At 46.5% G+C, this 126888-nt stretch overlaps 1 protein-coding gene and 1 long non-coding RNA gene across 2 annotated transcripts; both read right to left on the reverse strand.

Annotated features, from left to right (window-relative positions):
- Nucleotides 1–5357: 5357 nt before the first annotated feature.
- Nucleotides 5358–6120, reverse strand: LOC131395847 (uncharacterized). The gene is made up of 3 exons (XR_009216382.1): nucleotides 6054–6120; nucleotides 5751–5851; nucleotides 5358–5444 (listed from the first exon to the last, which is right to left on the reverse strand). It is a non-coding gene; the product is annotated as an uncharacterized LOC131395847 (long non-coding RNA).
- Nucleotides 6121–25598: 19478 nt separating this feature from the next.
- Nucleotides 25599–98579, reverse strand: LOC131395470 (insulin receptor-like). The gene is given in 9 exon segments (XM_058527333.1): nucleotides 25599–25816; nucleotides 27115–27365; nucleotides 28233–28359; nucleotides 29311–29525; nucleotides 32282–32426; nucleotides 33491–33639; nucleotides 39191–39512; nucleotides 47817–48076; nucleotides 98176–98579. Coding segments are annotated over 9 exon segments (2091 nt in total).
- Nucleotides 98580–126888: the final 28309 nt, after the last annotated feature.

The following is a 126888-nucleotide window of genomic DNA, read 5'->3' on the forward strand; positions in this document are numbered from 1 at the left end:
TAGTAAGAGCCGTGACCTGTGAGCTTAGCAAGAGAAGCATCCACAGAATGGGGACATGGGATCGGTTGCCAGTGTGGAAACAGAGGCATTGGGATGTAAGTGAACTTTTCACAATGAGTCCCTGGCAGGAGGAGGAGAGGGAGGACATCGAGGGTGAGGGGCATTAGGAACAATGGATGAGGGATTGGTTTGTAGATGGTAGAGATTTGTGCATATTTGAAACATGAGGCATGATCCCAGTAGGGAGGTGATTGAAAGTACTGCGAATATTGAAAGCATAAGGTCATTGAAATGGAAAGATGAGATGAAAATCAGAATGGTTTTAGCTAAGAAAGAAATATATCTGTATAAAACAACAGAAATGGTGTGATAAATGAATTGCTTATGAGGAAAATTTCTAGATCTGATGACTAGAGTGTGAAATAGTTCTTGTGTGGTGGTTAACAATTTGTCTGTGAGATATGAAGTAGGTCAAGAGAAAATAGTTGTATGGAACTCAGGAAATGGAAAGAAATTAACAGAGCATTCAGGAAGCGTTAGAGAATGCATGGAGGCCCATTGGTTGCTGTTGATTCTCTGTTGGGACCCCCAGGCTCCTCGTGTGCTCTCTCTTCAGCGGTGATCCTCAGTGCAGGTGTCAACATGGCCTGGCAGGTATTTGGAATCATCCAAAGTCAGAGGCTTGCAGGGCAGATATGATGAGAGTAAAGAATTAGGGAGCATTGTCAGTGGATTATTGAAATGATGGACCACAGAATCCAAGATTAATAGGGAGGAGTAGGAAGAGAGAAGGAAGAGAGCCTTGTTAAGATACTCGAACTGGAGTAATCTATTTTCTTAAAGAAGGGTTGTATACAGTAGAGTTCTTTGTGTAAAAACTAGAAATGTGGAAATGTGTGGTGGGAATGTGGTGTTTCTGAGTTACTGATTTGCAAGCAGGAGAATTTTGGGTGAAAACAGGCTCTGGGTGTGGAAGTGAGTATCTAAGGGTGGAAGAGTGCGTGATTTCATTAGAGATGGGACACTCAAAGGAGTTATGGAGTCCTTGGATCTCTGTGTCCCAATAACGTAGGTTACAGAGTACCAGCATGTGTACAGTTGTCAATGATAGAGAAGGGAAGAGAATAACATCCTTAAGCAAGACGGAGGAGGCAAGTTGGTCTGGATTTGCACTGATAGTGACACATCAGCTTGATAGTGTCCCAGAATCCCGTTCTCAACGTGTGATGCCTATATCAGCAGCATCAACATCAGCTGGGAACGTCTTAGAAATGAAAATTCTCCGTTGCCTCCCCAGACCTACTTGGGCTGAGTTCCAGCAATCTGAGTTATAAAAACTCTGCAATGATTGTAATGGACAGTATGATTTGAGACACATTTCTCCAGGGAGAGAAAGAGGGTGCAATATCCAAATGAGCTGCGAACATTCTCCATGGATGGTAGTCTTCATCCTCCTCTTTGTTCAAATTTTGCATTTTATTCTGTTTTTAAAGAGAAAGCTCAAAAAATATGTCCTAACTTCATAGTAGAAACAATGAGACCATGAAACTAAAACCAAGTAGAAAACTGAAGTTCTATACAGTCTGAAGGCTGAGCAGCTGTATATTCCAGAGGTCAGTTACTAGAATCACTTCCCATCCTGGCAGTGAGGTCATGTGCAGTCAATGGGAGGAGACCTTGGAGAATCCCCAGCAAGTCTGTGGATACAGGAGACTGTAGGGACTCCAGGCCTGCAGCAGTGAAGGAGAACTCTTAAGTCCTTTGGATTCACAAATACCTTAAAAACAGTTGCACTGGGGGGTCCAGGTGAATCCCTGGGCCGTGGCTGGAGCTGAGGGGTCTGCACACCAGCCCTGAGCCCACCCCTAGCCAGTGTCCATATTGGGCAGAGATGAGTCCTGTTTTGGGTCTGGGTCTCTCATAGCCCCTCTGCAGGCAACGAGCATCTTTTGGAGATATCAGGAGACAGACACAGAAAGTGAAGAAAAGCATGGGAGGGAGTGACTGTGGCCTCGAGGACAGACGAGATTGCCCGGGAGGCAGAGAGAGCAAGGAGCCAAGAAAGGCATCCTGAAAACACAGTGAGGAAAGCAACATCGGTGCTGAAGAAAAAGAGAGTGATGTGGTTGAGAAATTCCCCATGAGACAGGCTTGACTCTCACAGCATCTCTTTGTCACGTCCATCGTGATCTTTACCTTTCATGATAACATCAATTTTTATTTACCATGATTTTTCTTCCTTTTTATATTAAAATTGATAGGATAATCGATGCTGAGGAATTAGTGTTTTGAACTTATATCTGTTTTTTCATTGAGTGTTAACTCAATGAAGAGATGATACCTACTTGAATGAGATTTATCTTTTAATATATATTAAATCTGATTCCATAAATTATTCTCATTTTGCATGTAATTTTTTTTTTTTTTAGCTGAGGGAGATTCACCCTGAGCTAACATTTGTTGCCAATCCTCCTCTACTTAGTATGTGGGTCACCGCCACAGCATAGCTGCTGAGTGTTGTAGGTCCACACCTGTGAACAGAACGTGGGCTGCCAAAGCAGAGCTTGCCAAACTTAACCACTAGGCCAGGGGCCAGAACTATGATTTTGCATCTAATTTTAACATAAAATCCATCAATCTTTCTCTTCTTTGTCACATGTTAATTCAGACATAGGTCATTTCTGTATCATGAATTAAGTATCTCTTGTTTGTTACCTGGCAAACCTGTGTAGCTTTGATTTTGGAATCTTAAAAATGAGCATACCCCCTGGAGGCATTATTTTCCCCGTAGAGAACCTTGGCAGCAGACTCATTGCCTTCCTTCCCACACGAGATCCAGAGTCGTGGAAATGTGTTCACCTTGCACACAGCACAGAGCACATAGGAATTACTCCACAAACATGTGGTAAGTGAACAGTTGGTGGCATCATCAGGTCATTCACAGAACGAGACTGAGAGAGAGCTTCCTTAGGTCAGGAAGGAGAAGCACTCCTTTATATTTTCAATCAATGTTTTAATTTGTAACATTGTAACGTGAACACCGAGTATACTATTTGTATCAAAATTGTGTTCTGAAAGTTTTCAAAAATCTCTAAATCTCAGAGTAGAGGAAAATCAACCTCTGTGAACCTGTCACTTGCTTCAAAAATTATCAACTCGTATACCATCTGGCTTCGTTTATCCTCACACCCACCCCGCTAGAGTTAACCAGCTGAGATGACTGAGAGCACATCATTTCAGCTGTAAATATTTTCAGTTTCTCTTACAGATGAGGGATTTTTTGAACACAAACACACTAATGTTATCACACACAAAAATAAAAGTGTCATTCCTATCAACTATCAACTATCTGGTCAGTATCCAAAGTCCCCCAGTTTTCTCAAGGTGATTTCCTGGTTTTGCATTTTATTGGAGTCAGGATCTTTAAAAAACCCTTTTTTTGCAATTGGTTGATGTGTTTCTGAAGCGCCTTTTACTCTCTTACTAGTTCATGCATCTTGATGCTTGGGTGGGATATGCCTGTGTGTGTTTACATGTCTACACCGAGGTGTGAATTCTTTCTTTCCTGGATGGCAGTGCCCTGGCAGGAAGGGCCTGGGCTGTGGGAACCAGGATTTCTACTCTGCATCTGGCTGAACTGAAAAGGCGTCCCTGGGTGACACTTGCAGCCTTCAGAAAGGAGAGGGAAGAAGTACCAAGGAATTCAAGACAATGGCCCTTGTCTTACAGGGTGTTTCCAGGGCATGATGTTCAAAATGGCGGGTGGTAACCCTTTAGCTCCTAGTCGTAGGGTGGGTTCTTGGGGTGAGCTCAGAGTAGTGTCTGTTTACTACCCATGTGGGAAGCGTTTCAGTATTTTAATTGGTAAGATTGTGTCTGTTGTGTCTGTGTTGTCTAAGATGGGTTGCATTCCCCTGCTGGACCCACTCCTATACCTGCCGCTCTCGTGCCTCATCTTTCAAAACACCCAACAGGCAAGATTCACAGCCCTGTAACACACATCCACATAACCACAGCACAGACTGGGGAAAAGAACACAGTCATCCCAGGGGCTACGTGCTCTATGCGCTCAGGCCCAGCTGCCCCTTTGGGACAAGTCAGTAACAACACGACTGAGTGTGTAAACTAGTGATTGTCTGAGACCATGGACCTCAGAACACCAGGGTCCCAGATGTCACCCTAGGCAGCAATGGACAGTGTGGGTCATTCAGTGGCCAGGATTAAGGTCTGTTATCTTGGCAAACCAGAGCTCACCCCTGATCCATCAGGCACAGCCAGGGAGGAATGGCCACGATGTACCTGACAGAGAGGCTGGGGGCCTTCTAGGGAATTTCTGCCCAAAAAGAATCATATAAGGAAGTGCGGGGATGCTGGAAATCCTAGTTCACGGGGAGTGGTGAGGTTTATGGAAGAAAGTCCTGTTGTAGGTTTAAAAGCTGCATCATGAATCTTTTCCTCTGGATATGAAACAAGTGGGAAAAGGACTTCCATGGCATGGGCCAGGATCCCAGGAGGATTCCAGTCTAGGCGAAGGGTGAACAGGGAGCCCTAGAGGCGTCCTGATGGGGATATCCTGTCGGCCCTTATTCCATCAGCACATGGTCTTCCTCTGACCTTGTCCTTTCCACATGCAAACTTTTATCTTTTTACATTTTTTCCTCATTTAGTGTTGATGCAAATCCAGAGACTGATTAGAAAATGGTAACTTCCAATATTTGATCAAAAGAAACCTCAATGGGAGAAGCAGAAAACATTCCTTCTTCCTGGAAAGCTGTAGAAAGACAGCCGCTGTCCTGGGGACGGACATGGTCCTGGCAAGTGGTATTTGAAAGACACCCACATTTCAGTGGTTGTTGCTCTGCCTGGGAAAGTCGCTCCAACCTCTACATCCAGGGAGATCTGAGGGGCTGTCTCTGCTCCTGGCCCAGGTGAACCACACTGAAATGCACCTGTCCTCTGAGGAAGGGGGACTTGAGAGTGTCATTCAGTAGCCAGGGAGGGGACTGGCCGTCCTCCCTTCTCCCACATACCATAAGCTCTGACCATACATGAGTTCTTAATTCAAGGCAGAATGTGAGATTCTGTGTCTCATTTACATGAGCATGAGAAGTGAAATAACCACGCCACAACACCCAGGCTGTGACAGAAACAAAACTTACTGCAACATTCAAATCTGATATTTACTCTTAAACATATACTAATGCTCTTCCTCAATGGATAAACAGTCCCTGGGGTGGAGATGTCAGGGATTTGGAGGGGGGTCGTGCCCTCCATCTGGGGCTTTAGTGGAAACCAGGGAAAGTCTTCAGATGTCCTCCTTTACTTGGGATGGGGGGGGAAGAGCTGACCTGGTGCACCCCGAGGGTCCCAGTGGCCCTGCTGCTCAGGAGGAGCTGAACTTGTGGTCTCCAGAGGGTTATGGCTCATCGCCAAGGGCACGGTGGCTGAAAAGAAGAAACAGACTATTTTGGGGTGCCTCTCTGAGATTCACGGCACACCTCCCTGACCCCCTTCACTCTTATCCAAACCCTGTGCCGAGTGCTCAGTCCATCAACAGCACCCTGTTTGTCCCTGATGCAGGAGGCATCATTTAGCATCACCCATTTCAGAGGAGGCAACCGAGTCCCAGAGAGAAGAGGGGAGCGGCCTGTCCCAGGCCTGGTCAGCACTGGAACTGGGATCTAGGCCCATGCTTAGCCCGAAGCTGTACTGAGCCCCTGGATTCAGTCGCTGCTGCTCCTGACACTCACTCGGCCCTAAACTGGAGGATGTCCGGTTCCTCTTTCTCCTGAAGAGCCGCATTTTGCTCGCCTTCTGGTGTGCGGGCTCCAGCCGGCAGGAGACCCAGTAGCTACAGGACAGAGTGGACCTGTGAGCTACCAGGAGCCACACCTCAGGTGCCCCTCCCAGAGTCTGCCAGCAGCTGAGTCCTGGTGCCCCATGAGTCACCACGCTACGAGTTCTGAGGCTGATCAGCGATCCAGGCCACAGGCTCTGGAGCTGGTCATCAGAGAGAGTCTGCCCTGCCCTCACCCAACTCCTGTCCCCCTCACCTCTCATGGACACTGATGGGCTCCATGGCCTGGAACCAGGCCCCAAATCGCTCATCGGGCTCCAGGTCATATGAACTTGCAGCCTGCTGGAGCAGCTGGATCCTATGGATGACTTTGAATTTCTGGGAGGAAGGACAGGATGCAGACAGGGCTTGGGTGGGGAACGCTGCCAGGAACTTGTGCGGAGTGAGGATCTGGTCTGGGGTCTGTGCTCACTCGGGAACCCTCCTTCCTTCCCACTCCATTCAGGACTTGCCTGTCCTCACAGTTGGCTTGAATTAGTTCCTCATCCAGGAAGGTGTCCTTGATGCCAGCCCCTCCCGCACCCGCCAACGTGATGGGATGCCCAGCTTTGTGGATCTGACTCTCCCAATAAATGTAAGACCCAAGGGATGAGGCCAGAGAAAGTCTTGCCAGGGGAGGTCTCTGATTTCCACATCCCCACCCTCCCCATAACTGCTCACGTCACACCATTTCTGGAAGTTGACCCAATTTCCCTGGAAGGGAGACAGCCAATGTCCATCAGAAACAGCCCCCTAAGCCCATAACCAACCCCCATCCCACCCCTTCTCAGGCTGCAGGAATGTCAGGGCCCAGCAGAGGGCAGACCTTCCACAAAGAGAACTTGACACTGGGCCAGGCTCTGGGCTCCAGGGCAGGAGGGACAGGGGAGCTGAGGCCAGAGACCTTATGTAGCACACCCTCTCTGATGACAGACGGGGAGACTGAGGCCTCAGGGAGGAAGGGACAGCTGGAACACAGAAGTGCTTCCTCACTTGCAGGGGCTGATGGCACTCCCCCAGGGGCAGGACCCGAGGGGGAGGCTGAATCCATCTCAGACACAGCCTCCTGCAGCTCTGCAGGCAGGCAGCTATGAGCTTCACCAGCCCAGGTAGACTGGTGGGGGGCTTATGCGGAGCATCTATTCACGCATTGCTAAGATGGGCCTGACTCCCCAGCTCCCAGGGGTGGCTATGGGGCTCTCATGAGAGGAGGTTTGCCAGATACTGAGAGCTCAGGTCCCAGTGCAGGGCTCTCGCCTCCCAAACCTCAGGATCCTGCTCCCTGGCCCCACCTCCAGGCTCACTCACTTCCAGATCATCCTCCATCCCAATGTCCAGCAGCTTCAGGTGATTGAGGAACGTGCCCAGGAAGGGGACGACACCCTGTGAAATCAGGGTGGGAGTGGTGAGATGAGTCCCACCTCTCAGGTGCCCCCATGGACCCTCCCCCAAATCCCTTCACCCCAGCCTCCTGCCCACCACAGACTCCCACAGAGAACAGCCTAAGACCCTCAGCGGCCTCCCCCCAGTTGCCCCCTCCAGGACCACCCAACTTCCCCAGTCACCTCCCAGGGGCGGCTTTTGGCAAATCCCAGGGTATGTGGTCCCTGCCCCTCCCCTCCCTAACCCATCCTGGGCCCAGCCCTTCCAGGCCTCCTCCTGGTCACTTCAAGGGCAGGCATTTCAGGCTCTTGGGCTCCTGGAGCTGGGCTGGAGGAGGAGGGACCCCTCTCTTAGGGAGGCCTCCAGCCGTGAGGAGAGTGACCCCTCCTCTGACACCTGGACCCTCCCCCTCAGGCCACCTCACCTGCTGCTGCTGCCTCTCCTGGGCTCCCTGCGGATCCATCTCATGGGTGGCCCTCACAGATGACACCTCCTGCAGGGTCAAGGACAGGCTCAGGGAGGCCATGTTCCCTTCCCCGTGTCTCCCAGGGCCCTGATCTTGGACCCTGGCCATCTGGTGTCTATGGCTGCTCCCATCCCAGGGTGCCCTGATGCTAGATCACTCCCAGCTCCAACACTCCCTCCTCTGTGCCCTTAGGCCTGCCCAGGCCCCTAAGCCTCTCTCCTCATCAGGAAAGTGTGACAAGGACTCCCCATGCCTCCCAGGGTCCCCTGAGGACTCAGTGTCATCTGACTGTCACCAGTGCTGTCCCCTCCCCCATGGAGGAGGAGGAGCACAAAGCTGCTGCACATTCCTCTCCCCCTTGTACCTCATCACCCCTGTGAGGCCTGCACCACAGATCATCTCCCTCCATTTCCCAGATGAGGAGACCGAGGCCCACAGAGGGGCAGTGAATTGCTAAGGGGCCCACAGAGGAGACCGCTGCCCCTCGCAGCCAGAGGCCCTGGCCCCCGGCCTTCACTCCTCCTCCAGACACACCTCGGACCAATGTCCTGTCCTCTGGACTCTTGGGGTGTGTTGAGGCCCTCAGTCAACCTGAGCCATGGATGGAGAGGCACAAGGTTTCTCGGTGTCCCATGCAAGTGGCTTCTGTGTTTTCCAGCCCCCAGGGATTTTCTGACACCAGGCTGGACCTGAGGCCATGCCAAAGGCCTCAGCTCCCTAGAATCCCCTCAGGATGGTCCCTGCACAGAACTCCTCCTTCATTCACTCAGGAAGGGGACCCCATTGTGCCACATCTGAGTGACAGTGTAGGGGGTGACCACGGCACTGTGTAATGGTGACATTTGCATCCTTTTTCACTTGGAAACTTCTAATGTCCCTTCTCCTTTCTCAGCTCTCATGTTTGAAGTCTGTGGTCTGAGCCTTTGCACAATCCTTAGGCCCCTCCTGCCAGGGCCTCGATGGAGGCCATTAAGAATCTGTCAGGAAGGTCCATTAAGAATCTGTAGGTTCCCTGATAATTCTCATTGCCATCTGGGGCGTATCCTTGACGACAACGCCCTGGGGGAGACTCACTGGTTTGTCAGCAGTGACCACTATCGGGCTAGAGTGCACAGTCCCAGAGAGCACACAGTTCTGTCCCAGATCCACCATTTGGCCCAAGGCTGTGCAGCCCCTATGTTCACAAGGCCTGTGTGACCTCACAGTGCCCATCCCTGGGACAGGCAGAATGCCCTCCCCTGTGAGGTGCAGTGAAGACAGAAGGAGCAGCAGGGGCCTGGCTTCCTGAGGACAGACTGGGCTGCTTTAGGAAGAAAGGAACCCCCACTCATTCCATCCACCCGCCAGCCTGGAGGATGATGAGGGCCAGCTGATGGGTTCCCATGGAAGCCAGACACCTGCTCATTCTGCCAGCTCCTCACCTCTTGGAACAGTCCAGGCGACACCACTGTATCCCGTGACCAAGGCCTCCTGCCCCAAACAGTCCCCACCTGCCCCTGCAGCTCACACCCCCGCTTCCTGTCCAGCTGGACAAGACAGACCATTATTTCTCGGGGAACCTTAAGTGAAAAACTTACCAAAGCACATCCTGCCTGGTCCCTCCCCACCTCACCTCCCGTCCTTCCAGATTTCCAGCCTCCACTCACCTCCTTGAGAAGCTTCCTGCTCTCCCGGTGGCATGTTTGGAAGATCTTTTCAACTATTTTACAGTTCTTCCTGAGGAGGGAAAAAACGAAAGAAACACTGTGGAGTGGTTTTAGGGTAAATCCCTTTTATTTGAAAACCCAGAAGATCCAGAAAGCCTGGATGAGCATTTTCACTGTGTCCTCTGAGCCCTGAGGTGTCTGGGACTGGGGAGGGGCTCTCCTATTGTCACCTGGGGCCTCCATTCTCTTATTTTCTCAGCAGATGTGTTTTAAACAGTCTTAATTTCACGTGGACAGAGAGTTCTGTTGCTGCAAACACTTGAAAATCTTCAATTTGGTTCAAGCCATGATCTGTCACTTAGGGAAACTGATTCCTGAAGCAGAACCACTGGCCTAAGTTTTCAGAAAGACTTGAAGCCTGCCAACCAGGTCAGACCCTAACCCCAGGGTTTGCTGTCTCCCAGGAGGTCCCAACTGACTGAAGGGCAATGCCAGCCCTGTGGGGGGGGTCTGGTCCACCCAGGTGGTGCTCGCATGGAGAGAGGCCTACCCACCTGGCCACCTGTCTCCACGACTCTTTTAAACGTTGAATGGAGGGGCCCTCCAGAGCCCACAAGATTGCATGGAGAGAGGAAAGGTTCCTCAGTCCGTGGCATTCCTGGGGAAGGGAAGAGAATGAGCTGTGAGGGGGAGCTGGAGCCCTGCTTCTTCTGGCTTCTGTCCCCTCATTGACGTCTCCTGTCCTGGATGAGACAGCGGCTCAGGGAACCCGGAAAAGGCACAGCTGGAACCAGATGAGGAATACTTCCAGGGAGGATGATTTTAGCTCAAGCCAAGAAAGGAGCCCAGGAAGGGGTGAGCTTCCCACCACTGGGACCAGGAGTCAGGTCATCGAGGCCTGGCAGGAGGGGCCTAAGGTTTGTGCAAAGGCTCAGACCACAGACTTCAAACATGAGAGCTGAGAAAGGAGAAGGGGCAGTTCCCCCGACTCCAGAGAGGGGCTCCCAGGGCTCCCACATCTTACCTTGGCCACCTGGATCCAGAGCTCCACCACCCTGGCCCTGTCCTGGGCCGTCATGCTCGGGTCCCCAATGCAGGTGGTGATGATACATTCGACCACTCTGTTAAAGTGGGTCATGGTGGCATGGATGGTCGGTGCCAGGTGCTGAATGCCCCTGTTGTCACCCTGGGACCAGATGGAGTCCAGGAATTCGTGGGGCCTCACTGTCTTGAACAGCTCCTGGGGAGGACAGGGAGTGTCACCCAGCCCTGCCACAGCCCAGCTCAGTGTCCACAGCCCCCAGTCCCAGGCTGGGTCAGTGGTGAGAGCTGGAGCTCAGGAAGCTGAGAATGTGGCCTGAGGCTTGTGGGAGTCCCTGGGTGTTGCCTGTGTTCCCTGAGGGCACCCAGCACAGGATGACCCAGGAATCGATACTGTGGCGCGGGATAGTGACATTTGCTCCCAGCCCAGTCTCACTTCCTCCAAACACCAGAACTCGGCTCCTGCATGACCATCTCTAGGGGCATCTTCCACCCATTCTGACCATCCTAGGGTCTGACTCCTCTTTCAGATGCACATTCCCCCAAGGCAGCAACAACCAGGGGCTTTGTTTGTCTGCCTTGTAGTCATGTACACATTAAGTGCCTAATTAGTGTTGAGGCTGTTGAGGCCTCCTGGGCAAATGAGTGAAGTACCCAAGGACAAGACAGCACTTCAGTGTGCTCCCCTCCCCCACCAAAGCGCAGACTCTGCCCAACTTCCTCTCTGCTCCACCTCATCCATCTGCACAGCCACTCTGCATGGCAGCTGCTCTCAGTGTCAATCTCTCCTGTCCACATGAGGACAGCAAAGGCTCGAGAGTTAAGAGGGCTGCTCAGGTCACATGAGGGTATGTGGGGAAGCAAGAGGTTGGACCGAGATCATGGGATTCTGGATCAGGAAATGGCAGGTCTGGGGCAGCTGATGGCACAGGGAAGGCCTGCCCCACCTGCCCTGAGAGCCCTGCTGCTCACCACATCCATCAGTGTCAACTGCTCTGCCACCAGCCAGGGAGGGAACTCCAAGAAGTCAGGCTTCTCCTCCCTCAGCAGGTTCTTGGTGGTCACGTCGCAGGGGCAGGCGGGCTCTGGGACTGGATCTGGCTCTGCTGTTATCTCTCCAGGTGGAGGAAGGATTCTCCCTGGAGCCAATGGTGGAGCTGGCTCCAGCTCAGGAGCTGGCACTGGGGCTGGAGCTGATGGTGTTGGTGGCTCTGGCCCTGGAGGGACTAATGGAGGTGACACTGGCTCCAGCTCTAGCACAGGTGGTGGAACTAGAGCTGGAGCTGGATCTAGCCGTGGAGCTGGCCCTTGCTCTGGCGCTGGAGCTGGAGGGAGCTCTGGAGATGGTACTGCAGGAGGAGAAAGAAACAGTGTCACTCAAGTAGCTGACTTCCCCTGTGCCTGTCAAAGCCAGGAAAGACCCCACTGCCTTGAAGTGAACCAAGCCTCTGAACATTCTACAAATTGTCATCCGAGACTGCAGTCGCCTCACCTTCCAGCTCTGCCTCAATGGGCCGTGGATGCTCCAGCTGGACCTGGAGAAGGTAGGCGTGGCCCTGCAGCCCCGAGTAAGGCAAGCTGAGATGCAGAGAGGCCAGCTTCATGCTGAAGCAGAGATAGTGCAGGAGCTCGCAGAAATCCTGCCCTGGGTTCGGGCAGGTTCCCACCAGAGAAGAGATGGCACTGGGGGAGGCAATTGGGCAACAGAGTCAGAGGCCTGGCCTTTCCCTCCACGCTTCTCACCCAAGGCACCCTGGCTTGTGACTGGACCCTATGCCTGCCCCTCTCCATCCAGGTGAGAGCCACATGGCAGCCCTGACCCCTGTGAGGCTGTCCTGGCAGTGGCAGGCCTGCTTATCCAGCAGGTTGACACAGAGTCTGTTGTGACTCTCTTCCCACTGACACTCTTCTCCTGAAGGTCTGGGACACAGCCCACCCCAGCCCTCCATGCACTTGTGCAACTGGATTGAGCACTGAGACAGATGTGTGACCAGGTTGCTCACACACCTCCTGTTCTGGGCCTGGAGGCGGTGGTCAGAAGAGGTAGATGTGGAGAAGGGGAGGCAGATGAAAATGGGTCTGTGGTGGGAATGGGTTTCTAGGGGAGAACTCAGCCCAGCCACCCCTCTGGTTCCCAGGGGTCCTGGCACCCATCCATAGCTCTTTGACTCCTGTCCTCCTGGAGTGGAAGCCACCGGGCCTCTGCCTTCCCATGGGAATCAAAAGATGCGTGAGATGCGGCTTCTGACAGGCTCCCCTCAGCCACAGCCTCCATCTCTCCCCCGACAGCTTGTTCTTTAGAGACAGGAGGCCGTCCTTCTGCACCCAAAGACCACTCACTTTTTTAGGTGGTCCTGCGCTCTGCCCTCCTGGCTGGAATAAGGGGAGATGCCTTCAGAGGTAAAGGAGGCTATGAGGGCATCCCTTGGGATGGACGGTGGATGACAAGACCTGCGAATGATGTCGAATGTCAATGTCTGACTCTCAGACGGAAATTGAGGCCACACATTGTGTCTCCTTCATTCACTGGGTTTACTGTCTCCAAATGTCCTGCATGCAGTAGGTGCTTAATCTACATGGTTCAATGAATGTAATCCACCCAGAACCATCCCAGACACCTGAGTGGGCCTAGGGCCTCTCTGCTGCCCCAGAGATCCTTGACTGGCTACCCCAAGGAAAAGGACCAGGACCAGCTGGATGGAATCTCCAACTCCTTGACAGGGTGGTTTCCATGTGCTTTTCCAAACTCAGAAAGGCCGCATCTCAGACATGGGTGAGGCAGACTACTTTTCACGGGGAAGAGAGAAATAAACACCATGAACAACCACAGCACGTCCACAGCCCTCTCTGCAGAGCCAGGCACCAGGTAAGCACCCACCATGGCTGATCCCATTAGTTCCTGCAAGATCCCCATGAAATTTATCCTCTCCCACCCCACTTTTCAGAGGAGCAAACTGAGGCTCAGAGAGATTTGGTGACACTCCCAGGACATACAGCTGGCAGGGGGCACAGTCACCACTGTGTTGAGGAGGGAGTGGGCACTCACCTAGTAAACAGCTGGTCCAGGACCTGGTGGGATGTGTCTAAGGCCGAGTAGTTGACCATGAAGGTGGTGAAGCTAGAGATGTTCCTCCTCAGGAAAGCTGGTGCGATGGACTCTGTCAGCTTCTCCATCACTCCTGTCTGGAGGGCCCGCATCCTGCAGGCCTCATTGAAATTCATGGTGGACTCATCCTCACACTGAGGGAGAGGAGGAGGTACATACACTCAATGACATCATGGTGAACCAGCGGGAGGATTGAGGTGACTTTCTACCCTCCTGTGTAGCTGGTGGGAAGGAGTGGAGGTCCAGATTCCTTTGGGAGTGGGGCTGTGGAGCACTCTAATGAGAAAATCCTGGGGGGTTCCAGGGGAGACTCAGATTTGAGTCTGCATTCTAGTAGTGCCTTGGTCATCTCAGAGTCCTGGGTATGAAGACCCCTCTGCACCCACACTCACCTCAAACCAGCCCTCTTCATTGATGGACTGGTGCACCTGTGTCCTCTCCAGGGAGATGGCAAACTGGAAACCATCTACCAGCTCCTCAACCATCACTTGGGTGCAGCTCTGCAGTGACAGTGCCCAGAAGTCAGGCCAGGAGGCATCAGGGACCTGCCTGGACTTTGCCACAGAGGGAAACCCCACCAGAGTTCAGGCACAGAGGGGCATCTGCATAGTCTCCATCAGGGAAGGAATGTGATGACACCTGGACGGCCTGGGATTCACATGTGGGTAGAAGAGCTTGGTCCCCAGCACTCACCATCCTCTCCTGCAGCCAAGATCTTCAGTATGAACATGACACACCACCAGATCTCCACCATTTAGCTACCTGCTCCTGCTCAGGGTGGTTCCTCCTCATACTACCTTCTCTAACTCCACCTCCCACGTACACACACACACACACACTGAGGGTCAAGGGGTGTGGGGCTGTCCATTTGGGATCACAGTTGTGGCCTGACCTAGAGTGGCCTGCCCTGGGCTACGCTGTTACCTGATGGTTCCTCCTGCCAAAAGGCCACAGACATTCGAGGTGAGGGCTGAGCCAATGTCTAAAGCGACTTAACATGCTCTCATTCTTGGCTTTCCGGGAGCCAGAGCCTCGGAAAGTCACAGGACAACACGAGAACATCCTGCTGTGTCGAGTGTCTCCACTCAAATGAACTGGACAGGAGGCTGTGGTTACAATGTGGGTGCCTGGTAACCAGAGTTCTAAGTTCTGTTGGGGGCTGTCACCAAGGAAGTGAGGTCACTTCTTCAAGGTTCTATTACTTGGCCCCTTCCTTCAATCAGACCCACCTAAAGCCCCCTCTAGGCTGTTGGCTGCTTTCCCTCCTTGCCCATGTCATCTCCATCACTGTACACAAATATCCATCACCACCCTCCCCACAGCTCCTTGGGAGTGGAAGCAGTGGCCAGCTTTGAGGAGACAGAGCTGAAGTCACACCTCTTTTATCCTACCAGTTCTGTGTCCTGGAAAAGCCACTGTGCCTCTCAAGATCTCCCCAGTCTCCCAACCTGCACAATGGGGATGGTGCTAAAAACAGCTTTCTAGGAACATCGTCAGGTGTATATGAGATAATACCTACGACACCTGTGGATTGGTGTCACATGTGTCTAATGCTGAACCTCCCATCTATGTCAGTTCCATCTGTGCAGCCTCCACAAACCCCCACTCCATACTTCTTGTCACACATCATTGGCCTGAATTTGGTCTGGTCACTCTTATCTGCAAGAAGGGTTAGGAATTTTATCTTTTAGTTTGTTGAATTGCCACCCAAAATAAAACTGATTCTCTGTTCTGAATATTAAGGGAGAAGGTGAACAGTGGAAACTACCCGTGCTCTCGCCCTACACTAACCTTCAAGTTGAAGGGGAGGAGATGAGCTTTTCAGATAAATCAATCATGTATTTACCTACCACAGGCTCTCTTTTCTTGTTGTTTATTCATCCACAGAGAACAAGTAGTCTTGCTTCCAAGCCAGAATGTATGAGACGTCCACTGCCCTCTGTTCCCAGCAGAGTAACCAGAACCAATTTGTTGGCTTTTATTTGCCTGGCAAACACTCATACATATATATAATGCATGTATCTATGTATATCATATACATGTATGTATACATGACAGAATACTCACATACACATGTGTATATCTCTACAATTTCAGCTTCAATAAGCTAAATTTCCGGTTTGTATTGACTCTAAATAACTCTGCATTTTAACTTGTTAGGTCCGTTTTGGTTTGTTTTCCCCAAACTTTCTGGTTAGTCCTCTGGGCACTTCTCAATTGGATAACTGTTATGGTTTTCATTCATTGTTGTGCTTTCATTTTCTCTTTTTAATAAACATATTTGTTGAAATATGACATACAATCAGAATAGAGCACAAATCCAAGTGTAAAGATTGATAAGTTATCAAAAAGGGTACACATATGTTAACACCACCCAGGCCAACAAACAGAACATGACCAGTTCTATTTATAGTAGATTATACATGATATATAGAATAGATAATAACCGCAGTTACCCAGATTATTATTTCTCCTTTTTCAGGAAGTAGCACACTGAATGGCAATGCATAAAGCAAATTTGGTCATGATGTGGCCTCCTTCAAAAATATAGCTGGATTTGCAAGGTTAATTTTTTTTAGGAATACATGAGTTTAGTTCCAGAAAAAAAGAGGCTTGTAAATTTCCTTTCCTCTAATGACCTTGTAAGATTTTTGTAGCAAAGTTAAGCTATTCTTATAAAATGAATCAAAAAGTTTTTCCCATTTTTCCTGTTCTCTGGGAGAGCTAGAGTCAATGTGTATTATTTCTCTCCTGAATGTTTGCTGGAATTTGCCAGCAGAGGTGTTAGCCACAATGAAATGTGGGAATGTTTTAAACTATGGATTCAGTTTCTTCTTCAGACATAGGACTATTCAGATTTCTCATTTCTTCTTGAGACAGTTTTGGTAACTTTCATTTTCCTGGCAATTTGTGAATTTCATCTAAATGTTCAAATGTATTGACATGTTATTTATAATGACACGTGTGTTGTCAGGGAAGGTCTGGGGTGAATATCTTGGGGGCGGAAGTCAAGCTCAGCTCATGTGTCCCCGCAACTTCAGGCACCTGGATGCTGGAGGGAGAGCTTGTGCTCATGGCAGGACGAGAGGCTGAATGCTTTTTTTTTTTTCCTCTGCTCTCCATTCACACCAGCTCAGGAGACCTTGTTCCTGGCCAAGTTGGCGTGCAGGCAACGCCCCATGTAAATTCTTCCAGGCCTGGTGGATTTTTGGAATTTTTTTTCTCACATGTTCTCTTGAAACCACATGGCCACATTTGTATAATATTCTCTCTTTATTTTCTATTTGAATCAGTTTTGGTAATCACATTTTCAATTTTTAAACTTTACAAGGCTGTGTCTCTTAGACTCCTAAGTGTTTTCAGTTTTAACTCCTTCAAACTTCTCCCGGATGTTTCTGCCTTATGGTGATTCCTTCTTCATCGGAGCTCTGAAGCTCATCCTAGCTGCCTGGTTGTTGATGGTGGCAGATACATGAGTTTCATGGGGCAGGAGTTTAGGCAGTTTGATTGCCAGCCTTCTGCTGCACCATTCTCAACCCACAGACACCGTGCTTCTCTGCTTGTCCCAGAGGCTTCAGTTGTAATTACTCTTCCTCCCCAGGGCTATCTCCAATCTCATGTTGATATTATTGCTGTTCTCTGAAGCATTTGATGATGTGTTCAAATGAACAAGCATTTTGGATCCTGAACCAAAGAAGCATTTACCAAACGCACTCTGAATGTGATCTGCTTTTCCATTCATTAAACTTTTCTCATAAACTTAATCACTTTTCTCCATGTGTGTGGAATTCAGTAAGGACGTTCCAGAGCCCAGGTGATGTTACTTGATTTAGCTATAAATTCTAAGGCTTCAGGAGAGCTGTTGCCACAGATGGAATGAGTTGGCTGGGCATTCTTCCTTCATTAAGTGGTTGCATTGGATTTGAAGATAATTGTGGTTTGAGTCTTTTCCCTAAGGAGCCCCATCCCTCTCAGCAGGTTTCAGTACAAGAACTATCAGTATGTTCTGGCCTTGGTTTTTGCCGTTGAGGAAATCAACAGAAACTCCCATCTTTTACCCAACATATCTTTGGGAGTTGATCTCTATAATGTCCTGCACAGTGAACAGAAGGCACTGGAGAGTTCCCTCATTTGGGTCTCAGGGCTGGGCAAAGACAACCCAAATTACACCTGTAGGAGAGAGAGCAAGTCTCTAGCAGTCCTTACTGAAACAACATGTGCAATTTCTGCCCAGATCGGAACACTGCTGGAACTGTACAAATTTCCGCAGGTAAGCCTGTGTGGTATGGGGAGACATAAAATCATGTCTACTTTGATGCCATTCTCAGGTGCCTGAAAAGGAAGAAAGGAGGAGACTGTGTTTATGCATCTCTCACAGGATGTAATCTCCAAGGATGAGGGTATAGAGTCTTAGTGAGGTATGCACATTTCCTTTATTTGGCAGCCCTAAGCACTATGATTTCATCCATGTCCATTGATAACAAGGTTCCAGGGACCATCTGCTCTTGGCCAGATTGGGTCCCAAGCCTGAGTCAACAAGTCACTTGCATGAACATCATTTGCAGTGATGCAAATGAACTGCATCAGAGGAGGCAATGTCAGGTGTAAGGTGCAAGGGTCAGAAAGGGCCCATGTCACTCAGGGCTCAGACAAGAACGTTCCAGCATCACAGCCTTCAAAGTGCAAGATAGGGAGGGACAGCCTCACACACCCAGGGCCCAGGGCAGCCACAGGACATTCTGTGTGTGACCCATGCAGGGCTGTACACCAATCATGAGTGCAGAAACACCTCAAGCCCATGAGGCCCTGCCTGGGGAAGCAAAAGTCATGCTGAATTTATAAGATTCCAAATCAGTAACTCAAGATCAATGCAGAAATAAAGTTGCATTTTTGATTTTCTAAAAATTGACCTCCTTTCCTTTTCCTCAGTTCTTTTAACCATGCTCATTCCGGGATCAATATGTTCTGATGATCCACTTCTGCACCCTCAACATTGGTTTCCTCCATTATTAATGCTGTTGTGAGAAATTCCTCCCTTTCCTCACCCTAAAGCAGAGGATACTAGCTGGAAGGAACCCCTGTATTCGCCATCACCCCAAACATCTATGACTATGACAAAGGTCACACACACCTCTATGGCCCTGGAGCAAAGGGGATTTCAAGGCAGTGAAACCATAGTTCTATATGATTCTGTAATGGCGGATACATATTACTATGCATTTGTCAAAACCCATAGAATGTACAACACAAAGAGTGACCCTAATTCGAACTATGGACTTTCATTAATTATAACGTATCTGGACTGGTTCAGGAATTATAACAAATGTACCACAGTCAAGTTAATAATTTGTAGTTAATAATGTTACAGTAATAATGTTATATAAGTTATATAGATTACTAATGAGATGTTAATAATAGGAAAACTATGCTGGGAGGGATGAGGGGATATATAGGAACTCTCTATAATTTCCACTTAATTTTTCTGTAAACCTATAAATGTAAACCGTTATAAGAAATAAAATCTATTTTTTTAAACCATGTTTTCCTGTCTGGTAGCTTCTAGCTACATGTCACCATTGAGAATTTGAAATGTGGCTAGTCTAAATTGAGATGTGCTGTAAATGTAAAATACACTATGCGTTTCAAGGATTTTATATAAAAATATGAATGTATAATACCTCAATAATAATTATATATTGACTACATGTTGAGATAATTCTTTGGAGATGTTGGGTTAAATAAAATATATTAAGATAAAAAAATGAAAGGCTTACATGGCTACTGACTTGGGAATTGCAAGATGCACCACCACACACACACACGAGACTCTGGTTGAGGCAGGGGGTTCTAGATTTTGCAACCACCTCATAAATTTATGGCCTCCCACACTCAAACCCTCCTCTCCTGACTTGGGGCAAGGCTATTGCTAGGGGTTGAATTGTGTCTCCCAAAAGATATGTTGATGTTCGAAACCCTGGAACCTATGAATGTGACCTTATTTGGAAATAGGGTCTTTGCAGATGTGATGAAGTTAAGATGAGGTCCTTAGTGTGGACTCTAAGCCAATATGACTGGTTGGAGAGGAAACAGCATTTGATGACAGAGGCAGAGATTGGACTGATTCAGCTGCAGCCAATGAACACTGATGATTAGCGGCCACCACCGCAAGCTGGGGGAGTCAAGGAAGGGCCTGCTGATACTTTGATAACAGATTTCTAGGCTTCAGAACTGGAAGAGAATGAATTTCCTTTGTTTTAAGTCACCCACTTTGTGGTATTTTGTTACAGCAGCCCTGGAAAGTCATACAACTATAAATGGCAGAGCTCATGTAACACACGAAACATAAAACAGAGGCAGACAAAAGGGGCTTTATTCTCTTCCTTCCAGGTTGGAGTGATTTCTAGACAAATTGGTTGCTGTAGCAGAGGTCCCTGGTGTCACTGTGGTTTTTCTGGGGCCACAGGAGCTGGTGAAGCTGTTGGGCTGTTTGAGGAGACAGAGATAATAGTATGCAGAGCCCTAACTATTATGCTGGAAATTACGGAGATATTTGTGATTCAAGAGTCCTTAACTGGGGAAAAGGCCATCACAAGGTGATTGGAATCAGGTCCGACTTGTCCTTCCCCACTGATGTCTGAGAACAATGGGACCTTGTCCAATTCATGATGAACCAAAGAAGACCTTCCATGTAACCTTATTTATAATATTGAAAATTTTCCAAACTCTTAAGTGTCTATTGATAGGATGCTGGTTAAAGCTATTATAATAAATTTCAATTAAGTAATCTAGTCATTAAAAATCAAATCGGAGTCTATTTTTGAGCAAAAACTAAGTTTAGCTATTATAGGATACCAACGTTGTGAAATGAAATTTTTATGTTTATATACATAAGAGGAAAATTGGCTGGAAGACAAAGCACCAAAATATTAATAGGGAATATCTTTGAAAGATGAACTTACAGTTGACTCAGTTTTCATTTTTGTCTCTCTTTGCTGACCTGATTTTCTACTAAAATGATCATGCAATTTTGGTAATAAGGAAAATTGTGTATTGTTTTACATGACTAGACCATAATCGCTGAAGTTTCTAATGAAATAGGTGGGAGAAATAAGGGATCAGGTGTGTCTCTGACTTTTGTCAGGAAACAGCTCCCAAATCTCTGGCTACAAGAGGAGTGCTGCTTTTCTGGGGTAAGGGCTTAAACAGCTTATTCCCTCTCCAAGGAGTAAATTATCTAACGTGTAGTTCAAGCCTGCAGATAAACTGCTGAACCTAAAAGACAGTTGTCTTCAGATCACTGCTATAATCTCCATCTTCTTTTAGTCTCCTAAGCTGCAGCATCGCTTTATCCATCCTATGTCATCCATGCACCCTTGTTGTTGATGTTAATGGTGGTGGTTGTGTGTGTGTGTATGTGTTTGTGTCGAGGTAAAGGTGAGGGGAGGGAAAAGGTCAAGGAAATAATAATGGCAAAGATTGCATCATAAAATTGAGACTTCACAAGTACTAGCCACCAGTCTTAATCTTACATGCACCTTAAAATCCTATGTCATTAAAATGTGACATTGGTGACAATCCCAACTAAATAAGAATACACTTCTAATTGTTGACTCTGTTTCTCTCTTGAGTTTCTGTCCAACTTTCGTGTTTTCCTTTTTTTTTATTTTGGCAATACTTTAGTTTCTAAAGAATGAAACTCCTAGGAAACAGTCCCTTAATAAACATCGAATCTGATTCCCAAGGGCCAATTATCCAGTCTTATAATGGTCTCTCCACCATCAAAAATGTGAAAGGCCGTTGGCTAGAGTGTAAATCTTGGACGTATGCCAGTGGCACACTGTATTTCCCTAATTGAACTTCTGCACCTGGTTTGGCGGAAACTAAGAGACAGTACTGAACTCTGCAATGTGCAGGATGGCAAAAAAAGGCCAGCCCCAGGCCAACTCCAAGACCCAGAAGGCATTTGTGGATGCCAGCTATTAACCTAAATTATCTTTGTTCCCTCTCAGGACTCTACTGCTTTCTTGCTTTCATTGAGATTCAAAAGTGTTCAACCCAAGGTTTGTTGATGGTGAAGGAAGTGGTTACTACCTCTTGCATTTCTACAGCACTGGGGTTTCAACACAGTCCCTGTGTGTGATTTTGTGTTATCCTACAACCATTTGGAGGTAAGAAAGACAAACATTGTCCTCAACCTGTTTCCGATGAAGAAAGTGTGGCATAGAGATGGTAAGTGAACTTCTTAAGTAATGAAGAGAATATCACACAGAGAATGGAGGCCAATGCTATTTGATCTACAGTTAGACAAATGTATTTGAACCTCTGCTCCCATAGATCCCAACAGATGACCTTGGCGGAGTATGGAACCTCTCTAGGTTGCTTCTTCCTCAACTTGAAATGGGAATGATAATCTGTACAGGATACGACTATTTTGAGGAAATGCAATAAAATAAATAGAACATCTGCACAACATTTCATGGGATGCCTTATGTGTGATAAATGCTTAGTAATGATAGACGTTATTTTAATCAAAGCTACATTTAACTAGATTCTTAATTGCAAAATGAGATAAGGCAAAATGATTCACTCCCTTGTTAATAAATAACTTTATTAGAAAATAATACAAAATGACATTTTGTCAATTGTTTCCATTATGTAAAAATAATGACCCTTCAAATGTTTCTGATACTCATTCTTTATAACCATAAGAGAGTAATCTCATTGTTTCTTCACTTCCTGTGGCCATAGAGGGGCATCTACACTAGGGAAAATTTTTCCAATATTTTGCAGAATATATATGGCTCTTTTGTCTACTTGAATATACTTCTTTTTTTCCCTAAAAATAACACCTTAATCAAATGAGCATGTATAGGTTTTCATTGGAATGTAAATCTACGATATTTGCATTTGAGTATTACATTACTCGCTAAAATGGAAGCTGGTTTAGATTTAGAAAGGATATGGATTTATTGCTGTTAAGGAAGATAAGAGGGTGCAAAATATTTGTACATAATTTGAAAATTACATGGACTCTAAAGACCAGAATTATCCATCAGTAGTTTCTCCTGGGAAAACCTAAAACGAGACCCCATTACAACTGCTGTTGTGTGTCCACAATGATGTGCGTGCACATTGAAACAGTGTGCTGTAATAGCCCCTGTGAATATTTTTCCCTAGTATTCCAGACTCTATCCGTCCTGCAATCTACTAGCTGACAGACCATGGGCAAGTGACTTCTCTTCTTTGAATCTCACTTTCCTGGTCAGTAAAATGGCCTTAAGAGTTACTGTATGAGGGCTGGCCCTGTGGCTTAGCCGTTGAGTGTGTGCGCTCCACTACTGGCGGCCCGGGTTCGGATCCCGGCGCGCTCCAACGCACCGCTTGTCCGGCCATGCTGAGGCCGTGCCCCACATACAGCAACTAGAAGGATGTGCTACTATGACATACAACTATCTACTGGGTCTTTGGGGGAAAAAAAGGAGGAAGGATTGGAAATAGATGTTAGCTAAGAGCTGGTCTTCCTCAGCAAAAAGAGGACGATTAGCATGGATATTAGCTCAGGGCTGATCTTCCTCAAAAAAAAAAAAAAAAGAGTTACTGTACGAAGAGGCCTGCTTCAATGATTAAGTAAGATAACTCCAGTGAACTGCCTATTTCAGTACTCATCAGAATAAGTGCACAATAACTGTTCTTCCTATTTCCTCCAACTCAAACACTGATCATAATGCTGGAAATCAGATGACTTCTCTATTGCACACCAGCAATGAAGAACACTTCTTCAGAGGCCTGCAGAAGCAATGCTGGCTAACTGTTAGAGGGGATACTGATGGCATTATGGATGGAAGAAAAACTATGATTTCCTTAGTAAGGGGGGCTCCTGACAATTTTCTAGAGACGAAGGGACTTTTGCTCAGGTACAGACATAGTTCCTGACCCCTGTTACCTTTCTAGCATCCACTGTGTGACACTTGGTGTCCCACGTATTTCTGTGACTATATAGTAAAGCATAATGAGGTACCTAAGACAGTCACATCCATAGAGACAGAAAGTAGGATGGTGGGGGCCAGGGGCTGGGGGAGGGGGATGGGGAGTCAGTGTTTAATGGGGACAGAGTTTCAGTTTAAGAAGATGAAGTGTTCTGGAGATGGATCATGGGGATGGTTGCACAACATGTGAATGTACTTAATGCCCTGAACTGGACGCTCAAAAATGGTTAAAATGGTCAATATTATGTTATGTATATTTTACCACAATAAAAAAAGCCATATAGGTGATAGACTGTGTTGTATAATTGAAATATATACAATTGAAATGTTGTATAATTGAAATTTTGTATAATTGAAATGTTGTATAATTGAAATATATATAATTGAAATTATATATAATTGAAATATAATTGAAACATTAAGGAGAACTTAAATGTTCTCACCAAAAAAAAAAAAAAAAGATAAGTGAGGTGATGGATATGTTAATTAACTATATAGGAGGAATACATGTATCAAATACATGTATCAAATCATCACAATATATACTCTAAATATCTTACAATTTTCCTTGTCAATTATACCTCAATAAAGCTGAAAAAAAAGGCACTAGTCATACGAAAGGAAGCTACTACTGGTCACGGTTAGTCAATTTATTGTGTGTGTGTGTGTGTGTGTGTGTGTGTGTGTGTGTGTATTTTAATTGTGGTAAAATACACACAACATAAAATTTGCCATCTTAACCATTTTTATGTGCCCAGTTCAGAGGCATTAAGTGCATTCATATTATCGTGCAACCATCCCTGGAACTTTCTCATCTTCCCAAACTGAAACTGTGTCCCCATAAACACTCCCTATCCCTCTCCCCCAGCCCCTGGCCCCCACCATCTACTTTCTGTCTCTGTGGATGTGACTCCTCTAGGGACCTCCTGTGAGTAGATCACACGACATCTGTCCTTAGTAAGTTTATTTTTAATTCCATAACCTTTGTGATCATTACAAATAAAACCATGTTTAAATAGTCACGTTGTAATGATTGATTTAGACTTCCAGAATAAAAGTTATTGCTCTTTAAGTTAAAAAAAAAAAAAAGAGTCAGGCATTGACTGTCCTGCTGCTGGTGGCGGTTCTAGCTGGTGGTTTCGGTGACTCGAAGGCAGGGCCAACAGCTCCAGGCTGAGCCGATGACTGCGCTTGCTCTGGAGTTATATAAAGCATCCGAGGAGATAAATCACGTTTGCAACCCTCGGCTCAGGCAGGGGATGAGGTCACAGCATACATATAGCACATGATCCTAGAGCTGGGACAGCTCCCAGAGATCATCTGGCCTCCTGCCCCTTCTTCCGAAAAGGAGGCGGCTGAGGACAACCCCGGTGACTTGCCCAAAGCCCTACAGCAGGTCAGAGGTCCAGCCAAGAGGGGATCTCAGGCTTCTGGCCTCATGGACGCCTTGCCAGCGGCCCCAAGACCAGAGGCTGAGGTTATCACTAACTCAAAAAATCTAAAGAAAAACAAATACAGACAAACAAAGAAAACAACTAAAGAAAAAAATGACTTCTGTTTCTCTGGTTTGATAGGGCTTTTTAAAACCCAGTTTTTAAATAATTTTAAACTAATTTATACAAGCTAGTTCGAGGCTGCAAATATTTTTCCATTTTCCTGCAGACGGATGGAAGCCCATAAAACAAACAAGACTAAAGACTGAAGAAAAGCATGGTCATTAGTATAAATTTTTAATGAGAAGCACAGGAGGGAATAGATGATCGCTCCTTGCTGTCTCCGATCCTTAAAATTTAAGGGTCTAAATTTAGGGGCTAAAATTCTTCTCTGACTTTGTCAAACCTCTGAACAGGCTCGTTTGTGTTTCTAGTCGAGCACAGAAGCCTTGAATGGGTTAATACAGCTCATCCCCACCAGGGGGAGGGAAGAGGAGGAGGAGGAGAAAATTCCAGAGGAAAATGGTGCCAAGATATGAGAAGTATCTGGTTTTGACACGTGTCTTCAGACTTGAACTCATGTGATGCTTAGAAACGTGTGTGTTTTCATATGAGATGGAACGGAGTGTGTGTGCGTGCGTGCGTACACACACTGGGAAATGGGAGGGGAGAGATGTTTCCTGGGAGTGGAACAAAGTGGATCAGATGTGCTCGTAAAACCGGCGGCTCCCACACATCTGTCTGCACTCACCTTTGAGGCAATAATCCAACTCATATAGCTCACTGTCTTCCTCCTGCCTCTCCCAGAAAACCAGGTAGTGGGTGATGTTGCCATTGGGATCAGAGGGAGGCTTCCACTTCAGAATAATCTGGGATGAGGAGTTAGAAACAGAGATGGGATCCAGGGGGACAGAAGGGTCTGCAAAGGAGAAAGGAAACAGGTCCACTTTGAGGAGGATGGTGCAAGCTGTTAGGTGGGCATAAGAGGGGACACACCAGTTAGAGAAATCATGAGGATGTTCGCTGCAGTGTTATTTTACCTCGGAGAAAACTGGAGACACATGAAACGCTCACCCAGGAAAGGCATGAGTTACAAAATTACAGTCCATTCCTACCACAGATTATGCAGCCATTCATTCATCTATTTATGCAACAATCATTTATGGAGCTCCAACTATGTGTCAAGCTCTCTCTGTCCTGGGCCCTGGAAAGACACTGGGGAAAGGGAGGATGGTGAAAGAGACAAATAAACTCATGTTTTCCAGTTAACATTTGCCCCAAATTGAGCCCAGTCACTGGGCACATTTCAGCAATTGGATGCCACTCAATCATATCACTGAGATGGCAGCTCATCTAAAAACCCCCAGAACACATCAACTTTGGGCTCCACAAAACCTTCCCCTCAAGAATGGAGGTGGCTGAGGGAGTTGGTGAGGCGTGAGGTTGGGGGCCTCAAGGCAGAGGACACAGTGTGTACAAAAGCCCAGGTGCTGGAAGTTTCTGGAAACTATAAGTCCTTTGGTATTGTTGGAAGATACAAAACGAGAGGGCACTAGCCAAAAAAGCTAGGCTGGCTCATAAAGTTTGGACCCTATCCTCTAGGACAGAGTATCTCACCCCCGGCACTACTGACACTTGGGGCCGGATAATTCTCTGTCGTGGGGGCCGTCCTGGGGCTTGTAGGACCCTGGCCTCCACCCTCCAGATGCCAGGAGCCCCACCTCCTCAGTCAACCAAAACGTCTCCAGACATCTTCAAATGTCGCCTGGGAGCAGCATCACCCCCAGTTGAGAACTATTGTTATAGGAGAAGGACTTAGACTTCAGAAAAATATAATTCAATTGCTATGAAATACTCCAGCTCCCCGTGCCGGAAAAAAAAAAAAAAACGGGGAAGGAGAGAAGGGGCACAGAGGTGAAACAAAAATGGCAAAATATTGATCAGCGTTGAAGCTGGGAAATGGTTCACGGGACTCATTTTTTCTTTTGACTTCTGTGAATATTTGAAAATTTTCCATAATGGGGAGAGGAAATATCTAGTCCCCTCAGGTGTCTTATCGTTACTGCCTCATCTTCTGAGATTATAAACCTCAACACTTGGCTCTTTGAGAAGCCAATGATTATGCAAAAGAGAATTTCACACAACATCACCACGTCAGCCTGTTAAAGGCAGGACATCCCATTCATGCACAAACTCATATCCACAAGAAACGCTTACTCGTGGCATTTGTCTGGACATAGATGATGTCGCTCTTTGCCCCGTATGTCCGGCGTTCATCAGAAAAGGTGACCAAGGTCTTGACAAAGATGGCGTACTGGGTCCAGGGCTTGAGATCCTGCATCAGCCACCCGGGGTGGTTCTGTGACTTGGGGTCGTTGGGCCTCAGAGGCAGGTCAATGTCCACCACCGTCCAGCTGTTGGAGCCACACGAGTCCTGCCCATCAAACTCCGTCACGTTCTGATAAGGGCTTTCAAGAGGAAATAGGAGAAGGTGGTTACCATTTTGTGACTATCGCTCTGAAGATGGCAGAGATGCGGCCGGGGGAAGTCACATCCTATGGGGTTGTATCCTTTTCGCCAACCATCTTACGCCACAAGGAAAAATGACACAGGAACAGCCAAAGAGAAAGAGACTGCTTCCCTTACATCTCAATTGCCCAGTAATAATAATAGTGATGATGATGAGAATGATGATGACAGCAACTACCCAAGAGTTATTGATAAGATTACGTGGTGGAATGAATGCGACTTCTTGGCACACAGTCTGAACATAATAAATCTCGAGAGATGGAACTATTACTGACATTAATACTATCACCCCTTCCATTATCTTCCTTGCAAATTTCAGGAGAGCCGTATACTCAAAATGACTAAGTGTTGTTTAATGGGGATAGAGTTTCAGTTTGGGACGAAGAAAAAGTTCTGGAGATGGATGATGGTTATGGTTGCACAACATCGTGAAGGTACTTAATGCCACTGAACTGGACACCTATGCCTAATTAAAACAGTCAGTTTTATGTTATGTATGTTTTACCACCATTTTTCCAATGTCGGAAAAAATACAAAATAGAAAAAAATAAATTTTACAAAATCTACTAGGTAGAGTGAATGGCTTTTTCTTGAGGATGTCTGGTGAGATACACACAGAAGCAACAAAATGGGATACTGCTATAGGAAATTGACTTCATACCCCATCAACTGGTGAGATCGTAAAAGGAGCCTACATTTATTCCACGAGTAGGAGGGACAGGGAGAATTACCCCAGCGGGGAAGATCTGAGCACTCACACCGCAAGCATGAAGCTTGCAGCACCATTTCTCTACCTTTCTACTTACGCCTCTTTATAGAAGAGCATGAACCCCAAGAGGTCTCGGAAGTCAGGGGGCCAATACGGCTCCCATTTCAGCAAGATCTTATCAGAAGATGTCCGAATGTGAGAAAATGTAAGTAATTCATTTTCACCTAGGAAAGTTAAAAAAAAATCAGTATCAGTATTAAATAATTTGTTTCAGCCCAAAGCAGGTGATCTGACATTTCCAAGAGCGTCCATGAGAAGGGAGATATCAATCTGCTGTTCCCTTGACAGGTCTTGTACCCATGTGCCTCTCCCGCTGTTGGAAGGCAAGAACTGGTCATGCAAACGGGCCCCTACTGCAGGTCAATTACTTGGCCAGACGCTCAAGTGAATAATAGCAGTTGGTGCCCACGTGAGAAGCATGACTGGCCAGCAGTTATTGGGAAAAGAGACTTTCAAGAGTAATCTTTGTCCTGACACAATTTTGCCTTGCATATGGACTTTCAAGCCTGACACGTCAGAAGACGTAACTCCAGTGGAAACGAACACATGCCAAGTGAGTTTGGAGGGCATGCAGATTATTATACCTTGGAGAGACAACACCTTGGAGAGAGCAATTCCCTCTGCCTGGAATGCAAGTTGGCCCCTAAGCTACCCCCCGACCTTGAATTGCCACAGCTTGAACCACATTCCACCATAAGAAACCAACTCCCCATGAGGGTATTATGGAAGCTCTGGCACCTCAATGCTCGGATATCCCTTCAAGAGAGAATCTGTCAGAGGAATGCAGTCAGCTGACAGTCCACAGCTATAGCAAGTGCAGGATGTGCCTTAGCATTTGAGGCAAAGCCATATACAAGGAGGTGTTATTCATTCATTCATTCATTCAATGCTTATGTGGCATCTTCCAGTATCAAGCACTGTATTTGGTGCAGTAAGCACAGAGATGATAAGTACAACACCTATCCTCAGTATTTCAGAAAACTTATCACACACTTAGTTGTTTAGCTCACTGGGGGGCAGTGACGACCCCCTGGGGGCCAGTGTGGTGGGGCTAGGGTGAGGGCAGCCATGTTATCTGGTCCACAGGCTGGAAGGACCAGGGCATTGCCACTTACAGGACGCCTGGTCCCCGTTGGTCTTCAGGGCGATGTCGTTCCTCTCCTGGCGCCCCTTGGTTCCCGAAACCTCCTCCATCTTGTGAATTTCAGACAAGCAGAGTTTGGGATTATAGTGGAAGAAGAGCTCCCCCTGAGTGATGGTGAGGTTGTGTTTGCTCCAGTCCCATAGCTGCCTTAGGTTCTGGTTGTCCAAGGCATAGAAAGAGTAGTTTCTAGGGAAACACACACACACACCTAGTCATTCAACGGTTTGTGTCTCCAACTCCAAGATGGCAGGGCTGGAGTTCCTCCTGTTCAGCACTACATCCCCCATCCTAACCACGTGCTTGGCACATACTCAATAAGTGTTGAATGGAAGGTGGGAGGGACAGGGGAAGTTGAGGAAGTCTTCCTGGCCAGGAAGGTGTCTGAGCTCAGTCTTGTGAGGAAGGGAAGACTGTGATGGATTGAGATACGGGTTTCAGAGAGGGAAAAGACTGAAGACACAGAGGCACTGAGCTGAGCCCAGGGAAGAGCAAAGCAGCCTGCTCTGGCCACCAGGTGACAGGGAACAAGACTGGAGAGCTGCAATGGGCCAAATCCTCTAGTATACTGCATGCCAGACCAACACCAAGAACATGGGACTTTCCTTGAAAGGCAGAGGGGAGCCACTGAAGGTTTTATAACAGCTCAGTAACTTGATTAGATCTGTGCCTTAGAACTATTAGTGGACCACTGGCACATGACAGATGGGAGAAGAAGCATCTAGATCTGTGTTGTCCAATAGAGAAACCACTAGCCACCTCTGGCTATTGAGCACCTGAAATGGGGCCGTTCTGGACTGTATTGGAAGCAAACAGTACAGATTTCGAAGACTTAGCACACAAAAAAAGGATGCAAAAGATCTTCTTTATAGTTTTTTATATTGATATCATGCTGAAATAACATTTTAGATGTAATGGGTTAAGTAAAATGCATTATTAAAATTCATTTCACCTATTTCTCTTAAAGTTTTTTAAAATGTGGCTACTAGAACATTTAAAGTCACATATGTGATTTGTAGTATATTTCTGTTGGACGGTACTGGTCTAGTTCCAGGACAGTTAGCTAGGAGATCACTGCAACAATTTGAACGAAAGGTCTGAGCTTCAGCAAAAGGCAGTTTCACGGCAGAAAAATCAACATGAGCTGGTGAGGGATTCAAGAAGGTAGTCTAAACAATTCTGTGTATTTGCTTCTCAAAAGCCATTCACAGCCTCCCTTTTCCCTTGCCTTCCTCTACTGTATAGACTGGAAAAGGTAAATAATCACACTCCCAGCCTCCCGTGCAGCTAGAGGCAGCCACGTGACCCAGTTCTGACCAAGGAGATATACGCAGAAATCAACATTGATGGTGAGAGTGTGGGAGGTTCCAGGCAAGTTTTTTTAAAGAGACAGTCTCAACTGGCATGTACCTTTGTCCCTTTTTCCTGTCAGTTGTACAGACGTGAGTTTCGGTATGAAGCAGCCGTCTTGTGGCCACGAGGAGCACAAAGATGGAAAGAACTTTGATCTTTGATGGCACTACTGGATGGCCTTCTTCAGACTTCCTTCCTATGACTCCATCTCTATCTGTGTGAAATACACAGTCCAGCCAAGGAAAGTGGTACCTGGATATCTGTTGTTTTACTAACTGAAATAGGGTTGGCAGGATCTCAAGTGGAGGAGATCCAAGAAATGAGGATGGAAAACTGAGGCAGGGAGGTGAGTTCCATTTTGTACATGTTGCATTTGAGTTTCCCAGGGGTCATCCGGCTGGAGACAGGCTCAAGGGTAAGGAGAGAAGCCAGGGCTGGAGGTCTTAGCACAGGTAGGAGGATATCACTAGAGGGAAGGCAGAGGCTGGTAGCCCAGGATGCCAACTCTCAAAGGCACATGGAGGAAGCAGGAAAGAAATCCAGGGCAGCTGGGAGATATGTTGAAGAGCTAGAATCCTATGGACCAGAGGACATGAGAATCTCAGATACAGTCAATTTCTAGAGGACCAAGATGTGAGAAGGTGCCAGATGCAGCAATTATGGAGTCCTGGTCAGGCCTGCACTCCAACTCACAATGATGAACAGATAGCCAGATGCCCTATTCCATTCCAGCCAGCGCCTTTGGAGGGCACAAAGTTTGGTCTGTATCCCCTGAGATTTCCAAGAGTAACTATAAAACGGGTACCATTTACCTTGGCTGGACTTTGGACACATTCTAACATGAGTTCCTTCCTCCTGTCAAGGATTCTCCAGGCATTTTCTCCAAACGGATTTTTTTGGCTTGAAAAATCCCTACGTTTTCCTTCCCTCCCCCAAGTTTAACTAACATATAATTGGCATATAACATTGTATGAGTTTAAGGGGTATAACATCATGATTTGATATATGTATATATTGCAAAACAATTACCACACTGAGTTTAGTTAACGTCCATCACCTCACATGGTTAAATTTTTTTTTTCTTGTGATGAGAACTTTTAAGATCTACTCTCTTAGCAACTTTCAAATACATAATATTCTTAACTATAGCCACCATGCTGTATTTACATCCTCAGAACTTATTTATCTTATAACTGGAAGTTTGTACCTTTTGACCCCCTTCACCCATTTCCCCCACCCCGTATTCCCCACCTCTGGAAACCACCAATCTGTTCTCTGTGTCTATAAGTTTGGGGTTTTTTAGATTCCACATATAAGTGAGATCATACAGTATTAGTCTTTCACTGTCTGACTTGTTTTACTTAGCATAATGCCCTCAAGGTCCATCCATGTTGTCCCAAATAGTAGGACCTTCTCCTTTTTTATGGCTGTATAATATTCCATTGTGTATATATACCATACTTTCTTTATCCATTAATCATCAATGGACACTCAGGTTGTTTCCATGTCTTGGCAAAAACCCCTGAGTTCTTCTAACGCACAGACTTCCTAGTGAGCATTCAGGCCACAGGCACAGAATCAGGCCCACCTACCCAATTTCCAAGGTCTCTCCCCGAATCAGACGTAACTTCTGGAAGAAGGAAAGTGACACAAGAGCATAGGACCGGCGGATTTTCAGATATCCTGAAATTTCTTCAATGAGTCCAAGGTTGGCCTCTAGCTCAGCTGCCAGGTTGTCTAAGGAAAGGAGAGAATATCCAGTGAGTTCCTACAGAAATATTTTAATCTTCCCATAATGTCCCATGAGGAGGAGTTAACCTACAGGTTGAAAACGACTTTGACATACCCTGCTCAAAATGCATCATAGAGAGGACACAATCCAGTGTCCCTACCACAGGGTCTGCAAGTCCCTAAATAAGTGACCACTGCTTTTTTCTCATCTTTTCCTTGGTCGCCCTACTTCAGACACATGGGCCTCCTCATAGTCCCTTAAACAGACCAGACATACTAACTGCCTCAGGACATTTGCACTGGCTGCCTCCTTTGCCCAGAATATTATTCTTCCATCTATCTGCTTGGTTTGCTCCATGACCAATTCAGAGCATCTTTTCTCAAATCGGAAACTCTTCTAAAATAGCAACTCCCTTTATTCTCTATTTCATAGGTTGGCACACTACAGCCCATTGGCCAAATCCAGCCGGCTTTGTAAATAAAGTTTTATCGGCACAGAGCCACACCCATTAGTTCACACTTTCTCTAGGGCTGCTTTCACTCTATACTGGCAGAGCTGAGTAGTTCTGGCAAAGACCCTCTGTCTGCCCAGCTGAGGAGATTTATTACACGGCCCTTTATAGGAAAAGTTTGCCGACCCTTGCTCCCTGCGTTACTCTGCTTTGCTTCCCTTCACAGCGTGGATCACCACCTAAGTTTACATGATACGTTGATTTGTTTATTTGTAAGATCCATCATGCATGGACTTTGCCTTGTTCCCTGTGAGTATTCAAATAAATGTTTGCTGAATAAATAAACAAAGGCTGCTTTTCGCCTGGAATGGTGTTTCTGGAAACACGGTCCCAGACCTGCAATGCGGCATGTTGCCTGCTTGTTAAAAATGTAAATTCCTGACTCCCAACTTGGAAAGTCAGAATCTCGCTGGAGCAGGGCCAGGACCGAGCTGTGAATTTGGGGTTTGGCAGCAAACTTGAGTGACTCCACTGATGGGCGTTGCGGCTGTTTTCCTTCTGTGCTCACAGGGAAGGTGGATCCCAGCAGACCGCCCCCTCCCCCCCCCGAGCACTCACTGCCCCCTCGAATGTTGATGATCAGGCTCCCGTTGATGACCGTGCAGCCTCGGAGCTCCTGGGCGGATGTCACCGAGTCAATGGTCTTCTCACCTTCCAGGAGGTGGCAGACCTTGGGACAGGGGCTCAGGCATGGAGTACACATCAAGCTGAGGCAAGAGCGGAGAGAGAGGGGTCAGGACACACAGGACACCACACACATGGCAGACAGCACGCTGGACAGGGTCCCTCGTGATGAGACTTCCCCCGAGACCGTCAGGCAGGGTGCTTCAACTGCAGCCCTGTTGACATTTGGGGCTGGAGAATTCTCCGTTGTGGGTGGCTCCACCCACCCCTGGGGGGAAGAGGGCAAATCGCCCCCACAAAAGAACCACTGCCCAAAGTGATAGGCTTGTGCCGTTATTCTGTGATGGGGGGATCCTACAGCATTACCGTGAAATCAGGGGGCTCATGCTCTCACTCCAAAATGACAGGGCTCCTGCCATACCCCAGAGCGATAAGATTCACACTGAACCCCATGGAGACAGGATCACATCTATCCCGTGAAGACAGGACCCACGTCATTATACCAAAGTGATGGGACTCATGGCGTTGCCATGGTGATGGGAATCACACCAAGAGGATGGGCCTGATGTGGGACTCACTTTGCCCTGATGCCAAAGTGGCAGAACTGATGCTGTCACCCCCACGTGGCTACTCCAAGGAGATTTAGGATGTTTGCTGTTCTGTGTGGGGTTTGATGTCACCACAGCTATGACACGACCTCACGTTGGATAAAGGGTGACTAAGCGCAGACTTTGGCTTTGCCTGGCTGCAGCCTGATGTCCTCAAATTTACAGGCCCCAGGAGTCCTTTGGGAATCAGCTCTCCCCAACACAGGGTCTCTGAGGTCAGTTCTTGGCTGGCACAGCCCTCCAGGTCCAGGCAGGACACAGGAGCCAGGCCAGTCTGGGCACCATCTTCCATCCCCCTGGGGGTTCAGAGGTGGCCACATATCCAAGTTCATCCAGTGAGGGTTTTGCCAGAACTTTCTGGGAGGAGAAATTGTCTTCCTTCCAGAGTATCTAAGAGGGTATTGCTATATTGCTAGCATGGGGCAAGGGAGCAGGTAAAAGAACAAAACCAATGGAAAGAGAAAGAAAGACAAGGATGGAAAGAAACTGATGGTGTACATCACTTGAGCTCCTGGATACAGCTGTACCTAAACCAATTCCCTGAACTTCTTGGTGACAGGCACCAATAAACTCCAACCTTGCTACGCCAGTTTGAATTGGGTTTCTGTTGCACAAAACCTCAAGATTCCCAACTATTACATTCTCCAAGTCTCCGCATCCTCATCTGTGAAATGGAAATAATAACAGTACCTACTCCCACAGTCAGCATGAAGACCAAATGATATAGACCACCTAAAGCACTTAGCATACAGAAAAGAAAAATTGTTAGTCATCACTATGATGATCACGTTTCATTAGTGGTATCCTCGTGGCTACTGTCATTTCCACACCTCTGTGTATGCACTTCTTCAGAATGATCTTGTTGATGGTGGTATAATAAAGAACATATCTGGTCTGTGTCCCCATTCCTGGTGAGCTTCAAAAGCCCTTGGAATTTCCTGAGTGATAGGAGCATCTTTGTTATGCTAATGAGGTGATCGGTGGTGGTCCGACATAGCTTCAGGATGGGGGGCTAGTCACCAGAAAGAACACATGTGTGATGAGAGGGTTGGGTCTTTCAGCCGCCTGACCTTCAGAGAGGGGAGGGAGGCTGGAGATGGAGTTAGATCACGTGGCTAATGATTCAATAGATCTCGCCTGCGTAACGAATCCCCAATAAAAATTCTGGACACTAACTCACTGGAGTTTCCTGGCTGGAAAACACGTGGATGTGCTGGGAGGGTGACATCCCTGAGTCCGGGAGGACATGGAAGCTCTGTGTCTGGGACTCTCTCAGACCTCGCCCTACGTGTATCCTTCATAATAAAGCTGTAAATGTACGCGTACGTAGTGTAAGCGCCTGACATTAAGATTTTGACTGCTGAGGCATCCATTTCAAAAGATATTCATCTTTTTTTTTTTTTTTTGGTGAGGAAGATCAGCCCTGAGCTAACATCTGTGCCCATCTTCCTCTATTTTGTATGTGGGTTGCTGCCACAGCATGGCTGATGAGTGGTGTGTAGGTCCACGCCCGGGATCCAAACCTGTGAACCCCAGGCTGCTGAAGCTGAGCTCGGGAACTTAAGCACTATGCACTGGACCAGCCCAAGACATCCATCCTGAATAAATATCTTGCCTGTGAGACACAGCTATCAGCAAAACAACCAGATGAGGAATGAGGTAGCCCCCACCCATGAAGGGCCCCCTTTCTGAAAGCCCTGGGTGACCTGGATAACTGACCACTTGAGTGACCCCACTGTTCCCTTCCTGCACCCTAATTTCCACTCTTATACTTAAACCCTAGATACTCCACCCCCGGACCCTAATAAAGACACAGCCCCAGGTCCACGCTCCATCCCTCTCTCTCTACCTATCACCTCACTGTGTGGCCCTGGGTGTCCCTTCCAGGATCTCTGAGTAATAAATCTTGTTCCTTTAAGTTCCCTGATGGTTTCTTGCTGAAGTGTGTCCTGTGATTGTAATAAGAAACACGAGAGCTGGCCCAGCCACAAATAGGGGCCCCGGCAGGAGAAATGTCCATGCAGCGCAACATAAGTGATGTGTGCCCGGGCCAGTGGTGTGGACATTCCTAACAGAGGACGCTACCATCAGTAGGCTTGGACAACAAAACAGTACAGCTTTTTTTCAGTTCTGTGAGTCATTCTAGTAAATTATTGAACCCAAAGGGTTTGTGGGAACCCCTGAATGTACAGCGAGTCGGTCAGAAGTGTGGGTGGCCTGGGGCCCCCCAAAGTGTGGCTGGCATCTGAAGTGAGGGCAGTCTTGTAGATGATGGGGTCTGAGGCTAACCCCGGGGGGGACCAGTGTCAAATCGTGCTGTTGGACACCCAGCTGGTTCAGAACAGCTGGGGCGGAGACAGAATGGGGACCAAACGGCTGGGTTCTTTTGTTGGATCTACACGTATCCACCGAGCACTTATGACGCGGCAGGTGAGAATGTAAGCCAGGAGTCGGCAATCTACAGCCTAAGGTCCAAACAAATCCAGCCGACCATCTGTTTTTGTAAATAATGTTTTATCAGCACACAACCACGCCCTTTGGCTCGGGTATCATCTATGGCTGCGCTCACACTATAACGGCAGAGTTGAGTAGCTGAAACAGAGACCATATGGCCCCCGGAGCTGAAAATATTTACTATCTGGCCCCTTGCCAATGCCTGTTCTAAGCTGCAGGCACACACAGGAGTGAACAAAACAGACAATCTACTTTCCCCATGGGAGGTTACAAATGGCCACCAATGCTTTTCACCAAGAAGTGGAAATGGGCTCCACATCCATTGAATCTGGGCTAGGATGTAACTTGCTTTGGCCAGTGGCACATCAGCAGATGTGATGCACAGAGGCTTGCAAAGGACTTGCACATTGGGGCATACCCTTCCTGGCTACTGGGATGGGCAATCACATGGAGAGAGGCCCCAGCTGCCCATCTAAGATGTGAGAGGCTATCCTATACCATCCAGCCATAGCTGACCCAGCCCAGGCCAGACAAGCCACCAGTCAATGCACAAAATCATTTAGAAATCGTAAATGAGTGCTATGTTAAGCCGCTAAGAGCTGGGGTGGTTTCTTACGCAGCAAGAGCTAACTGATACTTGTGAAGTATATGGTCTAGTTGGGGTAAATTAATAAACTGACGATTAAAATATGAGCTAGTGGTAAATGCCATGAAAAGAATTAAAACTGAATAATGTGCCAAGGCAAAGCTGGACGGGTGGTCAGACAGGGAAAGATTCTCAGAGGAAGTGACTTGTAAGCTGTGACCTGGATGACAAGAAGAAGATCAAGGGGCAGAGCATTCTAGGGGGAGGGCATAGGGATGCCCCACACACTTAACATTCACCCCAAATATCTAGTCCTCCTCATCTCAGTAAAGAGCACCCCACTGCTCCCGCCAGGTACCTCAGAGTGACCATACCGGGTGAGGTCTTTGAATGAAGCCATGTGCATTTCCAGACCTCTGCTCTGAAAACATCAAGAATGATTTCCCAGATAAGCCACAAGAATGGAAGAAAGTATATCTGGTCCTATTAGAAAATGTGACGTACTAGAGTCTTCCATAAAATAAAATAAAAGCTTCAGAAGGAAAACTATTAATTTTTCTTTTAAACCTCCACAGAAAAAGACTGCCATGACAAGTTGGAATTAGCATCCCTCACGTTGCCCTCTTCCACTCAGTAAAGGTCCCAGGCATCCAAGGACCTGCTGTCAACTTCCTGGCGTTTCAGTTCTAGGGGCCACTGCACCATCAGTGAGAACATCAAAGGAGCTTTGCTGTATTTCTCAGGTCTCAATTATGGTGAGGAAAAACTACCTTTTATTTAAAGCCAATGTCTTATAAACAAACATCTCACCGGAAGATGATAACATCCGTGTTTCATTTCAAACATGAAAAAAAAATAGAAATGAATCAAAAGGAATATAGGGTCATTTTCCCAACCTTACTGATAAACTGGCCAAAAAAAAAGAAAAAATCTCTGTCTGGCATGCAAAGGTGATTTATAGACGTCTGTTTTTGGTCAACAAAGCCACTTGATAGGTTTTATCAAAAACGAGGAAAACAAAACATATTGTACTTGCAGGTTTCACAAACACTTGAAGAGAGGCTCATAAGAACCAAAATAAAGACTGTTTTCCTTCCCAACCTCCCCAGCTGGGGAAATAAAATTTCCCACCAGAACACTCTCGCTTGGCTAATTCTCAAGCCTGAAGAGGAAGATGTTTTACGTAAGCGGATCAGCCCAAGGCCCCTCGACCTGCGTCTGTTTCTGATTTGTTTTTGTGTTGTTTGTGGGGGGTTTTTTTCCCCAAGCCCTCAATACAAAAAAAAAGGAAACAGATTTTTTAAACTTGGTTACAGCCCCGAGACACCGAAATAGCTCATGTGAGGAGCTAACAACGGGAACAAAAATTCTGTGATGTGCGTAGGAAATCTGACTTACCGCCAAAGAGAGAAAACCCTGCTATTTCTCACCCAAATAGTAGGAAATGATTTGATGGCACTGTCCTTCAGAAAGCAACAAATCCCTGAGAATAATCTGGAATCGAGGCTCTTCCTCCTTGCATTCTGGGCTAATCGCAGCACATGGTCTGGCTCCAAATCGGAGAAAAAGTTAAAAACCTGAGCTCTGTTTGGTTCTAACAGTCAGGCAGCTACAACAGTGGGGACGGTCCAGTCCATGTGAAGGGTTCCAGGATAAACCAAGGACTTCTGTCTTTCTGTCTTCCATTCCCAAAACGAACTACAGAGAGCCTTGAACATGGTGCGCAAGATGCCAAAAATATTTACTCTCTGATCCCATACAGAGAAAGTTTGTTAACTCCTGCTCCAAAGCCCGGACCAAAACAGGAGGCAGAAATGGCATCCGACAGACCCAGGCTTATCACTGTTCATCAGCAGCTCCCTCACTCATAGCCAATTAACTCTGGTTTTTCACACAGTTTTAACAGGTGGCACCACCATCACCAACCCCATGTTTCTTCCCCTCTTTGCTGCCCGCCACCCTCCTAAACCCACACCCAGGATTCACTTGCTGGAATTCATCGTATACCCAGAGGGACACTCGGGGATGCACTTGTTGTTGTGAATGACGTACTGGTGGCAGCCCTGCCTCCGTGAATTCTTGCAAGTGTTGTGCAGGTCCTGGCAGAAGCTGAAGTTCACGCAGCGCCAGTCTTGGAAGTGATAGTACGGGGGCGGGCAGGTCTCCACGCACCTGCCGTCCAAGTAGAAGTTTCAGCAGGCCACACACTTGGTGGGGTCGTCGGGCTCAGAGCAGTTGCCCAAGCACTCGCTGTGGCAGCAGAGGCCGTCAGCAGTGCAGCCATGCGACTTACAGATGGTCGGGCAAACTGCAGAGAGAAAGAAAACAGCTGGTCAACAGGTTTGCCCAATTCCTGTCTGCACAGTCGGCAATTCTGGATCAGAGAGTGAGAGCCAAACAAAATAACAACAATAATCGCCTCATTTCTGCAGCACTTGCTACGTCCCAGGCACAACTATTAACTCATTTCATCCGGCAAACCAGCGGGAGGCTGTAAATATTGAACAGCCGTCACAGGGAGAGGGGCGGCGAGCCTCTGACTTGTAGCATTTGTCATTTGCCATGGTGTAAATACTCCCACCATGGTCCATTTCAAGCTAACACGGAACCTGTAAGAGATACATTGTAACACAGCATTAATAGTACTTCCACCATATAGATACAATAGCAACAAATAACCTCGGAGGCATAAATAATAGAAAAATGTAGTGAGATAATTAGGAAGCCGTGAGTGTTGTATATTTATTACCTTGTTTTTGTTGTTGGTGGTGATTTTTTTATTTTTTATTTTTTTGGTGAGGAAGATTGGCCCTGAGCTAACATCTGTGCCAATCTTCCTCTATTTTATGTGTGGGTCGCCACCACAGCATGGCCGATGAGTGGTGTAGGTCCGTGCCTGGGATCTGAACCCGTGAACCCTGGGCCACTGAAGTGGATTCGCATTGAATTTAACCACTACGCCACCAGGCCGGCCTCTATTACCTTGTTTTTAACATAATTTAACTGTAAGTTTATACCATTTAATTTTTAATAGCAGCTTAACAACCAGCTCGCAAATTTCCTAAAAGTTTCACCATCGGCTCTAGCAAGGTGACTCCAGCCTGCAGCTGCAGTGCTGGTATAAACAGATACGTTATTATCTCTTCTGTCTCCATTCTACAAATGGGGAAACCCAGACTCAAGAAGGTTAAACAAATTGCTCAAAGGGTATTTATTGCTTCAACAGACATCTGCTTGCACTGATCTCGATACTGCAGCCACCACAGCCTCAGACTCTGCCTTCGGGAGCACATGGTCTAATGGAGGACGCATATTAGTTAAACACACAAATAAGTAATTGCATATGCAACAAGCATTGTGCTAGAAGTAAGAAGCGACATTTCTGCTTAAGCCTGAAGGAAACAATGAAGGGGGAGGAAAGAGAAGGTTCTGCAGATGGAGGTGCAGAGGCTGTGCATAGATTTTGTGGCTGGAGAGAGTTTCTTGTTTGATGCAATTGAACTTGGCCATTGCAGGCTGGACTCCATCCTGGCTTCCTCCAGTAGCTTCTCACACATCCCCTTTCTCCCGGTGTCTCACTACTCATCACTTCCTAATTACCCCTTGATTTTGGAGCCTCGGCATCTGCTCTGAGCCTCGATGACCAGCCCTCCCTTCCCAGGCTCTCTGCAAATACATCCACGGACAGATTGCTTCCGAGAGACTGAACAGACCTCAGCCACGGCAGAGCCTTTTCTCGGAGGTGCTTTCCTTGCTTACTCTCTGCGTGGTTTGAAACACAGTTTGAAAGCTGGGGATTATTATTCACCCCAAAACCTCAGGCTCTTTGATTGCTGCAGCAAACATTCCGGCCCCTAATGGACCCCACCAACCCGACCTAGGGAACAGAAGTGGCCGCTGAAGCTGCATTCACATATGAGCAGCACTGTCTGAGGGAACTTTCTACGATGACAGAAATGTTCTCGATCTGCGCTGTCCAACACGGTAGCCACTTCTCCCCTGTGGCTGTTGAGTGTGGTTAGCGCAATTGAGGAACCAATTTGTTTTTAACTGTGGCAAAATAGCATAAAATTTACCATCACAACCATTTTTAAGTGGTTAATGCTCAGCGGCATTAAGCACATTCACAGTGTTGTGCAACGATCACCACCATCCATCTCCAGAACTTTCTCATCTTCCCAAACTGAAACTCTGTCGCCATTCCAACACTGACCCCCCCACCCCCTCCCACAGCCCCTGGCTCCACTATCTACTTTCTGTCTCTATGAATTTGACTCCTCTAGGTTCCTTAGATGAGTGGAATCATACAGTATTTGTCTTTTTGTGTCTGGCTTATTTCACGGAGCATAATGTCCTCAAGCATCATCCATGTTGTAGCAGGTGTCAGAATTTCCTTCCTTTTTAAGGCTGAAGAATATTCCATTGTATGGATGGACCACATTCTGTTTATCCATTCATCTGTCAATGGACACTTGGGTTATTTCAACCTCTTGGTTATTGTGAGCAATGTTATGAACATGGGTGTGCAAGTATCTTTGCAAGACCCTGCTTTCAATTATTCTATGTATATACCCAGAAGTGGACTTGTTGAATCATACGATAATTCTATTTTTAATTTTTGAAGACCCACCATACTGTTTTCCACAGTGGCTACACCATTTTACATTCCTACCAAGAGTGCACACGGGTGAGGAACCAAACTTTTAATTGTATTTCAATTTTAATTTTAATAGCCACAAGTGACTACTGGTTCTTGAGTTGGACAGCAGAAGCTTAGAGAATAAAAGTAAACTCTTTGCCAGGGCCCACAGGTCCCATGTGGTCTAGTGCCTACTGGCTTCTCCGAGTCCTCTCAGCCACAGGCAGCAGCCACTCTGGCCTCCTTTCTGTCCCTCATACACCCAGGCTCAGTCCTACCTCAGGACCTTTGCATCTGCTGTGCTGACTGGCTGAAGCGCCCTACTCCTTATCCTCCCATGACTGGCTCCTTCTTGTCCTTCAGGTCTCAACTCCTTAGAAAGCCCCTCTATGACCTCCCCACTGGAAGTCACTCCCTCCTTCACAAACCATTTTCTAACACATTAGCTTATTACATTTTCCTTATAGCGCTTATCACTCTTGAAAACTATCTAGGTGGTTGTGAACTGTCTAAGTAGAGGGGAGCTTAGTGGGCAGGGCCATGTCTGCTCCATTCACTGCACTGGCTCCGATGACACCGACTCCTAAGACAGACCCTTGCATCCAGCAGGAGCTCAGGAGACACATGTCCGATTAGACAAAGGAGAGGCAAAAGGTAGGACTTTGGAGCAGTTCCAAGGCCCTAATTTTTAACCAGTGGCTCAAGAAGTCGTCCAAGAACCTCCAGTTGCAGGAGCTCCATAATGCTCTGAAAAATTACACGCAAGATGTGGAGCATCTATGCATAAGTGCATATTCTGATTTTCTACATGGATCCAGAAAGAAGGAAGCAGCTGTCATAGGAGCAGGATGGGGTTAACCCACCAATGTCTGTGTAGATCTTTTAGGGTTTACATACCACCCATTAGTTTCTTACTCAATTCTAACAATGACCCCAGCAGGGACGGGGGTAAGTCACATTATCTTCACTCTACAGAGGCAAGAAGATTGGCTCAGCTGAGGAGCAGCAGGGCCAGAACTGGAACCTTGATCTTCTGGCCCTGAATCCAACATTCCTGGGTCTAAAATGACATGGCCATCTGCAGGGTCCACGCAGTCAAGGAAGGACTTGCATTCAGCTGTGGTGACGCAGCATCCACCACCCCATAGACACGCGGTAAAGACTTCCTTAAAGAACCAACGGCAGCCTCGGTTTTCTTTTCTGTAAAATGGGGGTGATAACAGTCCCTTAACTCCTCCTCACAACTAAAAGGGATGATGAGGTTAACGCACTGGATTCATTGACAGACACATTGTAGGTCTGATATCAGTGAGCTACTGTGGGTATTATTATTTTATCATCATTCTTAATGATCTGTCTACAGGGATCTCTTGGACTCTCAATGGCAGGAAGCAATATCCAAGGCTGACAACAACTGTCTAGGACCCACAAAGACCCCACCCTCCGGAAGCTCACAGGAGAGAGCAGGAAGGGGCCTATCTCCTGGGCTGGAGCTGCACCTGAGGGTCAGCCCTTAAGTTCAAAAGAGATGCCAGCGAAGTGCTAACAAACACTTCCCAAACACATAAGCCTTCCAGCCTCAACAATGCTAGGAAAAATCACCCAACACTCGCAAACAAGGCCAGAGCTTGACTGCAGGACTTTTCAATCTTATGTTGGAGCCCTGTCGAAAAGGACCCACTTGGGAATTACTTCATTTTCCCGCACAGGAGCTGGCAGACTTTTTCCGTAGAGGGTCACAGAGCGCAGGGCCACACGGTCTCCGTCACAGGAAATTAGTCCATTCTGTCCCTGTCTCGAGAAAGCAGCACCCCCACTCCCCAACCACCCAGAGAAGGTACAGGGGCACAGGTGCAGCTGTGCCCAATAAAACTTTATTTAAAAAAGCAGGTGACAGGGGGCCAGCCTGGTGGCGCAGCGGTTAAGTGCACGGGCTCCGCTTCAGTGGCCCAGCGTTCACGGGTTCGGATCCCAGGCGCGCATCAACACACGGCTTGTCAAGCCATGCTGTGGCGGCGTCCCGTATAAAATAGAGGAAGAGGGGCATGGATGTTAGCCCAGGGCCAGTCTCCCTCAGCAAAAAAAGAGGAAGACTGGCATCAGATATTAGCTCAGGGCTAATCTTCCTCACAAAAAAAAAAAAAAGCAAGCAGGTGATGGGCTGCCTGGTTGGCCAACCCCTCACCCAGTGAAATGTACCTGTGACTGTTTTATTATTTCTGTTAAAGTGCAGGCTGGGGGGAGCCAGGTGTCAGCTGATAGCCAGATACGCTGTAAATCATTTTTATCCAATAGAAGAAACAACCTCCCCAAAATGACAGGTTTATCGTCCCGTAGGACATTAAGCCTCTCCGTATCTAACTGCGCAATCTTATTTCACTGATGACAAATGCTTTGGCTTTAACACCCTGCTGCTGGTTCCCTCACTTAAGGGTTAAAATAAATGTGTTGACAGGTGTTCTTTTGCAGGGTTGTTTCTTTGTTTTTTTTTTTTTTTTGGCATAAGAATGGTGTTTTTAATTTTTGAAGACTATACTTTGATAACGACAAGCCAGCTCTGGGTGTCCCCACTGTTTCCAAGTACTTTATCTTATTTAGTAGAAATGCCGATCAGGGTGGCCTTCCCACCACCACCACCAACGCCTCCTCCCCCTCCCCCCGCTGAATTATGAAGAACACATGTTGTGCAAGATGAAAAACTGGCCCCGATGGAGGAGGGGGCTGACTTTCCTCTCCCTGTGCCCTCGGTCCTACTAACTAATAGACACTAAATGAGTCCCCGCAGCCCAGTCCCAGAGGGCCACCAGCCCCCAGGATGCTTCTGCCAGAGAGGATGGTAGCCTTTTCGAGAAAATGCCAAGAGTTCGGGAGCTGCTGACCATCCCAGGACAGGTGCATGCTGTGTGTGTAAGGAACATCGTCCTAGACCTCGCAGAGGCAGCAAACGCCAGTCCTTCTCCCTCCAAACACACAAGTTCCTTGTCTGTCCATCTGCCCCTGTTCGCACCCCAAGTTGCTTGGGCTGCTGGCCCGAATTTCCTCCCGATCTTCCCTAAAGTTGCCAAAAGCCCCTGGCCTCTGGGTACACCAGCAGAAGCAGCCACTACCTTCCTGAAACTTTCCCCTTGAGTGGCTTTTTCTATACCCTGCTGAGAAGACTGGAAACTGAGCTCTAAATAAATCAGTGGAGCGGGAAGGAGGCAGCTACATCAAGATCCTCTGGTTGGAGCCTCTGAAGCAAGAGCAATGATCCCCCACCTAATGATGCATTCTCTAGAAAGACATCTACGGAGAGGCCAACTTGTTTAAGGGAGATGCTTCAAAGGCAAACACAATTTCACCCACTATCTCTGCTTCTAGGATTTACCCCGAAGACACGACAGCATATGCACACATAGACACCTGGACATGGATATTCTTCACCCTGCAGGACATCAACAAGTTGAGTTTATAACGGCAAAAGATCGGAAATAGCCTAAAGATCCAGAGCAGGAGACTGTGTAAATAAATTAGTGTGGATTAAGAAATAGTATGCAGCTGTAAAAAAGGAGGTGGCTCCATGCATTCTGATGTTGGAGTGACTTCCAAGATAGCATTACGTGACACAAGCAAGGCATGCAGCAGTATCTAAAGAATATAACTCATTTCTAGAAAGAGGAAAGTGACATATATACTGGGAATGCAAAATGGGACACCCCTTTGGAAGACAGTTTCGTAGTTTCTTATAAGGTTAAATATATATTTCTTATCCTTACCACACAACCTAGGGGTTCACCCAGGTGAAATGGGAGAAAACATATATTCACACAAAGGTCTGTACGGGAATGTTTATAGTGGTTATATTCATAATCACCCCAACCTGGAAACAACCCAAATGTCCCTCGACTAGGGACTAGATAAACATTGTACCTCCATACAATGAACACCACTGAGCAATCAAAAAAGAAGGAAGTGCTGACATCCACAACAATATGGATGAATTTCAAATGCTTTGTATTGAATGTAAAAAGCCGGTCTTAAAAGCTACACACTGTATGATTCCATTTATGTGACATTCTGGAAAAGGCAAAACTATAGGGACAGAGGACATATCAGTAGTCACCAGGGGCTGCAACTGGGAAAAGACTGACTGCAAAGGGGCACAGGGGAATTTGGGGGGATGACAGAACTATTCTATATTTCAACTGTGATGGTGGTTACACGACTGTATATATCAGTCAAAACTCACAGAACTTTACTCCCAAAAGGGTGAATTCTGCTGTATGTAAATTATATCTTAAAATGAGGAGAAGAGAAAAAAATGGGACATATGTCCCTCTGGAAGGGCCACAAGAAATGTGCCCCATGACTGCCTTTCAGGAGAGAGATGAGGATGGTGTGGAGGGTGCATAGCAGTATCCTTACATATCAGCACAATTTGATTTTTAATTTTTTACTATGTATGTGTCCACCTGTTTAAAACTGACATATATTTGAAAACACATTTTTAAAAAGCCTCTGCTACGCAACGCATAAACGCTATTGATCAATTAAATAGTTTCACACCCAAATACAGCTCTTATCATTTAAGGGCTTTTATAAAAGTTCTCTTAACATCATTTTTGCCTTATTACAAAATCAACAGTCAAATCAACCAAATACCAAGTGTGATCTTAGATTAGCAGCTGGGCCAGGAAAAAAATACTAATACTGATGAACAACATTGGGACAACCGATGAGATTTACATACGAAACTATGGATTAAAATATTGCGTCAGTGCTAATTTCCTGATTTTGGTCATTGAACTGTGGTTGTATAAGAGAATTTTCTTGTTCTTAGAAAATACCCAGTGAAGAATTAAGGACAAAGGGGCAATATGCCTGCAACTGACTCACATGGTTCAGAAAAAAACTTAATATGTATATCATGTGTGTACATAAATACATTAGAAAGATAATAAAAGAAATAGGTTAAAATGTAAACAACTAATGCCTCTAGGTGCGATACTTGCAACTTCTCTTGTAAACTCATACATCAAAATAAAGGTTACCAATTTCTCCAAAACAAGGTTAAAAGCTGGAATGGTGGGAGACAAAGGCACGCAGCGCAGCGTTGTAAATGACATGCTTACAAAAACACAGCCACGTTTTTTTTTTTTCTTTGCCTTTCTAAGTTCAAACCAGTTTAGTTTTTCTTAATTAAGAATCTACATGGTAAGAACAAAACAACCTCCCCCCAAAACCGCACTATTAAATGTTTCCATAGCACGACATATGTTAATAACATTTTGTTACATTCCTTTCCAAAGCCTGTAGTTTAGAAAAAAAAAAACTCTCAAGATTTATTATTCCAAAAATTACTGCTTTCCACAAATTTCCAAACGGAACAGTTGCGTCATGGGCGGGCAGACACATTCACCACAGAGCCCCGTGGCTCTCCCTGCAAGTGTGAATTTTATAAACTCCTTAAAATAATTTACTTTGTTTCCATTCAAAGACTCTCTCCCACGCCCGCTCCAGACCCTGATGGGGGAGGTTCGAGTCCCCAGCGCTGGGGCGCGGGCAGCACGTTGCCTGGAAATTCCTCCCTTTGGAATCTAGTAAATGATTTAATGATGGGCTGGGAGGCAGGGGGTGAACTTTTGAGCTGGGTGGTCAACAGACGCCCTTTCGACTCTGCGCTCCCCGAGAAGCGGCGACCGCAGGACCTCATGTCCTTGAAGCAGGGAAGCGAGCTCCCTCTCCCCTTCTCTGACGATGCGGCCCCCAAGCGCGCGATGGATTCGCTTTGCAGATGCGTTTGGCATCGATTGCGCATCTCTTCGGAGATATACGGCGCGCGCAGGCCAGGAAGGGGGCGGAGTCCCAAGGGGGCCTCCCCGCTAAGGCAGCCTCGGGATTGGTCGGTTCCAGGTCTCTGTGTCAGTATTGTGAGTTGGGGGGGTGGCGGGCCCGGGGCGAGCGGGGACCCCCCGCCTCAGGGACCCCCCCCACCCCCGGAGCCAGGGGCATCCGCGCCGCACAAAGCCCGGGGCGCGCTCCGCTCCGCGGAATCCGGGCCGGGCGGTGGCGGCGGCCGCAGCACCGCCCTCGCGCTCAGCCAATGGGCGGGCGTGCTGCCGGGGCGGGGCCCCGCCCCCGGGCGCGCGGGGCTGCGCTCGCCGGACTGGCGCGCGGGCGGTGAGCGCCGCGGGCGGTGCGCGCCGGGGGCCCGGGGGAGGGCCTCTCGAGGCTGCAGACCTTGCGGGGCGCGCCTGCAAGGACGGGCCTGGGAACAGTGAGAGACAAGGAGAGGCCGAGGGCGCGGGCCGCCCCGAGCGGCCACCGGGCGGCGTGGGCCGCGCGCGGAGCTGGGCGTGTGCCCGGGAGGAGATCGGGCCACCGCGCGGCAGCGCCCGGGACGGCGGAGGGGCGCCCTGACCCCAGGCCTCACTCGGGAGGGGCCCAGAGAGGGGCAGCGGTTCGCCTGGGTCACACAGCAAAATCCCCCAAATTAGGGGGTGCGCTCTCGGACCTTGCCCCCAAAGTTTCCACCTACCACTCGCCCAGAACACCAAGCACCGTACTCGGAAAGTACATTCTTAAGAAAACGTACGAGCTACTTTTTGGGGTGCCCTCCAGCCAATATTCCCCCTGCATTTGAAGACATCAAACCTCTGTGCTCCACGTGTATTTGCAATTCCAGTAAACTGAGGCAGAGAATGGACTTCATTCTATCGCCTCCTCCTCCCACAGGAATACACTTTAAAATGTATATTCCGTCTGCAGAACACAACGTTCAACCCATATCAGTTAATAAGCTCTTATTTGAATAATCATTCAAACAACCATGTCCATTACAGATGGGGAGACTGAAGCACAGAAGGGCTGCTTTGCTAATGCCAGCACAGTGAGCAAGCAGCAGGGCCAAAACTCGAACCTGGGGCTCCCAGGGATACTGGGACTGGGTGTGGCATCAGGGTTACACTGTGGGTTTTATTCACCTGTTCCCCACCCTGGCCGACCGGATCTGGCCCCTTCTAGGCACCGAGATGCAGAAATGGATGGACACACTGTCTCTGCTCTCCCAGGATACACAAGAGACAAGGAAGCCCCGTAAAGGAGAGGACCTTATCTGTCTTATTACTGCAACCATGTACACAGTAGGCGCACAATAAAGCTCATAGGAAAAAAAGGGGGGGTGGATCTGGTGACTGGCTTTATCCCAGCAGGAGAGAGACAGCACATGCAAATGCATGAATCATCAGGGCTGCCTTCAGGGAACTATAAACAGTTCAGAGTTGATGAAGGGCAAAGTACAGGGGAAGAGGCATGGGAGATCAGGCCAGACAGGAGGATAGGAAGCTGAGGGGCTTGGACTTGATGCCACCAGAGGAGCCAAAGAAGAGCTTCAAGCAGAATGGTCACCACCAGACAGATCCACGTTTGGGGGCCAATTTACTGGCTCTCTGGTGGATGGCTGAGGAAGGCGAGGGCAGAAGGAACACAGAGGAAGAGGCTGGCGTCTGAAGCCATCAGGGAGGTGGACTTATCTCCTGGATGCCTCCCAAGTTTCCACCTTGGGCAGGTGGACCCGACTCACGAGAGGAAATACAGACAGGAAAGCCAGGTGCTCAAAACATTTGGGTTTGAGGTGTGGAGTCCAGGATGTCAGGGCTTCTGCATTGTGTTTGTGGTTGCTAAGTCACTCCTCAAATCACCCCAGCCTGCTCCTGCAAATCACTCTTGCTAAGGTGCATGGACCCCTGTTTGTTTGTTTTTTGTGGACTTTTTTTAAGTTTCCCCTCATTTATGTCTGTAATACATACACATTTTAGGCAATTAACTATAGCAATAACTTTTTAAAAGTTGTTGAGTTTCAGCCTACTCTGGTTTTCTGCTTATTGAGCCCATATAAATTTTACAGGCTACTAGAAATGAATGATGGTGAGAGAGCAACACTTATGAGATGCAGGCACAGTTGTTCTCGTGGGCAAATTCACAGCCTTAATTTCTTCCAAAAGGTAATGACTAATCTGAATAAAATAGGCCCTTCGATCAGTAAGTGAAGTTATTTTAATAATATTTCCAGAAGTATTACCAGAGCTGTCTTTATGATTTTTAGTGGATTTTAAATTACATCTCCATTTTCATTAATTTTATATGTAATATTTGTTCTCACTCCCCCTTTTTCTTAATTACACTACTTTATAGAGACTTCCTTCTGAAACAGCATTGTGCTATAAACTTTCTGCGTTGACAGAAAAGTTCTATCTGTGCTGTCCAGTTCAGTAATCACTAGCCACATGTAGCTAACGAATGCTGGAAATCTGACTAGTGTGACTGAGAAATTGAATTAATTTTCCTGTGGCTAGTGGCTACCTTACTGGGCATTGCAGATCTAACAGATCCAGCTCTTGAATTTGTTAGTTCTATTTGTTTTTGAATCAGTTAGTCCCTGCTAATTTATTATGTCCTTCTTCCTGTATAGATTTGTTTCCTTATTCATTGTCTCATCTTTGTGATTTCTCTAGATAATCGTTTAAGGCTCTGCATTTGTCTCTGCAGCCACATATCCACTGTCTTCTAAGAGTCTATCCTTGCTGTGTTGAGATGGTCATTGACCAAAGTTATGAGTTATGTTTTGTTTTCAATTGTCACATGGTAGGAGTTTGTCTTGCATGCTTGTTTGGTTAAGCTTTTAAAAATTAATTTCCAGTTACATTTACTTGCAGCAAGAGATTAGGGCCAGTGCAATATCTACTTTTTGAAATGTATTGGAGTTTGTTTGTTTTTTTTTTTTTTGAGATTTAACAGATGATTAATTTTTCTAAATAATCCAAGAGCATTTTAAGATGCGTATTGTTTTCAGAGTACAAAGTTCAGTCCATATCTGTTACCACGATCTTATTAACCATATTATTCAAACTCCCGGTTGCCTAATTGAGGTTTATCTACATGCTCAAGGCTGTGTTTGAGTCTCCTCCGAGGTTTCTCAATTCTCTTTGTATTTCCTACAATTTGCTGTCTCAAGTCTGGTTCTACGCTAGTTGACCCTCATTAAGGATTGTCCCTTCGTGCAATGCAAAACTTTTCCTTTTCGCCCTAGTAATGCCTTGGGCTTTGAATTCCTTGCATATTTTTCTCTGTTCATATTTACACACGTGTTTCGTTTTTCTGTGTCACTTTTGGAATTAGGCGTAAACATCTTCTAGTGGTGGGGAGAGAAAGAAAGAGGGGAAACCACAGCGTCCATGGGAACAAGGGAGTCAGAATGGAGAATGTCAGAGTTTGAAATCTGTTGCTGGGAAAGCTCTGAATTGCAAGAAGGGTTTCCCTGGGGACAATCTCGACCATAAAAAGGTCCGCTCACATGACCAATGGCTTTTCAATAACAAATACGCAGTGGTCTGGAATGCGTACAGGTCGATGGAAGCCAGTTTCCTGGGAACTGCTACACCCACGAGCTAGCAGAGTTTAGGCACAGTGACAGGCAATGGACAAAGTGTCCTCAATTCCTGAAGACTTCAACAATGCACCGAATTTCTGCAGAGACACCATGAAATAGAATCATTCGTCGGAATGAAAATACACCCCTTGCAAATTCCATCGTGACCAAAGGGAGACAACATTTGGCTGGTTTCCTTACTGAGTTGGTTACTAAGGCCAGTCTGGCTGCTTCATTTTCCAACAAAAAGAGATGAGAAGCTCCACGTGTCATCTCTGCGCCAGGAGCCCCGTGGCTCTTCTTGGGACACTCTTATGTGAACCCCTCAGACACTGCTATTCTACTAGAAAAAGACAAAGTTCTCTGATAAGCGGGGAAACCCAGTTCCTGCCCATGTTTATTTCGACTAGAGAAAAGAATGAGTTTGCCCCGTTGCCACTGGATCCTCAGACTTCACTGGCTGTTCGGATACACTTTGCAGAGCCCTCCGTCTACCTGAGCAAAAAGCCCATGCACCTGGAACTTCCTGGCTCTACCTCTATTTACGCTGCTGAGCCCCAGCACGCACTTGGAGAAATGCATGAAGAAAATAAGACCATGCAAATGCTTCCCCCGTCACACTGGATGCGGTGGGTGTCAGCTAACCGAGATCTAAGAAAGATGTGTAGCATTTCAACACCCAAACTAAGTCTCCTGACAGAAAGAAAGCTAATTGGTAAAAAAGCCTCTCTTACATGCACACTACGACCACGGAGGAATTGTTTCCCCACCAGGATCAACAACATCCACACCCTCACTCTCCGGCCCGTATTTATTCACAGGTGGATTGTTTTCTGCTCCCTGGAGATGCCCTAGAAACCCCTTCAACCTTTACGGACAGGCTCTCAGACTACGAACTCTTGGTTTCTTAATTAAAAAGTTTACTAGGCTGCAAAACACATCCTCTTGCCAATCTTCCTTCTAGTACCCCCAGTCAACAGATCTGAGCTCCCACTGAATGGCAGGCACCATCCTGAGGTCTGGACACAAGCTGGTGACTAGAACAGACACGTTCCACTGCCTCCTGGGGAGACAGACAGAACTCAGCTCAGCAGCACAAGAACATTTAGTTACAAATCAAGAACATTTAGTTACGAATTGTACTGACACTCCAAGCAAGTTCACAGGCGGCTGTAACATGCCTGGCCTGTTAATTTCCTCAGAAGGTTATTCTGTAAAAGCTAAAGTGCTTCTTTCCTGCATTGAACAGCCAGAGGGGCAGATGCCCTCTGCTGGCTGAACCCTCTGCCTTATCTGAGTCCCCCCAGCTGCCCTCTCCATCAAACTGGGACATAGGGACAACCGGGCTAGCATCCCACCCCCTCAGCCACCAAGGCTGGGATACGGACAGTATGATGGGCTCGAAGAGATTCTGCATTGTCCAAATCTGCTCTCAGGTCTCTGCCTTCAGACCTGAGATCCACGGCTTCAAATCACCAGAGTGTAGAACGCAAAGAATTAGGAAGTCAGGCAGACCTGAGCTTGGAGTAAACCCACCCACTTCCTGGTCACGTGACTCCGCTTTCTGTGCCTCAGTTTCCCCATGTGTACATGGAGACGGTAATAGTATCTTGGGCTGTCTTGAGGATCAGAAGGGATAACGCACAAAATATGCTCAGCACAGCACCAGCAACAATTTCAAGTGTCTCATCTCAGCCTTAGACTCCTCCACAAAATAGCAATAATAACCTCCTACATCCTAGGGCAAGGGGGTGGGGGGAATGTTGGATGGCTTAAATGACCAAATTGAAAGCGTGCCCCCAAGAAACTTTCCTTTCCTTCCCCTTGAGGCATTCTTGGGGAGACTGTGTTCATTCCCACTTCTGCGTGTTGCTCTCAAACCTGCCAGGTATGAGGGAGGGCGTGCAGATTGAGACTTGGTATTGCTGGTGACCCTGAACTGATGGCTGATCCTGGACATCCAGCTGTCACTGTGTTCCATTCAATTCAACAAATGCAAATAGATACTCACTCTGTGCCAGGTAGCCCCAGGCCCGGCACGGGAGACAGATGCACGAGAGACAAGGGCTGTCCCTGCCTTCCAGGATTCCCACGACCGAGTACAGACAGGTCCCAGCTGGACACTCCTGCGTGTCCACTCGGATCCAAATCCACGATCTCTCCATGCTCCCATCAACCCCATTCTCACCTCTTCCACTAAAGGAAACAGCCTAAAAGAATAGCCCAGGGACCTAAATAAAACACGCGACGTGCTCTTTCTAAAGCCCAACTATATCGTAAAATAACCACACTTTCCGACCATACCTAAATGGCCTTTGGAAGTTTCTAGAAGAGCTCCTCCACAGTAGCAGGACTGAAAGGGAAAACACAAGATGCCCAATTTTCCTCTCAGAAATCAAGATTCAATAGCCTCCTAAGGAAACCATAATTGGAGGGCTATTGGTGCATTCCTCCCCAAGGCCTGTGATTATGGAATGCTGAGAAAGGTTGAGAATTGGGCCTTGAGCGACTTTGGGCTCAAACAAAAATGAGTAAGACTCAAAAGCGAGAGATGCAGCTGAGTCCCTTCAGGCACACACAGAAGCCGAGAGAAAGCTGGATGGGGCACAAAGAGGTCGGAAAGAAAGACATTCTCATGCAGAGAAATAAAGCTACAATCTCAACATTTAAAACATGGGTCCACCCAGTTATGTCTCTCCACCTCAAGGAGAAAGAAGACTTGTTAAGGATCTCGGCCTTGGACGTGAAAGGGATTTCTGATGAAGACCAGCCCCCCCTCCCTTCCTGCCTTGGTACCCCCAGAAAACCAGCTGGTTTGGCTCACAAACTTCTGCTTCCTGGAACTGGTCTACAGCAAAGATGACAACCCCCTCTGAGATGTCACTGATCCTGTGCCACGTAACCCTTGTGTGGCCTCCAGGAGGAACTTCGAGTTTGGCCCTCTCGGGCACATTCTAATCCCTACTCCCACCTCGAGTTTCCCACTTTGAAGATCAAAGGTGTGTCCTGGTCCTCACAGATATTCCCTGTGAATTTCCTTCCTATATGTTTCCTTGTCAATCCTCACCCTGGGCCACTCATTATTCACAAAGAGTTCCACAGGATGCAAAGATAAAATTTAACGCACTTTTCCCTAGCAACCCAAAAAAAAAAAACAACCTTGGAAAATTAAACAGCAGATACCCAAATAGAAACTTTGCATTAGAAAAAGGGGGTCACCCGCGTGCACACAAGCACGCACACAAGCGTTGGGACCTTGACTGGCTTCAGAGGACAATTCTCGCACGTGTGAGAAACCAAGAACCAGAGCCATGGAAACAGGGGTGGAGCGGGGGTGGCCGAGATAAGCGCTGGCCCACTGGTGCCGGAGCCAGAGGCTCCTCCAAGAGAGATGGAGGAGGCAGCTGCCAAGCTGAGCGAGGATGGTCTAATGGACGGATGTGAGGTAGCACTGTCTTTACATCTCACTTGGTATTCCATTTAGGGTGGGGCATGCCAGTGGTTAGAAACTAAGGCCAGAGAATAAGATCCCAGGTGGAATCTGCCAGTCCTGGACTCTGAGCTCTTGGGCAAGTGTCTTAGCTTCTCTCAGCCTCAGTTTCCCCTTTTGTAAAATGGAAGATCATCAGGGCACCTACTTTGTAGAGTTGCTACAAGGTTCATTCCGTGCCTCAATCTTGGCACAGAATAACCACGCAGTAAAAATCTTTTCCTTAAAAAGCACCAGGCCAGGGCTGGCCCGGTGGTATAGTGGTTAAGTTCACACGCTCCACTTCAGCAGCCCGGGGTTTGTAGGTTTGGATCCCAGGGGCGGACGTACGCACCACTTATCAAGTCATGCTCTGGCGGCGTCCCACGTATAAAGTGGAGGAAGATGGGCACGGATGTCAGCCCAGGGCCAATCTTCCTCAGCAAAAAGAGGTTTGGCAATGGATATTAGCTCAGGGCTGGTCTTCCTCACACACACACAAAAAATAAGGGGTCTGACCTTGAAAAGGGCCCGAAGTTTGCTTGTGTGGAAGTGGGTGTCAGAGGGTTGCAGCGTGTGAGTGATTGTGAGGAGGTGGAGGCAGGGTTGTCCGAAATCGATGGAAAGTCAGAACCCTAGAGGTGGATAGTGGCAGCTCATAGCCCACGAGGGGGTCTGAGGGAGGCAGAGCTTTGACAGGCCTGCACCTGTCTCGTGGATGTGTACACAGCTTGGTTCTGCTGGGGGCAGTTTTCTGAGTTGGGTTCACCTACTGTTTCTTGGAGACAAGATCATGCAAAATTTGCATCGTGCTCAAATTGTTCCCTTGTCCTGCCATTGTGTTGAGTCTTCAAATGAGCATTAGAGCAGGGCTGACTGTACAACCTCAAAAATGGGTGAGACCAGGTGGGAGCGTTGAGGGGAATGGCCCATCCCTGGAGCTTGGACGCATAACCCAGCTGAGGCCCGTGTGGGTCTCAGCATGCGCCTGGGCATCACCTTAATAATAAATTAAGGCTTAAAAATTCCTCCAAGCATGGCTTGCAGACAGCGATGGATGTAAAACTCACACCTCACTCCCAGCAGCCTGCATAGGCCAGACATTTACTTGAAAACTCCGGCTTCCGCTCTTAATGTATGCAAATGTTGAGATCAACTCTGTAAAAGTCGTGTATTTCACTCCAGAAAAGCCCCATGTGGGTTTGAGGATAAAAATAGGATGTGAATAACTTACAGGTTAAAATACAGAATGTTCTGCACCACACCCATCTTTGTGTACCACTTCATCCATCCTCCTTCAATTCAACAGCAAGGTCTGCGATGCTCTCAGCACTCAGGGACTGCACCCCCAAAACAAAACTCCTGTGCATTTCAAGTACGAGGACAGTCAACCGCTTCCCCGTTTATAATAACAGAGGGCTGAAAATGTCCACTGATTGCAGACTGGATAAATACATTACGAATGAATGTGGCCACAGAAAAAAATGATTCAGACAGCTTCCAAACATTGTTATTAAGGGAGAGAGCCAAGGTGCAGAGGAGTGAAGAAAGTGTGTTTGTGCAAAAGGGGGGCAGGCAGATGTGTGTGGCATCCACACACACATGTATACAGAGAATTCCTCTCCAGGGTGAACAAGAGATTCAGAGGAGCGGTTGCCTCTGGGGAGAGAGTAGACGTGGAAAGGGCTTACTTTTCCTTGTAAACCTCTTTATAAATGTTTTTCACCATTGCACATATAATAAATACCCTTTAAAAATATGATGAATAGATAAACAAAATGTGATAGATATATTTGTATATATACACACACATACACATACACTGGAATATTATTCAGCCTTAAAAAGGAAGGAAATTCTGACACCTGCTACAACATGGATGAACCTTGAAGACATTATGCTCAGTGAAATAAGCCAAACACATACTGGATAATTCCACTTATATGAGGTCCCTAGAGGAGTCACATCCATAGAGACAGAAAGTAGATGGCGGGGCCAGGGGCTGGGGTGGGGGATGGGGAGTCAGTGTTTCATGGGGACAGAGTTTCGGTTTGGGAAGATCAGAAAGTTCTGGAGACAGATGGTGGGGATGGTTGCACAACCATGTGAATGTGCTTAATGCCACTGAGCTCTGCACTTAAAAATGGTTAAAATGGCAAATGTTATGTATATCTTACCACAATAAAAAATTTTAATTAAAAAAAAGTAGACAGGCATAGATAGGTAGAAATCTGATGGTTTGAGCAATTAAGTGCCAAGATTCTGCATAAACTATGTTGCCAGCATTTCACACAAGAAGGTAAAAGCCAAAAAGGGGTGCCTCCTCTCAACAAACAAATTAACAGGAGAAACTCAGCCTGCCTGAAACATACACGAATTTAGGAAATCGACAAAAACCTAAGAGGCGGAAAATTACAGATTCTGGAGTCCGAAGGCTTGGGTTCAAGTCTCCACTCCACCATTGACTGTGACCATGGGAGGGAAACCTGGCTTCCATGGGCCTCAGTTTCCTCCTCTGTAGAATGGGCTGAGAAAACTATTCAGACTCCCAGGGCCGGGACTAGGAGGACAAAATTTAAGGGGGTGTCAAACAGTCATCAAGATAAATAATATTTTAATGCACTATTTTTAAATATCAAAATTCTGGCCAAAGTGTCCATGATGCACAAAATACCAAAATTTTAAATCAAGACCTGACAGAGCTGAGATTAGGGTGAGGTGAGCAGGGTCAGATCCAGGCTTTATTTGAAATTTTCAAATTTTATTCATCGTAGATGTTTTGGCCTTAAATTTGATCTTTTAAAATCCCGCATTAAAGAACTGAATTTTTCTGGTGCCCCACCCTTAAATTTTGTGCCCCAGGGCTCTTATCCAGAGATCCCAAAGTGTCCTTGATACGACCAGGTCATTCTAGAAAAACTGACCCCTTGGGATCAGGTTGCTGGTTTATTTAGCAATAAGCTAAATTCGGTTTTCAGGAAATGATCCTGTCGTTAAAATGCCAGCCCTTGTGATCCAGGGAAAATTTTACTCCATCCTCCGCTTGTTCCAAAAGGACGTGCGTGCCACCAAGCTTTCTCAATGACCTGGGGCGTTGGGGCCAGGTAAGTTCTGGATTTTATTATTAGTAACAAATTAAATTGACTAACAACAAAAGGACAGCACACACACCCAATTGACCCTCTGAACCAAAACACACACGAGCACATTCGCACGGGGGCAGGGTAATGAGCCCCACAGCTGCCGCGTCTCCCACAGATGGAGAGCTACGGGGTGGGCGGCCGTGGGGAGGGAAGCTGTCCCAGTCAACGCGATCTGGAACAATCCACAAAGCTTATCGGGGGAGATACCAAGGGCAAGAAGCAACGAACACGTCTTCTGCCAGACAGAGCTGTGGAGGGAATGCTGGGTTGTCCGAGGCAGAACTGGACCACCTGCTAGCTCTCCCTTCTTCCTTTATCCTCGCCAATTCCACACCTGGTAACTCTGGGGCACTTTCCCAAGTCACGGACTGGGACCAGGAAAGACCTGGGACTGATCATTCCACCATCGACGATGGAGGGTTTCTCAACCTCAGCACTGTTGACATTCGGGGCCGGATCATGGTCTGTGGTGGGGGGCCATCCTGTGCCTTGCAGAATGTTAAGCAGCATCCCTGGCCTCCATCCATTAGATTCTGGGAGTGCCCCATCTCCCCTAGTGGTGACAACCACAAATGTCCCTAGAGATTCCCAGAATCACACTCTTATGAGAACCACTGCCTTAGAGGGCAGCTCATGGCAAAGACAGAGGGAAATCACCAAACGGGATGTGGCTGATATGGCTGGGCTGTCTGTCTGTCCAGCCTGGACTTATAGCTTCAGAGGCTCCAGCACCCCAACCCCCAGGCTTCCTTGCAGTTTCACCGAAGTTTTCAGTCTGCTCAGCTCGCAACTTGCACACACACGTAAAATCCGAGGCACCATCCACCTGTCTAAGTTTTTCAGAGAGTCTGCCATGTGCCAGGCCGTGGGTCTCCTGTTGTCACTGCCCTTCTGATGCTAACAGCCCAGCAGGCAGGCAGAGTCAAAGAGAAATCACCATTTCTTCCGTGCCACCCTCTGCCAGCCCTCATCAGCCCCGGTCACTCCGTGAATTCCTGCAGCACAGGGGGCCCCAGAACAGCAATGAGGGTCCTTTCTCAGCTTCATTTAAAACGTGAGGCTTGGAACAACCACTGAGGGTTCCTTGTACCTCCATAGGGCACTGCAAGAACCCATCCTTGATGAAGTGTGCAAAGAATTATGATTAAGTGTCCATTTTCCTTTTGCTCCTCTGACTGGGGAACGCTCAGGGTACATTCTCCTTCACGGGTTCTTAATTTATCGAGACAGAGAGCATCTCCAAGAGGACAATTTCAGAAGCAAAGGTTGCAAATCATTTGCACACCTTTAAGTCAGATAACCCATAGCCCAGTGCACGGGCTGCTAAAATTATTCATGAAGAAAAGCAATACCATCAACAACCTAACTCCAGCAGGGAAAGGCTTCAGCTGGAAAGAGTTGGATGGCAAGTTGGATAGTCAGAACTGCTGTGGGTGAGAGGAAGGAAGTAAACCCTCCAAGGTCCACATTTGTTTGACATTTTCGGAGCAAGTTCACATGCCTTGTTTCATTCCATCCCCCACAGCCATCTTGTGACACGGGTTGGATTTTTCTCATTTCTCACAGACAGGCTTGACTGAGGGCACACACAGGTAAGGGATGGGAAAGCAAGACTTTCTACTGTAGTTATATGTGATAGAAAAGCTATTCGCCGCCCATGGCTTGGGCACACATGTGCAAGCTGTCAGCTCGAAGTTGGGTTTTTAAACCCAAGAAGCACCATCAACAGCTGATGGATAAACACAACGTGGTATAGCCATACAATGGAATATTAGTCAGTGATAAAAAGGAAGGAAATCCTGACACATGCTCCAACATGGATGAACCTGGAGGACATGATTTTCAGTGAAATAAGCCAGTCACAAAAAGACAAATACTGTCTGATTCCACTCATAGGAGGTCCCTAGAGGAGTCAAATTCATAGAAACAGGAAGTAGGATGGTGGGGGCCAGGGGTTGGGGGAGGGGGATGGGGAGTTAGTGTTTAATGGGGACAGAGTTTCAGTTTGGGACGATGAGAAAGTTCTGGAGATGGATGGTGGGATGGTTGCACAACAATATGAATGTACTTAATGCCACTGAGTTCTACACTTAAAAATGGTTGCAGTGATAAATTTCGCCTGATGTACATTTACCACAACAGAAAAAAAAAAAAAACTCAAAGAGCAGTCATGGTAGCCAGGCATTGTATTAGGGGGATCTGCATTTTCCCACTAACCACATCAGGTACAAGATTATCCTTACTTTATAAATGAGGAAACAGAAGGTTTAGTAATTTTCTCAAGGTCACACATCAAGGTAGGTTCCAGTGAATTCCTTCCACTTCCTGGCCTGAATCTTCAACAGCTGCTTTTCTGCCCCTGACCACAAAGACAACACGTGGCAATTGTGACAATCACAAGACCCCCCTCCCCCGCCAGACCACACACACTCCTTCTCTAGTTCAGCTGGCCCTCCGCTGGGCCATGGGGACATGTGGAGGACAAGTGGCTCCCAGCCCAGCAGGGATCAGGACAGAACTGATACCAACCAGAGCTCAGACTGAGAGGTCAGGCAGACCCAGGTTCAATGACCAACTCTGTCCTTATGTGAAGTCGGGTAAGGGAGCCAACATCCTGGGGCCTCAGTTTCCCCATCTGCAAAACAGAAGTAATGAACAGCCATCCCTACACAGCAACTGGTTAGAAAATGAAACAGGTGGGAACACAGAAAGCAACTAGCCCGATCCTAGAAAATCAGAAGCCCTCGATAAACAGAAGATGTTACTGTCGTGTATCATATTACAAAATTAAAAACCTTAGTTACAATCAACAGGACAAACTATGAGCTAAAGTGGGACCAAGAGCAAAGAGACAGAATTCTACACATCTGAGACAGCATCCTGGAAGAGGTACATGAGAATACGGGTTTTTCAAGGAAACAATAGCTAATACGTAGGATGTAGGTACTTGTACTTCCTAAAACCCAGGCCGGTCGGCTATTTACAGTCTGGCCGAACGTGATATGAATCAGCTCCTTTTAAGGAAGGCAACCTGATGAAAGTGTTTTCTCTTTGTAATTAAACTACATATTCATGGGAAGGGGGAAATTCAGTTTAAGAAGCAATCCAGGTGGGAGAGGAAACGTTCCCGCAGGAGGGAGGCAGTGACCCGAACCCGTTTCTTCCCACGCCTGAGAAAGCAGGGCCTGGGTCATATTTCCCCCTGCGCCTGCCCTCCATGAACGTTGACTGAACAAATAAACCAATGGGTTGGAGGCAACAGAAACCTCAAGACGATGGGTCGCTGGCCGCCTGACCGGAGGGAACTAGTGGTTAGCACTCAAGTTAAAAGTTAAAATTCCTCCCAAGGTCAGGTAGCCAGGTCTCTAACCTGGCCTGAGGTCTTTGTTCCTCTCCACCGTGCTTACTCAGGAGAGAAAAACACCACTCTCTTCCTTCTCTGCAGGTGGGCAACAATTGGGGGGTGTTAAACCTGCCATAGCTAGAGCCCAAGGAGAAAGAACGGAGGCCGGCTCTCCGCCGGGCACCTTGTTAGGGGATTTGTAAACACCGTCTTGTAATCCACTCAATGACCATATGCAGTGGATACGATTATTTATCCCAATTTTATAGACGAGGAAACAGAGATGCTAATTAAGTCCGAAGGTCACACAGCAAGGAGGAGGTACAACCAGTATTCCAACCCAGGACCACGGGCTCCTCTCTATGCGTGTTAATGCGAACACCTGTAGCTCAGGCCCTCCCGGGCTTCTTCCACAGTGTCACATGCTCCCAGCAAGGACACAAGGGAAGGGCATGGCTCCTATTTGTCCCCAGTGTCACTGTCTAAATCTGAGGGAGAGAATCACAGTCAAAAAGCCACAGTGATCTCCCAGACTCGCAATCCGGGCGGAGCAGCCAGCTGTCGCCCCCGCTCCCCCTATCTGCTCACAACGATACCTCTTTCCTATTCCACTTTATTGTGATTCGACAGACAGAGAAAGACTCGAAGAGCAATGCTTTGCTTGGGGGATCAGCGAGCCCCGGAAAACACCGAGCCTCCTTTGCTGAGAATGCTCCCGGTTTCTGCTTCTCCCGTCTTCCTCCTGCCACGACACGTTCAAACCACATGGCCCTGCTCCGCTGGGGATTCGGATGAAAACTGAAACAGCCTCCTGGGACCCACGGCCTCACTGGAGGGGAAAGTGGTGAAGAAGACTTAGCCCTGTGCCCGGCGTGGAGTAAGCACCCCGGCAATATTCACGGCTATCATTTTTCTGCAGAACACCATGTGGGAAAGGCTGCTTCTGAGTCCCGGGTGGGTTGAAGGCTGGAGGACACGCTGAGCCTGTGTCCTCAATAAACGAGCAGGGGTGACCAGAGCCAACAGCAGCAATGAGAAAGATGGCACCAGCGCTCGAGAGGAGAGGGGACGCTTGACCGACATCTGGCCCAACTTGACCCTCTGGGCTGCAGCCTGCACTCAAATCCCTGGCCTCTGATGACCTGGAGCCGTCTTGGCCCTCTGCACCTGTTTCCTATTTATTCCCTAAGGCCTGACACTTGACACGTGCCACCCTCAGAACTCCAGCCCCTGCGGCTTCCCTAGTCGACACTGGTGGGGCCCCCCCCTCACTCTCAGGGGAGACAGCTATGTCCTGGGGGAGGGCCAGGATGGAGTAATTATGCTCCCTTGGAAGAGGCTGCAAGGAGACCTGCTCATTCCCGGGAAAGGGGTGCCAGCTCCCACACAGCGAGGACAAAGAGGGAGGTGACTACACAGCAACGGCTAAAACTCAAGGGGTTACCACGGGCGGCCAGGTACTTTGCCTAGCATGTCATGAGCATTAATTAGCCCACTTAATTGTCTCTCACCCAGACCAAGAAATAGAAGAGTCCAGAGAAAGAAGAATGAAGACCCAAGGGAGCCTTTTGGGAGATGATCATTGTCAGGGATGAGTAAAAGAGAATTCAACAGGTTGACCAGGAAGCAGTGCTCCTAATAGTAAAACTAAGAAAGTCCTGAGCAAACCGGTGCAAGTTGGTCACCGTAGTGACCTAATTCTGGCCTCCAGGGATTGGCCTCTGGCCAATTCTATGAGGAGCGGGAGGCCAAATTAAGTACAGGATGTGTTTCTTCTTCATCAAACTCCTATTCACCCTTCAAAACACAGTGCAAAAAGTTCCTTCCTCTGTAGGCAGAGTATAGCAAGAAAAGCTGGAGTTGTGGACCCAGACTATAGGTCCTAGCTCCACAAAAAGGTCGTTGACATGAAGGCCATGTACCTGGTAGATGGTGCTTAATAAATAATGGTCTGTGGATGTTCCCAGGTGCTTCAGAGCCCTTCATCTGCTGTATCTGTTACCTGTCCTTGTCCTCCATTAGACCCAGAGTTCTCCATCTTCACTTCTCTGAACCACCAGAACAGACTGGCGCACAATTAAAAAAAAAAAAAAGATACAATCTTAGAACTTGTGCAAACCAGTGAATGCAAATCTCCATTTCAGTCTTTCCCCATCTCCCTCGAGCCCTGACACCAAGCAGGGCTGTTTTCCACTTGGCTTCTCCTCTCCCAGTGATTTCACAAGAGCCCACAGAGAGGCGTGCAGCGAAATAAACAAGAGGACCTCTGAAAACCCATTCATGGGCAGCTCAAAGGTGTCGGGCGGCCCGGCTGTGCGGCCGAGTCTTCAGCCGTGGGGACAAGGAGGCTCCGTGAAGCCGAGGAGACTCGCCGACGGCCCCACTCCAGGCAACCAAGCCACATCTCAACCAGAGGAACAAGAATGCACAAAGAGAGACACTGTCGCGGCCGCAGGCCGAAGGTCTTGGGCGGTTCACTGCAAGGGGCAGAGAAGCCCAAAGCCACGCAGTCCCAAGGAGGCGCACCACTGTGGCTAAATATAGCGAGCAGTGTTCTGAGCAAGCTCATGTCTGAGAGTGGAGATGGTCTGGGCTAACCCCTGGCAGGTGGGCTTTTGCACAAATAATCCAGAACCTTTTTCGTAGACACGTGGGGACTGTGCAGACACTAAACTCCATTAAATATCCAAGTTTCTTGTCTCTAAGTTGGCCGGCTGAGGAAGAGGAGAAGTGGCAGTGTTGGGTGGGGAGGTCACAGCTGACAGAGGAAAGAAGAGAGGACAATGGCAAGAGAGAGGCGAGTGCCCCATCAAGGCAGCAGGGGACAGGAGTCTGTCCCCACATGCTGCCTAACACTTAGGGATTCCTACATGCCAAGCACTGCTCCGATTATTAACCATGTATTCCTCCCAACAATCTTAGATGCTACTGCTATCCCCATTATACAGATGAGAAAAATGAGGCACAGAGAGGTTAAGTAACCTGCAGGTGGTCACACAGCTCGTGAGTGGCTGAGCCACGGTGAGACAATCAATGCTGCCGTGGGCCAGTTGCCATCAAGGGAATGAGACGATTCTTTTGGATTCTGCCCTACTATGTATGAGGCACTCAGGAGGAAATGCTGAAAGTCCCCTTCCCTGACTCTTCCTCCAGATTGGCTTAGCGGTGCTTGAGTTCCCAGCCCCCACCCCGAACCAAATAAACTTGAGCTGCGCCCTGTGTTTTTCTAGTCTACATGTCACTGATCAAGTGTTTAACGGACGGCTTCCAAGAGGGCGGGCACCTATCCTGCTCCCCGCTGCTATGCGTCCTCACCTCCTAGCAAGGCACCTGGGAAATCCATAAACCCACCCGCCTTGGTCTGCAATCACATTTCCTCAAATTCTTTGGTCCCCAAGGGTGGAGATGTGGTTTTCGTCAGCAGGCAGCGCTGCAATGCCAAACCACTGATTCTACACACACGTGGCTGACAACTGGCTTCTAGTTTCCATTTTGCAGTGGAAAGGAGCAGAAAACAACTGCGGGGTGCCCTCCCTCCCCCAATTCCATCATCCTAGTCCAGTGGTCCTCAAATGGGGGGCGATCTGCCCCCCTCAAGGGACACTGGCGATGTCTGGAGACATCTGTGGTTGTCACAACTGGGGGAAGGGGGTGCTCCTGGCATCCAGTGGGTGGAGGCCACAGATACTGCTGAACACCCTGCAGTGCCCAGGACAGTCCCCACCCCGAGAATTATTCCGCCTTGAATGTCACAAGTGCCAAGGCAGAGAAACTCTGACCCAGAGTGAGAAGAGTCCTGTCTCAACTGCATCAGATCCAGGGTCGCCACATCCCCAACTTCAAACAAGCTTAGGGAATAAGTCTCATCTTTCAAATGGCTGGCTCCAACACTAAAAAAAAAAAAAAAAAAACGCCCAAAAGAGGAGGTAAATCCTAGAAACCAACCCAATTTTATCCCCACTCCAAGCAGGTTTCCAAATCACAAAAACACTGATAAAAATCCCTTAAGCTGACGTGACACGCCCCCCCCCTTCTGCTACTCTTGAGCAACGTCTCTGCATTTCCACTTGGACACTGGAAATATATGCCAGAGGAGACTTATTACGCTAATTTCCTTTAGTAAACAGTTCAAATCTTACCTTGGAAACCCATGAAACAAGGAAACCTAGCCCCAGGGCTGCGTGGAATCCTTTCCTCCCAATGCTAAGCATCAGATTTTGCTCTTGAGGTGGTACTCACAGATGTTTCTAGAATGGCTTGAGTTTTTCAATAGGCTTGGTGTGAAAGATGAGACAATCGGGAAACAAGAAGCAATGGAGAAGATTAGAAAATTCACCAATTCACTATTGGCCACCAGACAGCCCCTCTGGGACAAAGTGAGCTGTGTGTTAAACAACCACTTCATAATTGAGCGAACACTTGCGTTCTTGCCTAAGAGCAGTTGTGTTTTCAAAAGGATGTTAGAGTTTTGTATCGATTCTAGCCGGCTCAGAACAATTCCCGACGTGGGTCTCCCCTTTCACCAAGAGGCAGCCGTTATTACACACACCCTTGCAAGTTACACAATGATTTCTCCATCCAGCCACGCAGGGTTAGGGATTGGAAAAGCAGCCCACCTCCATGGAAACCACAGCAGCTATATAATCACTCTGGTTTTGTTTGGTTTTTCTTCCTGAAAAATGACGTGTATCGCCAATTATTAACATTGTATCCTGAAAGGCGTTTTTCTGTTTCGTAATGTATGTGGAACATACCTTCACACGAAGGTCCTATTTCAACACAGGAATTAGGATGGTATCACCTAGAAAAACGCCTGGCAAACTTGGATCAGACTGTCCCAAACTTGGGAAAACAGCCTTGGAGGGCCCCACACGGTCCTGCTCACAAAGGCAGCTTTTCTCTGGCCACCATTGTGCAGGGCAGTTCTGAAACTTACCCTAACCCAAAGAAGGACACAGGTCCCAAGAGTTCCCAAGCCTGGAGCCCACCAGACGTTCCACGGAAAAGCTGCCTCAGCACGAAGGGGGTCATTTGGCAGGAGGCGACAAACCAATACTCCACTCTGCTCAAAAACTGGGGTGGGGTTTAAAGGCTATTTTCACAGCTTAACGGCTTAACACATTGAATCTGCTGTCCTTATAAATGGATAAACGCCATTTGTATCTCTTGGATAGATGAGACAGTCAAGAGTTCATGATCACATCCCATTTACTAAGCGAGGCTAAAAGCAGGAAGGTCAAGAGTCTTAACGATTATATAATTATCCTCTGCAGTACAACAATTGAAGCGTTCCACTCCAATCTGCAGTGAGCCTGGGCTGACCATTCAATTCTGTCATTTAACACTGTTCTGAAAGTTCCCGCTGTAACAAGGTTAACAGCGATAACTGACATAATTACTGGTAAAGAGCAGCAAATCATCATTATCTGCAGGTGCTATGATTATGGAGTTGGAAAATCGAAGGAAATCAACTGCATGGCTTTTAGAATTAGTAAGCACTTAATAAAGTGGCAGTGAACAGAGAAAATACAATCCCTGTCCCATGTTCTGGAAAATTACCAATCTAAATGCTTTTTAAAAACTCCTCTCACATTAGACAGAGAGATAGATGGATAGATGGATGAGTGGATGGGTGGGTGGATGAAGGAGGTAGGTAAATGTATGAATAGATGAAAGAATGGGTGGGGAATGGGTAGGTAGATGGATGAGTGAGTGGGTAGAGGGATGTATGGATGAGTGGGTGGATGGATGGATGGATGGATGGATGGAAGAGTGGATGGATGGATGGAAGAGTGGATGGATGGATGGATGGATAGAAGAGTGGATGGATGGATGGATGGATGGATGGATGGATGGATGAGTGGATGGATGGATGGATGAGTGGATGGATGGATGGATGGATGAGTGGATGGATGGATGGATAGAAGACTGGATGGATGGATGGATGAGTGGATGGATGGATGGATGGATGAGTGGATGGATGGATGGGTGGGTGGGTGGGTGGGTGGACGGACGGATGGACGGATGGATGGATAGAAGAGTGGATGGATGAATGGATGGATGGATGGATGGATGGATGAGTGAATGGTTGGATGGATGATGGATGGATGGATGGGTGGATGGAGGGATGGATGGGTGGATAGAGGAACAGATTGAAAGCAGGCCAACCTAAGAACAATGCACACAAGAATTAAATTCTGTCTGAAGAAAAATCATAAAACATTTCTAAGAAGAGGAAAGAACCCTTGGGAAAATGAAAATGCACAAGTAAATATTGTGAAGATGTCACTTCTCTCCAAATCAATTTATAGGCTTAACATCCCACAATAAAACCCACAAAGGGCCTCCAGGTCTGTTTTTTTTTCCTCCCTTTTCTTTCTTGGAACTTGGTTACATTTTCTACATTTTAAGAAAAATAAATAAAGCTAGGATACTTTCAAAAAACAGGAAGGAAGAATTACCTGGAAAAGATACTTTAGGGTGATTTTACAATCATTTTAGTTGTGACATGATGGCAAAAAGAAATGCAAAAATTGATAGTTTAGAATAAGGGGCTCCAAAAGCAGATTCTACTATACAAGTAAACCCCCAAAAAATGAAAATTAAAAATTAAATAAATATGACTAGCCTGCCCATGAGGCGGGCCATTCAACCTACAATGCTGTACGAGTTTGACTATGTCACATTCTCACCTCTCAGCAAAGGTATAAAACCCAGATGTGTGTGAAAAGCATAGCACTATTAAAAAAAAAAAACTAACACATACATGGATGTTTCATAGACGTGGTATGAGAAAAATTTTTCAGAATAGATGCAATGGTGGAATCAAATATTGGAGGGCTGACAGGAGCAGAGGTCCAAATTCAGGAGATTTAGGAGATGTGAGGATAAAGTCCGGACCCCAATCACATGAACACTTTTGAGGCTTTCAACCCGATTATTTTCAGAGATGGACCCTGTATTTGTTTGCTAGGGCTGCTGTAACAAAGTACCACAAACTGAGTGGCTAAAACATCATAAATGTATCATCTCATGGTTCTGGAGCCCAGAAGTACAAAATCAAGGTGTCAGCAGGGTTAATTCCTTTCAAGGGCTGTGAGGAAAAGATCTGTCCTGGCCCCTTCTTCACTTATAGATGACTGTCTTCTCTCTATCTCTCCTCACATCATCTTCCCTCTGTACCTGTTTGTCTCTCTGTCCAAATGTTCTCTTCTTATAAGGACACAAGTCATAGTGGGTTAGGGCCCACCCTAATGATGTCATTTTGACTTGATTGCCTCTGTAAAGAATCTATTTCCAAATAAGGATGCATTCTGAAGTCCTGGGAATTAGGGTTCCAACATATTGTTTTGGGGGGCATACAACCCAACCCATAACAGAGCCCACTGGGTCCACAGTGATGGCTGGGGTCCCAGGATGTGGCAGACACCACCTCTGGACCACAGCAAGCCCACCAATGACAGAATACAAGAACCCACCTCTCTTTTCTGCACTTCCCTGTCCGACAGTGCCCCTCCCCACCCTGTGCCCTGAGCACGCTCAACAGAGCCCACTTCTTTCCCCCAACAGACCCAAATTCCTCACTCCTTCATCTATTGAATGTCACTGCTGCCTGCCACATTGCAGCCACCAAGCAGATGATGATGACACAAAAGATGAAAAAGCCAGACAGCTCTCCAAGTGGGACAAGGCACTGCCAAGCTTGCCAAGGGCTTCACAACACATCAGAATGAAAGCCCAACTTCTTCCTGTGGCCTACAGCTTTTTTTATTTATTTCTCTTTTAATTTGTTTTTAAACTGTGATTAAAATATACATATCATAACATTTACCATTTGAACTATTTTTAAGTATATAGTTCAGTGGCATCAAGTATATTTATAATGTTGTGCAACCATCACCACATCCATTTCCAGAACTTTTTCATCTTCCCAAACTGAAACTCTGTCCCCATTAAACACTAACTCCTCATTTCCCCTTCCCCCCTCTCCTGGCCCCCACCATTCTACTTTCTATCTCTATCGATTTGACTACTCAAGGGACCTCCTATAAGTGGAATCATACGTACTCGTCTTTTGGTGATTTGCTTATTTCATTAGCATGAAGTCCTCCGGGTTCATCCATGTTGTAAGCATGTGTCAGAATTTCCTTCCTTTTCAAGGCTGAATAATATTGCATTATATGGATATACCACATTGTGTTTATCCATTCATCTGTCAATGGACATTTGGGTTGCTTCCACCTTTTGGCTTTTGTGAATAATGCTGCTATGAACACGAGGGCACAAACATCTCTTCAAGTCTCTGCTTTCAGTGCTTTTGGGAATATACTCAGAAGTGGGATTGCTGGATCATATGGTAAACCTATGTTTAATTTTTTGAGGAATTGTCATACTGTTTTCCACAGCAGCTGCACCATTTTACATTCCCACCAGCAAGGCACAAGGGTTCCAATTTCTGCACATCCTTGCCAACACTTGTTATTTTCCATGTTTTTGATTGTGGCCATTCTAATGGGCGTGAAGTGGTATCTCCGTGGCCTACAGCTTATTAATGGCATCTGTCCTTCCCCCGATGAAATGCTAGCCTCACAGGGTCAGAAACTCTTGTCTCTACTGTTCACGGCTACGTCCTCGGAGCACAGAACAGTGCCTGGCACTTAGTAGGTTAGACTGAAATCAAAAGTCAACTGATGAGCAGCGTGGGTGGGGAAGGTGGATTTGAAGGGCATTTAAGGAGTTAAAGAGACAGGCTTCGGTGACTGATCAGGTAGAGGGATGAGGGAGAGAAAAGTTTCCAGCCCAAGGTCAAGCCGGGAGCAAAGAACAAAAGCAGGTCTCCTTGAGCGTGGTACTGATTTTTCTCTAAGCCTCACTTTCTTCCTCTGTAAAATGGGAATAATAATGGTGTCACCTCACTGGGTCACTGGAGAGTCAGTGAGACAATTGTGCAGTGTCTAGTCTGCAGCATGACACACCGCCCTCCATAAAGGTTAGCCCACGGCCTCCTCAGGAGAGATTAAATCAGGCTGTTCCTCACACAGGGAGGCCCTCGAGCATGCCCAAGAACCCCAGAGGTCCGTGCAGAAGAGAAACTATCTAGGGAATGTGTTTTCAACAAAGCAAACACCAAAGGAACACGTGTCTCCAGTCGGAGCTACGGCCTTTAACAGCCTCCAGCTTCCCGGCCTGGCTTGGGGCACCGGGAAGCTCACTCCCTTGGCTGGCCTGAGACCTTGGGCAGCCTCCGGAGCAAGAGCCAGGAGCCAGAGCCACAGCAGCCTGCTGAATTGCAGAAACTCAGAATTGCCCACTTACTCTGCACAGCCTGCGCAGAGGAGACTGGGAAGCAGAGAATCTCCGTGGAACATTCTGGTCGTTCAGCAAAGAGGAAAAAGGTTCCCAATCCTGAGCTCACTTCTGCAAGCATTGTTTTGGTTCAAACGCCTTGCGTTGTCTTGATAAAGTTCAAAGTCACCGGGTGTCCGGGGTGCATATCTGCCACCCAGCAGCGTGCCACGTCCTTCCTTCCCCTCAGCCAAATTCTTCATCTTTGAATCCTAATGGCTCGTGGCAGTGAATCTCACCTACCATGACCTGCGAACGTCTCTTTAAACTTTTCCAACAAAATCCTTGTGAGGCTGTGTCTCAGGCTCCATCATGCACTTTTTGCACAAACAGTGTGACAAGTCTAGAGTGACATGGATTTTCAGGTGGACAACCCTCACGCTTTTCCCAGCTCCTCCGTGATTTACCTATTTTGTGTGTGTGTGTGTGTGTGGTGGGGGAAGATCAGCCCTGAGCTAACATCCATGCCAATCCTCCTCTTTTTGCTGAGGAAGACTGGCCCTGGGCTAACATCTGTGCCCATCTTCCTCCACTTTATATGGGACGCCGCCACAGCATGGCCTGACAAGCGGTGCCTGGGTGCGCGCCCGGGATCGGAACCTGGGCCGCCAGCAGCAGAGCGCATGCACTTAAGTGCTACACCACAGTGCCGGCCCCTGTAATTTACCTATTTCTTTCTCCACTCTCCTCTTCTTCAAAAAAGAAACTGAACAATAACAATCAATAATGATTCATTAGGAGGAATTAATTAGAAAGGGGCACAAGAGGACTGCCTGGGGAGATGGCAATGGTCTCTATCTTGTTTTTGGTGGTGGTTACATAGTGTCTACATTTGTCAAAGTTCACTGAGCCAAACACTTAAGATCTGTGTATTTTAATATAAAGAACTCATGCACCTCAACAACAAAAAAACTACCAACCCAATTAAAAAATGGGCAAAAGACCTGAGCAGACATTTCTCCAAAGAAGATATACAGATGGCCAACAGACACATGAAAAGATGTTCAAAATCACTATCAGGGAAATGCAAATCAAAACTACAATGAGATATCACCTCACGCCCGTCAGAATGGCTATAATTAACAAGACAGGAAACAACATGTGTTGGAGAGGATGTGGAGAGAAAGGAACTCTCATACACTGCTGGTGGGAGTGCAAACTGGTGCAGCCACTATGGAAAACAGTATGGAGATTCCTCAAAAACTCAAAGATAGAACTACCATATGATCCAGCTATTCCACTGTTGGGTATTTATCCAAAGAACTTGAAAACACCAATTTGTAAAGGTACATGCACCCCTGTGTTCATTGCAGCGTTATTCACAACAGCCAAGACTTGGAAGCCACCCAAGTGCCCATCAAGGGACGAATGGATAAAGAAGATGTGGTATATATACACAATGGAATACTATTCAGCCATAAGAAATGATGAAATCCAGCCATTTGTGACAACGTGGATGGACATTTTGGGTATAATGCAAAGTGAAATAAGCCAGAGGAAGAAGGACAAATACCGTATGATTTCCTTCATTAAGTAGTAGATAATAACAATAAACAAACACATAGAGACAGAGATTGGATTGGTGGTTACCAGAGGGGAAGGGGGGAGGGAGGAGGGTGAAAGGGATAATTCGGTACATGTGTGTGGTGATGCGTTGTAATTAGTATTTTGGTGGTGAACATGATGTAATCTACGCAGAAATAGAAGTATAATGATCACCTGAAATTTTTACAGTGTTATAAACCAATGTTACTGCAATAAACAAAAAATTAAAAATGTGTATTTTATTGGATGTTAAATGTCTCAATTGTTAAAAGTAACTAAAAGGAATACCACAATAGAAACAATGTAGCTATGATTATAGCTACAGTATAGCTACAATAATAGCAACAATAGAACTGCAATGTCTATCATTCCTACCTTATGTTAATTGATCCTCACAACCTTGTGATATATTTCTATTCCCATTTCACAGATGAGGAAACTGAAGGACTCCAGAGAAGTCAAGTAACTTGTCCAGGGTCCCTCAGTTAGTAAGTGGCAGTGCTGGGTTACAAATCATAGTAGCTCCTGTGTGGCCCCGCACGTGCTGGGTAGGGAGATAAAGAAATAAAACATGATTATAGCTTTTCAAGAAATTTCCACAATGAAGCCCTGAAGCCAAGCGCTGTGAGCCATCGTCGGGGACAGAAACCCCATCACCTAGCGCGCGCGCGCGCGCACACACACACTCACACACTCTCACACACACACACACACACTCACACACACACTCACACACACACATACACACGCACACTCACACACACACACACGCACACTCACACACACGCACACACACACACTCACACTCATGCTGCCCACTGAACTACCCTGCCAGCCTGGACATCCAACAAACCAAGGACGTCCAGTGCCTGCAATTTTGAGCAGCTCAGGAAATCGAAACATCTTTTTTTTTTTCTTCTCGCAACTACTGAAAGATCTATTTATTTTGGCTCTTAACAAAGGTCAGCAGTAGTCCAAAGCTGCAGAATATACATTCCTGTGTGTGTGTATGATGTTTTGTTCCTAACAAAACAAATAGAGACAACTATTTTTTTTTTAACACAGTTGACGTTGGACTCCTTCTCCTTCACACTCCTTAATCTGAACTGTGATGTCCTAGCTCTAAATGACCGCTTACCACCTGCTAAATGTTTTCTGTGCAATACCTTACAACAACTCCATGAGGAAGCTCAGATTATAGTTTACCTTTCACAGGTGCAAAAGCAGAGGCCCCAAAAGGATAAACAATCTGCCCAGAGTTGTCAGTTAAGAGTGGCTTGCGATTTAAACTCATCTGAGCCCTTAATCGCGACGACAAAGTGTTTGCTCGATCATGGCTGCCGAGTTGTTTTGGCTTTAATCTTTAATTTTGATAATCTGATGTTTGTGGACACAACCCTGTTGATGGAAACTTCTGAACAACCTGGAAAAATATAGCCTTGTATTCTTGCCAGCTCCTTGAGGTTGCAAGTCTTATTACTTTGCCTCTCTGCTCTGCTTTTCCTGGGACTTGGCAAATGTCCCCTTTACACGTGTATACACAGTTTGTGTTTGAAATTTGGTATCAACAGGGGACCCTTGTAGATACCCAGTACCTGCTACACAAAAAAAGAATAAACACTGTAAAATTCACCTGATTGGGCTGCAAAGTTTTGTACAGTGAGCAGAATGCCTTTAAGCCGTTCAAAATGTACGCAGCGCTGCGTATGGGCCAACATCTAGTTGTTAAAAATCTAGTCTCGGTGGTCATTTAAAAATACAATTACCTCTGGGAAGAGGAAGGGAGTAATAATTGAAAAAGGACATGTGGGAAACTTCTAGGGAGCCTGGAATGTTCTGCCACTTGACCTGCATCCGACTCTCTTTAGAATTACTTGTGAAACCGTACAAATGTTCTATGCATGTTCCTGGAGGCACGTTTCACACAACTATATAGTCAGAGGAAAGAAAGTTGAGAACATGGACAATTCAGGGTATGAGGACTTAAGGATAAGATTTCAAAATAGTTTCATATCTTCAAATCATGAAAACAACGTGTTTTTTTTAATCCCTTCTTTAAAATATTTCTGGGAATAGATTTTTCACAGATGCCCAAGAGCGCATGTGCCAGATCAGACCATCGCTCTTGATCCGCCAGCTCTGACTTCTGCCTCAGCAGCTGCTTCTCGAACTTAAACCCAGACAATGGTCTAAAAACAAGGCAAGGTTCAACCGCCAGCTTCTGCACCCTTGAAAGACCCAAAGAAGGTCACTGATCACCATTATGCTTCCCTCTCTCCAAAGATAGGCTTGAACTTCTCAAATTCTGACTCCTCGTACACACACGCGAAAAACCATCCTAAAGTCTTTGCTCCAAACTCTCACGTGAAAGCGAATTTCTAGTACTCTGAAGAATAAAATTCTGGGAAGGAGGGAGGGATGGATAGGTGGAGCTCAGGGAATGTATAGGTAGTGAAACCATTGTATTTGATATTATAATGGCGGATTCATGCCATTATACACTTGTCAAACGCCATAGAACGCACAACACCAAGATTGAACCCTAAAGTCAACTATGAGCTTTAGATAATAATACTGTCTCGATATTGGCTCATCACTTATAACAAATGGACCACACTAATACAAGTTGTTGATAATAGGGGAAGCTATGTCAGGGAGAGTGAGAGATATATGGAAAATTATCTTACTTTCTGCTCAGTTTTTCTGTAAAGCTCAAACTGGTCTAAAAATTAAAGTCAATTTATAAACAAAAATAGAATTAAATTCTGCAAATGTTAAGTGTCTGTAGCTAGAGCTTCCGTGAGATTCTCAGAGCCACAACTTGGAGCTAATGAAATTAATCACATCATCCTTCGAAAAAAACAGCTGCTATTCAAAAGATGTTATTAGGAAAATGAAAGGGGCAAGCCACTAAATGGGAGAAAATATTCACAATACCTCTTTCTGACAACATTCTTGATTCCAAAATATATGAATAATGAGACAAAAAAACAAAATTAAAAAAAAAATAAAGGAGGCAAAGGATTTTAACATTCACTCCACAAAACATATACAGATCTCCAATACACAGAGGAAAAGATGTGTGACATCATTAGTCATCAGAGAAATGAAAATTAGAAGCACAATGAGACACCAATTCACACCCACTGGAACGGCTAATTTCAAAAAATTAACAGTACCAAGTGCTGAGGAGGATGTGGAGCAACCAGAACTCTCTTAATGGAACTGTAATGTGGTACAACCACTTACAAAAACAGCCTGGCCACTTCTTAAAGTTAAATATATATCAATGTATCCATATCGCTCCTAGATATGTATCCCAGAGAAATGAAAGTAAATGTCCACACAAAGGCTCCTACACATATGTTCATTGCAGGTTTATGCATAATAACCAAAAATCGAAAACAACCCAAATGAAAAACCAAAATGTTGTTTGTCTACACATGGAATACTACTCAGCAATTTTTAAAAGGGATAAGCTACTGATTCATGCAATAACACGCATGAGTCTCAGAATATGATGCTGGGGCCAGTTCCCCAGCTGGTCCGGTGGCATAGTGATTAAGTTCATGTGCTCCGCTGTGGCAGCCTGGGGTTCATGGGTTCGAATCCCGGGCATGGACCTACACAGTGCTCATCAAGCCATGCTGTGGCGGCGTCCCATATACAAAATAGAGGAAGACTGACACAGATGTTAGCTCAGGGCCAATCTTCCTCACCAAAAAAACTCATCCAACTGTATTAAAATGAGCACATTTTTAAAACTGTGGTAAAATACACATAACATGAAATTGACCATCTTATCTATTTTTAAGTGTCAGTTCAGTGATGTTAAGTATATTCACATTGTTGTGCAACCATCCCCACCATCCATCTCCAGAACTTTCTCATCTTCCCAAACTGAAACTCTATTCTCATTAAACACTAACTCCTCATTTCCCTCCCCAGCCCCTGGCCCCCACCATCTTACTTCCTGTCTCTATGAAATTTGACTCTTCTAGGGACCTCATACAAGTGGAATCACATGCCATTTGTCATTTTACGACTGGTTTATTTCACTGAGCATAATGTCCTCAAGGTTCATCTATGTTGCACCATATTGCAGAATTTCCTTCCTTTTTAAGGCTGAATAATATTCCATTGTATGGATGGACCATATTTTGCTTATCCATTCACCCACCAATGGACACCTGGCTCGTTTCCCTGTTGCTTCCATGGTACCCTGGCATCAAGCCACTCTCCAAATGGGACTGTCACTGCAATGTTTTGGACTGAATGTTTGTGTCCCCCCAAAATTCATATGTTGACGCCCTAACCCTCAATGTGATGGTATTTGGAGATGAGATCTCTGGAAGATAAATAGATTTAGATGAGGCCAGGAGGGTGGGCCTCTCATGATGGGACTAGCGCCCTTATAAGAAGAGGAAGAGAGAGAGAGATCTCTCTTCAGGAGCTCACGCCAAGGAAAGGCCACGTGAGACACAGGAAGAAGGCAGCCCATCTAGAAGCCAGGAAACAGGCTCTCACCAAGAACCACATCTGCTGGCACCTTGATCTCGGGCTTTCCAGCCTCCAGAACAGTGAGAAACAAAAGTCTGTTGTTTAAGCCCCCCAGTCTGTGGTATTTTGTGATAGCAGCCCCAGCTGAGTAAGACACTTACTGAAGGCCACCAGACATTTGCTCTGCCCACATGGACAATCCCGACTCACTTTACCCAAAAAGCCTATGACCCATGCAAGGAGAGTGCCACCCTCCTGACCCCGTTGCTCTGAATCTTCTCGACAAGGACCCCAGGGCATGGGGAGAGCAAGGCAGGAGCCTGTTGGATAACGGCACCCAGGTGGCGGCTTGGAGAATCCACCCAGGCGGTTTCTCATTAAAGTAATTGGGCCTCGCATCCATGGGACATCCCAAACCCGAGTCATGCAGGCACCTGCAACATCAGAGACCCGCCTGGTCCACCCCTTTGCAGCACACACACCCCTAACGTGCCACGGGACACGCTTCGTCTCCCTGCAGAGTTGCAGAGGCCCGGATGCCCGCTCTCAGATCTCATCACCTCCATCTCAGAGAGGGGTTACACAAGCCATGCTTTGTTCTGTTCAAAAGAAAACAAAATAAGGTAGGAGGGCAAGAGCCTGGTTGGGTGTCGGCTTGCATTTGTACAGGATTTCACAGAGCTGACCAAATCGCTTCACCCTCCACATTGCAATCGATTCCAGCGACATCCCTGCAGGGCAGGTGGGGAATCAGCCCTGGGCAGCGGCCCAGATGCGGACACGGAGGGAGGGACTCACTGGGACTCATGGTGCGTAAATGTTACCGCCAGGCACACACCACTTTGCACAGAAACTGTGACACTGGACAGGCTACCCTCTCCGTGCCTCAGTTTCCTCATCTATAAAATGGGAAGACTAAAATCTTTTCCCTCAGAGGGTTGTCATGAGGATTAGTGTGCACATAGTAAGTATCAAATAAATGTTAGAGGTTTGAATCCTGTTGCCGTATTTTTTCCTTCAGACTTCAAATCCTATACAAATCCTTCAAAGCCCAAAAGCACCAATAAACACAGGAGAACAGTCTTATAAAACAGGAGGAAATGATGTTAATGTGCTAAGTTCCCGACCCAGAGATCAACACGCAGAATCAAGGTCTGACCTACTTGGACCAGTGCCCTGAATGGGAACAGGCCCAGTTGCCAGTTCGTCCCAACATTTATGGGGTGCCCATGGGATGCTCAGCCCCAAATTGGGCTGCGGGGGAGGGGCTGCAGAGGAGAATCAAGCCAGTCCCTAGCTCAAACTGGCTAAAGGGAGTGACCACTGGCTAAAGGGAATTGCCCCTGAAGATGAAATCCAGGGAAATTGATGCTAAAAGCAGACACATTCAGGGACAGTCTAATGGAGGTATGTGGGGTTGGGACTGGTGGGGGCTGGTGGGACACGGAGATTTCCGATGATGAAATGCTTCGAGTCAGGAACCAAGGGGTTAGAGACTAACTGCTGGGCACCACCCACATTACCAACTGACTTTAACAACAGCCTTATGGAGATACCGCTATCCCATTTTACAGATGAGGAAACTGAGGCTGGAGGTGTTCGGCTACATACTCGCCCAAGATCTCCAAAGTGTTAGAACCAGGGAAGCATAGAGGTAAGAAGGAAGACTCCAGGTATTGGCTGTGTGATCCTGGGTAAGTTACTCAGTCTCTCTGTGCTCGGTGTCTCCATCTGTAGGATGGGAGTAACAGCAGCACCTACTTTGGGTTGTCAAGAAGATGAAATGTATCAATACATATAAAGCTGTTGAATACCGGCAAAGAGTGAGCCCCCATGAAACGTGAGCTGCCAGAATGAGGCAGATTTTCCATCCACATCTGATTCCACCCCAAAGAATATGAGAGCCTCTGAAGACCTGTGACAGGGGACCAGCATGATGTGCAGTGCTTTTGGGAAGGAAGTTAGAAGTGCGGAGTGTGGATCAGAGGGAGAGAGCCCGGGTCCGAGTGAGTGATGGGGAGTATCTATATACAACAGGGCTGCAGATAAGCAGTTTGGTTCAGGACAAGCTGTGTTTGCTTCGGGTGGGGGCGCTGATAGGGGCAGGGGGCACCAGAGAACTTTCACATCTTGATTGGGGTGGTAGTTACCCGGGTGTATACTTTTGTCAAAACTCTTCGAACCATCCTCTCCAAATGCGAATATTTTATCATTTGTAAATTATATCTCCATAAAGCTAGGAAAAAATACAAGTTGAAAACATTCAGAAACATAAACAAAAATAAATATCTAAACTTTTGTCACAGCATTCTCTCATGCCAACGATAAATTGGAAACAACCTCAAAATGTTCACCAAAACAGGAATTACAAGTGTGATACAGACTTATATTTACATGGAAATAGTCTTAATGGAGTGAAAAAGCAGACGATGGGGCCAGCCCCATGGCCTAGTAGTTAAGTCCAGCATGTTCCACTTCGGCGGCATGGGTTCGGTTCCTGGACGCGGACCTACACCACTTGTCAGCCATGCTGTGGTGGTGACCCATGTACAAAATAGAAGAAGATTGGCCACAGTTGTTAGCTCAGGGCAAATATTCCTCAAGCAAAAAGAGGAAGATTGGCAACAGACGTAAGCTCAGGGCCAATCTTTCTCAGCAAAAAAAAAAAAAGCAGATGGCAGCATGACTATCATATGGCAGCCTATAGTCTCATCTTCTTTAATGCATAACAGGATTCCAATTGACATATATATGTTTGCAGAGACAATTACAGAAGATTTTGCATCAAAATTAAGAAGTCATGGCTCTTAATGGGGGGGCTGGAATTTGGGGTGATCTAATACTTTTCGTTTAATCTATATTTATCTAAACTCAACGTGGATAACTTATAAATAAAGGATGTGCATTTTTAAAAGGACATAATAAATGTTTTTAAAAGGAGCAAGATTCAACCATAGAACCTAGAGATGGGTCATAAAACCATCCAGAAATGCAAGGTGGTGATTACTGTAAGTCAAGACAGTGGTTACCTTGTGGGGAGTGAAAGGCTCTGGGACTGGATGTGGCCCCAGGAGGGCCTTCAGTGGGAACTGGCAAAGTGCTATTTCTTGAACTGGGGGAAGGTAAGGAGGATATTTGCCCTAGGGCAGTAGTTCTCAACCAGCGGGCATTTGGTAATGACGTCCGAAAACATTTTTTTTGTTTGAGGAAGATTAGCCCTGAGCTAACACCTGTTGCCAATATTCCTCTTTTTCTTTTTTCTCCCCAAAGCCCCAGTACATAGTTGGATATCATAGTTGTAGGTCCTTCTAGTTCTTCTATGTGGGGTGCCACGTCAGCATGGCTTGATGAGCAGTGAGTAGGTCCTCCCCCAGGCTCCAAATTGGTGAACCCCAGGCCACCGAAGCAGAACACGTGAACCCAATCAGTGCACCACCGGGCCGGCCCCTGAAGACAATTTTGATTGTCACAAGTTGGGGGGCGCTCCGGGCATCCAGTGGGTGGAGGCCAGGGATGCTCCTCAACATCCTACAATGCAAATGAGCCCCCAAGACAAAGAATTATTCAGCCCAAAATGTCAGTAGTGTTGAGGTTGAGAAACCCACCCTGAACTCATTACCTTTAAAAAAGAAGACACTACAGAAGACAATATGAATGGTCGATAAACATATTAACAGGTGAACAACTTTCTGAGGGATCAAGAAAATCATGTTAAGACCACAGTGACATATCCTTCCATACCCTCCACTCTGACCCAAACTAGAAAGTCTGACATTATTAATTTGGAGGAAAGATGTCGGAAAAACTGGTGACTTTTATTCACTACCAGTGTAAGTAAAAATTAACAATTTTCTCATTGTTAATTACTTTAGAAAACAAATAGTCCTTATCCACTTTATTCTTCTTTCTGTGTTCAATATTTAATTTAAAAAATTGTTTAGGGGCCAGCCCCATGGCCCAGTGATTAAGTTCAGTGTGCTCTGCTTCAGCGGCCCGGGTTTGGTTCCTGGGAGCGGACCTACACCACTTGATGGCAGCCATGCTGTGGCAGCAACCCACATACGAAATAGAGGAAGATTGGCACAGATGTTAGCTCAGAGAGAATCTTCCTCAACAACAACAACAAAAACATTGTTCAAACCTATCTATGATTCTCTGTTAAGACAAAACTTATGATGAAAAATTGTGACACTGGAAACATTTGCATGTTGTGCATCTCAGAAGCTATTAAACATAAAAGGTTTGGGTCCAAAAAAAGAAAAAGGATCAGCACCACACTCTCAGCCTCTGGCTGCAGCCAAGACAGAGTAAACGAGGTTTTGGTTTATGGACCCAATCCCTCTGGGCGGATGTTAACACTATCGCCAAACCCATCCCCCCCACCAACACCACTCTTAGTCATGAACAATAAAAAAGTGTAAGGAACACAGACTCCAGATGGCAGATTAAAACCTTTATTAGATTTCAAACAAAAACTCCTACTGTAATAGTTCTAACGTGATACAGCCCCATAAAAATAAAGATGAATCACAGACCATTTTAAAGGAAAGGTTTGACTGAGTTACACCACAGCAAGCCACAGTTACTTGCAGCATCCTCGGGCTGAGAGCAAGATCCAGAAATAGAAATGAAGGCCAAAACGGCAGGTCAGCCCACAGGTCAAGTTCAGCCCTGGCCCAGCCCTCGCTCTTTCAAGCCAGCATCACAAAACCATAAGCACATGATGAGGGAAGGAGAGAGAAAGTGCGTTTGGAAAAAACTAGTTCCAGCTGTCCTAGGAGGCAGGGCAGAGGGACAACAGAGGGAGCATAGAATAAGAACTCTCCAGAAACAATTCCTAACTCTGGTAGGGCAGAGAAAGTTAAGTCTTTATTGTCACACTCCACGTGCACGTGGGTCCCAGGGGAAATTCTTCTTTGCAGAACTGTAGATTCTGAGCTCTGACTCTAAATTTGCCGACTCTTCTAGCTTCCATGCAACATTTACAGAAGCCCATCAAACAGTCACTCAGCTACAAGAGGCCACAAGGCATTATAAAATGCAGAAACTCTACAGGTCACGAGAAGTTAATTTTTCTTTAAACCCCATCAACTCAAGATTTAGACAACCCATTAGAATGAAAAGTTAATATTTTTTAAACCCTAACAACTAGTGATTAAAACTCACTCAACTGGAGAGGCAGTATAGCGTAGTCAAAAAAGGCACATGCTTTAGAATCAAAACAGACCAAGGTCTAAACTCTAGTCCCACCCCTGCCCCATTATCTGTGTGACCTTGGGCAAGTCACTTAACCTCTCTAAGAGCTTGGTTTCATCTGTCGCTAAAACAGGTGGTAAAACAAGGATAATTCCTGGGGTGGTTGTGAAGATTAAATGAGATAATTTATACAAAGTGATTGAAACATAGTAAGCATTCAATAGTGGCTTTCATGATAATGATTATCAAAAATAACAAGTCAAAATTATCTTCACGAACTCTTGAGAAAACAATGAAAACGAGAACGTTATATAGCCAAAACCTGGAAGGGCATCCAAAGCTGTGTTCAGGGGTGAATTCATGGCCTTGAAAGCCTTAATTGTAGGGCCGGCCTGGTGGTATAGTGGTTAAGTTCACGTGCTCCGCTTCAGCGGCCCGGGATTGGCAGGTGTGGATCCCGGGTGCAGACCAATGCACCACTTATCAAGCCATGCTGTGGCAGCATCCCATATAAGGTAGAGGAAAATGGGCATGGATGTTAACCCAGGGCCAATCTTCCTCAGCAAAAAGAGGAAGATTGGCAACAGATGTTAGCTCAGGGCTAATCTTTCTCACACACACACACACACACACACACACACACACACACACACAGACAAAAGCCTTAATTGTGTTAAAAGAATGGTATTAAATTCTTCATTCATTCATTCATTCTCCAATTTATTTCAAAAAGGATTTAGGTAGCTGGTGAATCATCTAAACATTTCACACCAGGAAAAAAAAATGCAAAAGCCAAAAGCAGAATAATCTAAAAATAATAATCTAAAATAACCTAAAAATGAAAAAAACTAAGATTATAACAGTAACTAATACACTGTGGGAAAAAAGGAATTGATCAATAAATCCAAGATCTGCTTTTCTGAGGGAAAAAATAAGCAAAACTGGCAAATCTAAACAGCCATAAAGGAGAACATACAAATAAGATTATAGCAAGCATAATAGCATGCTATTAAATCTGAAAATCTCAATGAAATGATTGCTAAAAAAAACTACAAATCACAAAAGTCGACTCAAAAGACCTTACCAGAGGTTAAAAAAAAAATTTTAAGCTGAATTCTCACAACTTAGTATGAAATTTTTTAAAAGTTATCAAAGAATTACTTCCCCCAAAAGTTATAGCACCATATGATTTTTCCAACAAATAATCGGTTTTTCAAGGAAGTGTTAGTCCTGATGCCATAATTCTAAAACATTTAAAATGGAAACTTGCCTAGTTCATTTTATGTGGCTAGAATATTAGATAATAAAACCTGATGAAGAGATTGCAAAATAGAACAGACTAAAAACACAGCACAATTTCACTCACGAACGCATGGCAAAAGTCCAAAAAAACAAAATAAAGCAAACCTAGCAAATCAAATTCAACATTATGCTCAAAGAATAATTCATCACAACCAAGTAGGGTTTACTGCAGGAAAGCAAGGATGATTTTATATTAGGAAATCTATTAAATATGGATGTTGGGTAATACCATTGTTAAATATTTAATATCAGTCTTGAAGCCCTAGTCAACAGCATAAGATTTAAAACTGAAATGAGAAGTGCAACATTTAGACAGGATCAAAAAAATGACCAAAGTTTGCAGAGGATAAAATTGCATGCAATGAATTAACAAAAATCTACTAATCAATTTCACTAATGGATCTGAATTCAAGATAAATATGCTTATTTACTAGCAACAACTAACAACCAAAATTGTGTGACAGAGCAATCAGGAATCATTGCAGCAAGAAATATATGGGATAAATATTTTTAAAAAGCACAATATGAAAATATTTGAACAAATGGAGAAACTGATCACACACTGGTACAGAAAAGAAAAAGATTAAGGTATTGATTTCTCAAATTAATTTACAGATTCAATACAATTTTCTCATGAAAATCTCAAGGGGTTTTATGTGTGCAGGAGAACGTAGATTTGGAGATTCTTAAGCTTAACAAGAAAACTAAACACTTTGCAAAAGTGTAATAGGAAAAAACTGGATCTATCATTAATAAAACATGTTCTAAATCTATAATAATGAAATCCGTATGGTACAGGGGTAAGAATAGGCACAGATGAATAAAATAGAATTGACGTCCCAGAAGCAGACCATGGTTTTGGGTTGAATTTAATAAATGATAAAGAAAACATCGAGTCATTGAAAAGGGAATTGATTATTCAACAACTGGAATTCAGGAAATTAAATAACTGCTCGGGAAAAGTGATTTAGGTTCTCAGTTACACCGTCCACAGTTGTGGGTGTTTGCTGGAGCTCTAAGTCCCGGCTAAAATGTTTCATGAGCCCCCTTGTGTTTCCCACCCTGGGGTTCTGTGGTGGATGGCAAAAATGGCCACAGATTCTGCCCCTCCAATCAACACATGGAGGCTATATCCTCTCTTCCTTCAAACCGGTCTTAGCCATGTGACTTGCTCTGACCAATGGGACACTAGCATACATGATGCAAACAGAGACTTGAGAAGCTCTTGTGCACTGGGGATTGATCTCTTGGATGCACTCTTTGACGCACTCAGAACCTGGAGACCGTCACGGATCCAAGTCCAAGCTAGCCTACTGCAGGATGAGGGGCCACAGGGAGGAAAACCACACCATCTCAGCGGACAGCCAGCACCAACCACCAGCATGCGAGTGAGGCCATGCTAGATCACCCAGCCACCAGCCACCCCACCAACCAATCCCACACGTGGGAGAGAGCCGAGCCTGTGTCTGTGGTCAAGTGGTGGGTCGGCCCAGAAAACCTGCCCAGCTAACCCACAGAACCATGAGTGAAATAAATGACAATAGTGTAAAAATTATGTTTTGGGGTGGTCTGTTACACAGCAAAAGATAACTGATACAATTGCCAAGAGAAGACCCTATGTCCTCCCAATAAAGCGCCCCCCTGTGGTTTAAGTTAATCTGAGTAGATTCCCATTAGCAGTAACCATGAGTTGACTGAGATGCTCAATGCTGAGCCAGGAAGACAAACAAACAGAGGTTCCCTCCCTCCCTGAGGGTCTCTTCCCCATCTTAAGTCTCCTTCCTCTCTACCACACCCATTCTATTCTGCTTATGTTGAAAGCACTCTGTTCCCTGTTCCCCAGAGAAGAGGGGCCAGGAAGGAGCTGACACATTCCTCATTCTTGGTCACCCACAGACATGATGACACTCTCAGCCCCTGTCAACACACCTACCCCTTCCTTGTTCCTCTTCTCTCTCAGAAGTACCTATAATCGCCCCTTTGTTATGTCCAACTTTCTGTCTTGACATGAGTGCAGCCATGTTTGGCCGCTCCATTGACCTACAGCCACCAGCACAAAAAGAAATATAAAAGCTGCTTTCTGCGTGGTGGGAACTGGCCCTTCTCTCACGGAGGGAGTTGCAGGTTGTAACATTTCAAGGCTCTTGGAGCGTCGTAGCACGGGATGGACTGGCCATCTATGCCGGGCTGGGACGATAACCAAAGAGAACAATGCACGTACACAACTACTGGGCTGGGACGTTAGCCAGGGGGCTCAGTGCACGTACGCCACTGATAACCATTTTGTGCATGGGAACACTAAATGCTTGCTCTGCAAACTCTGTAATTGCTTACTCTGAAAATTACTGATGGTACAAAAACTGCTGGAAACTGAGACCCAGAGAGAGTTCCACCTGTGGAAGGGACACCTTGCCCAGGACGTGTGATCCTTGCCCAGCCGCGTCGATTGACAGAGCTCTCCCGGCAGTGGGGCGTGGATGTTGTGAGTAACTGATCTGATGTGAAGTAATTGATTTGATATGAAGTAATTGATTTGATGTGTTCTCTTTTCGGTCAACCTGGTGTTTCTCTTTCTGGTTGATTTGTGTCATTTTCTCTTCAGCCGATGTGGGTGTTTTCCCTTTCCAGTCGGGCTGATGTTTTTTCCCTTCTAATACTTGACCTATCTAGATCTGTTTGCAGACTGTCACCTTTACTATCCTCTATATAATAAAATATACCTTCAGTCCATTTGTTTGGAGTGGAAAGTGTCTTTTACATCTCTGATCGAATCCCCGAACCTCTCATAACACTTTCCCAAGCCACTCCTTCCTCTGTTCCAGGGACTCTCAAAGGGTTACAGAGGTTGAAAAAAAGCATCAGTTACAGTTTATATTTAAGGCGAAAAAATCAAACTCAAAGTAGAGAAGAGGAATGGGATTTTCATTTTAATCAAAAGAGGGGATATCAGTTAAAAGTTGAGGAAAAATCTTTGAGACTGGTTCCTCATCTATAAGGAGGAAATGGAGGCAGAGAAGCGCTAGACCACCTGCCCAACGTCACACAGCAGATACAGGATTCAAATCCAGGTCTGACTCCAGAGTTACCTTTAACCACGAAATGAAATGCTCCAGAACAGCTCCTGCCCAAGAGACCTTTCTGTGATGACGGACACGCTCTACGTCTGCATTGTCTAAATGTAGTGAATGCGACTAAGAAACAAATGTTTAATTTTATTTAATTAGACAACCCATGCCTTTGACACTTATTCCGTTAGCAAGAACAGGTCCTAAAGAACTGATACTCATTGACCATTCCTGGCTGGCTAGACCCTTTTCAAGATCTCCTTCGAAGAGTCGAGAAAAACTTAGAAAATTGTTCGCCTCTGTGTTGGCAACATTCACACTGCGGGTCAAGGGGAAAATGATCAGTGTCATTTTTCTAATTTCTTTGATTCTAAATTTGTAACTCTTATGACCTGGGTCTGCTTTAGCTTCCTTTATCCCTCCTCCCAAGACCTCAGGGCCAACGTGCCAAGGTGTCCTTCACTTTCTCACCTCCCTCAACTCCTATTTTTCATTCTACCAAATGCCCGTTGCCAGTATTTGCAATCCCCAACAGGAGACCCTTGTAAATACAATGCTTCCAACAGCCAGAAGTCCCAAAATCAAGTGAAGCAGTTCACCAGGCTTGTGAGTCCCTTTCAAAACTGTGAAGGAAGCCCGTGAAGAATTATGCCCTCCTTTGAACCACATGGGCGTCTTTAAGACAATTCTCCAACTTTTTTTCCTTCATCAAACTCATCCCCATGTGGAACATCTTTCCTTTCTCGGATCCATCTATTGTTTTCCTTCTGACACGTGTCTCGAGGTCTTCTGTCCACTCTGGCCTCCGCCCAACCAGGAATCCTAAGATCAACTTGTTTTTTTTCTCGCCCTTGTAAAATTCCTTTGCAAATGACCCTCATACCTCGCTGGCTTATAAAAATAATTTTCTTAGCAAAACTCGCCTTCGTAAAGAACACAAAGTTTTGTTACAAAGTTCAGTCTGTGCCTTGTTTATCATAAACTAATGAAGGGAGGCCAATGAGCATCGTCTGATGGCATAACAAAGTTTTCGGATTTCAAAAAAGACAAAAATGATCAAAGAGTACACATCATCCACAGTCATGCTCAAGGGAAGAAGCAGCCAGAATGACCACCTTTGAAAATGGCTTATTGCAAACAGTGCTGGGGTGGGGGTGGTACATGTTAAATAAAGTCCACTGAAGGCATAGAACCTGAGTCTGGTGGTTCGGGTCCAGAGGAGAGGGCCAGGCTGAGCTGTGCCATGAGAGTGCAGTCAACAACACTCAGACTGGGGGACGCGCCCCAAGCCAAGCAGCCCAGTTCTCCAACAGGGAGAGTGTAAGGGGAAAAAAAAGGATATAGGGACAACCTGTAGACTAGGGTTTCTCACCCTGACACTATCGACATTGGGAACCGGATCATTCTGGGTGGTAAGAGCTTTCTCTGCATTGCAGGATTTTGAGCAACATCTCTGGCCTCTACCCACTCTACGCCAGTAGCACCTCTCCCCAAGTTGTGACAACCAGAAATGTCTCCGGACATTGCCCAATGTCCCCCGGAGGGCAGAATCGCCCCCAATTGAGATTCATCGCTGTAGATCCAAAGAATGTGCCATTTTTTTTGTAATGGGCAAGGCTAAACTATATTGTCGGGAGATTCACACTTGAGTGATAAAACCATACCGAAAGGAGAAAGTGACCAGTACAAAAGACAGGACAGTTCTCATTTTGGGGGGAGGGAGGGGGCTCTGACTGGGATGGGGTCCACGGAAGGGCGTCCGGAGGTGGGGATGCTGGCAAAGTGCTATTTCTCAACCAGGGTGGGGGGTTATAAGGTTGTTCACCTTAGAGTAATTCATGAGGCTACACATTTCTTTTGTGTGGTTTTCTGCATCTGTGTTTTCTTTGACGATAAAATGGTTTTTAAAACAGTAAAACCAAAAGCAAAAAAAGAAGGAGAAAAGAAAAAGAAACCTTCCCTCAGTGAGTTAAACATGGAAAATCCAAATGACCCAACAATTCCACTCCAAGGTATAATCCCTCGAGAGAATTGAAAATAGGTGTTCAAACAAAAGCTTGGACAGGAATGCTGTGGCAGCGCTGTTCACAACAGCCAAAAGGTGGAAACAACTCATATGTCCATCAATTGGTAGATGGATAAACTGCACACAGTCTGTCCACACAATGGAATGTCATTCAGCAAGAAAAAGAAATGAAGTCCTGATACACGCTACAAGGTGGATGAACCTTGAAATCATGCATAGTGAAAGAAGCAAGACCTAAAAGTCACATATCTTATGATGCCATTTATACGAAACATCCAGAATAGGTAAAGCCACAGAGATAGAAAGTAGATTAATGGTTGCCAGAGAATGGCGGGAGCAGGGAATGGGAAGAGCACAATGTTTCTTTGTGGGGTGATGAAATATTCTGGAACCAGATAGTGGTGATGATTGCACAGTCCTGTGAATGTGCTAAATGTCACTGATGGCAAATCTTACGTGTTCTTTAAAAAAAACATTGTTTTTTTAAAGAAGAGAAATCTTGAATGCTTCGGATAAAGCCTGTCTCGCTTTGCGTACCTCCTGCTCTGATATCCAATTTCTTTGCATATGTGGAAACCTTACCCTCATCACCACTAATGAGGCAGCCTGTGACAGGAGTCCTGTGCGCCCACGGACAAGCATTGCAGGTACTCGATAAACAACGCCGGTGCTGCGCCCATCTGTGCCAACAGGGCCAGGTATCGACGCTTGAAACCCTGCCTTTATCAGATCTTCCAACAAGAACGGTTTCCTTCATAGCTGAGCAAATGGAAACACTCCGTAGACAAAGCCCTCCCTAGACTGCAGCCGATGAGCCTGAGAGTCTTTAAAGACCCGAGACTCTCAAACAAGAAACAAAAAACTTCTATAATAAAAAGGTCAACCCTCGGGGCCGGCCCGGTGGCGCAGCAGTTAAGTTCATGCGCTCCGCTTCAGCAGCCCGGGGTTCGAGGGTTCAGATCCCGGCTGCGGACATACACGCCGCTTATCAAGCCATGCTGAGGGAGCGTCCCACATACAAAAAAATAGAGGAAGATGGGCACAGATGTTAGCTCAAGGCCAGTCTTCCTCAGCAAAAAAGGGGAAGACTGGCAACAGATATTAGCTCAGGACCAATCTTCCTCACCAAATAAATAAATAAAAATAAAAAGGTCATTCCTCTACCCAAAACCCTCCAGACACTCGATGATTGTGGAGTTTGTCTCCCACGTGCCTCCCAGTGCCAATTTCATTACCTGACTCCATCCCCTGCCTCTGTGTCCTGCGGCTTAGGGCTGGCTTGGGAGATCTTGATCCACTTCCCAAACACGGAATTGGAAGAAAGTAGCCCAATGTGCTGCTACTCATGTGGCCCCACCCATGACAGGAAAGGGGGGCCCAAAGGAAAGCAATTCTTTCATTTCCCACTGTCGACATTATTTATCTCTAAGTGTGAGCAGCCATGTAGTCTGAGCTAGCACAGACTCTAAGCCCAAGATAGAGAGAGGGGAAAGAGAGGAGAGAGAGAGGAGATAAGGGATGCAATTTTGAAATCGCAGCACCCGCATCAGTTCTCTTTACTGGGAAAGAACGTTCTATCAGGCACAGGTGCGTGCAGAGAGAACTGACCACAGGGAGCACGTGACTTCCCAGCCTGACAGGAGCCGAGGTCCCCAGGATCTCCCTGGGGCATTTCAAGTGTTCAGTCATAAAGAACAGATCTGAATTCTGACAAAGGGTCTGGTGACACCGTGGGATATAACTGGTCAATGAATTTCATCAAGTAGGAGGGAGAAAAAGAGAAACTCGTCAGACCAGTTACCATCAGGGGAGCCACCTTTGCATAATTACGTATTTAATTCTATGCCACCTTATTCCAAAGGATTGGGCCGATTTATTTCTCTAGGAGAAAAGGTAGGTAAATTGGTATCCCTAAGCCCCCTCCAAGAAGCCAGACACCTGACAGAACTATAGGTTTGCATTATCATTACTAAAGAGGTGTATGCTCATACGGCCAACTGGTCTACCTTTCTTCAGCGCATCTTTGAGCCTACCAAAACACTTCCTGGCTACCTGGCTTGTAAGCATATGATTATTTCTTTGACTTTCTCCCCAACTCGGCAAGGACTTTGGGGTCCCAGCAACATGCCTGGCTCAGCACAGCTGGCCACTCAATAGCAGTGGAAACAGCCCATCCTGTACACAGACCCAATGTAACCTTCATGATCTCTCCATTGCACCTGCAGGAAAACGTGTGGCATTCAGAGCGCATGATGGGCCAAGCCTCCCTTCGAAACACGAGTCAGCCTCCCTACTCTTGCCTACAAAAGACCTCTGTGCTTTTGTCATTGCCATTCCACTCACCCAGAACACCCTTCCCTCTTACTCTCTTTCCAAGCATCATTCGACATCCAAACCAAACCTCATCTTTTTAACCACTCCAATCCGGAACATCTCTCTCCTTCAACAAATGCCAATGGCGATTTAACATCAATTTGGGCGAGCTGGGGAGAGCTCAGAAACATACTCTCTAGCATAGTTGTTTTTCCTGCTATAGAAAATCCAATCATCTTCAAAAGTAAAAGATCAATTAAAAAATTCCAATGATCGCAGCGATAAAGAACTTACAATGATCACGGAATTGTTTCAGTATGGTGTTTTTAATTCTCTCCTAGATTTTTTTAAAGATCTTTGACAAAACAAAAAGGAATAAATATGAACAAAAAACTCAAATGGCCGTTTCAGGCTACACCATCTATCATCTTTATTATTATTATTATTATTATTATTATTCAATACCCGTGTGCACAGGCTAGACTTTCCTATTCTCTGCATGGACTACAGTGACATAGGCACGAAGGAATTTATTTATCAATATTCTGCCGTGTTATCTAGAGAACATCGTGATTTCCATGTGCTTCAGCCCCAAACATGTCTAGAACCACAGGTCCGATGACGCATTTGGGAGGGACAGGGGGTGCCTACTTTGCCTCATGATGTCTCCTCCTGGCTGGGCTGCTGTATGGTGAATTCGCTCCTGCCTTTTACCTCCCCAGCCAAACCAGGAGCTCCGGAGCGGCAAGGACGACATCTCATACTTTGTAACCCGCTCCCCCGGTGCCAACAAGGGGCAGAGAGATTATACTGGCCTGGTGCTGGGATGCTTCCAATTCCACTGGAAACAGCCTCTACCTCCAAATGGCCCCCTCGTCTTTATAAGGTACGTAGCTAAGAACAGGGGTCAGCCAATTTTTTTTAATGAAGGACCACGCAGTCTGTCGCAACTACTCAGCTCTCTCCTTACAGCACTAAAAAGCAGGCATGGGCAATAAGTAAATGAATAAATGAATGAGCATGGCTACATTCCACTGATACTTTATTTAAGGACACTGAAATGTTAATTTCCTATCATTTCCACCTCTCACAAAATAGTATCCTTTAGACTTTTTCCCCCAGCTTTTTTTTTTTTTGGGGGGGAGGGGGGTGAGGAAGATTAGCCCTGAGCTAACATCCATTGCCAACCCTCCTCTCTTTCTGAGGAAGACTGGCCCTGGGCTAACGTCTGTGCCCATCTTCCTCCACTTCATATGGGACGCCGCCACAGCATGGCTTGATAAGCGGTGCACAGGTCTGGGCCCGGGATCCGAACCTGCGAACCCCTGGCCACCAAAGCGGAGCACACGAACTTTACCACTACACCACGGGGCCGGCCCCTCATCTAGCTTTTTTTAAAGTATAAAAAGCATTCTTAGCTCCCAGGCCATACAAAAATCACCAGTAGGTCGTGCTTTGCTGACTTCTGATGAAGGGCTTTACCAGACAAACCTGAGGTCAAAGCATTTCCCAACAAGGTCTCCTAGAGTAAGTTTCTTAATTCCTATCCAAGCCTCAGTGTCTCCTTCTGTGAAATAGGAGTAACATCTTCTCACAGGCTGTGGTGTGGATTCCATGAGGCAGCACCGGTCGAATTCTTAGCACAGAGCCTGGTGCAGGGTAAGCATTCAATAAACACTAGCTAGTAATGAGCTGTCAAAGACACCATTGTTTATCTACATGACAGGTGCTGGGGACGCAAGAAATGCCACTGTCCCTGTATTCAAGAGAACTGCCTGATGGAAGAGGTAGTGAATTTAAGACAGATGAGGAGGGCCATAAGAGTAGGCAGCCAGGGCCGGCCCCGTGACTTAGCGGTTAAGCGCGCGCGCTCCGCTACTGGCGGCCCAGGTTCGGATCCCGGGCGCGCACCGACGCACCGCTTCTCCGGCCATGCTGAGGCCGCGTCCCACATACAACAACCAGAAGGATGTGCAGCTATGACATACAACTGTCTACTGGGGCTTTGGGGGAAAAAAAAAAAAGGAGGAAGATTGGCAATAGATGCTAGCTCAGAGCAGGTCTTCCTCAGCAAAAAGAGGAGGATTAGCATGGATGTTAGCTCAGGGTTGATCTTCCTCAAAAAAAAAAAAAAAAAAGAGTAGGCAACCAGAGTGTCGGCAGGGGCAAATTCTAGGGGATCCTCCCCCATCTCTTTGTTGTCTGCACTTCGACTTTCCACAATGAACACAGAAAAGCACAATGGTTCAATGGTTAAGAGCTCAGATACTAAGCCAGAATACCCAGGCTTGGGGTTTGAATCCCATCTCTACTATTTACTGGCAATGTGACCTGGGAGAATTGGGTTAACCTCTTGGGGCCTCATCTGTAAGAAGAAATGGCTGGGAGGACTCCATGCAGTGTCAGAAGCAAAGCGCTTAGAACCGTGTCTGGCACAGAATAAGCATTTGCTGCCAAGATGATTCTGATTATCAGAGGCAGAGTTAAAAAAAATGGAAGAAGAAAAAAAAGTTTCACTAGGAAGCTAAAACCTCTGCTGAAAAATAAACCCTTCCAGAGTAACTGTGCGTGCATTTAAGCATTTAACATTTAATATAAAGAGGGCACCCCAACTTTCAGAGAATCTGAAACACAGATGGAAAGGCAAACTCAGGGAGGAGACACTTGCCTCCTTCTGCCTCCTGCTCCTACTTTCTTGCTGATGTCTGTATGTGGCATCGCCAGCCAGTTTGCTGGCACCTGGCATGCCCCAGCCTCACGCACCCCTCTGACTGGCAGTGAGCAGCTGGGGTGGCCTCCCAGAAAATAAATGCCAGTGGGTTTGGCCACAGCAGCTGGTCAAGCAAGCCCTGGGGTTTCTGGTCCCCCCCAAAGCCCCAGAGCTGGTGGTCTCTAGAGCATCTGAAGGCAACGGGTGAGCAGAATGGTCTTCCCTGTGGGTCTGTAGGTCCAGCACCCACCTCTCATCAGCAGGTCACATGGTGGGCTTTCCACTGCCTGCCCCAAGACCAAAATCAGAAATGGAGCCAAGCCTTGGCAGGTATTCACCCAGCGGCTCATCTGTCCAGAGAGGGTGGTGGACCCACAGCACTTATGAGAAGCTTCCAGAACACTCATAGAGTGCCAGGAGCTGGGCTAAGTGCCCCCCACACACACTGTCTCATAACCCCCAAACCACAACCCTCACAAGCAGGTCCCACAATTATCACCATTTTTCAGATCGAGAAACTGAGGCTTGATCCAGGTCCTAACCAGTGAACGGCCAAACAGGACTCCAAGACAGTCCTGCTGGAGTCCAAACAATTCTTGTAACCACTTGGAAACGGGTCCAGTGAGGCTGACATTTGGGGTCTTAATGACACGCCGATTTGGGGGAGATATTCTCTGACTCTGAAGACTAGTTTAGGGCTTCAACTCAAGCTTTCACCCACAGAGATTTCCCTCTTCTAACTGCCCCCCCAAAGTGTACTTAGTCACAGATTTATTTGCCACCAGGAGGTCCTCTCTTGGTGGCAGGAGCTGGTCCCTCCCGTGGCCCCAGAACTCCAATGCCCAACACATCGTAGGCCCGTTGATAAATGCTATTCCGTGACTCCGCTCACATAGACTCCATCTCCTCTCTGCCCATCCAGGGCTCCTGGCATTTGGCCTCTCCTGGCATCTTCACCCCAAATCTGTGGACAAAGTGATGGAGAGGAAGCATTTCCTAAAAGGAAGCATCTTCCTTTTCATTACCTTAACCACTGAGAATCTTCCTTTGCTCTCTCTGCCAAAGCATCACTGTATGGGTGACAGGTGGAAGAAGGGACTTTGTAGAGAATGTTGCAACTGGGTCCAGAGGCCAGCCCAACACCTTCATCCCAAATGCTGACTGGACCCCGGAAGCTTCTGGAACCCAGCAATCATGCATGAAAAAGACAATGGCTGTGGATGCTTGAGGAAGCACTTGAGGAGATTCCAGGGGAATGGAGGAGTTGACAGGTAGTTTTTGCAGGTCTGTATCTGTCTACTAAGACAGCAGAGTATCCTCGAAAGGCTCATTTCAGTCTGTTTTATGTTAAAAAAAAATCCCATACAATGTTAAATAAGCCTTCTAAAGCCACAGCAACAAGGGAACATAAGCATTTAGAAAGTCGGAGACGCACACACATGTTCATGGTGGCATTATTCACAATAGCTAAAATGTGGAAGCAACCCAAGTGTCCATCTATGGATACACAATGTGGTCCATCCATACAACAGAATATTATCCAGCCTTAAAGAGGAAGGAAATTCTGACTCACGCTACAATGTAGATGAACCTTGAGGGCATCAGGCTAAGTGAAAGAAGCCAGTTACAAAAAGACAAATACTGTGTGATCCCACTCATAGGAGGTCTCTAGAGGAGTCCTATCCATAGAGACAGAATGTAGGCGGGAGGGGCCAGGGGTTGGGGGAGGGGGAGGGGACGTCAGTGTTTAATGAGGACAGAGTTTCAGTTTGGGAAGATGGAAAGTTCTGGAGATGGATGGTGGTGATGGTTGTTGCAAAACAATGTGAATGTGCTTAATGCCACTGAGCTGTGCACTTAAAATGATTAGGATGGTCAGTTTTATGTCACTTGTACTTTTCCACCATAAAAGAAATTGAGGAAAAAAGAAAAACCAAAGCTGAGTTGCACTCAACAGACAGAAGCGTCAGTTCAAGGAACAATCGTTTCTGGACATCTGTTACCAGGACAGGACAACGCTTCACCCGACCACTGATTACGAACCAAGAGCAGCTGAAATCGAGGCCAGATGCCAGATGCCAGATGCCAGGAACCCGGAAGCCTGGCAGGTGTCCGTCACAGCCACACACGCGGAGCCGCACCTTCCCACAGTGACGAAACCCCCAGGCTGGAAAAACCAGCCCCGTTCTCAGGAGCAAAAGATTTTTTTTTAAAACCTGCTGGAAATATCGGGGACATTTCGGCAGATAATACCGTCCTCCACACTTTGACAAAAACGGATACAGAAATAAATCCACAGAGGAACATCTTAAATTGTATCTCAAGACGCGTGAGCCCGGAGCATTTCAAACAAGCATCTAAATTTGGAGAACTCAGCCCTGGAATCAGAGAGCGTTCACTGTTTTCCCTGGTGCCCCAGCCAGGAGTGGCTCTCCAGTTCCTAAACAGAGGAGACACTCCTCCCAAAAAACACACACACGCTTTATTTGTGTCTCAGACTTGGCACCAACCCCAGCTGTCTTTTATTAGCTGTGTGGCCTTAGGCCAGTTAAGTAACCTCTCTGGTTTCTAAAACAAGGATAACCGAGCTCCCCTGGGAGCTGCACACCCTCATAACGTAGTAGATCCTACACATTCTCTCCTCCTCTCACCATCGGTGAATGACAACCCCATCTGGAAATTCACCTAGATCGTCACTGCCACCCAGCCTAATCACCCCACCCTCACGTCAGAAGTTTCCTTGTTCTTCTACATAATTCCAAACCCACAGGTGGTCTCTCTACTTCCACTAAGACTTTGCCCCAACCTTGACCCTCCGTCTTGGTGTGGTTTGGTTTCTCTCTGTCCCGGGCCTACCAACATGCTCTAGATTTTTCCACAACATAATAAGCATCATCCCCTCCCCATCCACAAACAATCAGGTTTTCTTTCCCTTCACTGCCCAGCCTCTCCAAAGAGGTGTGGTCTCCACTCTCTCAACTCTCTCACCTCCTGTTTCCTACCATCCAACATCTGCGCCATGGAAGGGCTCCTCCCTGGGGCTCCGATGAAGTCCTCCCCGACAAGCGCGTGGATTCTATTGGGAACTCACCCCGTGTGGCTTCCCAGTAGCTTTGGGCTCAGGTGAGAAGACCCTCCTTTCTCCCTTCCCCTATCTTTTGTGATACAACCCTTAAACCACCCACACACTCTCTCCCACCCCAATCTCATGTTCACTAATTCTCCCAGGGAATTCCACAACATGTGAGAGAGTCGATGACACAATAAACAAGTCACGAGCGTGTGTGTGGGACTTGCCTTCCTGGATATCAAAACATTATAAAACTCCAGTGATTAGACCAGTCACAGCCCTGGTGCAAAGAGAGACAGACTTGGATACCCAGAAACAGACCCGAAATCAATGACAAAGGGGTAGATTTCTGCGCTAAATGGTGCAAGACTCCAACTAGTTATTTGGAGAAAAATGGATACTCCTTCGAATCGTGCACACAAATAGCTTCCAAATGTCCATGACGAATGTGTTTTTAAAAAACGATAATAATTAGGGGCCAGTCCGGTGGCGTAGTGGTTAAGTGTGCACTCTCCGTTTCGGCGGCCCGGGGTTTGCAGGTTCTGATCCCGGGTGCGCACCAACGCACCGCTTGTCAGGCCATGCTGTGGCGGCGTCCCATATAAAGTGGAGGAAGATGGGCACGGATGTTAGCCCAGGGCCAGTCTTCCTCAGCAAAAAGAGGAGGATTGGCAACGGATGTTAGCTCAGGCAGGGCTAGTCCTCCTCATACACACACAAAAAATGATAATAATTAAAATTGAAATAGAAAATTTGGAAAGAAATATTCGTTCTATAGCTAGGAAGGGACTTTCTAAGCATAAGTCACATGAGAGGCAAGCAAAAATCCAGCTCGGAACTCCATGAACGTTTTAAGTTTCTCTGCAACTGATATTCAGAGCATTTTCACCACTGAACAAAAATGTCAGAGGATGTAATTGGCAGAGGGTTAGCTGCCTTCACCTATGGTAACTGTATACAGATGAATATTTCAAAACCACTAAGGTACTAAAAGATAAACAGACAAAAGATAGGAACAGGAAGAGAAAAGCCAAATGATAAACAAACATGTTTTAAAAGGTTCAACCCCGATAGCAATCAAAGAAATACAAATAGAAACAATGACGACACATCGGCTCCGCCCTCCAGTAAATTCTGAAAGATTTTTCAAACAACACTCGAAGCTGCCAAGGTGCTCCCTCTCGGCCAAAGCTAGGAGGAGAGCCCGTTGGTACAACATTTCTGGAAAGCCATTTGGCAAGGGCATCAAGAACCTTTGACCCAGAAATTTCACTTCTGGAAAAGCAAGACCTAGAGAAACAAATGCTCGAGAAAGCTTTGACCCAAAAATGTTCCTCCCTCTCTTTGTGAAAACTGGAAATAATCTAAATGCCCAACCACAGGGAAAGTTAAGTAAATTAAGATGCAACAGAACCACTAGAAGGAAGTACTTCTAATAATTGTGGAAGAAAAAATTACTGTTTTGCTTTTTTCCTTTACATATTCCTTTTTCCCAACATCTACCATGATCAATCTTACTTCTACAATCAGATAAGAAACAAACTTATTTTTCTACAACAAAGTCCATACCCATCCACTCCTACCTGTCTCTCAAGCAAGAGTAACATTCAACTGCCTAGCACAGGAGTTGGCAAAATCTGGCCCACTACTTGGCTTTGTAGATAAACTTTTATTGAAACACAGCCATGTTCACTCATTTCTGTGTTGCCTGTGGCTGCCTTTCCTGCTACAATGGCCATGCTCAGTTGCAACAGAGGTCGTATAGCCTGCAAAGACTGAAGTATTTAATACCTGAGGCTTTGCAGGAAAAGTTTTGCCACCTCCTGGTCTAGTGAATGCCTCTAGTGTCTCTCTAAGAAATATGAGAAATGGCTAAGAGCCCTTCACACCCCAGCGTACCTTTCTGGCAGTGGCTGAGTCCAGCACCGCTCGACAAACTGCCCGTTGATGACGGTGGCAGGGCAGTTGGTCTTGCCCTTGGCAGTGCCTGGACAAATGTCCCCACACTCCTCACTGTCATCCTTGTTCAGCACAATGTAATTATCTTCCACAGAATCCAGAATGCGCGACCAGTCGATGGTGGCCAGGTAGCAGAGTTCATTGTTCTTCTCGAAGCGGACGGAGCCCCGCGTGATGTTCATCAAGCTGTAGAGGCCAAGCTCCTTCAGGTGAACCATCTCGAAGATGACCAGCGCGTAGTTGAAGAAGAGGCGCGAGCCCCGGATAACCGTGAGGTTAGGAAACAGGTCCTTCAGGCTCTCCAGCCCGTAGACCCGGAAAAGCAGCAAGTAATCAGCGATCATGATGAGTTTGGGGAAACTGAGGTCTCGGAAATCCTCAGGCCTCGTTTTAAACATCAACAGTATCTGCAAATGTCCTTCAACGATGGATCCGTTGGCCAACTCGTGCAGCCTCGTGAGGTTGTTCCGGATATCCATGCCGGGGCACACTAAAGTGAAAACAAGGAGGAAGCAAGGCAGGTGAGCAAACACACCGTGAGTCGGTTACAAGAATTAGTGGCAGGGCCAGCTTCGTGGACGTGCGACCTGAGTCCCACGCTCACTCAGAAGGGGACTTGGCTTAACGCTCTTCCGTAAGTCTTGAAATCCTTAATCATTTTTAAGCAACCGGCCCCACATTTTCATTCTGCACTGGGCTCCACAAATTCTATAGCCAGCCCTGATGAGTGGCTTTCTCTGTAGAGTGTCCGTGCCTAAGTCATTACTTTCGAAAGGCAAAGAAAGTAATTCCTTTGGCAGTACCTGTTAGAAGCTTTAAAATCAGCACATCAAATATGATGCAATGGAGACACTGGGATCACAGGGGATTGAGTAATGCGGCAGGGGCGGGAGAAAGGGGGGCCATCCGCAGTGAGTCAGCGTTGGAGATCCTCAGGAAATGGATTTATGGGGATCAAGGTGCCCACATCAGAAGTGGGGCCAGGAGAGCTGAATGTTTGGTCCATTCTCCCACTTCACTGACTCTCCTTCCCAACCCTCCTTCCTTCCAGGCAGACAGCCAAGGCCTAATTACCTTTTATCTGGGGGTGGCAAGGGCTTCCCAGCAAGTCTGAGCTCCCCGGCACAAACACCCTGCGTGCCCATTCTCCTGAAGGTGGTCCCTTCCGGGCTCTGACACCCTCCATGGCTCCCCATGACCCTGCACTTCTCTTTCACAGCCTTTGGGGTTCCGCCCCTCCATCCCCTTCACCATGCTAAACTGGCTTGGCCACACCTCTCGTACAACTCTGAGGCTGTGTCCTCCCCTCTAACATGACCTATGAGGAGGAGTGAGTGAAATCATGCAGGCACTCAAACAGAGCCTGGTACACAGTAGGTGCTCAATTAATGTCAACTACAGTAGGTGCTCAATTAATGTCAACTATCTTATTGTTGTTTATTTCTCCCAAAAAATATCACAGCCATCCTCAGGCTCTGTGCCTTCATTTCCCCAGACGGGAGGTGGGCAACCGTTTTCTATAAAGGCTCAGATAGTAAATATTTTCAGCTTTGTGGTCAGATGGTCTCCATCGAGGCGACTCCACTCTGCCCTTGTAGCCGGAAAGCAGCCAGAGACAACATGTGACTGAGTGTCTGCGGCTGTGTTCCAATAAAGCTTTATTTACAAAAACAGGCGGTGAGGTGAGCTGGAGTTTTGCCCTAGGGGTGTTGCTTGGCAATTCTTGTTCTACGGCAAGCCTGTCCAACAGAACTTTCCACAATGATGGAAATGTTCTGTACCTGTGCCGTTCACAGTGGAAGCCACCAGCCATTTGTGGCTCTCGAGCACTTGAAATGTGACAAATAAGCCTGAGGGACTGAATGTTTCATTTCACTTGAGTTAATTTCAATGGAAATAGACACACGTGGCTAGTGGCTACTGTACCGGACAGGGTAGCCATAGCCCCATTGGCCGTCAAAGCCCTTTATGCCTTAGCTCATTCTTTCTAAATCCAGTCTACCATCTTTCAAGATCCAGTTCGAATGCCACCTCCTCCAGGAAGCCTCCTCTGATTTCCTTTCCTCCGTATAAATATTTGGATCTTTCCCTTCTCCTGTGTCCCTTACACTCAGTTAACGTTCATCAAAATCAAAATCTTTAGGCAGCTTCTCCTTGTCAAAACACACACACCACAGCCCTCAGCACCTGGAATGGAAGGCTCAGTTTGCAACCCCCACTTCTTTTATTCCAAGACACTAAACCTTCCCCCAGCATCTTTGAGGCAAACAGCTTGTTCTAAAGAATAGTAGTAAATCCTCTTAAAAATCCACCCTGAGAATAACTTGCAAAAGAAGCACAAATTAGAGAGAAAACAGCACAGCAAACAAAGCAGCAATGTTCCTGGGTCACATTCTGTACAGATTAGGCTCAATCAGGGGAAAACGCACACACACTCACTGGGAAGCTGGGAGCAGCTTTGAGGGGACCACGATGCCAGTTCCGTTCCCACACGCTCATGCCACCCAAGCCCGGTCTGAGGCTTCCGGCCATAGTCACATCCACAGCGTCCACAGACAGAGGTCTCCACAGGTACCACGCCATTGATGCCTCCCAGGAAGCCCCAAAATCTTTAGGCAGCTTCTCCTTGTCAAAACACACACACCACAGCCCTCAGCACCTGGAATGGAAGGCTCAGTTTGCAACCCCCACTTCTTTTATTCCAAGACACTAAACCTTCCCCCAGCATCTTTGAGGCAAACAGCTTGTTCTAAAGAATAGTAGTAAATCCTCTTAAAAATCCACCCTGAGAATAACTTGCAAAAGAAGCACAAATTAGAGAGAAAACAGAAGTACAGAGCCACAGCTCTGTACTTCTCAAGTCTGACCTTAACACTCTATATTTCACACACACACACACACACACACACACACACACACGAAATTGGTGCAAATGCAATCAACACCTGCCCTCCATCCTCCCCAGGCTGTGGCAGGACCAAAATCAGATACGAAGGTGCATTCAGAGATTAACCAGCTGTCAGACATTAGGAAAATGCAAATCCAAACCACAATGAGGTACCACTTCACCCCCACTAGGGTGGCTACAATCATAACCACAGACAATAACAAGTGTTGGCGAGGAGTAGAGACATTGGAACCCTGATACATTACTGGTGGAAATGGAAAATGGTGCAGCTGCTGTGGAAAATAGTCTGGCAGGACCTCAAAAGGCTAAGCAAAGAGTTACCATCTGACCCAGCAATCCTACTCCGAGGTAGATACCCAAGAGAAATGAAAACATACATCCACACGGAAACTTGTATATGAATGCCCATAGCAGCATGATTCATAATAGCCAAAAAGTGGAAACCACCCAAGTGTCCATCAACTGATGAATGGATAGGCAAAATGTGGCACATCCATATGATGGAATATTATTCAGCCATCAGAAGGAATGAAGTGTCGATACATGCTACAACATGGATGAATCTTGAAAACATGCTTGGTGAAAGAAGCCAGACACAAAAGACCACATGTGGTATGATTCCACTTACATGAAATGTGCAGAACAGACAAATCCAGAGACAAAAAACAGATTAGTGGTTGCCAGGGGCTGGGGGAGGGGTAATGAGAGTGATGGCTGAAGTACAAGATTTCTTTTGAGGGTGATGAACATGTTCTAAAATTGATTGTAGTGATGGTTGCACAACCCTGTGAATGTCCTAAGAACCAGTGAATTGTAAACGTTAAATGGGCGAATTGTACGGTCTTGAATTATATCTCAATACAGTTGTTATAAAAAATTAACGATGGTAATAGTAGGGGACAATGAAGAATTGCTTTTTTTTTTTAAATCTCCAATGAATCTAACTCAATTCATTAAAGCCATATGTGTCCCTATAAGTCTAAGACAATAGAGCAATACTGTTGGGACAGAAAATACCCAGAGGATGTTAGAAATGGTGCCAAAAATAGATGTAGAGGCTTCTGCTGGCTTTTAGTATCTCTGGGTGGGAACAAAAGGATGCTTCAAGTTCTTAATAAGTGGCACCTGGCTAATAGCCACTCTACACACAGGTAGGGAAGGACGATGAGAAGGAGAGGGAGGAGGGGGACCTCGTTGACAACTAATATTTTCTGAACACCTACTACGTAAAGCACTTGGTCCATTCTCTGGCACTCATGTTCTCTCGCTGAGTTCTAAGAAGAACGCCTAGAGGAGATGCCAGTTTCATGCCTATTTTGTGATGATCAAATTGTGACTCACACAAGCTGAGTTTTAAGTGGTGGTGCTAGGATACAACCTGGCGGTCAAATGCAATTCTATGCTTTAATGCTAGGTTTCAGTTTTACCATCTGTGTTCTTTCAGATAGATGCCCAATGAAGCATCGAGTGAGTGCACCTTACAAAAAGATACTTTTCAGCAAATATCCACCCATCAAGGGGTTAGAAGAGATCATAAAAACAAGCTTTTTGACTCAGTCTGGAACAATCAAGGAGGGCTTCCCAGAGGAGGTGACGCCACTACTAAAACCTCCACAAACAGTGCAATAAGAATTATTCTGGGGCCGGCCTGGTAGCGTAGTGGTTAAGTTCACATGCTCCGCTTCAGCAGCCCGGGTTTTGTGGGTTCGTATCCCGGGCGCAGACCTACACACCGCTTATCAAGCCATGCTGTGGCGGGCATTCCACACACAAAGTAGAGAAAGATGGTCACAGATGTTAGCCCAGGGCCAATCTTCCTCAGCAAAAAGAGGAGGAATGGCAACAGATGTTAACTCGGGGCTGATCTTCCTCACCAAATAAATAAATAAATAAAAGAATTATTCAGTTCTGCCTACTTTGTTGTAAGGTCAAGGGCGATGACAAACTATAGCTTGTCACTGTGGGTGACCAGGGTTTGTAGGGTCTAGAGCAAGCACTATCTGATATGAGTATAATGTGAGTCACAGATGGCATGTTAAATTTTCTCTAAAAAGATAAAAAGAAACAGAGGAAATGAAATACATTTTATTTAATCCAATGGATCCAAAAATTTCACTTCAACATGGAAGCAATACTAAAAAATTATTAATGAGATACTCTACAGGATTTTTTTGCCACTGTGCCTCCGAAATGCCATGTGTTTTACACTTGAAGCGTGTCTCAATTCAGATGCTAAATTTTCATCAGAAATACTCGGTCTGTCTATGCAGATTTCATAACATGAATCATTGGAAATGTAGATTCATATCCCCAAGTTGTTCCAAACAGAATAAAGAGTTTTCCAATAACAGAATCAAGCACTGATTTTTTTTAACATTTAAATTAACTGAAGTTAAATGAAACTTTACATTCACACTTAAATGAATTAAATTAAAGTAAAGTAAAAATCAGTTGCACTGGCCACAATTTCAAGAGCCCCATGTGGTCAGTGGCCGCCATATTGGATAGCAAGATACAGAACATTTCCGTCAAAGCATAATGTTCTCTTGGACAATGCTGGTCTAGAATTTCTCCCTCGACCAGAGGAATCTGAGACTCTTCAAGAAGGAGAGAAGGCTAGCATGAGAGATGTCCTGGAAAGTGTTTCCTCCCTCCTGGTTTTCTCTCCACTATGAAAGCAGCAAAAGAGGAGTGTGAGGGGCAGGAAAGAGGTATCTAGAAGATTCTGAAACTCCTTTACAATGCTAAGAATTTCATACTTTCTGCTTTCACTCGTGAATGTACTCATTCCTTAGCCTCAGCATTCTTCAAACGCTCCCTGGTGACCTAGTCTGGGGTCACATGTTCCATTCTGCATTTTTTCTAGCCTTAACACCACGTCCTCCAAAATTCAGGGGTCCAGCGCCACCAAGCCTTGAGTTCGGGTGTCAGGCCACTACCTGTACCAATTTTGGGGCACACTAGCAACCCAACAGATCTGGCTTCCTACTCCAGAGCTGGCACCTGCCAGCTGCGTAATGCTGGGCCACACCCTCAGTCTCTGGGTGCCACGGTTTCCTCGCTGAAAATGATGACAATTGCATGATCAAAAGCTATGAAGAATGGATGAGGACTGCGGTCTGGACCCATGTGCCTGTTAGTTCTCCACTCTGAGCTATGTGTGACCAATTCTCAGATTTATTACCTTCAGAAATTAGAAGCTGGGCACACCAAGGTATCAGACACCCTTAAGATTCTGCATCTGCCTGTAAGAGTGGCTCTTAAAATCGACTTCTGCAAAAAAGGAGAAATGGAGGGGCTGCGGCAGGTGGCAGCATCGGGAGACCTGGATGCTAACGCAGGATCTGGAGCCAGCAAGTCAGCCATGTGGAAATCACTCCTGTATTCATTCAACAAATGTGTGCTGAGCATCCCGATGTGCCAGGCATCATGCTGGGCATGGGCACTATCAAGATAGACAAAGTTGAAGCCCTACAGCACCCAGAGATTCCTGTTCTGGAAATCTGCTACAAGTAGGTTCACACATGCAATACAACTCTGATGCTGAGTCATTCAATACAGCACTGTCCATAATGGCCCAAGACCAGAAGCAACATAGCTGTCCATCAAAAGGGGATCAGTTAAATCAATTACGGTTCATCCACGTGATGCAGTGGTTCTCAAAGGGGTGGTCCCTGGACCGGCATTATCAGCATCTCCTGAGAACCTGTTAGACATTCTGATCCTCCTGGATTGGAAACTCTGGGAATGGGGCCCAGGAATCTGCATTTTACCACACCCTCCAGCAGATCTTGATGCAGGCTGAGGTCCAAGAACCAATGATATAATGCAGGGGTCAGCAAACTTCTCCTAGGAAGGGCCAGATAGCAAATATTTTCCATTTTGTGGGTAATACAGTCTCAGTCGCAACTCTATCTTTGTAGCACTAAAACCATGACAACACAGCATGGTTGTGCTCCAATAAAACTTTATTTAGAGACACTGAAATTTGAATTCCATATAATTGTCATGTGTCATGATATAATAATTGGAATTTTTGTCCAACCATTTAAAAATGTGAACACCATCCTGAGCTCTGGGGCTGTACAAAAGCAGGTACAAAGACTTGGCCCATGGGCCATAGTTTCCTGACAGCTGATGCAGTGGAATACTATGCAGCTATAAAAAAGAACAAGAAAGTTCCTAATGGGTGATATGGAAAGATCTCCAGGATATGTTGTTAATAGTAAAGTGCAAGATGATAAGTCTGTGTGATATGCTATTATTTATGTAAAAATGGGGGGCAGGCAATAGATATACATATTAGCTTAAATATGCAAACGCTATTTTCTAGGAGGGTAAACATGCACCAAAAAGAAAAAAGTGCAACACTGGTGGTTTCTGGGGAGAGGAAATGAGTAGGCAAAAGACAAGAAGAGAAAAAGAATTTCACCGCCAGCACCCTTCAGAGCTGTGAATTTTGGATCTGGGACCGGATCACATAATCAAAAAGTCAGAAAAAAATTAAATGGAAATAAAGATGAATAAGAGGTGAGGAAGTGAGGCTGCAGGATATTCTTTCCAGGAGCCTCGTGAAAGGAAGGAGCCAGTGTGGCTGGTGGAGGGGTTTAGCTTGAGGGAGGTGTATGGATGGATGGGAGGTGGGAGGCTGATGCATTTCCCTGAAAATTCTCAATAAAAATGTTGGTGAGAGAAGTAATAGCCCACAGAGAGGAGACCTGAGGAGACTGGGTCTTCAGCCCAGATGAAGGGATGATAGTCGAGCAGAAAGGAGGTTCCTCCTGCCTCCATAGAGGTCAGTCAAGTAGGGACAGGGGCCCTGAGGTGAATGCTTGGGTACTTGAGAACAGAGGGATGCAGGTGAGAACAGCTGACCATCAAAGATGGAGAACAGAGGAAGAAAATAGTGTAATCTGTGGCCCAGAGGTAGAAGAGGTCCATGATGGGACCTTCACCATCCAGACCATAATCTTTCTGGAACCTTGGCACAATGTCATCAATCTTGGAGGGTGTACCAAGCGGATCTTTTGAACAAACCAAGAGCCAGCAAGGAGCTGTGGGAGATGAGAAAGTCAAAGAAAGCCCTGGGAAAGATGTAACCGAAGGTGTCCCCGTAGGGTTCTCTCTCCTCGGGTGAGAAAGGCAGACGCCTGACCCGTGATGTTCACAAGGCAGGGACATTAAAAAGCCAGAAGAGACCCACAAATTCTATAGACCTCGGATCTGCCAGAGGAGATGAGCTCGAAAAAACAGGATTCCAGTGGGTAACCACAAGAAAGCCACACCAGGAAGAAAAGACAGCCGTAGAGGGTGAAACGGACTCCACCGGAAATTGCTGGACACAGAGGGGCAGTAAATACCCTGAGTGGTGGGAGTGCACAAGGCTGGGGCGCAGGCAACAGGCAAAACACTGTATGCATGTCACCAAGACGGACTTTCTAGAAGAGGAAGGAAAGAGAGGCTCAGAGAGGACCGTGTCCTCCTCAAGTTCACAGAGCAAGGATGAGACAGACCTGGGATTTGAACACAGTGTATTAGTTTGCTCGGGCTGCCATAACACAGAACCACAGACTGTGTGGCTTACGCAATAGGCATTTATTTTCTCCCTATTCTAGAGGCTAGAAGTCCAAGATCAAGGCGTCGCAGGGTTGGTTCCTTCTGAGGTGCCTCTCTTTGGCTTGCAGACAGCCGTCTTCTCCCCGTGTCCTCACATGGTCTTCCATCTGTGCGTGTCTGTGTCCTAATCTCCTCTTCTTATAAGGACACCAGTCACATTGGATCAGGACTCACCCTAATGACCTCATTTTAACTTAATTTTTTAAAGGCCCGTCTCCAAAGACAGTCACATTCTGAGGTGCTGGGGGTTAGGACTCCAATACATGAATTTTGCGGGGACATAATGCAGCCTATCACACACAGGTCCCTAGGACACCAGTGCCCGTGCCCTTAGCCATCACACACGCATTCTCAAAGTGTGTTCTGTGGACCATCAGAATCAGAATCACGGGGAGGGAGGCTAGCTTTAGACCAAATGAATCAATATCTCTGGGATCCAGACCCAAGAATCTGCATTTTAAACCAAGTCCCCAAGGATGTGGAGGGGACTCGAGTAGGACAGACATACCATCTACCCAACCCAGCCCACCTCTCCCGCAGGACCCCTGCCAGCCCCCAGGCTTCAGCCCCACCCATTCCACTAAGCACTTTGCCCCAGGATCAACACCATCAGATGCCTTCTTCGGGGCTGTGGATTGTCCCTAGAAGGAACCCCATAAGCATGGTGGACTGGCCCCCGGGAATTTCAAAGAAAGCTGGACCCACATCTGTTTTATCTGCCAGGGTCCCTAGCTGCTGTGTTTCAAAGCCAATTCTGATCTCAGTTCTTGTCTTAATCAGCTCAGGCGGCCACAACAAAATATCATAGACTGGGTGGTAAACAACGGACATCTATTTCTCACAGTTCTGGAGGCTAGAAGTCCAAGATCAAGGTGCCACATGGTCGGTTTCTCATGAGGGCTCTCTTCCTGGCTTGCAGACGGCTGCCTTCTCCCTGTGCCCTCACATACTATTTCCTTGGTGCATGCACGGAGAAAGATCTCTCTCTCTTCTTACAAGGCCACCAATCCTGTTGGATTAGGCCCCTACTCTGATGACCTCATTTAACCTTAATTATCTCCTAAAAGCTCCATCTCCAAATACAGTCACCTTGGGGGCTAGCGTTTCAACATATGAATTGGGGGGGCCGCAATTCCGTCCACAGCAGTTCTTTTCCAGCCAAACTTTCTGCTCCTAACTTCAAGCCATCCCATCCCCTCTAGGACCTGCCCACTCTGGGTGAGACTTCGCTTCCTGCTTTCACAAATATGCCATCAAACACGCCTTCCCCGACCCACACTTGGAGTGTGATTTCATTTATCCATGTAGCCAACGATCCACTAGAACACATCTCCAATGGATACAGACACAGGGGACCCAGAAGGATACAGCCAGTCTGTATTGAAAGAGGAGAAGGCACGGATGATGAAGCCAGAGAGGGAAGGAAGGAAGCCTCTGACCTCGTTCCGTGAGGAAAAAGCAGGCATCCATGGGCAAAAGGGGGGAAAAAGTGTGCTTGGGGCACAGGAAGCACATGCAAAAATGCAGAGGCATGAAGAAGAGGGAACCCTAAGGAATTGCAGCCATGAGCTTGGAGAAGTGCGACTGCACATAGCTGCGGCCAGGCTCAGATGCCAGGGGAAGGGAGTTAGCTGGCATCTGCAGAAGGACCAAAGCAGGAAGTAGAAAAACCCATTGGGCAGCAGAGTGGAGACGATACTGAATGGGGCATGCTGGAACCATCCCTATATATGGCATGGCCTGGAAGCTGATTGAGGAGATGGGTACAAGAAAAGGACCAAGGCCGTCGGGACAGTAGGGAATTAGCATTATCGGGACTTGGTCCCCAGGAAGGTGGAGGAGAGGAGGGAGCAGTGAGGGGCAGTTGTTAGCGAAAGTGGAGAGACTGAGATAGGACCAGTTTGGGGTGGCACAGAGAACTGGCTCAGTTTGGGGCATGTTGAGTCTGTGAGGACTTTGAGATTCTCCCGGATGTGGGTCCAGTGGGCTTTGGGAAGATGTGGGTCTGGAGCTTGGGAAGAGGGGTGGATGCTGGTGGAAGTGTGACAACAGGTGATACAGCTGGAGAAGTCAGGGCAACAGAGAGGAGAAATGGATGGAAAGGGGGAGGTTCTGGTGAACCCAACATTTAAGGATGGGGAACTAGAGAGAGGACCAAAAACCCACAGCCACCCTGACACCCACACCTTCTATAAGCCTGTCTGAAAGCTCTGGAACCTCTAGGTTAATTTCTCCAGTTGAGTCCATAGTTTTGTAATCCTCAGGACATTGCACATCAAATCACAGGATCATAAGGGGCTTCCGTGCCATCTATGGAGTCCCACCTCCTCATGTACACACACAGAGACGCAGAGTGCCACAGAAGACACAGTAACAACAAAAACCAAGAGGACACTTGCAAGACGGAAAGACACTTTGTAAAAAGAAAAAAGTAGCATGTGACTTTGATACAATGCAACTGGATGTAATCGGGGAAGGAACATCTCAGAGCTCATCCCTTTTCTGATCTTCTGCAGGGAAACAGGATACATCTTTGAAAACAGACTGGCGACAAGAAATCATAGAAAAGCTGTCACAAAACAACTGTAGCCCTACTCTCTTTATCCTTTTGGGTACAACCATTGTTTCTGCACTGTTGACAAATGCAGTTTTTGGAAAGTACCTGTGTTTTCCACCTTTCCACAAAGGCACAGGAGAGAAGCAAGAGTCTCCTGGTAGCAGGCTGCTATTCCTGAACACACAGCAGAGGCTTCTACGTAAACCGTGATGTGACACCATCACCTTGATGGATTGGAAGAAAACCCCAGATTGGAAATCAAATTTTAATCCCCCCAAGTCTGCCTTGACCTCCAACAGGAACTCATATCCAGTCTGCACTGGGCAGACTGGATACAGAACAGCAAATCTTGCTCTGCTGGGAGCAAAATACGCTTCTAAAGTCCCGAAGGCCAGAGGGCAAACCCTGGCCCCTAGGGTCAGCAAAACACGAGAGACCCCTCCTTGAAACACGAGCCAGGGGTTTGGTGCCATCTCATGAACTTTCCAAGAGGTATCCAAGGACTTGAGCACAGATGAAAATAGGACAAACAGGGCGAATGCACTCCAAAGGATTCTACGCGGGCACTGACAAACCCAAATTCACAACTTTTAAACCACAGTGATAGGAAACTACGGGCAGCTGATTCTCATTGTTTGCAGCAGTTATGTTCTATAAAGTCTCCTCAAACACTGAATTAGCAAATACTGCACCACTGTCCCCAGCGGGAATACAGGGTTAGGTTCCTGCAACGCTCTGGCCACAATACTTTCATCACTTGATCAATACATAAGCCTGTCTTATGTGTGTTTCTGTTTTAGGATACCTTACGTCACACATTGTTGATTCATTAACTTGGAGGTCACGATCAGCAGCACTAAGCACTAGCTCGTGGCTGAGCGAAGCTTATCTAACACACTTATTTTCTCCATAAGGCACCTACCTTACAGTCTTCTTGGCATTATTCTTGTACTAACACCAGATGGGCACTTCAGCAATGGGCAGAGGCCATTTTAAACAGCAGAAAACATGGCACTCAATATATCGCGAAAAAGGACACTTGTTTTCATCCTTGAGGATTGTGGAATTCACAAGACACGAGCCTTCACAAGACGGCAAAGCACGGCTGTGTCTGACCTCAGCTGGGAACGTGCTGGTGGGCGATTCGAGTTCTTTGCTGCTCTGCGCATGTCCAGGAAAGACCACAAAAGTGCTTGGAGTGTTGATTTTGGAGTCACAAATAAATTTTAGCGACTAGGCGAGTTCGCAAATATGGAATCCGTGAATAATGAGGATCGTATGAGTGCTTAAATTAAACACTTCAATTTTAAGAATATTAATCCAATTATAAGATATTTTTTAAAGTCTAGAGGGAAAACTAGGAATGGAGAACAGATCGGTGTTGCCAGGGATTAGGGGTGGGGATGGTCTAATAATTAAGGGGCGTCCAGAGAGAGCTTGGGCAGTGATGGGACTGTTCTGTGTTCTAATTGTGGGGATGGCCACACGACTCTATGCATGGGTTAAAATACATAAAACTGTGCACCAAAAAATTCAATTTCACTGTATGGTTTAAAAAATAAATTTTTTTTTAAAAGACAAACTGATAGCACAGTCACCTCGCAGGATAGAAATGAAATGGTTTTAGGGATAAATTGTTGCAGGAGAACTTTTGTTTTTCCCTCTCTATATTTTTGTAAATTTTTTTTGCAATGAAAATGCATTACTCGTTATTTTAACTTAACAAAACATAAAGACCGATCACAAAACATAAACCGAGCCATCTCTGACGTATTCTTAATAGCAATTAACACAAGGGGATCTTGAGAGAAAATTTCCTAGCAGACACCACTTTCTTTTGGGTTCTAGACAGGACCAACGGCAAGGAATCCTCATTCAACGTCAAGATGTCAATTTAAATAACTAAATCCTAAGATCACACACACAGTTTATGAGGGAACATCACTGTTATTTTCTCACCATCGGAACCCATATATTCAGCACAGCAAATAGTAGAAATTTCTTTAATACGGCTTTCTCTCCAAAGGGGAAAACGCAACATCCCTGGGCATTTCATTTAACTTGATTCATGCATGTTGTACCAGGGACCACGCAAGCTATCAGGCATGTCATCATGATCCTCAAGGAGTTTGCTCTCAATCAGGAGTGGGCCAACTTTCTCTGGAAAGGGCCAAAGTATAAATATTTGGGGGCCGAGCGATCGCAACTATTTAACTCCAATGTTAGAGCAGAAAAGCAGCCACGAATGATGCATGAAGGAAAGAGTGTGGCTGCGTGCCAATATAACTTTATTTACAAAAATAGGCATGGGTGGGCAGGGTTTGGCCCGCTGGCTGTGGTTTGCTGGCCCCTGTTCTAGATGAAGGCGGTTGACTATGTGTAAATAAAAAAGTGGGCTGAGAGAGGGTCAGAGTAGGGATTGGTCCTCTAGGAAAGACAGAGCTAACATCTTAGCCCAGGAAGGGAACAGAGGAAGGGAAGAGAGAGGACCAGGAGGAAGCCAGGCATGGTGAAAAATTGCCAGGAGACTGCGCCTTCCAGTGGGAGGAAGTGGGCAGTGGCAAACTCAAAGAGGTCAACTAGGGTGAGGCTGCAGAGACGCAGCTGGGAGGTGAGGGATTACCTTCATTAGAGCCATTGGTGAAGTGATGGAGACACAAGCCAGTTGCCATGGGCAGAGCAGTGAGTGAAAGGTGAGAGATCGAGGGTGGTGAGGACCTGCCAGGGGGAGGCTTGGCAGGAGAAGGCTGGAGGGGAGTGGTGGGTAATGGGGTTTGGGAGAGTACTGAGTGTTTATAGGCTGAAAAGAGAAAGGCTTCTGGGTGCAGGGACATCCCCGAACAGAGAGGAGGGAGCAGAGACCCAGCTGGGCAGGAGTTCTAGACAGGGAAAAATTTATCTCCCCGAATGCAGTGGTTCTCAACTGGGGACCGCTAGCAATGTCTGGAGACACTGTTGGTTGTCATGACTTGGAGAGGGGAGGGGCCACTGGCATCTTAGTGGGTAGAGACCAGGGATGCTACTCAACATCCTCCAATGCACAGGATAGCCCCCCACAACCAAGAAGTATCCAACCCCAAATGCCAGGAGCACCGAGCCTGAGAGGTTCTGCTCTAAACCAAATTAAGAATGGAAGTCAACAGCAACTAGAAGGATGTGCAACTATGACATACAACTATCTACTGGGGCTTTGGGGGGAAAAAAAAGGAGGAGGACTGGCAATAGATGTTAGCTCAGAGCCAGTCTTCCTCAGCAAAAAGAGGAGGATTAGCATGGATGTTAGCTCAGGGCTGATCTTCCTCACCAAAAAATAAATAAATAAATAAAACTGTTAAAAAAAAAAAAAAAGAATGGAAGTCAACGATGGAGTTGGGTGAGGTGGAGACCCCAGGGGGCTCAACCCCATGACCTCCATAAGTCAGTGGGGCAGGGATGAACGGCAAGTCTCCAGGAGAGAAGCAGAGGTTAGGAGTAACCCCAGGGAGGTGACTGAACAGGCAGAAGTTCTGCTCCAAGGGTCCCAGGACACACAAGAGAACACACAAGAGAAACATCTCATGCCATCCTCCAGAAATGAGGGGGATCTGAGAAGCGGGGGGGCTCTGGAAGCGAGCATCTCATACCTCAATTATTCAACTCACTGGACCCCCCTAAAACTCTGTGGGTTTTCATTTTAATGAATCCCACACTGCCTTCACTCTCTGGCTTTGCAATCCCCCCACCCCACGCCCAAGTAATCTCAGGCCAGAGCCAGCCAATCCAAGGAGAAATGGCGGGGAAAGCCATTGCCCTCTTCAGCAAAGCAACAGAGACGCCACAGGAGAATGAACCAGGGTGGAACATCCCATACAACATCTCCAAGAAAGAGTCCTTCATTCCTGAAAAATCACATTGATCTCCCTCCACCGCCCAGCCCTGCCAAAATGTCGTGTCAGTTGATGTAAGAGATTAATGATCTGTAAACTTTCTCGCCCCTCTCCAAATCTCTGAGGGGTCTCACATCTCATGTATTTGATAGGATTTTGTTAACCATTACCGCAGGGTAGGGATGGGGAGGCTGGGACCCCAATGAACAACCTTTTATTGAGAAGCCAGTGCTCTGCAGCCAGACAAGCTGGGGCTCTAATTCCAGCTCTGTAACCAGGTCAAGTTGCTCGCCTACAAAAAGGGAGGGCAGACTCTACCTCATAGGATCATGGTGAGAATTAACTGAGATTATATATGCAAAGCATATGGCACAGCTCCCACTGAGTGTTTCCTTTTATTCTTGTTAGTTAGGTATTATCTGGAGAATAAAGGAGCAGTGGCTTGGAGGACTGGTGAGGACATGAAGGAAAAGAGTTGAATCAAGAAGAAATATTTACCAGATGCCTACTGTGTGCCAGGCACCGTTCTAGGCTCTAGAAATGTCGCAGTGAATGAAATACACATAAGCCTCTGCCCTTGTGGGAACTGTAAATGTGTAACCAAGTGGTAAATCCATCTGTTCACTCCTGGAAGCCCAGGCGTAAATCCACAATTAATTACCAAAGCCACAAGGAAAAGAGGAACAGGGAACCGCACGTACACAAATGCATACACACAAACAACCACAAAGCCTGGCGTAGGTCTGACAACTTGTCTTGGATTTTCTTAACAAGAACCTAAACCAATTGCCATCCTTCCTTCATTGAGCGCTCACTGTACACCAGGCATACGGGGGCATCAAGACATTGCATAATTGGCAGAGGCGCTCAGCAAACCTGGTTTTCAACTCCTGAGCCTGTGTATGCTTTCTCCCACACCTCACTCACCATCAGGGAACTCAAGGAGTCTCTTCCTTTCCTCCCCAACCCCTTCCTCATCATGACTGATTTCCTTTTATGCAGAAATCTGAAGTAACCCAACAGATATTTTTAAAGCACAGCCTCAGACACCACGGTGGGAATCTCCAGCCGTCTTCTCTTAAACGATTCTTCAGTCCTTGTCCCACAACCAGAAAGGCCTGCTGTCAAGCCGCAGAAGCATGCTGGGGTTGGGGTTGGCCTCTGTCTGCTGCCACACAGGGACACGCAGGAGGGAGGCCCTCGGGGTTAGGGCGCATGAGAGGCTCATCCAAGGTTAGAGACCTCCCAAGTCTGACGGCAAAAGACCGCTTCATGACGGGCGGAGCTGGCAAGGGGAGGTTAGCAGGGAGCCCCGGCAGCAGTCCAGAGCCTTGGGTGGGCACCACACGGAGAGGTTCCAGTCCTCCCTCTGGCACTGACTTGGGGCAGTAAGTTATGCGTCCTCTCTGAGCCTCAGTTTACTCCTTTATGAAATGGGCGAACAACAGCGTCAGCCTTTAGGGGCCACTCTGAGGGTCCAGAGAGATAGGATGGCGCAGCCCGTGGCATTCGGTGACACCCACTATAATAATCATGATAAAAACGTCCACTCCTTCTGCTACTATAACTGTGCTGTTCCCAAGGCGCCGGAGTTTGCCTCCGGACATCTGGAAACAGAATCCCAAAGTGTAAACATGCACCTGAAGTCCAGGGTAGCCACGGGCCTCGATCCCAGGAAGGGGATGGAGGGATTCTACAGTTCCCCGCCCCGGGCAGCGTCACCTAGCAGCAGCGACCCCAAGGGACCCCCCGGTCTGTCACCCTCGACTCCGGCTCCTTACCGTGTGCGCCCCGCGCATTTGGCTGTCCGTGGCCGCCCGGACCCAGGGACCCCACTTCTCGGAGGCGACCCAGAGAGGACGTGTGTCCCCTCTCCGGAGCGACCTGGGGTCGGAGAGAGCCAGGCACGGGTCCGAGGCGCGCTCCGGAGAGGCGCCCGCGGCAGAGCAGGCACTGGCGCAAGGTTGCTCCAGCCCGGGGCCGGCACGCGGGGCGCGGAGCCGTGAGCCCAGGCGGGCAAAGACCAAGGTCAGCGGCTTCCCGCCCCCAGCGGGACCTGAGTGACCGCCCCGGCCACCCGCCTCCCCACCCGGGAGGGCTCTTGGTCCACAGCTGGGGCTCCATTTTGGCGAGGGATCGCCTCCCCACCGCGCGACTCCCCGCCCACTCCCGGACCCCAGACTCACCCTCTCCGGGGTACAGGTGGCCCGCGGCGCCCAACAGCAGCGCGGCCACGGCCACCAGCAGCGGCGCGGCGCCGCCCCCCGCCGGCCCCCGGCGCCCATGGCTGGGGTCCCGACGGATCAGAGCGCGCGGCGCCGGCCCGCGAGGGTCGTGCTCCGAGGTGGCCGCCCGAGGGGCGCTGGGGGCGCGTCCTTTTCTTCCACGCCCGCGGCCCTCGGGTCGCAGCCCCCGCCCGGGAGGCTCCTTGAATCAGCCGCCGGAGGGGCGCGCGGCCTCGGCCGCTACAAATCCGGCGGCGCGGCTCGGCGGAGGCGGCCCTGACCCCGGGCTACTGATGCCGTAGAACCACCTGCTTCCTGCTGCCTGGAAGTGGGTTTTAGTGAGGCTGGCTGTGCGGTTCACCCTAATGAAGAACTTTCTAACAGTGAGATCCAAACAAAAACGGAATGGGCTGCCTTATTGGCAGCATTTTCCAAAGTCAGTCCATGATGTAAGGAAGTAAGATAAGTTAGTTCTGTGATTATAGAATTCAGAGTTCGAGAGGGAAAACAAGCATTGTTCACATAGTTTCAGAATAGTCTAATCAGAAATGTAATAGAGACACATGCATGATGCTTTGGGTACCCAGAGAATCAAACTCTGCCTGGGGTGGGGACAGGGAAGCCTTCATAGAGGAGGAGGCACTGGAACTGAGTTTTGAAGATCAAGTAGGAATTTTCCAGGCAGCTAGGGGAGGGAAAGTTGTTCCAAGCAGAAGAAATAGATCACATGAGCTGTATGGATTGGTGGTTAGGAGAGTGTACCCAGGAGCTTGGATCCCAGCTCAAATACTTTGTAGCAACATGACCTTGAGCAGCTACTCAACCTCAGTTTTTTCATCCATAAAATGGATGGTGATAATTTGGGTCACAGGCATTGTTGTAAAGATTATATCAAAGCATGAATGTTAAGAGCTTAGTACCTGCCACACAGCAAGTGCTCAATAAATTGTAAATACTACTAATTCTCTGGAAGGGGAAAGCATTAAAGAGTTCTGGCTGGATGATCTGCACTTAGCACAGTGCCAGGCACATAGGACATTCTTGTCAATGTCGACTCCTGTTATTATTATTCAACATCATGACCCCTTCCATGGTCAAGCCTGACCTTGTCCAGTTCATCCTCATGAGTGCTGCTCTGTGATGCCCTTGTCCTTACTGGGTAGAAACCCACCTGCTCCTTCTCTGGCTTCTGAGATCCCTTAGCAGAGTCTTTAAAAATCCACTCATTCCCAACCCCACTGGCTTACAACAGGGTTTTTCCACCTTGGCATTATTTGTGGACAGATAACTCTCTGTTGTGGGGAGCTGTCCTGTGCACTGTATGAAGTTTAGCAGCACCCCTGGCCTCAACCTACTTGATGCCAGCAGCACTTCCCTCCCACCATCTAGTCAGGAAAACCAAAAATGGCTCCACACATGGCCAAATGTCCCCAGGAAGTAGAATGAGCCTGCTCACACCTTTCAGTCAACTTACAGCCAATCAATCCCCCCAGTCGCCAGTACCCCAGCTGGTAAAGAGCTTCTACTGCAGACTCCTGTCCAGGGCTATTTAAGTGTCCAAATGAACCTGGTCTTGCTCTGTGCACTCACACGTCCTCACCCTGAAAGGAGCTGACACCGACTGAGTGCTGACTGTGTAGCAGTCATCTGGCTGTTTTATGTGCTTAATGCTTTAATCCTCCAGTCCTGGAGATGGATGGTGGAGATGGTTGCACAACAATGCGAATACACTTAATGCCATGGACAGTGCACTCAGAAGTGGTTAAAATGGTAAATTGTGTTATGTATGTTTTATCACAATAAAAGAAAACAGTGCCTGTATGCATTGTTATTTATATGTGGTGTTTTTTTTTTTTTTTTGGATAAGATAGAGGTTGAGAGAAGCATAGAGACTTATCCAGTATCACCCAGCAAGGAAGTAATAGAGCCAAGATTTGAACAAATAGGGATTTGATTTCAAAGTCCCTATTTTTATCTTGGCATTCTACACCCCGCCTCCAAAAAAAAAAAAAAACACTGTAATATATATTTCAGGAGTTTTTACACACTCACACGCACACACTCTGTCCTGTGAGTCCTCAAATTCACCTTTCCTTCCAAGGTGCCCAGAGGGTCCCACTGTTCTTGATGCATCTTTTAAAAAATGCAAAGCCCTGGATATTTGGAATCTCTAACCAGCAGTTCCTCAGAGGCTAGCAATTCTGGTTGTGGTCCCCTAGTGTCATGAGCTTTTGTCAAACTCTTTCCCCCCCAAGACCTCTTTTGGAAAATATGTTTCCACCCACCCAACCTCCCCAACCCCTGCCCTGCCAGTCACACAGCCAGAGCTGGCAGAGTTAGCCATGACTCACTTGAATCCGGGCTGGCTTATCACACTGTGACTCCTAAATCAATACTTCTCATTTGGGTTGAAGAGAAGCCCCTTCAGCAACTTTCCAAGTGTGGTTTTACCTCTTTCTTTCCCCATTTTCATTAAGGATGCCAAAATTTGGGTCTGAGGACCCCTTTGTTGACACTGAGTGACCAGGGTGAAGACACCAGCATTATTTCCCTTCTTGTTGCCAGTAAAACTCTCACATCTCTCCAGGATGGCCAGGCATGAAATGGACCCTTGATCATCTTAATAATCAAATGACATTTTGCAGGACACTGTCATTTATATTATTTATTTAAGCCTCACAATCCATTAGCACAGCTTAAGAATCCACAGCAGAGCTCACTCAATAAACAGTTGTTGAATGAAGATATTCTGCAAGGGAAACACTATTTTGGTTGGAACTAATTTTAATGACAAATTGGCTGAGAGAGTAGATGTGACTTACCTAAAGTCACACAGCTACTAAGAGGGCAGACTAGGATTTGAATTCCTATTTGTCTGATTCCAAATCATAAGTTCTCTCAACACGGGATGTTGCTTCTTTCCTGGAGTTAATGCTCAGCTCTTCTGCCCAGGAGGCCAGAACTGAGAACTCCCCTAGGGGATCACAGTTGTGGATGGCCAGTCCTCAGAAGGTGAGCTGAAGGTGCCCCCAACCCATGATATAAAGTTTGTTCTGGTACCAGCCTCATGACCAAGGTCACGTGCCCATGCCTGGCTGCTTCCAACAGCTTTTATGAAAGGTCAGCATGGGTTGACCTTCAAGATGGATTGAACATCAACATAGATGACTTCCTGCTGTCTAGAGGCCTGGCCTTCTTGGGTTCACAGCGATGAAGACAGACAGGGAAAGAACAAGCACAACTCAGACTCAACTCAGCACGTTTGTGGGAAACAACATGAGCAGTTCTTTGGATTCATCCTGCCATGAATGTCTAGTCTCTCAATCATGCCTAGACGCCCAAGATCTCCGCAAGGCTGGGTTCCAAGGTGTTTCCCCCACTTACCATGGTCTGTGTGTGGAGTGAGGGACCTTTCTCAACACCCCATGAGCATGTCAACCCCCTCATTCCAAGACAGTCTCAGATAAAACCTCCCTGGATTCCAGCATCCTGGGCTTAACCAGTGCTGCCTCTGTCTGTGCAGAGATAGTTGTCATCGCCTGGGTATGGAAGCTCCAGGGAGAGCTGTTGCATCAGAAACCCCTCTGGGTCTACCTTTCTGCTGGAGAGAAAATTGGTTGCAATGGGAGCCTAGAGCCCTTTATGTTTGGATTGTCGCTGGAGGATCACGGAATAACATTTACTCATCTCACAACCACAGAAGGATGAGCAGCACTGATGTGGATAATTGAATGCGACAAACATCCAAGTCTTTTCGTTTAGATCCAATTAGGAAGAGGAGATGAGGGAATCCATTATTGCAAATGGACCCATGCTCAAAAACAAAACCAATTCTGATGTCCAGGAGACCTCTTCTGAGTTAAATAATGAGACAGTGATGGTGGTGGAACAGCTAGGAGGCAGCTTCACTGGCTTGAGACATTTCCTCCTCTTCCATTCTTGAGGAGCCTGCAAGTCTCAGGAGATGCAATGGTCAAGAGATAGATGACTCTAGTGCCCATGAACTTATTATGTGTCTACAACCAGAGCCAAAGGAAAGGGCAGAGACCAGAGAGCCAGGCTATCCTCAACAAAGTTGCCCTCTGCAGAAAGTCACAGGCAAGGCCAAAGCAGAGTGATTTACCCAGAGCTCTGCTCAAACCAAAGCTGAGTCAGACAGGTGGCAACAAGGTGTAACCAAGACAGAAGCAGGAACAAGTGACATATGCTAAGGACTTTATTTATAGTAGTAACTATTAGCAAATTCCTTGTACCATGCCACCACTCTCTACTCCCAAGTGCATGGCAGATGTTAGTCATTGATCTCATTGTTTTCTACCTCTGACCTTAGATGGAGCTTCCCAACCTAGCACACCATACAGCCAGAGCTTACAAATTGGATTTGACATTCATAATGAAATCTTCTTTCCAAGCAGATTCTAGACCAGGACTCAAAGCAGTTGAGATAGTCTGCATGGAGATAAAGAGCTTGTACCAGAAAGTTATTCCACACACTGCTTCCTTTGTTGAGAAAGTCTTGTTCTGGAAGAAATGTCAGTTGAACTAAAGGTTAGTGATGCTGTTGATTGACAGTCCATCCCAAAGTCATTTCCCCCTCAAGGGCCAATAAGAGCTCATGGACCACACTTTGCATAGCACTGCCATAGACCATGAGATCCTGGACAGGAAGTATCCTGCTATTATTCATTTCTGTGTAACTGCTACCCAAGGTACATGGACACTTCAATGTTTGTTGAACAGACAGGGATGGAACAGACAGGAGTTTGGAAAGAGAAATCAGGATATGGAGAATTGGGCAGGGGATCTTGGATCCTCAACACCTAGCATGCTGACTTGCATCAAAGATGGATGGATGGGTGGATGGGCAGGTGGGTGGATGGAAGGGTGTAGGAATGGAAAGAACAAGCCATGATTCAAGTTATTTGTGGCTGAGTCATGTTGTTCTAAGGAACAGATGAAGAAAAATAAAGATGAAAAAGAAATTGTTAGTAGTCTTGGTGTGTGCCTCAAATATTTGTCCTTGCATACCATCTTCATAATTTTGCCATTTCCATGTTCCATCCACACTAACGTTTTCTCAATACAGGTATCTCCTGCTTAATGTCAGTTGTCCACTCCTGAAAAGCAGATGCACACAAAACTGTCTATTGGAACCCTATATTCCATTATTTAAATGGGAAAAGTTGTATTTTACATCAACCCCAAACTCTCAACCAATCTCCTGAAATATAGCTAAAACCAGTGAAACGCTTACGTATCAGTAACAAGCTATCATGCTGGGATATGACATACTTAAAACATTGCTTCCTGTTGACTGAGAAATGAACAGAGCTATTAACAGTGTGAAGTCATATTTCTTTTCCATTGCTTCCTTTTCCAAGATTTTCTTCACTTCTCAACTTTTGGGGGAATCATTGTACAACACTAACCTTTGCTTTTGTCAAAATGTAGACGGTCCTTGAGGGAACAAGTTCATGACAAGCACATAACAGCAGAGAATGACTCACATTGAGTGTGATGTTGTCATAACCTCTCGGCACCAGTAATACCTGAGACGCACACTCTCCTTTGTTACCACTTGGGACACTTTTTCTATACACTGTTTTGTTTAAAGTCTTGTACTTAGCTTGGTGTCAATGTCAACTTTTCCTCTGTAACTATGGGCCAGAAAACATTATATTGAGAGACAGACACATTTTATGAAGTTTGGGCATTAACAAGACATTTTTGCATTCTACTAGGAAAAGTTTAAACAGGGAGATAGTCTGTGGAATATACCTGTGTTTTTCTTTAATCACTCACTTTTAGTTGTTTTTTTAGAATTTACTTAATTTCCTCTTTTATGCTGACAAGTCATCACCATTAGCCTTTGGAAAAGATAAGCGTAAAATGATGGAAATGGCTGAAAAAAAATAACACCAAGTCTTTTCTCAGGGTTTCTAACTTTTTACATGAAAATTTTTAAACCTACAGAAAAGTGGAAGAAACAACCATGTACCCTTAACTAATTGTTACTCTTTTGCCACATGGCTTTCTCGCTTTACATACATATAAACACACAACCACACTCACTTTCACATAACATCAAATTCACAAATTCATGTGACGCGAAATACACCTAACATAAAATTAACCATTTTAAAGTGTATAATTCCATGGTATTTAGTATATTCACAAGGTTGTGCAATCATAACCTTTATCTAGTTCCCAAGATTTTCCATCACCCCAAAGAAGACTCTATATTTATTAAGTAGCTAACTCCCATTATCAATCCCCCGGCATCTGGCAGCCACCTATCTGCCGTCTGTACCCACAGATTTACCTATGGTGGATATTTCATATAAATAGAATCATACAGTATGTGACCTCTTTTGTCTGAATTCTTTTACTTATTATAATGTTTTAGAGGTTCATCCATGTTGTAGCATTGTTGTAGGCTGAGTTATATCTCTTCAAAATTCATATGTTGAAATTTTAACCCCACAGGAGCAGAGAACCCAGCTGTATTTACAGATAGAGTCATTAAAGAGGTAATTATGTGAAAATGAGGTCATTTGGATGGGATCTAATCCAATATGACTCATGACCTTATATGAAGAGAGCAGGGATAATGTAAGCAAAATGGTGGAATGGGAAGCCCCAGACTTCTTTCCCCAACATGGACATACTGATTTAACAATATATAGATTATTTCCCTTTGTGAAATCCAGAGACCAGTTGAACGGCTCCTGCACCTCAACTGAGCATGAGATCAGCTGCATTGAAGCCAGTAGGAAAATACACGACACCATCTCACCATAATTCCTCCCCCATCATAGCACCACACAATCCAGGAGGAAACCCCCAGCTCCCAGATTCTCCCTGAGAAAGGAAGGAAAGCGCTGTACCACACATCCCATATTCTAGCATTTTGAGGGGCTGCCTGAAGGACTGGTTTCTGTCTTGCCTGAGTCTGAGCACTGATGGGAAAGTGGCCCAGGTTGGGAGCCACTGAGAACAAAGGTGATGGTTTAGACTAGTGTGCACTCCCTGGCCATAGACCTTTCCCCATGTCAGCACAAGGCAAGTGAGCTAAAAACCCCCAGTCCTGGCTTCTCCTTGAGGAGGGAAAGAATTGGAGAATTTGTCCAACATTCCAGCCTTTCAGGGGGTTACCCAATGAACTGACATCTATATAAGAGATTCTTCTCTGAGAATCAACCAGTCCCAAAAAGAAAGAAAAAGCTACCACTACGGAATCCCCAAGGAAACAGCCCAGCAAGGTCACCCTAAATAGAAAACCAAGTAAACAGGCTAACACACGTGCATAGAGCTTCTCATCAACTCTTTTACCCAATTAACCAAAAACATGTCATACAAGGGACAGAGACCGAAACAGTAGTTCTGAAAATAAAGGCACTTTGGAGGAAACAGACTTTGAGGGAAGAAGAAATTAAAAAGAAATTCTTAGTAATATTAGAAATATAACTGAATAGAACTCAGAGACATAACTACAAAGATAATAACCATGAAACAAAGGATTTTATCTTTACTTTAAATAACAAAAATTCTTTTAGAATGTTTTTAATGATAGGAGACATGAAAAACTCAATAAAAGTGTTGAAATATAAAATTTAGGAAGATATAACAAAAGAACAAAGAGAAAAATAGTAGAAAAATGATGAATAAGTCAAAGAATCATCACAGATGGCCCAACAAAGAAACAATAGGCATTTCAGATGTATGGAAATATGAGAAGAAAAAAACAGAAAAATTCAAAGAAATAATGCAAGAAAATTTTCCAGAATGGAAGTTGTGAATTTCAAGATTGAAAATTGCTCAGCAGAGTAGACAAAAATAATATATCCTATAAGCTTCCAGAGAGATAAAACACCTTTCCTACAAAACTCAAAAATAAGAATACCCTGGAACTTTTCAACAGGAACAAAAAATACTAGAAGGCAATGGAGTGATCTCTTCAAAATGCTCAAGGAAAATTAATTCCAACCCAGGATTCTATAGCTGGTCAAATAACCATTTAAGTGTGAGAATAGAATAAAGACATCTTTTGGGCCGGCCCCATGGCTTAGTGGTTAAGTGCATGTGCTCTGCTACTGGTGGCCCAGGTTCGGATCCTGGACGTGCACCAACGCACTGCTTCTCCGGCCATGCTGAGGCCACGTCCCACATACAGCAACTAGAAGGATGTGCAACTATGACGTACAACTATCTTCTGGGGCTTTGGGGAAAAAAAAAAGGGAGGAGGATTGACAACAGATGTTAGCTCAGCGCCAGTCTTCCTCAGCAAAAAGAGGAGGATTAGCATGGATGTTAGCTCAAGGCTGATCTTCCTCACACACACACAAAAAAGAAAAAAGACATCTTTAGACCTGATGGTATTTTCAAAAAGTGTGTCTCCATTGACTCTTCCTCAGGGAGCACGTGTGCCACCTCAATGGGGCATAAACCTAAAGAGAAAATACAGACTACAGGAAACAGAGGATTCAGCCCGAATGGCATCTCTAGGGTAATGGTGAAGGGGGGTCCTAGGATGGCAGCTGTCAGCTCGTTCAGCCTGAAGCAGTTCAGGAGGCTCCAGCAGAGGTTTCCTCAAGAAAACTAAACTGATAGAAAACTTCGTGTGTTTGAAAGTTTCGAGAGGAGATTTACATAAATGCAGAGAGTTTTGGGTTCCAAAACAAAAAGAAAAGAAGACGACTCAGTCTCTCACCACCACTCCTGCCCGAAACTCACCTGCGGATACCAGCAGCACCTGCAGACACATTTGTGCGAGGACACTCACGGGGGTGGCACTGCTTCCATCATATCTGGAGAGCCCGCCTCACCAAACACACACACTGCCGTGGACTTAAAGTAGAAAGATGATGTCAAATATCCACATACTTGGTCTACAGGCTGGAAAAACAGACCCTAGAGTTGCACAGTGCTATGCATCCTGTTTGCACAAGACAAAGGCGAGAGACACATATCTTCTGTAGGTCCTTTCCCTACCTTGCTCTTAAGTCTGTGGATCCAGGGCCATGAGCAGACCCAGTGAGGGATGCCCATCAGCTCTCCCCATCTCACAATGACGCCTGAGGACACCTCCCTGGGATGTGTCACGCCCTGGTTAGCCCACCAGCACCTTCACTTGAGCAGTGATGAGCTAATTGTCAAGGGATGGAGGTCCCAGGGGACGCCTCTTCTGGCTTCCTCTTTCAACTGCAGAGAATATTAACAGCAGTGGGAATCAGGTGCCCTACATCTAATGTTTGCCCCAGCAGAGCATGAGAAAACAATTATGTTCAGCTCTTAACTGACCACAGGAATGGAGGAGGGAGTATTTGCATGGATGACTGAAAAGTGCCAGACCATCGAATACCCTGGAGAGTTCTGAGTGAGAAGAATGGGAGAAGGAGTCTGTTTTATTTTATTTATTTTTAAGTGGTTATTTATTTTATTTTATATTATTTTATTTTATGTTTTTGTTGAGGAAGATTCACCTTTAGCTAACAACTGTGCCAGTTTTCCTCTATTTTGTATGTGCGTCGCTGCCACAGCATGGCTGATGAGTGGTGTAGCTCCACACCCTGCAACTGAGACTCAACTGCTGAAGCAGAGCATGCTGAACTTAACCAGTAGGCTACAGGGCCAGCTCCCAAGGCATCTGTTTTAAAATGTAGGTTTATTATTATTCAGGTATGGTGAGGCCAACAGGTCAGAAGATGATTGCCATTGAAAAGACACCCTGTTTCTTACGGTTCCCAAGAGGAGGTGGCACACCATGCCATGGGGGTCACATGGGGAGGCACCAGGGTCAGTCAGGAGGCAGAGGGAGAGAGGGGAAAACGTGGGCAACAGCCTTTATTCTGGTTTCCATGGAAAAAATGGGTGAGGCAGGGTTAGCCGGCTTAGGATTGTCTAGTCTGAATAATTTTGGTGGGCTCTGGGGCACACGGATGTCCCTAGTTGTCTGGCCCCTGGTCCCGGAGTGATCTAGTAAGTGGACAGTGGCCCTGAGTATAAGAGCTCCATGAAGGAGAGGGTTGGGGTGTGGGCTCTGCATTGGTTGGTTTGCACATGACAGGTGCACTCACAGGTGGTTGTTTGCTGTCTCTAGGAATTAGCTAGTCCTGGGAGGAGCAGTCTCTCCCCAAGCAAGTCCCCAAGATGTCAAAGCATCAAAAATACAGAATAAAAAGACACGATTAATGCAACATTCCTGTGTGTTCTCCAGGGTTTGTGGCAAGACTGCTCGAGTAATCAGTGGTTCTCAGCACGGAATACACAGTAGAGTGAGCTGGAAGTTTTTAAAAATGTGATGCTCAGGCCACACCCCAGGTCAAGTGAATCAGCATCGTTGGGGAATGGGGACCTCCACACTAAAGAATGGATGGAGCTGCTCATTTCAGCAGAGCCAGAAGGAGGTGCAGTGTCCTGGAAAAACTGTGATTTCCCCATGTAAAAACACCCCAGATTCAGCAGCACGATCCTCTCAGGGGAGGATCCACAGAGGGCTTCCCATGTGTCCATCGTGTTATTGTTGCTTGTGTTGGGTGGTGGATACACACAGGCACTTGAGATTCTGTGTGTGTGTGTGTGTGTGTGTGTGTGTGTGTACAGTTGATCGTCATTACTAACAAAGACTATATCTGAGAATTCACCTACTTGCTAAAATTTATTTGCAATCCCCAAATCAATACTGGTGGGATGTCCTAGGCCATTCGCAGACATGCACAGAGCAGTGAAAAATTTGAGTCATCTGCACGCTCCTTCCCAGCTGATGTCAAACAAGGCAAGGCTCTCCCTTCTAGTTTCAGCTCTCAGACCACAAACATGTCATCGTCGTGGTCTATCTAGTGCCATGTGTGTCACGTTTTTGTGCTTTTGTGCCTTCACTGTTTACATTGGCCCCCAGGCATAGTGCTGAGGTGCTGCTGTCTAGTGTTCTTAAGTGCAAGGGGGCTGTGACGTGACTTACAGAGAAAATGCGTGTGTTAGATAAGTTTCGTTCAGGTATGAGTTGTAGCACTGTTGGCCGTGGGTTCAATGTTAATGGATCATTAATACATATTAAATGGGGTGTTTTTAAACAGAAACACACACAACACAAAGCTATGTATGGATTAGTTGATCAAAATGCTGTAACTAGAGACTTGCAGGATCCTAATCCAGTAATTCCCAGTTTGGCCACATGCCCAGTTGGGTGAGCAGTGTGGGATAGGTTGCACAGAGACTGAAGAAAAGACCCAAAGATGGTGAGTGAGACACATGGGTTTATTGGGAATTACTTACAGGGAATGTCCAGCAGTGGCCGGCTGGACGGAAGTGTGCACCTGCCCCTGCCCCCGAGAGAAGCTTGCTTAAGCAGGCAGAGGAACAAAGGCTGCGTGCTTGCCGAGGAGGACTGTCCATGTATGACCTGCATTCCAAGGACGAGAGCTCCCCCCAGAGGGCCTCCATGTTCCCTCAGACCATGACGGCCTTTGAGCTAACTGTCCC

The sequence above is a fragment of the Diceros bicornis genome, chromosome 31, assembly GCF_020826845.1.
Source record: "Diceros bicornis minor isolate mBicDic1 chromosome 31, mDicBic1.mat.cur, whole genome shotgun sequence".
NCBI lineage: Eukaryota > Metazoa > Chordata > Mammalia > Perissodactyla > Rhinocerotidae > Diceros > Diceros bicornis.